The 144,179-nt window shown below is 40.0% G+C and overlaps 4 protein-coding genes across 9 annotated transcripts; 2 read left to right on the top strand and 2 right to left on the bottom strand.

Moving 5' to 3' along the window:
* Positions 1–41,117: 41,117 nt before the first annotated feature.
* Positions 41,118–50,341, bottom strand: MRPL15 (mitochondrial ribosomal protein L15). Of its 2 annotated transcripts, XM_018910143.3 has the most exons (6): positions 50,183–50,341; positions 49,139–49,296; positions 46,624–46,789; positions 46,013–46,136; positions 44,393–44,768; positions 41,118–42,947 (listed from the first exon to the last, which is right to left on the bottom strand). In XM_018910143.3, the coding sequence occupies exons 1-5, from the start codon at positions 50,279–50,281 to the stop codon at positions 44,431–44,433; spliced, it is 885 nt and encodes a 294-aa protein (XP_018765688.1). In that variant the 5' UTR covers positions 50,282–50,341; the 3' UTR covers positions 41,118–42,947; positions 44,393–44,430. The 2 variants fall into 2 exon arrangements, with proteins under 2 accessions (XP_018765688.1, XP_009083585.1); XM_009085337.4 differs by having other exon boundaries at positions 42,764–44,768.
* A 2,774-nt stretch (positions 50,342–53,115) lies between these two features.
* LYPLA1 (lysophospholipase 1) lies at positions 53,116–66,796 on the top strand. 2 transcript variants are annotated; one of them, XM_009085317.4, is made up of 9 exons: positions 53,116–53,254; positions 53,656–53,687; positions 56,704–56,769; positions 58,255–58,302; positions 59,144–59,214; positions 59,758–59,831; positions 60,601–60,702; positions 61,764–61,940; positions 63,323–66,796. In XM_009085317.4, exons 1-9 carry the CDS (start codon positions 53,186–53,188, stop codon positions 63,374–63,376), a joined length of 693 nt encoding a protein of 230 aa, XP_009083565.2. In that variant the 5' UTR covers positions 53,116–53,185; the 3' UTR covers positions 63,377–66,796. The 2 variants fall into 2 exon arrangements, with proteins under 2 accessions (XP_009083565.2, XP_018765673.1); XM_018910128.3 differs by lacking the exons at positions 53,116–53,254; positions 53,656–53,687 and adding an exon at positions 53,355–53,579.
* Positions 66,797–72,050: 5,254 nt separating this feature from the next.
* On the top strand, positions 72,051–98,073 carry TCEA1 (transcription elongation factor A1). Of its 3 annotated transcripts, none has more exons than XM_050970595.1 (10): positions 72,051–72,180; positions 77,878–77,940; positions 82,339–82,444; positions 90,203–90,290; positions 91,319–91,464; positions 93,067–93,123; positions 93,953–94,107; positions 95,590–95,736; positions 96,659–96,730; positions 97,760–98,073. In XM_050970595.1, exons 1-10 carry the CDS (start codon positions 72,112–72,114, stop codon positions 97,766–97,768), a joined length of 912 nt encoding a protein of 303 aa, XP_050826552.1. In that variant the 5' UTR covers positions 72,051–72,111; the 3' UTR covers positions 97,769–98,073. The 3 variants fall into 3 exon arrangements, with proteins under 3 accessions (XP_050826552.1, XP_050826551.1, XP_030091727.1); XM_050970594.1 differs by having other exon boundaries at positions 91,316–91,464; XM_030235867.2 differs by lacking the exon at positions 72,051–72,180 and adding an exon at positions 72,716–72,739 and having other exon boundaries at positions 91,316–91,464.
* On the bottom strand, positions 97,868–137,632 carry RGS20 (regulator of G protein signaling 20). 2 transcript variants are annotated; one of them, XM_030235896.2, is made up of 6 exons: positions 137,510–137,632; positions 137,326–137,328; positions 111,041–111,189; positions 106,901–106,987; positions 105,822–106,056; positions 97,868–104,612 (listed from the first exon to the last, which is right to left on the bottom strand). In XM_030235896.2, exons 1-6 carry the CDS (start codon positions 137,630–137,632, stop codon positions 104,424–104,426), a joined length of 786 nt encoding a protein of 261 aa, XP_030091756.1. In that variant the 3' UTR covers positions 97,868–104,423. The 2 variants fall into 2 exon arrangements, with proteins under 2 accessions (XP_030091756.1, XP_050826553.1); XM_050970596.1 differs by lacking the exon at positions 137,326–137,328.
* Positions 137,633–144,179: the final 6,547 nt, after the last annotated feature.

Raw genomic sequence — 144,179 nt, 5'->3', positions numbered from 1 at the left:
TTTAAATGTCCTCAACATATCAACAGGAACGCAGGGCATATCTTGGGTTGCATCATTAGCTTCAGTTTCAGGAATTACTAAAATCCCCTAAGCTGCAATTTGTCATGATTCTCATTCTTGGGAAATCCTTAAAAAGAACTGTTAAAGTAATTAAGCCAGTGTCCTCGATTTAATCTTTAGGGCAGCTTAGCCAACATTGAGTCACTGAAGTCTTCTAGGTCAGGCAGGAAAAGAATTGACGTCATTGCAAAACGCCACTGCGTAAGTGTCTCTGAAAAAAATGGCAGCCAAGTGCTCACAGTTGGATAATCAGATGCAGTGAATAACAGTCAGCTCAACAGGTGAGCTTAGGGAATTAGGCACTTCAGAGGTGAACCAAGTGTGTCTTTATGCAGATGATAAAATGTCTGCGATGCACTTTCTCTGACATAACATATTTAGCAAACTTATCAAGATGTTTCCTCTGTCCAGAAAGTCAACCAGCCTATTAGGAGTGATAATTTGGCACAGAATATGCTCGAGGGACAAATACGATAAGGGATGTTTCATACAAAGGGGCTTCCACTACTAGCCAGTTATGTCAATCTGCAGCTAAAAACAGAGCAGCACAAAAATAAACTTTAACTCTTCACCCTGAGCAATTAAGCTGTTTTCTAACTAAATAAGCACAGCTTAAACAGGCACCAGGAAAGAGAGATACAGCTCTGCTGTAACACTTACTCTTCAGAAGTCAAAACCAAACATTTAATCAGGGCACTGCATTCTAGATATTTTCCCATTCCATAATTAACATTTCCAAATTCCAGACGAACAGGAGCAGAACCACATAGTTCAAAGAGAGACCCCAGTTTCCTCAGAACCTGAAGACCCTTCAAACCTGAACTGTTCCTGCTCAGGCTCATTTTTAGAAAAGTCACAAACAGGAAGTGCATGTGCTGTTGTCCACAGGCAAATGAAGGGAGAATAAAGCTGTGTTTAGGCATACACTAACCTTGAACCTTATCCCAGTGACTTATACCTGCCCCAGCACTAATCAGAAGACTTTTCTCATGACTAGCAAAAGACCACATCCTTGCAGTAATTTGAATGATTCAGAAATTCATCTAGCTCTGGCTGTCCAAAATCCTTATCCTAACCCCCAGTAAAGACTCCTTGCATCTCAGAAATCCTTCTCACAGCAGAAGTAAAAACAGCACATATTTGTTCTTTAAATGTTAATGGTTCTGGTTTTCAGTTTATCTCCAAGAGCTTTATCTATCTAACTATAAAGCTGCCCCTGTTAGAGTCATCCTAAACTTAAGCCCAGACCCAACACAAAGCCCACGTAACTCATGGCTGTCACAAAACTCTTCAAGTTGTTGTCCACTCCAATTCCTCCTACAACAACAGTGACACAGCATCCAATAACAATCTCAAATCCTCAGCCTTCTTTTACAGACAATACAAAGTAACTATAATTTAATCATGGCCCTACAGCATCTATCCGCAACAAGAAAACTTCCCCTTTCAGTACCTAGAGGAGCAGTAACTCTGAGACCTAGTACAAACACACATCTTCATGAGAAACTTTACCAAGCCCTATCTTGGACCTAAGATTTTTAAATGCTATATTTTAAAACATGTCTTAAGTTATTCTTACTCATCACACTGAACTTTCATCCTAGCATTGCAGGGCTTGTGGGATCCATCAGTGAACTGTCTTCACCTTTGTGGCACAGGGTTAAGGCATAATCATAGCAGAGTGACTCTGTGTAGCTTGCAGCATAAACAATGATACAAAATGCATACTTCAAAGCATACAGCTCTGCTAACTCTGCCATCCTCCTTATAAATATAATCAGGCTACAGTCACACTCTGAGGTTAGAGTTTGTGTCCAGGACAGACCTGATTTCATTACCAGATATGCAGAGTTACAGTAGGATGAAGACTATGCCAAAAAAAAGGTGAACAAGTGTCGGCAGAAACAAGTTTGCTGTTCTGCACCTTACTGTACAGTTACAGTTGGGCACCACAAGAGATGAAAAGATTGCTTTATCACTGAATTTTACAATACCTGGAGGTCCATGATGAAGGCAGGAACCCAGAGAGATGCCTGAAATGGATAAGATGCAGACTGATGTTGAAACAACCAGCACTGACAGGGTTGGGCTTAATGAGCTATAAAAGTGGGGCTAGAACTGGCTGAAGCAGAAGGTGGTATGCAAAGCCCAGCTAAGGCTGAAAGCAGTAGCAAATGGCCCTGGATTTCTTAATGTGGGTGGTGTCAATAATGTCACAAGCCTAAGTTAAGCACAGCATTGAAGAGAGAACTCTAAATCCAGGATAGTAGGAACTAAAAAAATATAGAGGTTGCAGGATCCTTCAGAGACAGCCTACAATCACCTTAGACACAAATGTAAACTACCCAGAATATATTTATTGTTAGAACTGAGACAGCAGATTGCCTATTGACCCACATACATTTCCAAAATTTACTGTCTAAATTTGTAACCAGAAATGTGCAGCGTTAGGATCCAGCAAAAAAAGCCCAAAACCAGAACCAAAGCCAGAACCAAACAATTAGTAAAAGGTTTATTCTCAGCCCCAGCATCCTGGGCCCAGCCCCTCACTCTAACACTTTAGTTTTAATTGTGCCATAGATTTTTCTAGCAGCAACATAACCAAGTGTGAAGTAATTAATGCTGGTCTCTCTAACTCTTTCCAAGCTCTACATGTTTTGCAAGATCCAGCAACAAAGCCAGTTCTTCTTTTCCCCCTACTCTGAAGGAAAATTCTTTCCCCAGACAAAATGTTGGCCTTGCCCATACAAGAGTGACTCACCAACAAGAACCCAGTTGCCTCTGCCTGCCCTGGCCCTTATCCTCATGGTGCCAGTCTTGCTTTTCATCCCCCAGTGCAGAAAGGGTTCTCAAATTGGGATAGGGTTTTTTATGAGGAGAACAGAATGAGACCATGGATCACAGCAGCAAAATATTTCCACCTTGATTTTACCTCTCCCCTAATTTCCATTCTGAGTTTCCTGCTTCTCTTCCCCTCCCCTTTGGCACACCAGGGCCCTTCTCTTCTCTGCAGCATTCTCATCACACAGTGCTGATGCAGTGTGCATGGTGGAGTGGCCAGGTGGGTTAGACCACAGGGTGGGTTAGACCACAGGATGCTTCACCACATGGGTTTGGAAGCAGCTGATTTGCCCCTCCCTTCACTTCTTTCCTCCCTTTCCCCCCTTCTCTTTTCTGAGTGTTGGGAAACCACAGACCAGCACCTGACCCTGCCACATGGGACCAGCAATTTGCCATGGGGATGCTCAGGCTGGTCAGGACAGAAAAAACATCAAAAACACCCTCAGAGTCACATTTCTGTGGGAATTATGACTCCTTGTGATATCTTTGGCATAAGCAAGAGGCTCAGTGACCAGGGCAGCTTGGAGCCAGCTCTGGCAGCCCTGGTGCTGCAGTGACTGGGTACTCTCAGCCAATCTGGCCCCCAGGAAAACACAGAACTGGTTATCTAAGTCTGCATGTCCCCACCACGCTGCACAGAGGATCTTTGGGAAGAGGGTGCAAAGCTGCTGAAGGGACAAGGATTTCTTGGCAGTGGAAAGCACTACTGGGTACAAGAGAGGCTGGAAGTGCAGGAGCAGGATCCACAAGCAGTCACACACAGATATGGAGGGATGACAGCTGGATAATATTGTGGGGGGGTGGGGGTGTCAAACCATAGAACAGAAGTGAGGACTTAGCCTGGAAATTTTGTATTTCCCTGTTAGGAAAACTGGATTAGGGTGATAATCAAGAAAAGAAGTGACTGACACTGGGGTTTCTGATCCAGACATCTTGAGCAACCATGGACAGGTTTCCCTACACCACACAGCAGCAGCCTTAAGTGACACAGGAGAGCAACCTTGATTTTCTAATGAGTGGTGAGATAATAAACAGAGCACTGTGAGGTACTCAGATTATTGCAGGGGGTACTGTAGCCATCAATGAGCTGGTCCTATTTACCTCAGTGCATGAGAATATCATTGAACTATCCCTAAAAATAATATATACCTGCATCAGAATTTCCTACCATAGAATTCCCCAAAGCTTTTGCAGCTTTGGTGAAGAAATGATTCAAAACACTTAAGGTTTTGTTTCAAATTGACAGCTGAAAAACAATGAATCATAAAGCACATGAAATATGTGTCTCTAGTGATATTCCTCAGTACTCCAAGTGATTCTTTTACAATACAGCTATCTGATAAGTTGTTGTTTATGTGGACTTGACAATCCAAACAGGCTTTTTTCTAGTAGCCTTTAATATCCAGTGCAGGATGAAAGCATTGTAAAATCTAAGCACAGTGAGTTCTGGCTCCCTCTTTTCCAGTTTGCACCAGGAAACTGCAAGGCAAAGATGGGTGAAGTGATAATAAAGGCATCCTTGTGAGTAGGTGCACAGAGCTGGTAAAGCCCAGCGCAGAGAGCAGCTGAGATTTATGCTCAAAGCCTCAGTAACTCTCCTCCCTAACCTTTAGAAAACCAGGCCTGAAAACACTGTGTAAACAAACCAAACAAAAGACAAATTCTAATGCAGATAACTTAGCCTCTAAGAATAAACAGACATTAGCACTTAGCCTCATCCTTCATTAGATGAAACAGTATTCTTCCTACAACTAGGTAAGAATGACATTTAAGGTACATTAGCATTTGGCAGTAAAGATGTTCTAATTTTCTAGAATAATCTCCTAGATTTGGACAAAGAAGTGGCCAGAGTGCAAAGAGAAACAAGTTCTTTGTAATGAAGCTCATCATAGGTCTGGAGAAAAATGTCTCATGGGGAGAGCCTGGGGGAGCTGGGATTGTTCAGCCTGGAGAAAAGGAGGCTGGGGGTGTGTTGGGGAAGGGGGAAGGGAACAACCATGACCTTATTGCTCTCTACAGCTACCTGAAAGGAGGTTGTAGAGAAGAGGGTCTACGTTTCTTTTCCCAAGCAGCAAGAGACAGGACAAGAGCAAATGGCCTCGGGCTGCACCAGGGGAGGCTCAGATTGGATATTAGGAAGCATTTCTTCCCAGGAGGGGTAGTCAAACATTGGAACAGGCTTCCCAGGGGAGTGGTTGAGGCACCATCCCTAGAGGTGCTTAAGAGAAGTGTAAATGTGGCACTTAGTTTAGCGGTGGACTCGCTTGTGAGGTTCACAAGAGGACCTACATGATTCTATAATTCTAGGATTCGTTGATTTTGAGCCTTCCAAGCCAAGCCGACCAGCCAGGGTGTCTGACTCTGGCTGCCCCTTGGTGGCCGTGCATGTCAATCCACAGCCCCTTCGTCTGCCACCTCGCCAAGCACCTCATTTACATGCCAAGGATTTTCACCCTCTCCAATCACAGATAATAAGACTGTCTGGTGACAAAAAGTGATGGCCATTTAAAAGGCAAGCCTATATTTTTCACTATCAATCCCTTAAATATTCAATGTCATTTTAAAGCAATGCAGAAGGGGAGGGAGAGTGGGAGTTATGAAAGGACTGGCAATAGCTGTAAGATTTGGCCTGATCTGCCTCTCTACCACAGCACCTGTATTAGCAGGGAATGTGAGCAAGGAGTGGGCTGCCAAGTGCCACGAGTGAAATCTCTTCTAATCAAATTTTGAGCTAAGATTCTCGTTTCTGTATGTCTTAAAGGTAATAAATTTGCGTTCAGGAGATTCCACAGCTTCTACTTTTCATTTTCATCTATTCTTTTGACTGTTAAATAAGGAACATAGGCAAATGCATTACTTCCTCCTCGCTCTTGTACTTGATCAAAATCACAATCACCCTGATGAGATTTTCAGATCATTCTGACTTGGCCACTTATTCACACCAGCAATTACTTCTACTTCAGAAGTTCCCCTCCTTGAAAGGTTAGGTTGGCATTCCTGCCTCAACTAATATGCAAACTCTCTTCTTAGGGAAGCAAGAACAGGCTTGTCCAACAGACAAGAATGACCTCCTATGTTTAGCAGTCCTTTCTTTCTTGTCCTCTTTCTTTCCCCTATTAATGCTGCACTTTACAGTGGCAGACAGAAATCTGAATGGTGAATTGCTTAGCTCAGGGAAGAGTTTGGATCAGATGGGCTAAGTAGTGTTTACCTCTAATTAAAACCTGAACTACTACAAGGTACTGTCTTTCCACACTATGGATTTGCTCTTTGGAACTGCAGCATGTCAGCACATCCTCCAGAAAATATTTTTCCTGTTTAGAGTCTCCAGAAACTGCCATAAACTCTTTAGGCACATATTTCATACAAATATCACCACTATTTTCAAATTTTTCTTTAGAGCTTGGAAATAGTTAACAACTCTTCTAAATTTAGCTGAACAAATGCAAAAAAAAATTTTATGAGTTTTGAAGCCCTGAAATTTCCTTTTTTCAATTTATGATATTTTAAAGGTTTACACATTTTCAAATTGTCACTTTTGTTCAGGTGATTGTAGGAGCCACTGGCAAAATTTGAAAGAGCAGGCAAGCTTACAAAAGCAACTGTTTACAAGTCAGTTCCCATGTAAGGAATTAAAACAGAACTGAGTGTTTCTGGGGAAAAAATTTGCCATTTTTTGTTCCTGTCATTTACTGTCATACTAGAGGAATGCCTCTCACTAAGGAAAGCCTCTGTTTGGCTGGCAGAGTACATTATGTACAGTCAGGATACTGCATCCTGGATTGTCATACCTTTCCCAGACTTGCCAGCTTGGCTGCCAGCCTGAAGTAATGGGAAGTGCTCAACCAGTTGCCAACAACAAGCAGTACTTTTGGGTCTTTACTGGCTGGTAGATGAAGGACAGTATGTGCTGGAAATTACTTTTCTTGTTCAAAAGGAGAAACTGGCCAAGCAGGGAATAGAAGGTGAGCACAGAAGGCAATTAGGCAGAATCAGGTTTAGCTCACAGACCTCCAGGTTTCTAACTTTTCCTCAGTGTTATTTCAGTGTCACCTGAAGCATCTGACACTGAGCATTTCAAATGGTACTAATTAGCAATAACATTGATTTCAGGAACCCATAAGAATACCAGCTTTACAGCAGAGAGTAGGTAAGCCTGTCAAAGATCTAAATAAAGTAGATGAATGAATGCAACCGTCTGTCACATGTGCATTGTGTGTAACAAAGGTAAATTTAAGTTGAGCTAAGGATGTTTTAAGAGCAAGTGTGCAAAGCTGAGCTTCTGAATAGGTATTATGTCCTATCAAGGACTCATTGTTTAGCAGATCCTATATCTAACAATGCTCATTGTGAAGGCTCCAAAGATCAGTGCATTAAATACCAGTTTTTCAGACCCCTTCACATTTTCAGTGTCTCCCAGTGCTCCAACCACTTGGATCTTCCTGCTACACTCATACCTGTATGTGGTCTATTGGCTGTCTCTATTCTGTTCTGGGAATGAGAGAAATGGCTCAGATCAATGGGTTCAATTCTTCAAGAATTTTATCCTGCCCCGCTCCAAAGGAATCCTCTTTTTGGAATACTGGAAAACTGCTGCACATGAGAAAAACAAACTCTGGATTTCACGAATGGTTCCATCCGGATGGCTATTTCCAACAGAGACCTGGAGTAACAGCACTGTGTAAGGCCATGGGTTAGCATGCATTTACAAGTTCTGACTCTGTGTGTGCAGCTGGAGGGAGGATATGGCCTTCTGTTGGAGGAGAAATTCCGGTTCATTGTGCTGTGTGTAGGAAGTGGCTTTATGCAATGCTGTCAGGAGCACAGGGGGACAAGAAATGCTTTCCTACTGACAACCTAAGCATGTGAAAATGCTGTGATCTGACCACCAAAAACGAGTGGAAGGCTGGTGGCAGAATTGCCATTGGAGTGGCATCATGGTGCAGGAGTGCTGGCTGAGAGATCTGCACACCCTACTGCGGAGAAGGTGAGATCTGGCTCTGGATTTGTAAAACCAGTGTCATGCATCACAGCCAACACTTAATTGTCGATAATTCCAACAGTTCATGGGGCAGATCTCTGACACAAGTGGTAATGGTGGGGTATGGGTAGCTCTCCCAGCCATTAAGGATGATTAAAATAAGCATCTGCATTTTATTTCTGGCGCTGCCTCCAACAAGGAACCCACTGGGGTCAGGCTGGAGGAGGAACATAAAGTGAAGGTGGGGGGGTAAAGGGTGCGTGTAAGGGAGGAGATCTTTGAAACCACAGCCTACAGATGTCAGGGCATGCCTTTGTGGCTCTGACAGCACTCTAGACCTCTGCACAGGAACAGGGGGTCTTCTGGGTTTCAAAGATAACTGAAACTACTCCTTCTTTTGCTGGCAAAGGTAAAAGATTATTATAAATGTCCCTCACCATTGAAAAGTAATAGTTAATAAATGCCATACAGAAAGATTTCTCTGGGTTTGTCTCCCAGACTAGCTATTTTCAAGTTTGAATCCCAGATTTTGCAAATATGAATCCCTGCTCCATCTTTGTGTCACTGCTAGTTGATGCAGGGCATGCAACTAGCCACCAGCACCATAGCAAGAGGAAGCAATGCAATCCAGTTTTGTCACTGGACAGCAAACCAGCTTGCTGGCAGTTTGAGCTTACTCAGCTCAGCTGGGTTTCTGAGCAGCTCATGGTACATTCAGTACACCTTTCACATTAAAGTTTTCCCATCAGTCAAAGCACATTTTACCTGATGCTCCTCTAGAATAGCTGAAAACTAGTGACTTAAATATAGCAAAATCTTGCATGTGTTAGACTTGCTGTTTTCAAACATCTTCAGAGACTAAGGGCAGCCAGGGTCTGGTCTACATAAGGATAAGATGAAGTTCAAAAGGCATGTCTGTAAAGCACTATAAGTCAGTGCAGAATGTGTCCACATAGCTGTGAAATCAGCCATGTTAAAGCACAATTAAGGTAAGGATGTTTTCTTCACCTTTGTGTTCTACTGCTCTTGTCACTGCATTTGGTAAATTAATTTACAAAGCTCCTCCTATTTAGAAAAATTTCCCATTCCAGAAAATCAATGCAGCAGAGTTACTGTCAATTCCCCTTATCCCCACACCAAGCAGCCTTACAATAATGTGAAGAAGGAAAAAAAGAAAAAATCTGAGCTTGTCTGCATTCAGACATAGCAATTCCTTGCATTCAAAGGTTTACAAACAGATTTTACTTCCAGATTATAACTGGTGAGAGATTTGTCTCGTATATTGATCCCATGGTGAAGTAGCATTTAAGATCAGCAACAATTTGAACTGCAATTTAAAACTAAATGGCAATCCTTCAGAGCTGCTCAGCTCTGCAAGTCAGCTGTGGGTTTTCCAGTTTGAGTCAGATTAGAATGGTTCTGACCATGATTTAAATTTTGTCAGCACAGAAATACTCTCCACTATGTCTTCCCGTGGCATTCTGTGGCCCTGAATTTCTGGTACTCTTATTCTTTCCCTCAAAATTGTAGAGTTTTTATCTGATTAGCTCTAAGTGATCTTGATAACTACTCATATCTAGTTATTTCTTGAATCCATTGCTTGGAGATCAAACATTACATCACAAGAACTCTCTCCTGTTCCAGATGAAGCCAAGGACAAAACTTCCATTGACTTCAGTGTGTTCAGGATAAGGCCATAAATTGTTGAAAACTGACTGTCCAATTTTCAAATTAAAACATAATGAGCTTAATAGTCACAGATTTAAAGACTGTTGCACGCATCTTGCATGAGATTCTGTAGCTGGGTTACAAATACTACAAAAACTTTGATGCTCTGAGGGAGAGTCATTTTCTGGGAGCTCCCATCATTATCTATCGAGCCAGTACACAAAACACACAATGGAAGTGATACTGCCCCCATGGCAAACAATGTCTTTGGAAAGCTTCAAACAATTTCTTTGTAAACAACTGATCAGGGTAATTACATTTTCTAATCTGAAACTGTGCTGTGACATTGTTTCAGGTAACACATGAATCATGCTAAAGGGTTTTCCTCTGCTAGCGCTGGTTACCTTATCTAAGCAAGCTCCAGCCTAAGGATGGAGGCCTAAGCCTGATGAAGTATTGTACTGGCACTGCAGGCAGTGGCTCCACCACCTGCCCCCAGGACTCCTCCAATCCACTGCTACTGTTGGGCAGACAGCACACCAGGTCATTAGAAAACCTGAGGAAACAGGGGAGCTGTGCCTAACGTCTCATAATCCCAACTCATTTTCTTTAAAAGATGAGGTGTTAGATGGGACAACCTTGCTGCATATCTGGATGATGCTGAGTCCAGGTGAGAGAGCTGCAGCTCCACTTAGCAGAAGGCAAACATGGCTTTGATGACTTTGCACTTGCTAATGAGCACAAATGACCTAAAACACAATGAGTTTGTCTCCCACAACCTCTCAGCCAAGTTGCGATGTAATAACGTGGCTGTCGAACCTTCACCACTTCATGGGATTGTGTTAAGAAACTAGTCCAGGTATAGTACACAAATCATGTGTAATCTTGCAGAAGAAGGAGCCCTAACTTTCCCACTTGCTTGGTTTTGTTTTCAACAGCAGTTTCAAAAAAAACCTGCAGCATGGCCTGCCCCTGCAGTATTCTTTTAGTCTTCAATCTCTTGTCATAGATGCAATCTGCACAGGGCCTAATTTTTGCTATCATTTCCTTGGATATCTACCAGCTATGATTGTCATGATTAAATCAGTATTAACTTAATTACAAAGGGCTTTACTCAAGATAAACAGCAAAGAAGTGATCCAGAACAGTGAGAACTGCACTGCTGAGTGAGAGCGTCTGGCAAAGGCCTTTCAGACACTCTAAGTCATCTTTTTTCTTCACATAAGTTTTTGTTTTGCTTTTTAAACCAGATGTGTTGTTTTTGTCAAATCCCAGAAATTAGATCAGTCTGTCACCTCTGAGTCTGACCCCTGAGCCTTGTCAATGCCTTTGGCCATGTCTGCTGCTGTCAGCAGCTACATTTTCAATTTCTCTCCAAAGTCGATGCCATGAGTCAGGCACTGAGGATTTCTAGAGTTTCCTCCTCCCAGTATCATGAACAAAAGACATCTGCACTTCATGCCCTTCCCAGGTTTATCTCCTGCTCCAAGGTTTTTCCATTCTGCAGGACAAGAACATGGTCATTCAAATAATCATGATGGAGGGAACTGTTGAATCTTTGCTCACCTCTCTTATTTGACCACACAAAAATTTAGTTATAATTTAGACACTGAATCTGTCCCAGGTGAATTCTACAGCAGAGCTCTGACAGAGATTAGTATGATTATCAGTCCTTTTCTACGTAGGATAGTGATCATGTATTGCTGAGGCAAGAGATGGCAATCTTGCTTTTTAAAAAGTCTTCCAAAAATCTCAAATATTTTTTGAGAATACTGTATAGAAAATATACCTAATCACATATGAAGAGGCCGCAAGGGACCAATTTGGGATTTCAAGTGAAAAACTGAGACTTTAACACAAATTATAAAAGATTTGCTTAAAAGTTTAGGACCTAAAATAAGTTTTTAAGAGATTGTGGACTATATATCCAGATGTTTGATATACAGTTTGTGGGTAACTACTATCCATTGGCCAGGAACAAGCCTGGCAGAATTGTCATCAGGTGTGCAAATGTCCTGGTTTTCCTCAAAGTCCTGCCTTCTCAATAGACTCCTTTAGCATTCTCCTGAATATTATCACCAGAATAGGAGACATGGAACTCAGCATAAAATTCAGTCCTCTGAGGTTCTTTTTCTGCCACCTGTGATAAAAAAACCATACTCCCAGACAATGAATGTTTCTAAATTTTTTATGCACATGTGTTCAGAAATTTCTCTTGCCTTCCAGTAGGAGAAAAAGCTGCTATTACACTCTTTCTCCCTTTCAAGAGCAGAAATAGGGTCCTGTTTATGACATAACATACCATCACAGAAGACACCTTCAATATCTTATAGCCCCAACCCCCCCTGCCATAGGCAGGGGCACCTTCCACTAGATCAGGTTTTCAAAGCCCCATCCACTCTGGCCTTGAACCCTTCCAGGGATGGGCCACTGGCATCTCCACAGAAGAAAGATCAGAGTGAGCTCACTGATACATTCTGGTGGCAATGTCTCATATGCTAATTTCTTGTGTGCCAATTCTTATATGATATTCCTTGGGTTTTGGTTGGGTTTTTCCTTTTTTGTATTTCTTTTGTAAATTTCCCTAACTATTGAATACTTTCCCCAGATGCTTGAAAATAACTTAATTAGGTTTGTGTCCTTTCTGTTCATTGCTTTTTTTCTTCATTTTGGCCAGTGAAACAATCACTTGCAGTCTCCTCTGCTGCTTCTTGGCCTAACACAGGGTAGTGTGCTCCTCTGAGGGAGTTAGACCTACCCTCATCTGTGAGGGACCTGATAAATCCTGTCTCAGACTATATAGAGGCAGTAAAAAGTGTTTTAAAGCACAAAGATTTTGTGGTGCAGAGCCAAATTTAAGGGGGGCAAGCCAGTCACTTGTCCATGGGCTTCTGACAAAAGTCAGAAAGTTAAAGCTCAAAGACAGACAGATATGAAAGCTCTTGTGAAGGAAAGGATGATGGATTTGCTGATATACACCTTATATCCTTTCTGGCTGACAGAAACTTCATAAAATTCATCAGAACAGATGCAAGGTCCTTCCCATGGGACAGAAGAAACCCCTGCAGCAACGCAAACTGGAGATTGCCTGGGAGGGCAAGCAGCTCTGCAGAGCAGGACCTGAGGTGGGGAACTTGCAGAAGATGAGTCAGCAGTGCTCCCTTGAGGCAAGGAGAGCTAAAACACGCCAGGCTGCCTCAGCAGAGAGCAGCCAACAGCTGCTCCCTTCCACCGAGGCACGTCTGGGGTGCTCTGCCATGCCCACTCCTGTCATGTCTACTCTTCCCTCTAAAAGGCATTCGTGTGCCAGACCAAGCCCAGTGGAGGAGCACCAAGGCTGTGGGACACGATGGGCGAGGAGGGCTGAGGAAACCGAGGTTGCCAGTCTGGAGAAGGAAAGGCTGGGGGTGGAGAGGACTCAATTTAACTCTGATCTTCAGCTGCTTAAAGGACAAGAGGGAGTCAGACTTGTCTCAGAGATGTGCAGCCAAAGGGCAATAGGCAATGCCCACAGCTTGCATCCAGGGAAATTTTCAGTATGGATAAGAAAAAAAATTGTGGTAAGAGTGGTTAAACCCAGCTAGAGAGGTGGGGGAATCTCCACCCTCAGATACTTTCAAAACCTGATGAGGCAAGGCCATGAATAACCTCATCTGGCTTTTAAATCAGCCTTGTCAGGAGCAAAGGGTGGGACTGGATGACCTTCAGGGGTCCTTTCCAGTCTAAATTATTCTGTGATTCTATAAATAAGGTAGAGGTTGCAAGAAAAGGGAGCTAAAATCAGATTGAGGAGGGGCATGAGTCTTTCCTGTGTTGAGAGGAGAGAACAAGCCTGCAGGCTGTTGCTACTGCTGACCTCTTTAAGAGCTGGGTGATTGAAAATCACTCCTGGATGCAGTGGAGCGTGTGTTCCTGGCACAGCACTTGCATTGAGACATTCCCGAGTTTCTCTAAGCAGTGGCCTTATCTGGGTGGGGTGCTGTCAGTCAGGCATTTTTTCCTTCAATTTTGCCTCACCCCTTGCCATCACAGCTTGTTAAACAGAGTCTGTTAAAAGGACTCACCAAACTTCCAAGCTCCAGGAACAGGAATGTGATTTTTGCAATAATTTCAGTATTGTTTAATATAATTTCCTGAAATTATATTAAATTTCTAACTTTGAGGAAAGAAGTATTGCATTAGCAAAACGGCCAATGACACACAAATCCCACTGCTAACCTCCATAGAGTCAGCAAGAAGAAGCAAATGGACTTGCACCAGAAGTATTTTCCTCTCTTTCTATTAGCTAAGAATGATTTTAATTATTCAGATGACTTCAGAAAGTCAAAGGCTGTAGTAACAGCATTTTATATGTTGGGTAATTAAACTGGTGGAACATATGCTCTAATTTCTAGTAAAAAAATGTTCTCACATGTGCCTTAGAAAAGCTTCATTCCTTCATCAGCCACTAAACCCACACATATCCCACATATGTCTATTGACTCAAAAAGCCATATACTAATTTAAAAAAAATTAGTTTGATTTTCAGACTAGTTTGATTAGTGTTTTGAGTGGGTATTATCAAAAGATAATTTTCTTTTGATAATACCCACTCAAAACCCTAATCAAGCTGCCAAAAAAAGTGTGGGAGTTTGGATTTTCTTGCTGTAAGCAAGGACATGTAAACCAATCAGCAACCTTGCACTTGCAAGCAATTCTAGTACTGTGATTTCTCTTGTGTTTGAGTTGTTCTCTGTTGATATTTCATAGGTTTAGGGCCTATGAGAAGAGTTATATGGTAACAGTAATAAGAAAGAATCATTATGCATAAATTCAATAGATTTTTTAGGATCTTACATGTTTCATGAGCAGTGCGTCAGTCCATTCCTTCAAGACTACAAATTTTCCCATTTTAAAAAAGCTCCTAATTTTTATTTCTCAATCATTTTGTGTTAGTGTCACATTTCCTTATATTCAGAATTTGACAGTGACATGTCACTGTTGGTAATTTTCACTTCTAGGCAAAATGACAAAAGAAACATCTATGCAGTGAAGTTGCCATCAGGCCTGAGAACAGGCTCAGGGTGGGAAACTCCATTCTTCTGGTCCTTATTCAGAATTCCATACCATTGCCTTTTTGCCCAGGTGGACCTCCAAACCCCCATATATACTCAAGAAATCTCCCAGGGTCTGTAGCATCACACCTGATCTGTCCAGCCTGCGGGAAGGGAAGCTCAGATCACATCAGAGTCTAAGTGTGATCCACCTTTCCCTCAGCACTCCACATCTGGAGCCAAGCCTGGTGTGACCATGGGTGTGTGCTACTCAGATGACTGACAAGCTCAGTCTCAGTCAGGCTCATGGAAAGAGCCTGGCAGTAAAAGTAGCCTCAAGATGGTTTAAATCTCATACATGATTATGAAATGTGCCCTCTGTTTAGCAGATGAACATTTTATGGCCTTCATTAAAATATTTTATACTTAATTTTGTTTTCAGCTTGATTTTGGGCCATTTGTCTAACTAGTCCTTACATATAGTGAAATGCCAACTCATAAAATACATTAAGGTGAGCACTTTCAGATGGAAAATTATCTTCTTCATTTTTGAGGGGACCCAACTTTTGGCATGTTTTTACCCATTAAACCAGGGATCTCAAAAGGTGTGCAAAAGTTACCTGAGATAAGATGTAGGGAAAAAAGGCTGATGGATGGTAGCTCACATATCTCTAGCTCTTGTCCAAGTAGTCCAACAAATCAAAGATTTTAGTACATGCTGCCACATCCCAGACCTTTTACAATGCATGGCAAAACTCCCAGTGATTTCAATAGGAGTAGGCTTTAACGCAAATTGGCAAGCTTGGAAAAAAAATAAAGCAAAAGTATTTTTAAATCTTCATGTTAGTACAACACAAAAAAGCATCTTAGAGGGTCTATATCAAAAGTGAAAACTGAGGCTGGAACTTAACTCCAGTTTCATGCATACTTCTAACCTTTATGCCAGTATACTGACCAGTTTCTTTAAATACAATAGAAACTCTGTCACTTTGAAGATAAGCCCTCACAGTTAGCTTAAAACAATAATTCTGCACTTTCTTTCCTGTTTCTAGATTTATTTTAAGTATTAGTATAAAATGTCAGAGTCTGATAGCAGCCAGATCAGTTTGTATAAAAAAAAAATCTACTGCCTGTTTGTAGTATATTACAGGCTATATTTGACACAGGAAAGCACTTAATCATGAATGCTATCAGCACACCACACCCATCTTTGTAAGTGCCTTATAAGCTAGATTTATCACCGTGAACTCGGACTGGAGAGAGACAAGTAATAACAAATAATGCAACCCCCCTCTGCAGAGGTAGGGTTAAAGGTGCATTATCCACAATATGACCATCAGACTACAGTTTGGAAGCCATGCTAGAATCTATCAATGTCACAGAGGCATCAGGAGAAACTTTGGATTGTTGTCCAGAGCATTATTTCCACCGGAGTCATCAGGCTCAGATAAGCAGATAAAAGTGAAATGAATCTTCCTCAAATACATGATCACACAGATTTTGCCCATTTGGGTATTTTAAACCTCTCAGCTCATTGTATTTGCACAGCAGAGCTGACCAACCCTAAAAAAATTTAATTAAAACCAGAAAAACCTTTGCCATGTGTTAAATTTGATTTTATTTTACTTGCCTAACTTTGTGTGTCTGTTGTAGATTTTGAGCTAAAACATGCCACTCCTTGGATGTGTGGACTTCAGAAGCATACTGAAATATGTACATGGTATGGAGGAATGAGGAGCTTTCTTCTTTTCTCTGTTGGCTCATGCAGAGCATACTGCTCCCCTCCAGAGAGGCTGCCCCTGTAGCTGCCACTCCGTGGTCCTGTGCCTACCACTGTGCAAAGCTTTTCCAAGCCCATGTATGAGTCACCAGTGGAGAGGGAGCTGAGCCAGGGAGGCCAAACAAACTTCAGCCATTCCCCCAGCTCACTTCTGCCTTTCTTGTTTCCCCAGGTCCTGACAGCAGCACTTCCCCGGGAAGGGAAAGATCTGGGTGGCTGTAAGGACTGCCTCTCCCTTGTGCTGCCTGTGACCCCCTGCCTACCTCTTCCCTGCAGCCAAGATTCCCAACTCCAGCCAGCCCATAGGGAAAGGAAGACAGAGGAGTGCAGCAGGAGGTCCATGGGGCTGGGGCTAGACCAGAGATGTCCTTCTTTCCTTTCGACCAAGAAATCAAAATCTTTGCTAGCAAAACAAGCAAAAAGTGCTTCCTAAAACCCCCAGCATTTGCAAAAGCTAGCTAGAGAGTAAGATGTGACAGTCAGTGGAGGATGTGTTGTGGCATTCACATTTTTAACACACAGTCCCTACTAAATATAGCAAAAAGAAGCCCCTTTGCCTGTTAATGCCATTTGCTCACAGAAGCCCAGTTAGGAGTCACATTTTAAAATCTGAGTCCTTAGATACTGTCTTGGTTAAACAAGAGGAATTTTGGCTCTGGTTTACTAGCATATTAGTTAAACCTAGCTCAATCACTTCTTGTTATACAGGAAAAGAAAGATTTTTGCCTTCTATATCCTCCCAGTTTAAAAAATACTTGCTGGAATAGTGCTAAACCCTCAAACGTGTTACAAGTTAATGCATCCATGGGACTGTTATTAATTTATGAATCTCCTGAACAGAGAAGGTACCAAAGTTACTGATGTTTGTGCTTGTATATATTTTGGCAGTTAAGAGAAATATTCATAAAAATTCATAAAAATATTACTTAGGAAAAGCACTATTTGTGTAACAACCTGGAGAAAACACTCCGGAGTTTCCAAGGGTTGGTTTTCTACCTCATCTGACAGATGCCACCTCCTTCAACAGATGGTGCCCAGGTGCAGTGGTGAAGGAATTTTTCCATGGAGATTCAGAGGGCAGCATGCCAACTGCTGTGCTGAATCACCAACACTTCCCAAAGCACCCACGAGATCCCAGGTGGCCCAGCCTTGCCAGCCTGAGATGAGGTAATATGGCTGCAAACTATAAAGCCAGAAACCATTCAGTTGAATTTAAAGAGATATGGCAGAGTGACATACTTTGGTTTTCAACAGAAAAAGGTAATTTTCATTAATTGACAATGCAGAACAAACACCCATTGAATGACTTCTCTTTGAATGCTGCTAATAAGTATTTCTTTATTAAAGTAATAGTCCCATAATATATGTATTCAACTGCATAATGCTGTACCTGAAAGAAATAATTGGGGACATAACAATTGAAAACTTTAAGCACTGAAAAACAAGATGACACTAGGAAGTGTGCCCTTTACTTCATCACTTTAGCCCTGGCTTTTTAGTTGACTTTACCAGCCTGCATTCTGAACTTCCAAATTATTCATTATAGGTAGTGACCCACAGTTACCAGATCTAAGGTCAAAACAACGTACAAAAAAATCCCCCAAACTATTAATGAGATACAAATGGTATTCAGAGCCTTAAATTACATGAGGCATTAAATTAGCAAAGGAAAATCAGGATTAGGAGGATGTATAGAGCAACCAAGACCTCAAATCAGCTCATTCCAGGTAGGTGAAACTAATGAGTAGATTCACAAAGAGCTACTGAATTTCTGCATTCTAAATCTTAAAAAGTATCATGGCTAAAATGGAAATAATCTCTTAGAAAGCTCAAACAGACATTAAATACAAGGATTATAAAAATCACAGAACCACAGAATTATTTGGGTTGGAAGGGACCCTAAAAATGAACTCTTTCCAGCCCCTCTGCCATGGAGAAGGACACTTCCTCTAGACCAGATCACTCAGAGCTCCATCCAACCTGGCCATGAAGACCTCAAGGAATAAAGCACCAACAACTTCTCTGGGCAACCTGACCCAGTGCCTCACCACACTCACATTAAAGATTTTTTTCCAATATAATTTAAACCTACACTCTTTTTGTTTGAAAACATTGCCCCTTGTCCTGTCAGTAAATGCTCTTGCAAAAAGCCTTTCTATTTATATCTGTCTTGTAGGTTTCCTTTAGGTACTGGAAGCTTGCAAGTTGGAGGGTTCCCTGACTGACTTCAACCATCCAGTAATATGTGAGTTTCCTCAAAACACTGTTTAATGAAATAATTCTTATAGGATGAATTATACTTAAAAGTAGATAAAAACAATAGGCAGAAAAATAACAGAATATAAAGGCATGGAAAAGCTTGAATTTGCTGCCAAACTAATGGTAAACGGATGGATATCAAATTAAATGGCAAAGACCTATATGTTTCATACAGGTCACACTAGAAAGAAGTATTAATCTTAGCTAATTAAATTGCTGAGCCAGCTTAGCCACTGTTCATCCATGGATTCCTATGCCTGCCATCCTGCCTATGAGGTGCTTTTCAGGATCCCCTAGACAGATTTATCCTTATGGGTAATGCTGTGCCCTACACAGGTACAGAAACAGAAAATGAATTATTATGTCTAATAACCACTTTTAAAGATACACAAATTTATTAGCCCTCTTGGGTTTTTTTCTTTTTTTTTTATTTGAACTGAGCTTGCATCCCCTCTTTATAAATTCTCTTTTGGTGTACAAAGGGGATCAAATGAGAAAAAAATGCCTCTGTTTTTGTTATGGCATCAACTTTCCCCGGAGAAAGAGACTTCATCTGGAAAGGGGTTTTACAACACCCATACCAGGGAAACCAGAGGCCTGAAATGAAGATTTAAGTTCTGAATCTATGTTTGCATGCTGCTGTTTTTATCTTCCATGTCCTTGCCAAGCAATATTGCAAAGACCCCTGCCCTGTGCACTTAGTGTATAATTCAAGGGGTGAAGCAATTGTGAAGGCCCTGAAGGAAGAACAGAAAGATGTCAGAAGATATTCCCATGGCACAGGCACTGAGCCTGGCTCCAAATCCCACAGGGAGCCAAATCCATGTCCCTATCTCAATGCTGGTGCTCTGTTGCCCTGCTTAGTGCTGCAGACTCTGGTGCTCACTCCAGACTGTGACAGTCCTTGGGCACACCCTGGGGCAGCCCACACCAGTATCTGTTCTTTGTGGGAAGGTGCCCAGCACCCACAACATGACTCCTTGCTTCTGTTGCTCTAGCACACACACTTTACCCACACAACATTTTAAAACTCTCCCAGCACGAGCAATGCACTGACCTGCAGGTGAAGCCCATGATCACTCGCTCAGCTGATGGCTCTTAGCAGCCCACAGCTGAAAGAAGGAAAATGCTGGAAGAGTTTCCTCTCCAAAGTCACCCCTCTAGGCTTTCTTTCTTTTGGAAACCTGGAGGTGTTGGCTGCTGCTCATCAGATCACACATATCTTCCACACCTCCTTCTTATGGAAACAGCCTTGGTTCCAGGGAACAGACATACCCACCAGCACCTCCACAAAGGGCCAACAAGGAGAGATGGCTGGATGCACGCTGCACTCTGTAGCTGTGACCTGTCTGGGCTGGGGGACAGCTGCTTTGGGGTTTGAGTGCACAGCTCCTTTCAGCCTTTCCCTTGTGCTGGCCATTCCCACAGCCCTGTGCTCAGCACTGTAGGTGTTAGAGGAGCACTACAGGTGCCAACACACCCAGCTTCTATTTCTCTAATAAGGATCTGTGTTGTCATCTTATTGCAAAAGTCCCATACCTTCTTGCTGATTTTTCATGGGCAGCTCCTCACAGTACTGACTCCTTCTTCCTTACAGTACAACCAACAAACTGCAGCTCTCTTCCCCGCCAGCTAACCCACTCTTTTTTAGCACTCATCCTCATTGGACTCCCTGTCCCTAATCTCTGGGAATTAGTACAGCTGCAACTCCTCAGAGGTGAGATTGCCTTCTGCACTATCTTTATTTTCTTATATTCTATCCCTCCAGCAGCTGGATGTTGTGCTTGGGGCCATGTTTTTTCTGGAGCTGGAGCAATACAGAGGAAATGGGAAATGGTGTCCCACACAAGGTCTGAGCATTGTGGTAGCCTCCATGCAGAAGAAATACTCTCCATATAGCGGTCTCTGTGGCGTCCTGGAATGTGATCCAGAACTTCTAGCACAGGGCAAGCAGCAGAGAGGGAAAAATCAAGTACACCTGACTATGAGAATTTTAAAGGTGGAAGCAGATCCTTTCACAGCCAAACAAAGAGCTCAGCTCTCTTGGCCAGCATCAGAATGCTTGAATAAAAAAAATTGCTTATAGATCAATCATAGGGTACCTAACGCTGTTATTCAGTATTCAGAACTGGCCACCTCAGAACCCCACAGGTATATGGCCAAGAAATTTAGTATTCCAGTTGTCAGTGCAATGTTAGCAAAGGCAGAGATGGCTGCCCCAGTTGCAGAAATCATACAATTGTTTAGGTTGGAAGGCCCTAAAGATCGAGTGAAACCATTTATTTAACTCTACTACATTTATCACTAAGTCCCTTCCTTTTGATTTCTCAGCATTCACTACAGTAGTATTATTATTAGTTTAGCTTAGTCACAGAGTCTTCCAGGGACAAACAAACCCAAATTCCTGATGTTAAAAAACAAATAAACAAAAGAAGCACAAACAGGGAAAAAAAAAATCAGGAGGAAAATGTGTCCTTTGTGCACTGCAGTTCAGTCAAAGCAAAACACACCCATGCTCCCCCCTACTTTGCAGTTCACTTTTAATTTGTGTTGTGTCCAACAACTGAAAGCTGTCTCGCTGCTGGACTGGACACAGGGATGTGCCAGAGATTCCCTCTTGCTCCCATGGGTGGGATGTGAAGAATTCCTCTCTTCATAGCTGACATTCCTGCTGCACTGAGACAATAACGTACAATTCTTGTCCAAACAATCCTAGATAGACACTGTGATTTTTTTTTCTAATTATATAAATGTGAGAATGTCCATTGGATATGAAGCTTCCTGGCCAAAACCTGTATTTAAAACAGAATATCCCATGCTCACCATCTGCAGTTAAGTGACATACTTAGGGTGTTCTTATCCTGCCTTCCCAAGATTAATTGTTCAAGACTGGGAAGGGGATTCAAATTCACACATAGCTATTCAAATAAATTTTAGTCCTGGGAGAGGCAGGAGTCAGTAATATGGTCAACTGCTCATTTCCCCTAATAGCAACTGGCACAAGCACTAAAGTCTGTGGTGGTGTGTATTGTACCTGATCACAAGCCATAACACTTTATCAGCAGCTTTAGAATAAAGTGTTATTTTCTGTGACATGTTTGTGCTGCAGGGATGGGGGGGAAACAGAGGGGTTTGTGGTTGTTTGGGGGCTTTTTAGGTTATTAGTTGGAAATACAAGCATGAGTCAAAACTGAATATGGGTCACAAACTGCCAAAGTTCAGTTTCTGATCTGAAGACATTACTACAGCTAGTTAAAAACAAATTTCACTGTTATCACTGTCATCACCCTTAGGTGAGGTTCTGGTCGAACCCAGTGCAGACAAGCAGAGGAAGGAGATGGCTCTGATCTTCAGTTCAGGTTCTGTGTGTTAACAGCCCACAAAAATGGAGATGTTTATGTTTGTGGTTCCAGAGCAAACCAAAATGAAAGAGAAGTCTTAACTGCAAAATTAGGGTTTGGAGGTTGGACAAATTTCCCACTGCCTTGCCAGGCTGAGGTTGTCGATATCAGTGATTAATGTCCCTCTGGGTTCTGAGGCTGTTTTTAATCAGGGGCAGCATCAGAGTTTTGCATGCTGAAACACTGGGCTGTCAGACCTGTTTCGTTGTGTGAAGTTGTCACTCCTGATTAGGTTATGCTTTACTACACTCCAAAGATCTCAGAAAGATTCTCTTTGTACCTTTGCTCACATGAAGCGTGCTCCTTTTCTCTGTAGATTGCCCCAACAGAAAACCCTTTCTTCTCTCAAGATTAACTAAAAGTATTAGTCTTTCACTATGTGGGGTTTATATATTTTATTCAGTTTTTTAAATCTTGATCATTTTTCTTTGCCCTGGAATCTGATGGAGGACATTTGGAATGACAGCATAGCAGATCCAATGTAGCTTGTACTCTGTACAGAGAAAGGTTATTTTGCCATTCAAAAGCAGATCTATGGAAAGCAACAGAATTAATTGCTTTAAAAATGTAAATTTTTCTTAAGGCATTCTAGTGATACTGTAGCCCATGAGTGAAAAGCTCTGGCTCTCTACAGAGCTAGCCTCTATGGAGCAGAGAGAGCTCTGTTGATCACAATGTACTCTTGAAATATTCCTTAAATTCATGGATTCATATCTCAGGCCTATTTTACGCTGATTCAGCCTTTCTGATTTTACGTACTCAAAATCTAACAGCTTCAGTCCCTCCACAAGGTCTTGGTTTCCACAGTGCTAAACAGGAGTAATTTGAAACTGCAGAAAAGTTTACTGGTAATCAGACCACTAAATTTTCCATTCAATTTATGCAATTCCTGTAAAAGAGACAAGACTCTCAAAAAATTGACTCTGCCTACAACCACTTGTCCACAAAGTAATTTGAATTCTGTATGGCTGGAAATACATCACCAGATGTTATGCAGAGATAAGAGTTGTATCTTCTGCAAGAAACTATGAGCAGAATATCCATGGGATAAGCTTTGGGAACTATTTTACTATAAAAGCAGAGATTATAAGTGCACACTTACAGATGCTGGAACATGTAAAATGGTATTGATGCACAGTGCAAGCTAATTTTCACAGAGCAGAGATCATTTGTGTTCAGAGTCTTTCTAGGCAAATCACTGGCTTTCAGCCAAGTAAAGTTTTTTCAGCACAAGAAAAAATGAAATCACTTACTGGAACGAACATACTGATTCATTTTTTGTCACTTTCACCACTCAGTCCAATGTCCAGGCACATATGACTCCTTTTCCTGAGCTGGTCAGGACTATGAGATGCCAGACAAAGCCAGATTCTGCAGAGCTGTGTGGGAAGGGAAGGCCTTCAACCTACAATCCTTAGGTGAGGAGCTCACTGGGAAGTGGGGCTGGATGGAGAGGCTCTATATTTATCTAACTTCTTATCAAAATACAAAACTTTGGACACCATGTGCAAACTCACAAAAAATTATAAGCTCATTTTTTAAGTAACACTTACCTAGTATAAAAAAACCCCTTTGTTCATTTTCTGTGGGTTTTTTCGCTTTTTTTAGGAAAGCAAAATCAAAGGCTTTAGTGCAATGTAAGGAGTAGTGGTATACAATACTATATAGTAAGAACACATACTTTACAGAAACCTTGGATGTGGCTTTTAAAAGCACAGCAATTATAGCTTTACACCCTACAGATGGCATGGTTGCCATACCATGGCCAGCAGATGGGTTTGGGCCATTTGGTTTTTCCAGTCATGATTTCAAGAGTAAACATATAAAATTTCTGCCTTGTCTCACTGTGCAAAGAAAAAGAGTCTTCTCTGGTATTTTTGCTGCTCTTCGCCCTCCTTTCTAGTAAATTTCCTAGTAATGTTACCCCAAGTATGGATTTGATGTGGTAACCAAACCAATATAAAATAAATTTTGTATTGTTCATTTTATTTGGATTCAGAATTAGGCAGCTAAGGTGTTGCAAGCAATTCTATTTGGCCACTAAAATTACTTTATACTGATAGCAACTGCCCATCGACATGCAAATGTAAAAAAGTGCCAACTCTATTTTTTCTTAAACACAGAAGTAATGTACATTAAGTTCTTCTAGTGACCACATGCAAAAGGGAGAAAGGATTCATGGCCACACACCACTTAAATTTCATGCAGTTTATCCTTTATACCTCTGTATGTTCACATTTGACTTTGAGGCCCTAACTAACCCTGTTTTGACTAAAAATGATGTAGTGTTTTCTATCTAGGTACAAAGCCCTTTACATTAAAGCATGGGTGCATTTAATAAAGACTGTAAGATCTTGTCTCTCACTTCTTATTTAAAGTGTTTTACTTTTATTCCTGTTCAAAAACACAGAATACATTCTTGCTGCAAATATCTCAGGACTGCATGGGGGGGGGGGATTGTAGATTTTTTTTTTTTTTTTGTAGATTGTAGGTTTGAAGATTCTGTGAGCTCCTTCATCACTAACTTTTCATGAGCCTGCAAGCAGGAGTAGGTCAGGCAAGGTTCCAGCTGCTTCATCCACAACACTGTCTTTCTAATGGAAATATGGAGCAACTCATCAGCAAGAAAGCTGAAGAAAACTTTGATTTCTTAGTTGAGGCTCTGATGCACTCATTTAGTGTTGACAGTAGCTTTAATGCTGGGTGTTTCTCCAAATACCTTCCACCACTTGACCAGAATAGTGGTCCCACGAATGATTTCTCTCAAACAGATGGTGGTGGGTCTGTGGCTGTGAGCAGCCCCTACACACACTTTCTCTCCACAGTCAAAAGACCAGGAAACAAGGAACAGCCATGATATGACTCAGTGCTGATTCCAGGTTGCTCCATAGATGAGATCACAGAAGCATCAGGGTGTTTCACTGGAGAGGCACTGATTGCCCTGTTGATAATGAAGGGCTGACCACTGCTTTCAACACGGTAGGGAAAAACAGATAAACGCTGTTCTGAAATGGAAATCGAAGTCTTGTGATCACCTGAACATTTCTTCAGCATCCACCTTCTCCCTTTGCAAGATGATTTTTTTTCACACATCCCCTTAAGATAAGCATTTTACAGACATTTTACCTGCATTTTGTTTTAGAACCATGTCATGCTTGCTGCTCCCCCTTTTCTGGTGCATGTGTGTGTGCTTTTGTTACTTGTATTGTATAAGTGCCTTGGGATATTCGCATCCTGTGCATTGTGTGGCATTGTGTTGAATAGGAGGTACAGAAATTAAAAGCAGGTCTCCTCCTACCCACATATGCCTTTTCTTTGCAGGTTTTCCTGGAAGTTTTGTGCGGGGAGGGAAGGGAAGAGGTAAAATATGACTTGGCTGAGGCTGCCGGATGCTGAATCAGCTGTGATTGCCTCACGTTTTCCTTTCTTTTAAAAGAAGGGGTACAGTTTTCAAAAATGCCCATCTGATTTCTCTACAGACCCTACCCAGCCCATCACTTCTCAGTAAGTCAGTTTTAAAAAAGGGTGCGTGTGCCTCTAAATCACATGGGACTCTGGATAGCATCTCTTATAATGCCTTTTTTCTAGGTCTGGAAATACAATGCTCTGGGATTATAAGGACCTGGTGCAGCTGCTGCAGGTTACCACAGTGCTCATTATCAGCCACACATAGTTATACCCTCCTAGAAGTGTTCTTTGCAAAATAGAGATCAGGCAGCCATACTCATTGACTCAAAAAAAAAAAAAAAATGCACCACCATCTAAATCCCAAACCTCACAACATCTTAAAGCACAATTTTGTTCTGCTTCACTGCTCTGGTTAAAGGAGCCAATGCCTGAAGTGCTGGCTCCTGGCTGCTTGCACCTGCACACACTGGCACAGATTGCCCTGATGAGGCTGCTCAGCCAAGGTGTGGTGATGCAAAAGTCAATGAACAGGGAAGAACTTCAGAAGAACCAAACAAGGAACATGGCACCAAAACCCTAAAAGTTCCAGAAATGGTCCTTTTCAGAGGGCTTACACATCCTGAGGTTGCAGACAGATGAAATTAGGCATTGATTAGAAGTTAATAGCAGCTCTCTGGAGGTGTGTCATCCGTTTTTAGCAGGGGTCACTCTTTTGCTTTCACAATATCCTTATCTTCATGAAGAAAGGAGGAGTTTGATGTCTTTTAGTTACAGGACAAGCAGCCCCACAGCATCCAGCCACATACATGATGTTCATCTTTTCCAAGGCTGCTTCCCTGCTGTGCACCATCTCACACAGATAAAGGTTCATCCAGTCTTGCTTGTTGCTGAGACTGAATGCTTGAAACCCTGGCAAAAGAGCAGAGGAAAATGGAGTGTTAATGAGGGTTGTGCCCTCCAAGCTGTGCAAGAAAAAGGACTGGCACCTGCCAAACAATGCCTTTGTATTCAAAGGTGACAAAAGTAATTGTCTATTGCTTTTATTTTTTTCTTTTTTTTTCCCTTTTGTAGAAATGTGTATATATTCACCTGATAGTGTTGGGAGCTGGTTTTATGTGCTTTCCTAGAGGTTATTAATTCTTCCTACACTGTTCCCAGTTAGATGGGGTACCTTATAATATAACTTCCTCATTAACATCAAGAGCTGTGATTATACAGTTGTGTTACCAAGGGCTTCAAAGACATGAAGCCTAAATATAATCTTACAGTACCTTGTTACAATACAAAGCACATCCTCTAATACATTTTTTTTTGTTTGCATAAAATGCAGCACAATAATGGTTCACTTGACCTTTGCCCCTTTGTATAGTTCATTTTAACATTGTTTGAGGAGCACAGAGTTTGCATTTTGCAGGGCACAGGTGCTCTGCCCCACGCTGGAGGCTGAGGCTCAGCCGGGCGGTGTGGTGCACCACTGCTCCCCGCCAGCAGCTGGACTCAGGGGATTGCTTTTGTGGTCCACCAGGAATTTCCTGTGATAGAATATCAGAAACCTACTGGTGACTAGTAGGAGGTGACTTCACAGGGCAAAAGTTCTCTCCCTACAATAAACATTCTCAGCACCGCTGTGGAGATTTCCTACGCAGACCTGACAGCCGCCAGCGACTTGTCATCCCGACAGAGAGCGGCTCGGGGAAGGGATCCTGGCTGCTTGCAAGCATTTGGCACTGCAAAAGTGAAGCTGCACCCCTCAATGCCATTTTATTAATGCCTCTTGAGAAAAGGGAGAGCTCAAACTACTCATGCTAATTTAAAAAATCCCAAGAATATTGAATGAAAGGACTTTTACAAATATACAAATCCACAGTCCAAGACAGAATACACTGGTATCTATATAAATGTACAGTCCATAAATGCCATATATCTTGGTGTCTGCAGGTACCAGGATACACATACTGTCCATATATACCCTATATCCTGGTACCTCTAGCTACCATGGCACACATGTGGGCAGAAAACTAATACAACAATTAGGAAAACACTGTAACCCCTCCATACAGTGTTGCTGGGAGAAAAAAAATCACAGGGATATTCATCCACCAGATCCCTTGCAGGGCACTGTCATTTGGAGGATCCAAGTAATAAATCTGAGCCTGGCACAATTCCCTTGGCTAACACTACTAAAAGGACTGTCAGGGGCACTAGATTTGTTTAGCTGGCTGAAATATCGTGCAACTGGGCAGGCTGCAGTGAAGTTTAGAGACTGAAATAGCTTTGGGGAAACAATACATTAATTTCCTGTGGAAAATACATCTATTAAAATGGAGACTAGCCTTGGTTGAGTCCAACCCGGTAAAAAAGTGTGCTATAAAGCCTAGAAGAAAATACATCTCAGTGATGGCTTGGAAATAAGAAAGTGATGAAAAGTAATATTATCCTCAGAACCAGGACAGTGCAAGGGTCCACCTTGGTAGAGGAGTGAGATGGAGCAAAGATTTCCAGAAGGTATCTTTAAATTGTCTCACCAACTTCTCTACATGCTCGAGCACTTAGGAAAAAAGCCTGTGGCCATGGTCTTCATTACACATTTTCTGAGGTCTCCAGTCCACTGCACAAAATTTGACTCAAAGCAATGCTGATTTATTTTGCTTCTGAAATATCATCATCACCTGGTGGCCATTTTCACAGGTGAGTCTTCATAAGGGCTGGATAGAACTTACCCACCCCACATCTCACTTGGCCCTGCAACTTTTGCATCAGGAAGAAGGAAGGGAAAAAAGGCAGTAAGAAATCTGTAGGAATGCTCAGCAGGACTGGAGATGTTTGATGCTTCACTCCTTGTGTGCTTTTCCTGAAGTGCTTTTATATTCATTGGCATTTCACAGAAATCAATGCCCAGACTGGTCAGAATAGGCAGCAGTGTGAGGACAATGGGGTCAGCACTTCAGCTCTTTTAAACACTGCAGTGGGGAGGGACCAAGCCCTGATTTTAAGAGTTTTTTCTTCTACATGATCAGATAAATTTTCTTTTCCCCCAGCCATGTACAAGCTATAAACCAGGAACTATATTCCCATGAGAGCTCTGACCATTCCCTCTTGGAGGGATTACTTTGAAGAAATAACATCCACCTTATCCCAGAGTCTGTCAATAATGTGCTGGGAGACAAGACCAGTGAACTCACTGAACTTTTAGTGGCAAATAGATGTTTGTGCTGAAGGAAGACTAAATCCATCTGTCAGGTGCTTTTTTTTTTTTTTTTTTGTGATCAAGGCTGATATTTTTAGTCTCAGTGATTGGATTTCCAGCCAGTCACTATGTACTCAGGAGGAAGAAACCAGTTTGGTTAGCTTTTTTTCTGTTTCTCAGCAAGTAGAACACTGTATTCCATTTCTGTGGACCGTGACATCCCATGGCACATTAAAAGCCTTATTCAAACCACAAGACAGGCATATTTTACACTCAGCAGGAGATTGTAGGAAGAAGTATGAGGCCAGGGTTGTTCTGACTCTAGACAGTTTGCCTAACTGGGAATTAGGAACAAAGTTTAGGACATTCTCTACCAGTTCATGTGATCCTGAAATAAATAAGGAGAAGATTGCCTCAGTAGGAAATTTCTTTATATTACAAGAGACTATGCATGGAGGAAGATTTATATTCAGAAGGAGTTGAATCTGCCCTTGTGCTTTTGTTCTAAGTCTCACCCATTGTGAAAATATCACAAAACCTGTGGAAACATCAAGGACAGTTCTGAAATAAGCAGGATTTTATTTTCTGGTCTACACCTGAACAAAGCAATTGAACAGTAAGATCTCAGCTTAGTTCATAAACCAGTTTCATGATATCTGGGAACTCATTTTCTAACCTGGTCCATATTTCATGTGCTGATCCATAGTTTTACCTCAAAATCATAAGAAATTAATCAGATGGAGAGCTTGAGAAGTCCTTTATTAACCTGCTCAGCATTTTATTCTGATTGATCTTTTCAAAGAGATGATGACAGGAATTTCAGGAATCACTTCTGCCTTCTGAAACAATAATCTGCATTTACTGAACTCTACAGCAAAACTCTCAGGCATCATTCATCAAATATATGCAGAGTAATCATATTTCCTATGGCTACCCAGTCTACTAGACTGGAGGGGGGTTTTATATATCAGATATATATCAGCAGCAGAAATACACTGCTTCTACTTTTTGTCATCCTCAAATTGGCCATTTTGTGCTTGCATCCACAGAATAGCACACTGCCAGATTTTAGGGTGAAAAGTATTCTCTTTGTAGGATATTTAGAGTATCGTGCTATAAACAGGGACCACATATCACAAAGCAGGTTTTCCACAATTTGGTTGTGGAAATGAACATGAAAATGCTGTGTATTTGTATTGTACCTGATTTTCCAAGGCCACTTGTTCCCATATTTGACTACTTGGTGATGTTTTCCCACCCAGAAAATTAAGTCTCAGCATACCTTCAATTCTTAATTTACAAGCCAGAGGAATAAATTTACCTCCACCAAACAGTAACTTCACAAGCAGGTCAGTGGTGCTGTTAGGAGAGTGATGAAGCTTAATGTAATTCTAATCCTTTTGAAATCTGGTCCAAAGACATCATGGTTTATGAATACTTTCCATGGCCATTTGAATCTATTAAGAGAAACAAAATGTGTCTTTACAAGAGACCTTTGCTTTTTTGTATTGTAATATTTCTTTTCCTGGCAATCTTAAAGGATTTCACCACCACTTCATTATTTCAGTGTAGTAAGAGTATTCATCTTACCCTTGCTGACTTACAGATATCCTCAAGGACTGCAGCTGTAAACACCAGGAAATGTAAAGGTAATATGATGGCAGCTTTCCCATTTACTAACCACTATCTTTCAAAACTCTCCTTCCCCCCAAAGCTGCTGCTTCATTAATCTCCACGCGTGACTGAAAGTGTTAAAAGCTTTCACGGGTAATTCGTTACCAAAAAAGACTTCTGGGGGACATTTCCCACCATTTTAAAGAGCTCTCTCTTCTGTGGCGCAAAACACATTTTGAAGTAGTCCTGCTTCGGAGCCCCCCCGGGACGTCCCGCCTGAAATCAGCAGGTTCTAATGCCAGGGCTGAGCAGGACGCGGAGCGCTCGGGCTCTGCCGGCGTTCGGAGCCCGGGTGCCCGGGGGAACATCTCCCCCCAGCGGCCGCTGCGCCGCTCTCCTTCTCCCCAGGGCTCGGATGTTCATTCTGGGGAGGAAAGAAACCCAAACAAACACGCTTCAGCCTTAATTATAATTTCTCGTAAGGCAGTGGAGGTGATGGGTGTATGGGTGTACCTCTCACTGTGTAACTGCGCGCATCTCCCTGCCGATAGCCACCGGTACTGCTGTACCGCAAAGCCCTGCAGATCACCACCGCCACTGGCAGAGCTATTCCAAGTGAATTGAACTCGAATTCAGTCCTGGGAATTGAATCTTTTCACTCGCCGTTTCCAAACAGGAGCAACAGATTTTCTTAGTCAGTGTCAGAAAGAAATGCACTTGAAGAAGAAACTATCCACCAATGGCACAAACCCTTCAGAAGAACAACACATCTGCAAAGTGGAGACTGCTGCTGCAGCCTTCCCCACTCCTGCAGCTCTGGGAGACACCCAGCTCAGCCCCAGACCCCACAGGGCAGCTGGCTGCTCCACATCATTGGTGCTGGTGTTTTACAATAATCCTATCTTGGTGGCTAGATCCCCGGGGCAGATGCCAGGAATTACCAGCTGGTCATGCTGGCCATGCTAGCCCCATGCACAGCTCAGTTAGCTCCCTTCTTGCTTCCTACCAAGTCACCCAGGCAGGTGCATTCCCCAGTCCCAGCCAGAGAGGAAAAGAAGCTGGTTCCTCTCATAAAGTAGATTATTAGCATCAAAAAAAAGATATTTTTTAGGAAATTTGAAATGGGTCTACATCTGTAGCATGAGTTTAAGCAAAACATTATTCTTTATGATTGTCTGAGTGATCAATAAAAGTAACCACCAAGTCTTGCATGGCATAAGTTAAGAGGAAGGATAAATGCTCCTTTCACAGAAATTTAGGAAATTATCTTGTTAAGGAGAATCTTCTAGGCTGATAGCAGCTACCAATTAGAACTTTTATTTTCTCTACTGATTTGTGCTTTATGTATCAGTTCTGACACTGACCAACAAAATGTGTCCCTTGTTTAGAGGCAGCAAGTGAAAAAAAACAACATAGCAGCATGTAAATGGAGGCAAAACTGGAACAAGGCAGCATATGAAAATTCAACTTACAGAGCTGAAATTTGTGTTAAATACACTTGTAAAATTTTCAAAAATTTTAGGACTGTTGATATGAAAGCAGAAAGTTAGATGTGCAGCTTCAGACCCACTAAAGGTGACCAAATGTAAAAGTTACAGTTCTAAATTTTCCAACATTAAAGGGTATTAAGTCTGTATAAATCAGCACAGCTGAAAGAGTAGTGCTCACTACTGTTACAAGCAGTATTATGACCTCTGCAGCTGTAAAATACTCAGGGGAGAAATGTTTGTTTTACTTTTGATGGGATATTTTGTGGATCATTTTTCATCCTTCCCCTCTCCAGTCAGTACCTTTGTGTATCCTTCCAACAGCATGAAGGGCAGCAGACATGTGCCCTCACTCATGGCTTAGGAGCAGCACCCTGCTAAAGCCTGGATTCTCCAGTTGAAGTCTGGGAGCCTGTGTTTGCTGTCTGGTGAGAGGAAAAGAACTCACTTTTAAGCCCCAATCTATGGGGGACATTTGAGATTCCACTCCCAGTCTTCCGCTTGTCTGCATGGGGCTTGTGGGACCTTTCCCTTCTACTCCTCCATAAAGCAGAGCTGAAACAGTTCAAGAGGTTTCAAAAGAAAAGTTAAGGCAGCCAAATGCATGACAAGCAGGCAAGTCTGTGCTGCTGCTGCACATTTTTCCTTAGGAAATCAGATTAAAACACAGGAAAACTTGGCTCTATCATTCCCTGAACCCAACTAAGAGAATCAGCTTCTGACTGTATATGGACATTATAAGAAGCTGTCATATTCTAGGAATGCCAGCTGGCATTATTGTTAACTCCCAAAGTATATTTCCCCTCCTTCCCAGGTGGGCCTGCAGCTAAGAGCTCTGCTACCTAATGAAGTTCTGGCAAAGCCAAAATGGCCAGTTCTTGCCCTGTCTGTGCCTTCCAAACTTTGTGAGCAATGGATAACTAGTTATCAACCTCCCAGAAAAGCTATAGACTGCCAGGCATCAGGTCAAAGTTTTCCTTGAAAATTCTTTGAGATTATATACAAGGATGGTGTATTTTTGGCCACCAGGCTGGAGTTTGATTTAATCAGTGGCTTATGTACACTGTGATTTCTATCAGAACAAAGTAGTAGCCAGGGACTAGCTTGCTGATTGGATTTTGATTATCAGTCAAGGGGCAACAAACTATAATATTTTCATAGTAAATAAGGGACACATTTGCTTTCAGAATGGATGTGAAAAAAAACACAAAGATATGTTATCTAATTGATCTGAACAAATTAGTACAGATAGGTTAATCAGAATAGAAACGTGCCATGAGTCAGGATGAGCTATGTCCTATAGGGCTCAGTCATTTCTCTCATTTCTCTCCATGTCATCACAACCTTTTCTTTCATAATAGATCTGTGACCTATTTATTTTAGTGAGAACTTTCTGTTCATGTCAATAATCTGAAAAAACTGATCAAAAAAAACCAAAAAACAACTAGATCATACATACAAAAAAATTCATTCATTCTCCAATGACCACAAAAGTTCACATGATGTCTTTATTTGGACTAGTTGATAAGCTTTTATATGAAAGTGGAATTAGGAGTTTTCAAAAATTCCTGTTTCAAAAAGGAGTCAATAACATTCTAGGCAGAAATTATCACAAACTGCTGACTACTTCTGATAAAGAGTATTAGTGGGCAGAGATACAAAACAGTTTTTCATTGTAAAATTATGTATTTCTTGGTGGTCTTTACAAAAAAAAAAAAAAAAACAACACAAAAAAAACCCCCAACAAACAATCTCAACGTCATAAATTGTTCTACCTAAGGTTTCATCAGTTGGTATTCTTAGTACACAGCCATGTAAAATACATGGGAATGTGCAGTGGAGACACATCCTGAGTCACTAGAAGAAAAACTAAGATCAAATAGGTACACTGAGCTTTAACTTTCATTTAACTGCAACTTCAGCTGTGAATGAAAGTAGGAAATGCCATTGTACTTCATTTCGCAAGTGTATGATGGGTTCAATAGCACTATCAATTAAATACATGCAAAATCCAAGTGAAGTGGTGCTAAAGTGTACTATATAAATGGAAATATAAGTGGCTTGATTCCTTGAATAGTCAGAAGTAGCTCTAAATCTCTGGCAATTTTGGATACAATACAATCAGAAGAGCCGCAGAACTACCTGCCTTTCTTGTTGGTTCCTACATGACCTTCTGGTTCATGGCTCCTTCTGACAAAGGCCTGTGAGTTTGAAACTTCATTCTCTGCTTTAGTATGATGGCAGGTGGTTTTATGAGCATGCAGAACTGGGCCAGTGACTGTCCTGACTGGGTTTGACACTGCTCAAAGAAAGGAAAGTCAGTTCTTCCCCCATTGCCATGTGGCAGCTGATAGTGGGGCCTTGTAGGTGAGCTCTGTCAGAGGAGAACTCTTCCAAAACCCTGTGTTAGGCCAGGAAGCAGGTCAACCCTTCAGCTCCCAATCCAGCCAACAAAGCATTTCAACCCAGAGATCCAGGGCAGGAAGGACACAGGCTGCTCTCCATCCAGGTCACAGCAGTGGAGAGGATATGGGAGCACCCGTCTGGGTCACAGGGCTCTCTGTGTGCCACCATCTCCAGGCTGGTACAGTGCTGGAGGACTGTAGTCACCACATGAAATAGGTGTCAGGGGGAGTTTTGAGCACAGGGGATTGCTCTGAGTGATTTCCCTTATGACATGGCTTAACCTCAGCCAGCAGCCAAGCCCCATGCAGTCACTCACTCACTGCCCCAACCAGTGGGATTGGGGAAAGATTTGGAAGGGTAAAAAAGAGCTCACAGGTTGAGATAAAGACTTTAACAGGGAAAGCAGAAGCCATTCACAGAAGCAAAGCAAAACAAGGAATTGATTCAGTGCTTCCCATGGACAGGCAGGTGTTCAGCCATCCCCCACCACATGTAACAGTGACTTGGGAAGATAAATGACATCACTTCAAATGACTCCCCACTTCCTACTTCTTCCCCCACTTTCTGTACTGAACATGATGCCACATGGACTGGAATATCCCTTTGGTCAGCTGGGGTCACCTGTCCTGGCTGTGTCTCCTCCCACCCTTCTATGAACCCCCAGCCCCCTCACCAATATGCCAGTACAAAAAGCAGAAAAGGGAGTGACAAAAAACATCTCTGTGTTCAGCACAAATCCAAATCAGAGCCTCATACCAGCCACTGTGAAGAAAATCAACTCTATCCCAACCAAAATCAGCACACCTTGGCTCTGCCTGCACAGGTTCCCATGTCTGCACTGCTGAAGCTCCACACCAAATCTTATTTTGGAGCAGACATGGACCTGGATGTACCCTTGGGCACCTGCTTTGGTGCTACTGCTACAAGTGCAAGAGCACATGACTGACAAACACTAAGGCTCTGAGTTGGTTTTCCAGAGGTGGTGTCTACCAGTACATAGAGATGGAGCTCTAACAGATGCCCTGCTTTTTTGTGCTTACTTATTTGATACTGGAGAACTTTATTTTTCCCCTTTCCTCTGAACAAAGTCAAGAATCCTGCACTTGGGGTCTGAAATAATGAAAACAATTGGCTTAGTCTGACTAATTAACAAAAAAAATTATAAATATATATATATAAATAGTTCCTTATAAACTCAAGGATCACATTTAAGGCCTTCAGGTCTTGAGAGTCTCAAATATTTTTCTTTCAACATGAATAATTTGAACTCTATTATCTACCCCCGGTCAAAGCCATGTTTACCTGTTCCGTGGCCCTTGCTCAGATTTATTAATTAATTAAGTTTTAGGAGTCAGGTTTTGTGAATTTTAAAAATAATTGTTCAAAGTAACTATGCAATTGAACAACCCTATACTTTTGTTTGTGAGAGATGCCAAAGATGGCTGCAAGCACAAGAAAATATAACTTTCACCTCAGACAAAGAGTACTGGGTGATGGTTTTGAGACGTGGAATTGGACCACCAGTTTTCAGAGTGGGAAAAAACCTCCAGTGTGTGTGTGTGTTCTACAAGATTTGCTATTCTCCTTCCTAGTGCCACAGCACTGTGAAGGAGAATTTGCCTTGGGAACATGCTAGCCTTCTCTCCAGAGGCTCATCCTATCGACAGCAGTTAGCAGAGGAAAAATCAGTAGATTCTAAAATACAGAACCTTTATTTTTTCATGGGCTAATTAGAAACATGCCACAGATACAGAATCAGGGCCATACATAAAGTTCAGAGTGAGGTATAAAAGATTATCTGAAGAAAAAAAGCTTGCCTTTTCCGTTCAACAACACAGGGCTTGTGCAAGTTCCTAGTTATTTCATTCAGGAAGAATCAAAGTTTCCTTTCAGGCACAGAAAAACATTGAGCTCTGACTCTTTGTGTAGTCAAACACAGTGCTAGTAACAAACACAACCTCATTTCCAATACTTCATTTAAATGACAAGAGACATTTAAAAGACAAAATATTCCTCCAATTGCAAGGGCTGCTCCAAGAAGGCTTTTTTAGGGCTTCAGTATAGGGATTAGTGTGAAATCCATTAGCATGGGCAGTCACTGAGACCCTCTGCAGTCTACTTTTGGAGTCAACACGGGACATGACTCCTTTGGTTCAGGTTGGGGGACTGTTTTCCTAAATTGATATGTCTATTCCTTTTGGTAAAAGTTAAAAGCAAATCTCATCAATATGTTATACTCTCAAAATGCTAATCTACATAACCAAAGAAAGCATTCTGTAAGAGTCTTTTAGCTAGATTTTACTCTTCCTCTTTAATATCCCAGAACTCAGAGTGTTTCCAGCAGGATCTGCAATGATGATGGAACAGGTAGTGCTTTCCAAGTGGCAGCCTAATTGTGAGATGCTACCCTCTGGTCAGCAGACATCTGCAGGAAGAAAATTCTGCAACTCAGAGAATATCCCAATACATTTGATTTTGGATTCTTTACCACAGGATGACAAACAATAATACAGATACTGCAGTCAGCCATGCTTTTATTAAGGAAAAGTCAAAAAGCATGATGTTCTGAAGTTACTGTTGATTGCAATCAGCCACCTCAGTTTGCTCAGCACAGCTGGCATGAACAGCTCCCAGGAGACTGCATGAAAAATCCTCTACAACATCAGGTGAGAACAAACCTGCAAGCTAGCTGAACTCCATCTTCAGAAGAGTATACTAGAAACAATGAAAGCAAAAGCCAAAAATGACCATGAAATTAACTAACCATTCACTTTGAGGTTTACACCTTCCAGACCTAGGTAAGAGTGAATAGTGACTGAACCTGAACACACGGAATTCCCATAGGAATAAATACGTCTGGTCACTAGGTGTCAGCCTTGCCTCTACCAGGACACCCGACCTTCTTCTCCCTGTCCCCACGAAGCAGATGCAACTCCCAGCCCCACAAATGACAGTAGCAGTCTCCTAAATAGGGCAGAGGAGCAGCTGCAGAAGGATGTCTGTGCGGGGTGCCTGTGTACCTGGTAATATCATATTTGTTACCCTCAGGTTCAGATGCTGGAAACAAAGACAGGTTTCCTGCTGAGGAGATGTGACTGGATGGCACCTGCAGAGACAGCAGAGAAATTCTGCTCTCTAACAATGAGAATATCAGCAGGGTATTAGCAATGAATGAGTAAGTGTTTTGCAAGCCTCACAGTATTTACTGTTTATCCTAGAGCACCAGTTTCTGGAATATTGCCATCACATGAAAACGCTGGCTCCCACTTAAATTTGCTTCTAGTCTTGCTGGATACAGGAACAATACTTGGAAACCAGATTCCTGCAGAGCTGAAAACTCTAAGGACAACAAAGAAAACCTAAAATGTATATTCTTTAAATAATTTCTTGGCTACTTACAGTTCATAACAGTATAGTCAGCAAAACCAAAGCATAATTAAACATGCAGCACAGTTGCAGTGGTGTTGCAGAATACACATTTCTGACTATGGAATCTCTTCAGGTGGATTCTCATACCCTGATTCTCATGTTCCCTAATCTCCAAAATTATTTCTCCTTTGGCCCCAGCCTGCTATATACCATAGGTGAATGTCAGTACCCATGGTCTGCTGCCATTGCAGTTTCCCAAAATGCCATAAGCAAAGCCATCTAGCTCAGTCAAGAACAACAGCTGGAATTGGAACAACATGCAGTTTTCACAAGATGCAGCAGAAATTACTTGACAGGTTTTTACCTCCCATTTTTTTCTTAGGTTCTCTTAATGGACAGATAAGCTTTCCCACATCAAACATAAAATCAGAGCACCCCAGAGCTTCAACTCCCTCAGAGACATACAAATGAATGCACAAAAACTGACCCAGAAGAACTTTACTACACAATCACATCCTCACTATGGTAATTAATTTCATGATCATCCTACAGTAAATACCTGCCTTTAATGATGAACTTGGAAGGGCTGAAGCCATCCAAAAACAACAATAAAAACAAAGCTCAACAGCAAAGCCACATTTAGCTCAGAAATTTTACCAGAAGTCAGGGCAGCAGCAACATCACATCACCCAAGTCCAACATAAAACCAGTAGAATAATAATTTGTCTGGAACATTTTCAAGCCTAGTACATGGCCCATACTCAGACTGCCTGCTGCAATAAGTGTAATGGCCTTGCCAAGCAAAACAAAAACAAAAAACCCCATGAAAAACAAAAAACAACAACCAAAAAAAAAAAAAAAAAAAAGGAAGGGATAAATGATTCCCTGTGCACAAAAGCCAAGCACATCACTACCAAATCTGTCTTTTATACTAACATCACAAGCTGTCACAGTAGCTGTAGGGGGTACCCTACAAGATATACTGGATGCATCTTCTCAGATAGCAGTGGTAAAGCATCTCAGTTAAGCTTAAGTGGTTAAGCTTCTCTAGCAGCACTTGTGAGGCAGACACCTCAAGAGAGGCACCATTCTGCTCTCCCATTTTTTTCTTTTGCAAATTAAGGCGAGTTTCTATTCTTTCTTTTTGGAGTAAATATACATTAGAACTAGCACAAACATCAGAACACATTACACAAGGGTCAAAGAAGGCAGCCCAACAGGCAAATTTTGAGCAGAAACATCAGTGAAGCGCTGGGAACTGGGAGTCATCCACTCTGAAAGTCAGAGACTTCCAGGTGGGGATATCACCAATTTCTGAATCCTGGAGAAGCTGCTGTCTCCAATAGTTTTAAAATAACACTGTCTGATTGCCAGCATCTCGCCTCTTGTGGCACCAATAGACCCTCTAGACTGCTTTTTTTCACTAAGTAATTTTAAGAGCATGCTTATTTTCAAGGATAAATACAACCTAGTAGATCAGGTTTCACAAGTTCCCAATGGCAAAGCTCAGCAACACACACTGACAAGATGTTGATCCTGTCCAGGAATTCTGACCATTAACTTCAAATATCTTGAGTTACTGAAAAAAAAAGAGTGTGATTCAGCTCCAGATGCTGAGGTTTTGGGTGTATACAAGAGGGCTATGTTACAACTCCCGTCACAGTCAGTGGAGTCCAGAGTATGACTGAACTGCTTAGATGTCTGCTCCAAGATGAAAATGGCCTTTCTCTAGGCTCTAGACAATGATTGTATCAATCACATTACTCCAAAAGCAGCAAGACTCCTGTGAGAGGAGTTTGAAGTATTGCTTACATGCGAGCAATGTAAATTTAGACCTGCATTAATTTGGAAACTAACACAATACCTCACTATAATAACTGCATAAGGAACGTGGATTCCAATTTTTGCAGCACTGAACCACAGCTATGTTCAACTAAAAAATGCATCTTCCTTGCCAGATACCAAATGAATTTATTTTCTTAATTTAGGGTACTCTGCACAGGGAGCAAACTATACCAGCATCACAAAAACCCTTAGGGAACTAGTTTACCATAAATTTACATATCAACTTATTTTTCATCAGCCACTTTATGTCCACAAACTTCTAGCTCTCATTACCTGCCCAATGAATGAAAAAATTGCAGATTTTCAGGCTGAATACAGACTAATCTGCCCATATTTATAGACTAAAAACCCAGACAGGGCAATGCTACCATGAGGCAGAATAAATCTTACAAAGGCTGAAGAAAAGTGCAAGGAGAGACAGATTTGGGCATTGGTCCATTGAATGCAAAATTGTCTGTCCTTTCATACTGGTATCTAGTGTGTGCAATTCTGATTTAAGTGCACAGGCACTCTTCTAGGAGTGTTCATTGACTGATAAACACCAAATCCATTGCTCAAAGGACTCTCCAAGTTGCTTGGCATGTAGCTTGGAATCTACAAGGTTAACAAGTAAACAACATTGCTGTTGACATTTTTAACAACAAAAGCAACACCAGTCCAGGAAACTCAAGCCAATCCCCCCCAACCCCCCCATATAAACAGATGCAGGAATGATCAACACTTTTCCTGCTCCAGAGGCACATAAAACAACCAGATTTTCAAACTCAGAGTGGGCCAGACAGGATGACACTGTGAGAATGATTGAGCCCTGTAGTTCCCACCACTACAACGGGAAAGGTGAGAAGAGACCTTGGGAAGATGCAGATGCTTCAGAGGGAATATTAAGCACAGGAGACAGAATACATCTGAGGATAGTTTGCTTCCACTGAGAAACCATCCTTCTTTAGACAATGCTGTATATTTCTGCTACAAAAGACCAAGAGGAGCCACCTGGTTGGGAGATAAAGGAGCTTAAAATGTTCATAATTTTCCTCTAATGGGCAAGAACCCTGTCACATTTGGACCTCTCTTTACAAAGAGTAAACCATAACCTTAAACTGTGTGGATTGTGAGCTACGTAAAATTATTCCTGTCTGATTACATTTTTAGAAAATTTTAAAACGTAAAGCTGCATATAGAATATTAAACTGGACATTTTGGATATACAAACCATCTTCCATGGTTTAGATATACATAACCCTTAAATATTTAAAATATGGGACTTGTGCAACAATTTCAAATTGCTTAAAAAACTCGTGTTAAGCAGTGCAAAATTAGTTTTGCATTAGCCTTTAAGGTTTTAATACAGAAAATAGTAGAAAATAGAAATAATAGTAGAAAATAATAAAACAGTAATGAGAAGGTATCTTCCTAATTGATCACTTTTATATGACTTCCTGAAGGACTAACATCAATTATGCTTTATGTCAAAACAATGCTGGCACACTGCCAGCAAAGATTCAGATCAGGGGCACTGATTTAATTTATTCCTTTTTGGAAATCAGTGGATTGTACAGTCAGCTTTTGACTGTTAAACACAAATTTTACATGAAGTATGATGAAGCCATGTTATCACTGTTATACATATGAGAAAAGGGAAAACACAGATTTTAATCCATTTTATTTTGAGTCTGCAGTCAGCCACCTGTAAGTATAGCATTGACTGGCTGCAGTCAATAGAATCTGTTCCTAAGAAACTTGTGATTTTTAATTATCACAGGATGAAACAACAAGGTATGTACATGTTTACAGACCTTTATTTAACTTGTAGTCTCACATCTGTAATCAGTTTCATCAAGTAGTCATTCAGAAGTATGATTTTGCTGATAAAAATTGACATGGCTTTCAGCATTTTGTGACACGAATAAAAGCTCCTTTTCCTCAGCTACCCTATACTTTTCCACCTACAGTAGATTGGGTACTTCTTGCCGTGTCACACTTGTTGCACATGAAAAAGCCCTGTCAAAACAGGATATCCAAGACAATCTTTTATCTTACGAACATGAAAACATGGTCCATACACCCAAGTAATGAGAATGGCATTATATGCCAGCATTGACTTAGTCTTGCCCCAGGAAGTCTGACATATAAACAACAGTCCTTTGGGACACTGTTTATTATAGACTTATTAGAAACCTTGTCAATAACTTTCTTGTGCTTTTGACAACTCTGTATTTGGTTGCTAGGAGACTTGTGTTCCTGATGAGATAAAATGAACAGGAAATCCTCTATAGCTTTGTGACTTTTTGCACTAGTAAATAAAAATGCAAACAACTGATACAAAATACTGGCTACTGTTCACAGAAGTGAGAAAAAAAGACAAGCATTGCATGTTTTAAATAAAGGAACATATAGCCCTTTTTTGCCCTCTCCAACTCTAAGATGATAAAAGATCACCTTTATAAAGTAGAATGACCGGATTTTGTGGAACGTGGCTGTTTTGGCTCCAAGGTATTTGTAGCGTTGTAGTATCAGAGCCAGGATACAGCTGCCTTGTGACTAAGACATCGTTCACTGAATAAGTGCTATCCAATCCCTCAACGTCACCAGACATCTGTTTCCTGTTTTCATTCTTTCTTTCACTGTTATCATTTTATCCAAGTTACCCTTTCACCTGAAAGCCATTTAGAAACTTACAGAAACCAGTGCATGCACGCGTGTGTGTGTATTAAAGAAGTTGATTGAGAAAAAAAAATTGCTGAGAGCAATTTGTTCATTTTAATACAAAGAGCAGAAATGGAAACAAACTTGCCTTCCCCCATCTTCTCCTCCCCAAAATACACAATGATACATAAACACTTTTGTCTTCTGGTCTTCACTAATATGACTAACTTCCTTCTTCACTTCCAGTTAAGTAGCTTTCCTGTTGAGTACCACCACCTCCACAAAATACAATTGTGAATTGATTCATAAAAACAGAAACATTATGGCACAAATAAGGGAAGGCAATAAATACTCTTCCCCCTCTCCAACTCCTTCCCAAATGGAGGCAGTAGTAATATTGTTATTGTAAAGTTATTGTAATAACAAAAACTTGAAAAAAAAGAAAAAGAAAAAAGTATTGCTTGTCATTTAAGGTTCCATACCAACAATCATCAGGATGCAGAACAGGATACATCTAAAGTGAGAAAGTTATTTACTTCACATTCAAGTTAACACCAACTGTAGTTTTTTTGGCACACAGTATTATTCTTAACGTGCCAAAAAAGTGTTGGACACCTTATCAAATATGAATGTTAATGCCACTAAAACAAAAATCCTGCTATTCATAGTCCAACTTTATATTGTTGTTGTTTTGGTACATTTCACCTATACTTAAACCCCAAGTTAGGGGAATGACCATTACTGATACCATTTAACACACATTAACAAGGAACAATAGAAGTTGAAGAGTAAGTTGTCAAAATTTAGTGACTTTTTATTCTTAATCTCTTGATTTCAGATTATTTAATCAGAATAAGAATGATTACAGACAGTCATATTAATTGATCAGGAAGGTTGTTGAGTGAAGGAAAAATCTGGGCTGATTGACAAACACCAACAGAAATTCATCCGCTTCATTTTATTGTCTGAAAGAAAAAGAAGATTTTTCTGAAATCCTCCCCCATTGAGATACACCAGCAAAATATAGATGTTGCACAGGAGAAAGAGGAGATTCTAGCACACAGAGGACTCTCCCTATGAGATGGGATGGTTTGGCAGCTACAGGAAACTCTAAGTAGCATTTCCAAAGGCACATCAAAATTGGAAAGCAAGATGACATCTCATGTTCTGTTCTCCTGAACTGTTTCCTGCATTCTTATAATCAAATTAAGACTATTTTAAAGCCAAATTCAGCTTCCATTAAACCACATAATTATGAAGCAGCTCACTAACTTCCAAGCAGACAGAGCACATTCTGATACATCATCTTGGTCTCCCTTCTCATCCTCCTTTACAGTGAACCAGACAGTCTCAAATGTACAGTCCACACAATGCCCAGTGCTTCCACACAAAACCTGCAGTATTCTTGCATAGTAATAATTCAGTATTCTGGAGAAACTGATAAAACAAACCATTGTTGAAGAGTATTTTTCAAGACTTAATCAAGTTGGTGTGATTAAAATGCTGTCTCCCATGAACACAATTTGCTCATAACTTTTCACAACATTTAAATTAATTTGTCCACTGTCACACATGCAATCTGTGATCAAGCTGAAAACTGAATTCTAACTGTGTACTATGTCCATCACATCCCCATCCTTCATAATCTGCTGTCACTGTCCTTCATTGACTCTGGATTCTGCTATGCATTTTTATTAATAACATTACATTTGTGTCAGGACAAGTTTTAAATTCTGAATAATAAAAAGCCATTGAATTAAGACAGCTATCTACCCTCTCCAGCCCCAAGTTTAGATAGAAAGTTATGTTTAACTGTACTCTCTGTCCTCCTCAATTGCATATGAAGAAATAAAAGAAAAATCAAGATCTCTCAAGCTCTAGTGCTATTGATGGCAATGGCAAAATCCAAAATACAGCTATGGAATTGAAAAGGTTAATGCAATCTTTAGTACTTTATTTCTGGTTCTTTTTACTTTTCCCCAACTAAAAATACCTCTTAGAGCTATTCAAGATACGTTTTCTAGAACTTATAATTTTATGCAATACGACTGTAAAACTAATTTTGGTTTTGTACAGTCACGTTTCCGATTTTAAACTGAGAGGGGGAAATATAAACTAATTATTAGGTCAAATGACTCTTTGGAATTATCCTCTGAAGCAAATGCAACACTGAAACCTTTTGACTGAAAAAATAACTGGCCAACCATTGGAAGAGAAAGTGCCCAGACCCCACTTTATGTCAGACTCCACATTGTTTTAAAATTTTAAGACTTCTGATACACTCTATTATGACAATAAAAAAGTTGAGAGCTACACCAGAAGATTACATGAAGAAAAAATTGTTTTTTCTAGTATAATAGGAGTCTTAAAAACAAACAAACACACACCACTTCTACCCATTATTTCATACCCAGATGTTTCCTGTACACCTGCAATTGTGTCCTGAATTCATGAGCTGTAGTATTTCAACAGTCTCTCATCAGTTGGTTTCAGAATTTTCTTGTCTGCCAGGTTTACAATCCATCCTGGAGCAAGACCAAAAAATATCTGTCTAGGATCCTTGCGTGCACTTAACATCTTAAAGAGTTCATCCTTAGTTATGTCTGGTAAGACATAGCCATATTTCTTGGCAAGTTCCAGCCTGGCTTCTGCAACCTTAGATGGATCTGCCAGGTAGCCCCGATTCCTGGGATCTGTGTAGTAACGGACGAGGTCTTCAGGTGGGAGCATTCGCTTTGGGATAGGTTTGCCACGCAGGAAAAATACTACTGGCTTGATTAAAATTTCTGTGGGCAAACGTGAGAGAAGATTAGTGATGGCACTTCATAACACAGATTTAAAGACATTAAATGACATCTTATTCTGTACTAAATTAGTTACTACACTCACATCTAAAAGGACCAAGCAAAAAAATTGAATCTCAAGAATATTCTTGTTCAGAATGAGATAGTGGTTTGCAAGTTTCACTTAACCACACAAAATACTCTGTTTTAACTGATATTTATAATGCCAGTCTGGAGGAGTTGCTACTTCTAATACATTTAGAATGACTACTTGGGAAAGACAACCATAACTAAACTCATTTAAATTATTATTTCCCAGTTTGAAGCAATGTATTTGCATGGCTATTTACACAGCATACCAACTAATGACAAATTTAGTGCTCTATGAGCATTTTAAATAAAGTTTCAATGGCACATGCACCTATTTAGTCCTTTGTGGGATTATCTTCCTCAAATTTTACTGATTTTGGCAAATTATATTCCAGAACATTTTAATCTTATTATTTTTATTATTTTGTGGAACAAAAAAAAATACCAGAACTTATATCACCCCAGGGTAACATATTTTGCACACTTAAAATATCTATTCCTCTTCTTCTCAAGCTCATTCACACATGAAAGCTGCATTATTGTCAATAAAAACTGCATGAATGAATGTTAGGCAGGATGCAGCCTCAAGCAAAGCAAAGCCTCATTCTTCAGTGAAAGTGTTCTGAGAACAATAGCCATTTTAACTGGAATGATTCTGAGCTTCTGTAACTTACTTCCTCACTTTAAGTGGAAAAGTATTTTAAATTAAAAATATAAACATCCACAGTGTTTTTTAAATCTATTTTTTCCTGAGTTTTCTTAGTGCTATTAAACATGGGAAACAGAAGACAAAAATGCAGCAAAACAATATTTTTAGTTCCTCTATTTACAAAGCTATTCAGATTTCCTTAACTGGTTGACTAGTATACAATTACTAACACTGGAAAGGCTAAACAGGTGAATGGTTAAAAATGGCAAAATTGAGGATGCATTATCATTCCTAATTGGGGGCTAGAACTAGATGATCTTTAAGGTCCCTCCCAACCCAAAGTATTTTATGATTCTATAAATAAACATGTAACTGGTTTTGAAGCTTAGAAGGTGACAACTTTCTACTAAGAACTGTGTTTGAAAGTTTGATTTGGATCATTCAATCTTTGCATATCCAAAAAAAAAACCAAAAAAAAAAAAAGCCAGAAATTAAAAGAAGTTCTTACCCAAGCTCCTTGGGTCATAGAATGATGTTGTTACTACGCCTCCATTTTTTTCAATGGCTGCAATTGCTAATTCAGATGCTCTCTGCACTTCAATATTTACTTTTGCTGCAAAAATATCAGCACCCTGTAAATTTCAACACATATTACAGTAACATTAAAATGAATATTTTAAGACACATGTTTATTCTTCTCTAAGAACTTGTAAGGAACATTAAATCCTGCAAAAATATTATGAATTGTCTGTTCTGTGCAAAAAGTTAAGTAACCAAGTTGCTCTCAGTCACTTGTGCTGAATAAAAAATAAAAAATAAAAAACACTGAATAAAAAAACCTTTCCAGAACAGTCATACATTTTTTTCAGTACATTTCAGTTTTCTGTTGTAAAACACTTCTTCAGCCTTTTCTTAGGTACTCCTTAACTGATTTCTGCAGTCCCTTGGGTATGAAGACATCCTCCAGTTATTTCTTTTTTTGCTGGCACACAGTGCCCTCTAGTGGATTTATGATCCACAAAAGTCCCACAGCAAACGAATTTGGAGAATCAAAGATGCTCCCAAACCATGGGAATGAAAACCTGAAAGCCTGAAGTACAAAGTTTGTTGTCTGCATACCTCCTCCACGAGCTGAACACCATAATCCCTCTTGAGAGGCTGCACTGTCACACCTCTGGCGTTAGTGAGCTGAGTTAAGTCAATCGGCTGCGTGGGGTCAACTCTGCCCAAATCAATCAGGTACTGCAGCCTCTGAAGACTCAGAGGCTGGTACTGACGTCTGAGGCTGGGGTGAGAAAGAAAAAACAAAAACAAACAAAAAAAAACAAAAACAAACAAACAAAAAAAAAAAAAAAAAAAAAAAACAATGAGTAATTTACCAAACTGAAGCTTTAATAGCAACTGGTCAACTGAGATATTCTGGTTTTTATCTACTCCTAAACCAAAAAACTAAAACATTACAGTGTCAACACGTCTTGGCAAACCAACAAGACTGTAAATAACAATCACTTTCAAAGTGAATCCACCTTGGGTGCTTTGCTGATAGACTGTCAAAAAAACAAAGAACTCCTCCCATACAAACACCATCAAAGACTATCAGCAAAATTCTGTACATACATAGTTTACATACAAGATTTTCTGATCCATTACCACTGTACCCAACATCTCAGAAAGTACTCAGTGAAAGGAATCTCCCTCAAAACACCATCAAGGAAGATAAATATTAAGGAAATATGCATTAACCCACATTCCCCAAAGGGAGCTGGGATCTCATGCCATTGCCTTCAGCAGAACCTACTTTTGTTTTTTCTCAAGTTCTAACTTTACTGTACAAACCAACCCCTAGCACAGTTTTCCAATGCCAAAGTCTATTCCTGTCTATACATACCACTTATGCTGATACCCAAAACTTCCTCCTAAAATCCATTTGATGGCTGCTATTGGAAGGCTTTGAGTGGCAGCTCACAAACTGGGAAGCAGCTGATCTCTGTTACTGGCAAGCCACGTACAAAGGACAAGCCACAAGAATTTGTGCTGTCAGATAGCCCCTTACAGAGAAAGGGCTCAAGAAGTGGGGGCAGAAGGAGGAGTGAGATGAAGATAAACAGGCAGGGACATTGTTCAGCATGCTCCCTCCACCCCAACAGCATCACTTGAGTGCACTTAAGTGCTCACCACAGGAACATTACAGCAGCCTGACATTGAATTTTTGCAAACAACCTTGAAACTCAAGAGTACTTTTATTTTTGTTTTCACATGCTGTCAGATGTTAAAAACAGCAAGATTCTAATAACTTCTTGTCACTGCAGGAGGCTGGATTTTTGCTGTTGGTTATTCATGAACTTTTGACCACTATTATCAAAAGCTAAGTGTCTGCATTCTGCAGCATTTCCTTTGCAGGACTGTGGATTTACACTCTGCCTTCAGCTACTGAAAGTGCTTCTTGTTTACTCTTATAATAATTTAGCTAACAGGAGAAAAAAATAGTACCTGGAAATAGAATTTGAGTCACATCTCAAAATTATTAAGATTCAGAGGAAACCCTAAAACTAGGACAAGTCTGTAAGTTCTACTGCATGCATTAAAAATGGAAATATAAAAGTGCTCAGCTATTTGATGAAGTGGTATCAGGAAACGGAACATTAAATCAAGTCTAACAATTCACAAAGACACATTAGTCTTTTCATCCTTGAACTGTCTGCTTGCTGTAGCAGGCTTTTGTTACTACTGCCTGTAACAGCATTGTATGGACACAGAAGTTTGCAAGACCAGATCAAAAAGCAACAAAATGGTTGCTGGCCCAGGTAACACAAATGCTATCTGACAAAGCAAACCCAGCTTTCAAAAAAATGTTATACATTTTAATAAAAATTTTTTAAATTATCAATACAAACGAAGGAAAATTGGAAAATGCTGACACACCTCTCCAGGTAAGAACAGTGACTGGAGAAAAGACATTAAAAAGGTGGAATAAGGACACAACACAAACACAATGTGAACAAAGGACAGAAGTATTAAACAAAGCAAAATGCCCAAGAAGAACAATGGTGAAAGGTGATTTAATGCCTCATCCAGCAGATTTGGTATTAAAGAGCTTACTAGGATCCTAGATGTAACAGAGCACAGACAAACACCACAGTGTCAGTGGGCTGAAAACGTAGAACCACCAAGAGAAGCAGAATTGTTTGGCTGGCAGCAGATCAGAGGTTCTGGTGAACAAAGTGAGGAGAAACAACAAAACAAGGCTTTGGATTACACTTCCATGCCAAACAGCCTCACTCCAGTCACTGGGACTGTTCCCATTCAGTTCACTGGGTTATGAAGCAAAAAGAAAAACAAGCAGGAGCGAAGGAATAGCTTCAGAGGAGAAATTCACTCAGCTGGAAGAGGAAAGGAGGATTACGAAGAGAAGAGAGTAAATAAGCAGATGTGCAAAACAGGAAATAATTAATTAAAAGAATAATCTCACAAGAAATGGGAGATTCTTCTGGTAAAGTAGCTAACAACCTGAGAGGAATTTAGGAAGCTGAACTTTTTCACTTAGGCCTGTTTTGGCATCCTGGATTCTTGCTTCAGGAGAAAGATCAAGAAATGCAGACAATGATTAATTTCCAGGTAAACATTTAGAACTTACCTATGTCCCTCATTAAATCCATATTTTGGTATGGCCAAGTAAAATGGAGTTTGGCCACCCTCAAAGCCCAGCCGGGGCCGATTCCCTCTTTGTCTTTCTCCTTTGTGACCTCGGCCACACTTCCTACCCCCGTACCTTCCACGGCCACGTCTTCTCTCCTTCAAAACAATCAATGGTACATTTAGACAATTATTGCAGAAACCAGTACCTACAAAACATTAGTTTCAGAGACATATACAACTGAGAAAATGCTGATTCTTGAGGAAAAATTAAGTTATAGATCTTTTTTAAGTGGAAAAATAGAAAAGCAGTTAATGTGATTTTTGCAGAGAACAGCTTTAGGCTGGCATCACAAATAGTCTGGGGACAAGTCAGCTTCCTTTGGTGGCAGGGATGGTCGAGTCTAGCACAGAACTCCACTTGAATTCCATACTATTCAGGAGTTTTCAGCACTTTTAGGAGAGTGCTGCATGCTATTCCCTTCTCAGTTCCTACGGTTTCAGACTTTGAACCTCATCTCCCTGTTCACTAATATTAATATATAATATAAACCACATGGGTTTCTCCCCGTTTTTTTTTCATAACTTCTCTACCACTTTATAAGGAGACATATCACAGGTTTGTTTTCAAGAAGTAAGAACAAGAATGTTAGCTGGCTTTTCTCTGTACGCCTTCTAACCTTCCATTTCCAAACATATTATTCCATCCCATAAACACCTGAGAGTTCGAAGCCTTTTACTCTTCCCCTCCAGCCCCAGCAATGCCCTGAGGTTCAGCCAGCACCACCACCAGCCAGCTCTGTGGGGATGGCCACACATCGGCCACAAGGCACGCGAAGGGCAAGCGGCAGGCCAACACACACACACAGCAGTGCCATCCTCTCCTCTGCCTCTCCACGCCTCCTCTGGCCAGGCGGCTCTCCCGGCCGTGCCAGGACGGTGTCCTTCTGACAGCCCGGGGGCAAAGCACACCGGGACGCGGCGCGCCCGCTGCCGGGGCACAGTCCTGCCGCCACGGCCCAACCGGCAGGCCGCAGGCACTCACCCGCTTTTTGGAGCCGGGGTTGGGCCTTAAGTTGGCCAGGCTGACCCTGGGCAGCGAGCGCAGCAGCTCCAGGCCCCGGTTCACGCCGCTCCCGCTCATGGCCGCTCCCTGCCAAGGGCGCCCGCGGGGATCGCGCCCGGCCGCGGCGCTTTACGGCAGCGCCGTAAACCGCAGCTGCCGCGCCTTCGCAGCGGTGTCGCGCAGGGGACGGCGCCGGGCCCGGTGTTCCGGCTGTGCCGGAGCTCAGAATTTCAATGGTCGGGCCCAGGACGCTGGTGGCGTTTTATTACGCTGTTTTATTACTAATCCCTCAGCCGAGTGTTCCCAAGCCAAGTCTCTAAAACCATCAGGCTGCATCTAAACGCGGCTGGCCGGCGGTGCACCGAGCCTTGCTCAGCTGCACCCGTGCCGCTACTGGAATATCCGCTGCGGTGGGAGACGGCCGGGGCTTAACCCCAGCCAGCAACCTCCCACAGGATCACCCCCACCAGTGGGGTCGGAGAGAGAGCTGGAAGGATAAAAGGTAGAAAGCTCGTGGATTGAGATAAAGACATTACTAGGGAAAGCAAAAGCTGCACATCCAAGCAAAGGAAAAGAAGGAAGGAATTAATTCACATTTTACCATGGGTAGGCAGGTGGTCGGCCATCTCCAGGAGAGCAGGACCTCACCATGTGTAATGGTTACTTGGGAAGACAAACACCATCACCCAAAACATCCCCCCTCCTTCCCCCCCCCCCCCCTTTATATACTGAGCATGATGCATAAGGTCTGGAATATCCCCTTGGTGATTGAGGTCACCTGTCCTGGCTGTGTCTCCTCCCATGCATTCCCAGTCTTCTCATGAGCATGGCAACCTGAAAAGCAGAGGAGGCCTTGGCTCTGTGTAAGCCCTGCTGAGCAACAGCAAAAACATCTCTATATTACCCTTCCTGTGTTCAGCACAAATCCAAAGGTGAGCCCCTCACTGAACGTTGGGAAGAAAATTACTGCAGTCAACACTGAGACAAAGACATTCCTAGTACTGCTGCAGTACTTGATCACATATATTATTTCAGTCTTTTAACTTTAAATGTGTACCTACTGGAAAACCATACAGCAGCTTCCATCAGTATATTGGTCTGAAGGGAAGGGTGTGTGGGGTGCAGGCTCAGTACAGTGAAGAACTGAATTGTTGAAATTGCCTTGGTGGAGTTACAGAGCAGAAAGGACAGCTCCCATTGTCAAAGCTGATACTCCTCAGTGTAATATCCTGCTTTCCATCTTGAAACTTCTGTTTGACAGTTGACATGTTCAATGTCTGCTTCAGTTTGGAGAAGGGATCAGGCAGCAGCTTTGCCAGCCCTGAGAATAAATGGAGGTAAAATGACAATCATGCTGCAGCAATCTGTGAGTTGCAGTATGAAACCAGTGTAGCTTCTTACCCCCTTCAAAAAAATTATGAAACATTACATTGTAGCAATGCACAAGATGCTGGTATGGACAACCATCTTATCTAAGCCCATTTTAGCCTCTAGGGCAGGGAAAATGACATAATTTAAAACATGCTTTGCCTTGTAAAACTCTCACTGCTCTAAACAGAAATTTTAAATCAGGTAGAAAAGTATCATACCTAAGATAGGTATCTCACTTTGAAGGGAAAGCCAATGTACCATTTTTGAAAGGTTCACAGCTCGGGTGTTTTCAACAATTCCTTTGGCATTCCTGAAGATAAGTTTCTTGAATGCTTGTCTGGGCCCAGCAGACAATGCCCCATGCCCAATCCATGCAGAGCTCACGTTTCCCCAGTGCCTCTGGGGCCATGCTAGCAGCAACCAGGAATTCAAGTAAGATCACTCCAGCTCTGCTGACTAAAATCTTGTTCTGTTTATTAGCAGACTATTACTTCTTAGGCTGGAGGTTCAGCAGCAGCTCACTTTATGGAAGTGACATTTACATGGTAAATAGCAGAGTAGAGAGGGAAAACAGAATTTTGTTCATGTCCCAAAAAGATGATCTAGAGCAAGAGTCAGATTCAGCATACTTAATAAGCACCTGACATAATGTGCAGCTCCTAATCTTTGAAGAATTTTTAATGCATAAACTGTATTTTCTTAACAAACTTAAATTGGGTACAGTACATGAGGCAGGAGCACACGCTAAATTAGAGACAAATCAAACCACAAAAAGTTACCTGTGCAAATAATCAAATTTTAGCAATAACTGGGATGCCCTGGCATCAATACTCTGTATCAAAGCAGCCTAACAATCATGGCAAAAGAGGATGTGCATTCAGTGTTACACAGCTGGCATAAAGGCTCCTCCAATAAATTTTATGCAGCCAATGCTGGTGATGTTGATGAGCAAAAGCTTTGTGAAAAATTGTCCCTGTTTGGGATGGAACACAGCAGTGGGAAGGATGTGAAAGAAGCATAGTGTGCATTCAGCTGCTCTTGGAGCTGCCAAACAAGCATCGATGGCAGCCACTTACCACCCGGCAAACACAATGAGCATATTGATTTTTCTGGGAGTAAATATCTGACAAAGATGTATGGAATAGAAGACAAAGAACAAAGTATTCCCTTTTGATTAAAATGTGTTTGCCATACATATTCAGAGTTGGTCTAAGTATTTGGAATGGACTGGAATGATCCAGTAACTCCAACCAGAGTGCCTGAATAGCCTAACACATTTCAAGATGAGTAAGAATCAGTTCCTTGGGAGCTGTAAGCCGAGAGATTTAATTCGGCGGTGGTGGCATCTGACCAGATGAGTACAGATGAGCCCCGTCTAGCCGTGTTGTTTGCTCTATTTGTGCTGCTTTTCCTGCCATCCCGTGATTAGCCTTTTATATTTCACTTATTTAAGAATACCGTAATTTCCTTTTTCCCTGGGCCGCACAGCACAGCACAGCACAGCACAAGGCGCCCGCCCGCCCGCGCCCCTCCCACCCGGCTCCCGCCGCCCTCCCGCGTCGCCTCCCCGCCACTGGCCCGTGTCCCGCCGGCCGCCCCGCAGCCCGGTGCATGTGCGGCAACAACATGTCGGCTCCTCTGCCTGCCATCGTCCCGGCCGCCAGGAAGGCGACGGCAGCCGTGAGTGGGGCGGGGGCGCGGGCAGGGAGCGCCGCCGCCCCGCTTTGTTAGCGCGGCGGCCGCGGGCGGGCGGGGGGCGAGGCGCGGCCGCGGTTGAGGGGGATTGCGGGCGGCCCGGGCGGGTGTCTCCCGTTCTTTCCCCTTCCCTTCCAGAGGCGGGCCCGGCTCGGCACCTGGAAGGTCAGCGGTGCCCGCGGGGAGCGGCCTCTGATGGCGGCGGGGCCGGGGAGGGGAAGTGAGCGAAGCGGAGTTTTCTTGGGAGAAAGTGGTGCCGCGCTCCGAACCGTGCCTGACCTTGGGTGGGCGCCTGGGGCTCGTGGGCGAGGTGCGTGTGCTTGTTCAGCGATCCTAAACCTCTGCCTTTGTTGTCTTTTTTTGTGTTGCTGTTTTATTTCCCTCAGGTCATTTTTCTTCACGGATTAGGAGATACCGGGTGTGTATTCTGATCTATTGCATACTCAGTAGCTATTATACTTTCAGATATGACCTGCATATTTTAAACACGTGAGCAGTTAAAATTTACTTAAGCTTCTTATTTTGCCCATTACTGAATGCAACGGCCAACAGCAGATAAAACTTCACGTGTCCTGCAATGATGGTGACAACTATTTAATTAAAATTTTCCACCAAGTCCTTGAAAACTTTACTCACTTACCTAATTTGGTCTGAATGCGATCTCTCTTTTGTTCCTGAGACAAACTTTATAGAAAAGGAAGTCTGTGGTTTTCTGATCATTTGCTTTCCTGAGAGTGGGTTTCTGGTTATTCCTGTGTTTGTCTAAATTTAGAGTTTTTTATTCCAGATTTGTGGATTGTTGGTTTGCCAATAGCTGCTGTTAATCCGTGGTTTCTTCATCAATATGTCATACTTACACTAAAATCCACACCTCTTTGATCTATATGGCAAACTCCAAAGTAGTCCTAATGTCTACAGATTTTTGTCTCTAAAATATGATCTTCAGACTCCAAAAAAAAAGCCCCCCCAAAAAAATGTGTAATGCCCTGTTGCCTTGTTCCTGTTATTTCCATGTTCGAGTGTAGGGAATTTCTAGGAGGCATTCTAGCTCTGGTGTAATGTTTCCTTTTGAAGCTTGTGTGTGCCCAGAAATAAGCATGCATTCATTAAAGCCATTGAATTAACAAGTTAAGAGAGTGTTGAAGCCTTTTTAGTGGAAGACTTTAAAGGAATTGGCACTTGGATACTGAAAATAAGTAGCATGAATGCTTTGTCTATTGTGCTCCCTTGTGGCCAAAATTACATAACATTTTTGAAGACCTTTTTTTTTTTCTTTTTTACCTAGAACTTGAATGTTGCTTCTAGGTTGAAACTTGCTATGTTATTTTTTCCAAAGTACTAACTAAAATTAGCTGTCAGAATTAAAACTTGCATAACCTGGTCATTTAGTAAGTAAGAAACTAGTCAAGCCCATGCACTTGGCAGTATTCTACAAGTGGAGGTTTTTGTTCTGATTTGTTGTGCTGACACAACACCTTGTTTGCATTGCCCCTCTTCCTTTCTGCTGGTAGGAGGCAGCTGAGGCAGCAGTACTGCCTGCATCTTGGCACCAAATGTTCAGCAAGTGATTGCAGAATCTTTTGAGCTTTTGGAATTTGAGTCCTTGCAAATTGGCTTAGTGTTTGTTTTGGCAGGGGGTAAAAAATAGAGACTTTCTCTTTAACCTAAATTGTATTCCCTAGACAAGATGGCATTTCCATTTCAGTGTCAGAGCTAGTGCACAGCCTCAATCTTGCAAATGCAGTGAGCACACTGGAACATCTGCATTTGACAAGACATGACACCTCTGTGGAAATACAGTGATTTAGGTGTATTTCTTCTTGTCTGCTGCAGATTAGATAGACTGCCTTTGACATACGGTTGCTTGTGGGTTTTTTAAGTAAAAGCTGTAGGAGTGACCCAAAAAAATTATCTGAAGCAAACCTATTAACATTTTTATAACTTCCCCCAGTTTAAACTGACCTGTTCCACTTCATATGAATTTCTAAATTGATCACTTCCATTTACCAGCTGCATTTTTCTTACTCTGGAAAGTGTTTAGCAAAGGTTACATGCTTTTTCTGTCTTAGCTTCAGTATAAATGGCACTTAAAGATTGGTACATACTTGTCAAAATCTGAACAAATTGTGCCATATAGAGAATTGTTCTAAGGAGTCTGCATTAGTATGTACACAATGTTGCATTTCAAATTTGTCAACTTCATAATTGGCTAAAAAATGTCCCTAAATTCTTATGTAACTATTTTTTTCTCAGTGGTATTTCTCCTTTAGACTCTTACTCAACTCAATGTGATACTACAAATATTATGCAAATCATATTTCCTGCAATTTGTTAATAATATATCTAAAAGTACTGGTAGGAAGTAGTCTGAGATACTACAGTCAGTGCTTCGAATGTCTGTGTGTTGGAAATGCCTTCAACTTCAGGTAGCATACATTAATTAACTTTTCAGGATGGTATTAAAACTAAACCAATCGTGCTTTTATGGCTGGTCTGCTGTTGGTCTGATTAGTTCAACTGTATCACTGACGAATTTGTTAAAGGTGTTCTTTGCTTAGAACCAAATTTCCAGTATCTAATTTAGTGGGTGAGTTAGGAATACTAAATGATGAGAAAAACCAGGAAATACAGGTGCTATTGAGTGTTCTGGAAAGCCAGGTGCAGGCATGTGCAGTGGCTGTACATGGGTTCAGATTTGGGTCAAGGTCAGTTCCTGTCTAGATGAGGCCTGGAGTGAGTCTTGACCTTACGCCCTCCAGTGTTCTGGTTTGGAGGAAGCTCATTAACTCACCTGCTGTGCAGATCTTGTTTTGTTATGGACATTCATATACAGTATCTGCTTGAGATTAAAAAGCTACTGCAATCTGGGGTGTTGTTCAGGACTGCCTGAATCCAAGAGCATTCAAGCTGAGGTGGAATTAATAGGGCTGATTGATTGGGTTGGATCCATGTGGAGTTAGCTTAGGTGTCAGTTTGCTACTGTTCCACATCAAGAATGTGGTTCACAGAATGCCAAGTTGGCTGTCAGAGAAGCTGTCTTAGCTCTGCAGAAGCAGCAAAGCAGCCTCTGTGCTGCCTGGAAGCAGGATACCCATGTGCATCTGTTGTGGCACATGAATTAATAAAGCCAGACAGTTACAGAGTGGGCTTTGCCTGGAGCCAAAGTGATATTTCTGTAGCTGCACCACAACTATGGCAGCCAAATTAGATCAAGTCTTCCTGACTATATATATTCCACAAGCATTCAAGGGCTGAACAGACCTAAGTTTAGCACTACATTCATAGTATACTGTGGTTGATGTAAATATTTTCTAAAAGTGTGTTTATATTGATCTAATTCAGCATGTTTCATACTTGGTCTGTGCTGATGCACCAGCTCAGAAATAAGAGCTAAGCCAAAACCTAAAAGCAGTTGAATATGTGTTTGTTAACAGGCACGGATGGTCAGAAGCACTTGCTGGTATCAAAAGCCCCCATGTGAAATACATTTGCCCGCACGCGTAAGTTTGTAACTTTCTTGTTTTACCTTTTTCTGTAGAGACATCATCTGTTAAGACACTTGTGCAGATGTCAGAGAGACACCTCAGAAGTGAGATGGTATCCGGCTATCTCTGCATTTTGTTTTTTTTATATAGAAGTCTATTCTAAAATAGTGTTGATGCTATTAAATGTTTTTTGTTTTCAGGAAATTCTGTGTGACTTACTTTGGGGTAAAACTGCATTTTTATTTGTACTTTGGTTCTGGTACTTATTCAGACTGGAACATATTTGGAAAGTCTTAGGTACAAAGTTATATTATTTTGAATTTTTTCACAGTGGCTTGAGTTGTTTGTTGGTATCTTCCCCCCCAACAATCTTTTGTCAAAACCAATTTTATTGTGGAATAATTTTTTAAGATTTTACTTACCATTACACATAATTTACATTAGCCAGCTGTACTTAAACTTGGGTGTGTGTATAGCAGATTGAAACTTGCTATAGGTTACAAAGAAATTTAAAGATTGACAGGATATTGATATTTTCAGCAAATAACGTGATTTGAGCGGTTTTTGTGTGCAATTTGAGAAGTGAAATACTTCTAAGCATGGTCAGGCACCAGTACATAAGGCAATAAATACTATTGACTTGGTAGTAGAAAAACTAATAAAGTATAATCTTAATTTATTTTAACACAAAATTCTGATTGTCTCTTGCTCAAGTGGTCTTGGCAGACATGGAGCAGAGATGATAGGGAGAGAAGGAAGCAATGTTTTGGTGTATTACTGAGCTGTGGTTTGTTTATTTATTTATTTTACCACATGTCCCAGCTTTGCTGAACCATTCAAAAGGGGCTTAGCAATATCTACTGTTTTCTTTGCTTGCCCTTTGTCTTCTTTTAGTCCTTCCCTGCAGAACTTATACTGCTCAGTTTATAGATTAAAACTCAAGCCAGGTTTGATCCATGGCATGATCCCCTGAAGCTGTCTTGCTGTGGCTGAAGAGATGGCACACAGCAGCACAGGGCTGGGAAGGAGTCCAGCAGTGAGGGCAGGCACTGCCTAAGCAGATTCAGCTGATGACAGAAGCATGCACGGCCAGGCTCCACCATGTGCTGCTTTTGGCTGCTTCCTGGTGATGCTGCTGTATAAGGTGCTTTAATCTGCTGAATTTATGAATGGAACTGTGATAAATAATTCCTAATTACAAATAAGTAAATGATATATGTATATTAAAATACGTTTTATGAGATGCATGCACTCGCACACATGAACATTTAAAGCAGCATTGCTTGCTTTCCATAGAGAGTGGTAATTCAACCCTGAATATTAAATGTGTTTGGGCTGGCTTGTTTCAAGAGAGTTTCTTCAACAGATGCCGCAAAACAGCTAATGTTAATTACTGCCTAAAAGTAAAACAGAGGATATGCAATTTCATGATATAACTGCAGCTGCATTATTGAATTTCAGTGTATATCTTATGTCAGGAGTGTTCATTCTCATTTCTAGGCCAGTTATGCCTGTTTCTTTGAACATGAACATGTCTATGCCATCATGGTAAGTATTTGTCCAAATGCAGATAGTTCTAATCAAATTATATCTGGGGCTATGAACTCATTTTTCTTAACTTAAAATCATGAACGACCTGAGTATCTGATTTTAATCACATGCAAGTGTAAACCTTTTTACTTTAGATCTTTTCTTATAAAGGTACAGAACTAAAAGGGCTGTCATGAGTGCACTCAAATTATCATTTTGTATCTGTGGTAGTGATTATTCCTCAGGACTAGTTTATATATCTTAGAACAAAACCCCATTTTATTCTACAGGTATGGTCTGTAGTATGCATTGCGTCTGAATTCCTAGTCAGTAGAAGTAGAGACTTGGAATGGAAATATTGCTACTAGTGAGTAGTATTTGGTGGGTCAGTAGGATATGTAGAAACTGTTTTTTAGAACATCCATTCTGAATAGAGAACCAGAAGAATATGGTATATTTCAATGATCTTAAATCAATCTTCAGTTTTATTGGATTTTGGGCTTTCCACCCCCAAGTGACTTGTGTTTGTTTTTCTTCTATTTCTTCAAACCATATTTTAATATCTGTGTCCAGCAAAATTCCTGCTAATGTTTTTTGAGCAAATATCAAAACTGTGCTGCTTAATCTGCAGTAAGTTACAGAAGATGTCAAAACTAAGAATAGCCTTGTTGAGTAAATCTAGTCTTTTAAGCCACATTCACAGATTGTGCACTGTTTCTTGTTATCTATGGGTAGTTGGTAATAAACAATATAACAGCTAACATTTTTGTCTGGAAAACATCCAGATTTCATTATTTGTGTATTAAGGAAGTGGAATGGATGCTCTAATGAATAATGCTCTCGTTGATGTTTTTGTAAGGTTTGATATCATTGGACTTTCTCCAGATTCACAGGAAGATGAAGCTGGAATCAAGCAGGCAGCGGAGAATGGTATACTTAGGAGTATTTTTATGTCTTAAAAGTACTTCCAGGTGTTCTTGAAAATGAAGTATCAATTTGAAACAGGTTTTCTAAAGCCAATACGTTTTTAAGGAAAAAAATATATGTAAAGGGTATTATCACTGACCAAATTTAGCTACATTAATTGTTTATTGTATGCTTGTTTTTTAACTTTATTAGTAAGTAGAGTAATTCATACTCTGAAATATGGGAACAAGTTTAGGGTTTTTTTAAGGAGCTTTTGGGTAGTGCAGCAGGTCAGAGCAGTTGAGTTGTTTTACTTGGAAGAAGATGCCATCTTCCCAACACTGGCTCTTTTGCAAAACCTATTTGCATGTTTTTCTCTTTGGAAATGATTCAGTGGCACTGATATTTCTGACTGTGCTCTAGATCTTCTGGTACTTTTAATGTATAGCAGCCTAGATTTTCCTTTCACTAGCTTTCTCTTGATGCCAGGAAGAAGGCATTTTTAATCTTCTGGACTTGCTAGAGAATGGAGTGGATTTTAACAGCTGGCCTTTCTTTATGTTGCAGTTAAAGCACTGATAGATCAAGAAGTAAGAAACGGAATTCCTTCTAATAGAATTATTCTGGGAGGTTTTTCTCAGGTAAGGTATGGTTGGAAAGAACCATTGTCTTTTTTCTAGGGAAGTAACCTAGCTTTATTAACCTCAGAAACCCAGACACTTAAATTGAAATCAGCTGATGTTAGATGCCTCTAAAATTTTAATGTACCAATTTTCCTTTGCTTAAAGAAATGAAGGTTTTTGATTTTATGCAAATAATTAATGTTCGCTGGAAAATGAACATACATGTGTAAAAAAAGTACTAAAATAAATAGTCTGTTTAAAATCTTTATGCACATAACCTACATAGTTTTGCTTGAAACTTTTGGTCCTATTTTTAATCGAATTTGGTAGATATTTGGTGGTCTGGATTTATTTGGGAAATCTTTTCCTTTACATTTGTAAGGCATCTGTGGTATGTAGGTTAGTTGATTGATTGGGCCATACATCAACTCCCCCCAGTCTGCATGCAAATGAATTAAATATTAAAGTATTGATAATACTGTTGTGATAAAATGATTACAGTGATAAAGTGTTGTAAGTAATAGTCTTTGGTTTTGGGGGTTTTTTTGACAACTGTTAGTTACAGTAAATTTGCTGGCTTACTTCTTAATTGACCACATGGACATGGAAGGGAGGAGAAAAAGCAAAACAAACATTGTACATAAATACTGGTTTTAGTTGTTGGCTCTAAAGAAGAATAGATTGCAATAGGAAAAGGCTTTTAAAGGAGAAATCAGGGATTTGAAGCAAACATTAAAAAGAACTTTACTGTCATTTTTCTAATAATACTTATATCTCTCTATTTTAGGGAGGTGCTTTATCATTGTATACAGCTCTTACAACACATCAGAAATTAGCAGGTGTCATAGCCCTCAGCTGCTGGCTTCCTCTACGGACTTCTTTTCCTCAGGTATTTGTTTCTTTCCTGAGATGATTTGCACTTAGGGAATGAGTATCTCTGAAGATTGAATCTTGTGCAAGAATTAGTGGTCATCAGTATTACTAGATGATGAGTGTTGTTTGATAATTTAGAAGTTTTTAAAATAGGACCTTAAAATTTTAGATTTTAAGTAAGGAAAATGAAGAAACACTCAGTAGCTATTTTTGCTTAAAATGACACTACTAGAAAATTTAAAGGATGTAATGTGATGGTGTTCGCAGGAGTCCCAGGATGAGGGAAGAGACAAGAAAGTTGACTCCATGTTTCAGAAGGCCTTATTTATTATTTTATGATATATATAATATTAAAAACCATACTAAAAGAATAAAAGAAAGGATTTTGGCAGAAGGCTAGCTAAGAATAGAAAAAGAATGAATAACAAAGGCTTGTCTCTGACCGAGACAGTCTGGACAGCTGGTCTGTGATTGGCTATTAATTAAAAACAACCACATGATCCAGCTGTGGTTGGACCACAGATCCAGCTGCTGCATTCCACAGAAGCAGATAATCATTAACAGATAAGCAGATAACCACCAATCACAGATCCAGCTGTTGCATTCCACAGCAGCAGATAATCATTGTTTTCATTTTGTTTTTGAGGCCTCTCAGTTTCTCAGGAGGAAAAATCCTAAGGAAAGGATTTTTCTGGTGACAGATATAACAAATTTTTCTTGAAGGTTAATTTTCTGCCTGCCATTTGTTCCATTGCAAGGCACTCTCTTATTATAGACTGGGCATTTGAGCAAAGTTTCAGGTTTTTTACTTGGCCAGAAATTATGACTTTCTGTTACAAAACTTTTTGTCAAAATTTTATTTGCAGGTCTTTGAGCTTAATGTCTTGTCAGGTACAGAGCTTACTTCATAAGGAGCTGCTTGCAGACTATATGTTGTACTATTTCCCCTCAGAATTCAATTTGCTTGTCATGCCACAGGGTATAGTGCCATGGGGTTGTTTTATTTCAGAGGTGTAAGCCTTATCTCCACTTAGTGTCTCTTTGTCCTCTTCTCCTGTCTAATTCCACCCCTCCCAGGGCCCTATCAGTGGTGTCAACAAGGATATTGCTGTTCTTCAGTGCCACGGGGACTGTGACCCTCTGGTTCCTGTAATGTTTGGTTCCCTCACTGTTGAGAAGCTGAAGACTATGATAAATCCAGCCAATGTAACTTTCAAGACTTACTCTGGCATGATGCATAGTTCATCTCTTGAGGTAATTTTCTAAATACACCCCATTTTAGCTGGTTATAGTTAATTATTTTTCCTTCAAAACGAATATTTATAGGCTTTTTGTAGGGGGGTTAGTTTTTGTTTGTTCTGCTAGTTTTGGTTTTGTTTCTTTTTTTATTTTTTTAATAAGTGCTTCATGCTACTTATTTTGGTGAGTTACTGAATTCTGGGCTAAAAAGCATCCAAAGCAGAAGTTTGTATGACAGGTGAGAAATTCCTTGTAAGATTGTATTTTGGGGACCAGGTGACTTGGTCTAGAAAATGCTCTTTTTCCCAAATTTTGATTATTTGCTTAGTGAAAAAACTAATTATAATTAAAAGACCAATTCTCATAGCATAAATCCAAGATAGTGTTTTGGAGAGAAGAATCCTGGTAGTTCTGAGGAGGGAGACATCAAATGAGTAGAGAGGGAGGTCTGACACTATGGAAGAGGCAGCCTCAGAACCTGTGTTTATGGTTCTGGCTCAGCAGACAGCTGAGCTGATGTAATAACTTCCTGCTGCCCGAAAGGGGTGGACTCCCTCTGCTCCTGACCTTGTGACCCTCACTTCCTCCTTGTACCGACTCTGGGGCAGATCAGAAACTTCCTTGAATCATTTGAATTTGCTAAAATGGCAAAAAGCTGCAGTCTTCAGTGTTTGCACCATAGGGAGCTGAGCACTAGAACTCACGCAAAGTGATGGGAGCAAGAACTCAGAGGAGGCAAAGAACAGATTTACCATTTGCCAGCAGCAGTAACATTGTTAATTTAGATTGTTGCATCTTGTGGGAACTGTAACTTTGAACAACCTCTTTGTAACATTTACAGAGTAGTATTGCATGTAGCCTATAATATTGCTGAGCTGTTACACAAATATATTTGTAATGTGTTCTTTCTTACAACAGTGACTTAATAAAAAAAACCACCATGGGTTAGTTTCTCAGTCTTGTTTGCTGCATTTCTTTTCCTTAAGGAAGGAAGCATGCTGAAAATGAAACTGAATGGTTAGGAGGAGGAGTTGCTGGCTTTCCATGCTGCTGCTAACTTGTAAAAGTTTTAAGTATACAGGAAGCTATGGCCTTAGCTACACAGTCAACCTGGTGCTATCAAGTTCACTTAATATGTAGCTTGCCTGTTCAGCTCCAGAGGAAGAGAAAAAGTAGTCTTTGCACTTTTTTCTTGTATTTTAGCCTCTGCTAAGTATATATCAGCCCTGTGAAGTTATCAGCCTTGACTTGTGTGCAGATTGGTAATTAAGTAACTGATTGCTCAATATTCCTAGCCCATCTGCTCATTATAACTTAAATGTTAAAGCATGAATTAGAGTAGCTGATTACATAGTAGTAGAGGACTTCAACTAATACATCCTTTTATCTTTAAACAGGAAATGATGGATGTAAAACAGTTCATAGACAAACATCTACCTCCCGTAGACTGAACTGATCTGTGAGAAGCTTTCTATATAAATACACCAGCATCAACTGTGGTAGAGTGTTAAATCTTTTCATATGCCTGATAGGAAACATTATTTCTATACCTGCAGTGTTACTACTGTGTTGCAAATTTACACTTACAATGAAGATTAAATAATGCACATGTACAAGAAATTATAATCTTTTTAGTATTTTTCACCCAGTGCTGGGAACGATGTGAATGAGGGAACTAGGTAACTGATAGAATGTAACTGTTTTAAGATGGCTGATTTTTTTTTCTTGATTGCAGAATTTCAAACTATTTGTACAAGTAATAAAGAACTAAATTTAAGTGAGCATCATAGATGTGACCAGTTTAGTTTTACTTGAAATGTGATTTGTTCTTAAAACTCATTGAAAACTTGTGACATTTCTTTTATGTAATGGATACATAAAGAACACAACATAAAACACAGTGGGCATAAAGTACAGAACATGTAATGTAGTGGGCATATGATGATAGAATAAATGCTACTAGGGGTAAAGCTTAAGGATTATATGTTAATTGTTTAACAGATAAGGAGGGTTATTCTATAATGGCTAGAAGTCAGCAAAGGTATTTCTTATATTTAAACCACCTCAATTTTAAAATGTTCATATAGATAAATACTGTGGAAATTTTAAAGGGACTCATTCCTTATTAGACTGTTGTTTGTCTTATTGTCTTTTTTCTTTTAAACTCATTGCAAATGTTGACTTGGAACAGAATTCTGAAAAAGTGCATAGGATTAATTTGAGTTTTGTTAAAAAAAAATCTTGTTTTCATACTGAATATTCATCTGATGCTTTAGTTGTAGTTTTCATTTGTTTATGTATTTCACATGAACAACTACAGAATATTGTTTTGACTTTTTTTCTCTGTGCTTTGGAGAAAATAACTGAAAATAGTGCAGCTGTGTAGTTCTGTGTATTGTTGAATTCTCATCTGCAACACATACTTATTTGAATTTTTTTTTGCTAGAAATATAAGTGCAATTGGGATATAATTTAGCTAAATTTTAAAGTGATACTTTTAGATAATACCATATAATACCTTCTCAAATTACATGTTGAGACTTGATTTTTTTTTCTGAATAGGAACAAAGCATTTTCTTTTAAAATCTGTCCTTCTACATTTCCCCAGAACAGTATAGCATAGGAATATGAAGACCAATCCTGGGAAAAAAGGAGTAAATTTACAAGATAGATACAGAATGTTTCTTCTTTCAGAACCTTAAGATTGTAGAATGCACTGGTTTACAGAAGTTGATGCACACTCAGTAGCTTTTTTTCAGTTCAGAGCCATAATTTACTGCTGGGAGCAGCTGTTCTGTGGCATTCAGAGGCTGTCACCACATTAGAAATGTTTAAATCAATGCACTACATTTTTACTACATCATTTGCTGCAAACCAATGTTCTATCCTGTAATATGCTTACAGTCAAAGAATATTTCTATTTTGGATGTATCTGTCATGTCAACACTGTGTTTCACACCTGAATTTAAGGTACTTTTCCTCTCCTGGGGGTCTCCTTACAGTGTATGTGGATTTACATCAGGTATCTGCCAGTACAAATACATACCTGAAGAATTGCACTTTTATATCTCTCCTCTAACATTGCTGCTGCCAGAGATCTGACCTGTTTACCTAGTCTGAGCAACCAGTTTTCAGTGCTTTTTTTTTTTCTTCATGTTGCACTTCATTTTTAGGAAGCTGCTTCTTTTCTAATCCAGTTTCTCTGGATTATTCAACATCTCTTAATATGTAAAATTGAAAAAGAGTTTTTCCTAAATGGTAATGAAACAGTGTTAGATATTCCATCTGTGTAGTTAAGAGGGCATTTTTATTAACTTTGAAGTTTAATTAGTAATTTCTCTCAGTCGCTCTCTTCTATAGATCTGCCAATTTGTCTTTCAGTTAATTTAGTTCACAGAAGAAACCATAATATTCTTACTGTAGTTGTGCCAAAGTTCTCTTGAGAAAACATTATGTCCTAGCTTGGAGTCATTCCCAAATTGCATTAGCTGATTTTGCAATTCTACTAAATTGCAGTCTTGGTAAGCAAACTATATGTTATTTCTCCTTGTTTTTTAGATTTCTTTTCATTCCCCTGTTGTCTAAATAATTCCCTGAGCATTGGTGTATTTCCAAAGTTCTTGCACAAGCTTCTAATTTTTCCTTCATTGTTTTCATGTTCTGTTTGTAGATTTGTTGATAACTCTGGTTATCTATCTTAACTTCTAATTGACTGTGTGGTCATTTCACATATTTTTCCTTCTGCAAGAATTAGTTTTGAAAAGTATTTCTAAAATGTTAAAATGAGATCTGCCCTAGCTTCCTTCTGTGTTAGCTCCATAGCACTTTCTTCAAGTTGGTGAACTGTGTTTACAGTTTGTGATCATATTCTAGTACTTAGACACTCTAATCCAAGTCAGCTTCAGCTGTCACTGTCATGATACTTTCAGATGTTTTTCTGGAAATGCTTTTTATGTGTTAACTTTGTTCAAACTTTGAGTTATCATAACAAGACTCTTTTTCATATTGTTGTTTCACTGCTTGCTATATCTACAAAGAGCTGTGTTACCAAAGTCAGTATAAGTAAATTTTTGACTTTGAATTTCTGTATTCTGGGAAGAATACTCGTCTTTATTTTTTATTCAGGAGTGTATGTTTATACTGTGGTTGGGAGTTCTTAAAGAGCCCAGAAGCTAGAGGAAACTTCAAGTCTGTGTGTCCTCCCATATTGCACTGTATATGTTGAGCTCATGTCTTTTGTAATTTCCCAGCTGGTTTGAAAGCCTTCTGTATGATCTTGCAGCTGAACATCTTCACTACCTGAAGTGATTTGATGCTGGGATTGTTGTTATAATGCATGTATTTGAGGCTGGATAATAGCTCAGTCTGATGGGGGAGTTTTCATAGTATTCTTTTAAAATGGAGAAATTGGACTGTCAGTGTTCTAAATATGAATGTCCTATCCTCTTAAACTACAATTTGAAACTTTCCAATAATGTCTATTCTTTGTCATGTTAGACTTTCCACCAAAGGAGATGATGTCTATCAAACCTGTGAAAACATTGATAAGAAAATACCTTGCTTGCAGATCAGTTTGTTTCAATGGGTATCTAACTCCTTAATGTGTTCTTAATTTCAAAATGGTACTTAAATTGTACTCTCAGAAGTCTGACTTCTTGTTGGAATATATTGCCCACTTTTGAATAAATATGTTGAATTGTATACTATAACCTAAATTTTCCAGGTATTCTTGAGGTAAAACTTTACTGGGGTCTGTACTATGGTGAGGGCTGTATGATTTGGTCTCTGTATAATTACAACACAGTAGATTGGTAAAAGTACTGTACACTGTAACTGGTATTAGAACTGTTAATTAAAACATGTTCTCTCTAGTGGAGTATACTGCACTTCATTGAAATCATTTGGATGCATCTTTTATGTAGAGGTCTTTTTGTGTTGATGGATATGACTGAGGGCAAACTGTAAGATGTTAATGAAGCCATATGTAAAAGGCCTGTCTCTTAAATTTTACAAACAAATACTGAACACTTATTCCTTGTGTTAAGAATTATAAGCCATTTATATTTACTATAAACATCTAAAATGTAATTTATTTTACTAATTTTATTTCTGATAAGAAATCTTAGCTTTGGAAATTATTTCTGTACTAGGGAAAATGTAAAAGCTTTCAATTTTTAATCATTGTGAAATAAATTTCAATTGGTATTTGGGCAAGTACTAAAGATTTTTTCCATACTTACCTGAAGGAAGTTGAGCTTTTACTCAACAGTGCTGTGAAACAGGCACTCTAGAGGCTCCTTGAAAATGTATTGTATGGTACATAAGAACAATGATGTGTAGTTACTAAAAAGAAAAATCACTTACCAAGTTAATCTTTGCTACTTGTTTGAAAGAATCCTAAGTATGATTGGGTGGTGGTTTTCAAATTCTGGGTTAATTTTATTTTAACTTGTTTTCTTAGAATTTGCAATAATTTCAAAAGATCAAAGAAATTAAGTTATTTTCTAGTAAAGTTATTCTAGGACACTGAAGAGCCCAAGTCTTCTCACTCTGGATTGCTGCACCATTCTCTGGGTGTTCTGTGCTGTTGGAAAGGATTTGAAGTTGATTAAAGTTTGGCATACACACCACTTCAAAAATTTGTTAGAGAGACAATTTTCAGGTCAGGGGTTACACACACTATTTAGTTTAATATTTGAAGGCAGTCAGTGCTGTACATAGTGCAGGGCACTCTAGAGAAAAAGTGGGATTATCTGGGAAGAGAGGGAATGGAGTATAGTGTGGTAAAGGCAGACTTCCCCCTTCAAGCAGCTTAAAGCAACTTAAAGGCCACTTGTCTCCACAGACTGCAAAAATAAGTGTGGAGTATAATGAGGAATTTCATAAATGTATGGGAATGTGTGGTAGATGCAGTGCTCTATGTGAATAGGTTGTGGGAAATCAAGAGTCTAAGAATAGCTAGTAACAATAGAGATGCAGTATTACACATAGCAATCTGCCAGTTTATATTTTTAGAAAAACATTTTGAATAATGTTCTGTTTCTATTTACTTTCAGCCCTGACATCCCTGATAAGGTAATTCTGAGGAGAAAAATTGCCTAAAACTAGCAAAAATTCCCAAAACAAGAAAATGTAGTGTATTAAACTTTATCAAATATAGTATGAGAGCAGCAGTGTAAGTGAAGAACGTGACTCAAGAAGTTTTCAGAATGTCTGTTGGTTAAATTAAGAATGGGATTCTTTGAAGATTAATAGCTGTAATTCCCCCCCCCCCCCCGTTTTTTTTTTCTTCCTTTTCATTGCTTGCCACTCTCATCTTACCACATTTGCTTTTGGGATTACAGATTTTATTCATTCTCTTTGAGTTGAACAGGTACCTTTGATGTAGCTGATTAAAGTTGATTTAAACAAAGTACTTGTATAATTTAATGGGCGTCCACAAAGTGAACCAGTAGATAATGTTTTTCTTTTAGGACCAATTACTAGAAAAGAGCAACCCATTGCCTCCTTTTTTATCTGTAAAACTTAAAACTTCCAGCCAGTTTGCAGAGGTGTAGTGAATTTGCTTCAGGCATCTAAGTGGGAGGTTTAGCTTATGCTTGTGAGGAGAAAATAGACTTCCCTCATCTAAGGTTTGTTTTAAAGAGCTACTTCTCTCCATTAACAGATGGAGCAGATGGAGTCTGAATGTTCTTCAGCTGGGAATACAAGCAAACTCTTAAAGTAGTTTGTGCTTGAAATAATTTGCTAGCTGTGTTGCAGTATTTGAAGTTATCAGAGGGGATCTTTGAAAGACTTAAATATTTTAAGTCTGTATTAAAAAAATAGATAAAGTTGCCACAGAATAGAGAAGCCTAATGAACTTAAAAACTCTAGACACTAAAATAGAAGTAAAAAACCCCAAAACATTAGCTTAAATTTTTTTTAATATTTGAATGCCTACTGTTACTGCTTCTCAATTGAAAAAAGTGAAGACATTTTGAAAATGTAAATAACATTTTGAAAAAAGTAAATAAAAAATCCAGCCCCTCTGTTGTATAGCCATAGAACAACTAATCAAGATGTTTATTGCTATTTCAGAAGTTTTTGAATAAAATCTTTTTATGAGAAATTGGAAATTCCATTTGCTATAACTCCTCTTATGTGTCTGTGATTGGACTCATCTCCTCTTCCTCTGCAAAGGTTGGTGACCACTTGGCTGATTCAGACAGCTGAGATTCTGTTTTGAATCACACCCAGGGCTCAAATAAAGAGGAGAGGGTAACCATAACATGGTTACTTAAAAGCTTTTGCAATGCTGTGAATGTTATATATTGCACAGTTTTGTTACTACCTGATAAGGGGAGCTTTTCCATACAGAGTATCAGTCCTGAAAATTTTAAGGATTTTAAGAGCCTTGATAGCAGTTCAGGGATTCTTTACTTCAAATTCTGCAGCAGTGAATGTACTACTCTGTTGCCCCTCCTGCCCCAAATTTCCAAGATGCTGTCTCATATCAAAAGAGACTAGCCAGTAAAAATTGACATTATTTCAGAAGTGCACTCTTTTAGGAAGAGTCATCTCTGCCTGCTAAGTCTTGGTATTGCAGAAAGCCCCATGGTCCAGCAAATGAGAGTTGGACACAGGCTTTCTGCATGAGCAGGTGTGCAAAACCTTTTAGAAAATGTTGCAAGAGAAAGGTGAGGATGTGCCATAACAGGTAAGTGCGGTCCAACGAACAGTGTGTTATTTCTTCTGTCTAATGTGTTAATTTAGGAGAATAATGCTGAACAGAAAGGAAAAGGTCAGTTAGGTTGTTTTTCCCTCTCTTACTCTTCTTTGGACTTGGAGAGACATGTTACAGAAGAGATTGATGCTGTACAAAGCTGCTTGGTTTAGAACCAGCCAAAAGAGAACAAGCACGAGGGGTGGTGTTTGTTCCTTTTCAATAAAGACTTGCTGTCCCCAGGGTGGTGGAGCAGCTGATATAAACAATTTGGTTAGTACTTTTTCAGTTAACTGATCCTGTTCTGGTACTATAGCATGCAATATAAATAATGTGAGCTATATTATGTTTTCTTTTAATGCATCTACTTGCAAAAAGAAAAAGGGTATGCATTGGCATCTGATTATTCTTTGATTTCCCTACTAAAATATTTCTCTGATGCTACTTTTTAAAGATTAGATGTTAAATAAGTATGATGTGCTTGTCTTTTATAAGTGCTCTCATGGGATTTGATTTATAATTGTCAGTTTCTTACCTGATACATTTTGGGTGTCAATAGATTTCATCTGCAATTTGAACTCTTTCCATGCATTTACAGTGAAGTAGGTGTTGAATTGTATTTTTAAAAGAAATTTTAGAAAAGTCTGGATGACTTTATTCCAGAGTTTAAATATATTTAAACTAACCTTAGTGACTGATTTGAGATTTCTGGTTTTGTGATTGTGTTGTCCCTGACCTAACTTGCACCTACTGTAGAACATGTACAAGCGTGTTGATCCTGTATTGTAGCAATAGCTATGAGCTGCCAACACCCTGTGTGTTGTTTTTATCATTTATGTGATTGTGGGGAACAATGATGCTAAACTTCATTTGAGGTTAGCATCAGGTTAAATACCAGTGTTTGATTATTACAGGTACTAGGTAACTAAATCTAGACAAAATGGAATTAAACCTGGAATAGCACATTTCAGAAGCTGCATTCTTTTATTTTTGTCTTCCCATAATCTGCTCCTGAATGAAAAGGTATTCTTTTCCTTAAAAAAATATGTTCTTTGTTCTTGTGGGTTTTTTTACCCCCTGTTGGTCAGAATAAACAAAAAGGCAGCAGACAAAGTTTCTGTATGCTTGTCCAGTTCATGGCCCAGATCTAACCTGGGGGAAAACCCTATGTAGGTCCCAGATAATATTAATTGCCTCTAATATGTGCAGGCCTTAGAGTTGGCCATGGTGTCCATTGAGCAGGATGCAGTAGTGCCCAAAACCCACCCATCTCTGTTTGGCTTCAAAACACAGGACAGTCTTGCTGCTCAGTGCATGACAGACAAGTCTGTTGATGGTTTTTTGCTATAATGGCTTCCTTGAGTGCTGTTGGAGGAAAAGGTCTGCCTCACCTGTTCTCCAAAATGTCCATATTTTACAGACCTTGGTTCACAACTGGGCCATCCACAGCATTTGACTGCTTATTAATGGTGGATTTGAGTGGCTGTGTAAGCACCCTCCAGATCTTAGGAAGGGATAATCTTCCTGTGACCTTCAGATGTGCCTACTGCTGTGGTGAAGTAAACACTCCTGTTTTACAGCAAAAATGGTTTAATGATGCTGTTCTCAATCAAAAATCACAGTAAGAAGGCATCTAGCTCCACTGCTGAACAGACTTCCGTTAGTAAATGATGTGTAATATTTGTATGTCAAACTTTATAAATGTGGTATATCCCACTGGAACACACACAAGATTTAAACTAGATCTAAGACTTAGACTTAGAAGCACGGTAGCACCTCACACTGTGATGCTTGGCCAATGCCAAAGTTTATCTCCAGCTCTGTTGTACTGCCTTGGAGCTTTTATCTTCCAAACTTCACTCTTAAGCTACAATTTAAAACCCTCACTCGATTTAATATAAAAGTAACTATTAAAAATATGTATGTATAAAAACCTTTTCTGTCAGAGGCAACGGGGGCTTTTCCCCATCCCTTTGACGCTAGTGAAAATCAAGTGTCTGCTGTAATATCTAGCCTCCTGCCAGCCGCAGGAAAGCGCTGCCGTAGGAAGGGGTTTCCGGGCGGCGTGGTTCGCACTGTGTCCGCGGGTACGAGCAGGGACAGCGTTAGCAGCATTACTGGGAGATGAGGAGGGTAAGAGGGTCACAGAATCACAGACTGTCGTCATTTGGAAAGGATCCACTGGGATCATGGAGTCTGACTCCGGGCCCCGCACAGGACACCGAAGAATGACACTGTGGGCCTGAAGATGGTTGTCCAAACTCTTCTTAAGCTCGGTCGGACTCGGTGCAGTGGCCAGTGAAGATTGTCAGAGGTCAGACATCTCACTGTACTTTTGCTGGGTTTGGGGCTTTTTCGGGGGCAGTGCGGTGCGCGGGCGGCCGCAGCCCCGCCCCCGCTCTCGGCGAGCGGCAGCGCTGCCTGCCTCCCGCGGCCGGCGCTCGACGCGCGCTGCCTGGCGCCGCCCGGGCCGCCGCCGCCATGGCCACGGAGGACGAGATCATCCGCATCGCCAAGAAGATGGACAAGATGGTGCAGAAGAAGAACGCGGTGAGCGCCGGGACGGGACGGGGCGGGAGGCGGATCGGCGGCGGCGCCGCGGGCCCCGGCGGGGCCCCGGCCGGCCCCCCGCTCCCTCCTTCCCGCGGGCGCGGGGCCTGTCCCTTCCCGCCGCCGCGTTTCCCCGCGCTGCCCGGCGGCCTCGGCGCTTCCTTCGCCGCCCCGCGGGGCCGCGGCGCCTCCCCCGGGCCCCGCCAGAGGAGGGGGGACGGCAGCCGGTTCTGCTCCCCCACGGGGCGGCCCCGCCGCCCTCGCTGCAGCGCCTTGGGCCGAGAGGAGGTTCCCGCCCGGGCACCGGCCCTGGCTGGGAGCGGCTGCGCCCTCGCTTCCTGCTCGCTGGAACCGCGGGGCTGGCCTTGGCGGGGAAAGAAATCCTGTCACCCCTGGAACCCTGCGGAGATAGCCCCCTGTACATGGCATGTTGTCGCGTTTAGGTGTGAAAGCTGGAGGTTTAGGTGGGATGTATAAACTAAGATATGAGTGAAGAGCCCGAACCCAGCTGCGGCAGGGCCAGAGTTGAGTGGGTAAATTTCACAAACTGATGAGGAATGTGAGCATTTTTTCTTCTTCTTTTTTTTTTCCCCTGTAACCTGCAACACTTCTAACTGTGTTTATTAATCTGGAGAATAACTTGTGCCTCAGAACGGATGAAGAATATAGTTAGGCAGGATTCAATTGGCTTAGCTGAAGTGTTATTGTCATGTATGCCCTTCATAAAGAACTGAGGTAACATATGGTGTTTATACGGTGCCTGCAAACACATCAAAGTAAGTACAATCAGAGTGTAGAGCAACAACCAGATAAATGATCGTGCTTATACATAAAATAGCATGCAAGTAAGTTGTCAACTCTGTTTACTATTTCTTTATCGGGTGGGCACATTGTTATTCTCTGGAAATTTGTGCTTGTATATGTGATTGTTGTTCTTCCTGTAAGAAACTATTATATATATAAAGTTAAAGGTTTTTTTTCTATATGTTATGATAGTGCATTAAAAGCTTAGTAACAGTAATAGTTGAGAAGTCAACACTGCAATTCCACTTCATAGAAGTAGTTTTGTCATTGCTTAATACTTGGGAGTATAAAGAGCATTATTAATAATATTTGCATATTTATAGAAATACTGACTGTATTAAACCAAGAAGATTTGTTTAGTTCAGAATACAGACAAATTCATTGTCAGTACACACAAGCCATGCTTCAATTCATGAGGTTCCATAATATGGTATGATTTAGCTCTGATATATTTGAACTCTCAAATGATACATTGTGGCAGCAAGACCCTTGTCTAGAAGAAAGAATATTTTATGACTGGCATTTATTAATTCCATTGTTTTTCCCTCTTTGTTTTTATTTCTATTCTCCATGTATTTAAGCGCAAAAGCATTTGCTGTCCCACTTTCTCTAAAACTGAAGTAGTGGCTCTTTCCTACAAGGTGTTGAAAGGGTGAAGACTTACTGACTGAAATGCTTAAATATCATGGTCATGAGACTGATAAAGGGCAGCCAGTTCCATTTTATTTGTAAAACTTCTGATAACAGAAAGAAAATGACAGCTCTCAGGTAGCATGAGAATGACTGCTGTTCCTGGGGAGCAGCCCTACCAGGGATGCTGCAGGTGACCACAGGGTATTTCTCTGAGATCTGAGAGGCTTAGGAGTTTGGATAAAATTCCTGACAGCAGCTGGGAACATGTATTCACTCTCTAGCATGTGTAACATGATTAACTTTGAGAGCTCTGGGGAGTGCTGCGGTGACTTCATTGGGGGTCAGTGATGGTGTGATGGGGCTGAACACAGCTGGCACAGCTGGGCCGGGCTGTGCATGGCTGGAGCCTGAGCTGGACCTTCATGTTCACCTCTGTCCCAGCTGTGAGAGCGAGGAGTGAGAGCATGGGAGCCCCAGAGGCGTTGGGCTTTTGTGCTGTGTTGAAACCGAGCTCCTTCAATCAGGCTCCTTGCTACACACAAGTGGCTCCTTTGTTAGGCTGATGTTTTCTCAATGAGCTGCCACTCTGTGGCCAAGAGTGGAGATCTGTCAGTTTGTCCAAAGCCCGTGTGTGTGGCATGATAAAAACCCTTAGGGGCATCAAAGGAGAGGATGTACTTTAGTATTCAAACCAGGAGATGCCTCTGTTTTTCTAAGTCTTTGTCATTTACAAAGTATTTCTTTATTGCACAAAGTGATTTCCTACCTAATTCTGCCCTGCAGATAAAATGCTAACTTTAGCAAAATTATTAAGGTAGTCTCTATGAAGAGGTACTTTATTGTCTCACAAAGATGAAGGAAAATTGATAAATGCATTCTTACACAAGTACCCACTGAATAATGATACTCTTGACAGCCTCTTGTGTTCCTTTCTCCATTTTTACTCATCAAGAACAGGTACTTCGTCTGTGTCTTTGAATGAGAATGATTTGATGAGACACATTAATAATAAAAGAAAGGAAGAAAAGCTTTGATATTTGCTCTCTCTGAAGCTGTCAAGAGTCAGATGACAAGAAATGTTTGATCTCTCATACAAAAGGTGACTCTGGCTTGTGGCAAAGCACTCTGTGACATGTCTTTTGATGAGTTAAAAGGGCAGGCCATGCCGACACTCGTTCTGAGTCAGATTTTTGGTGATTTGCCTTGACTAAGGATTTAATTGTAGCTGTGCAGATTACATAACTATTTTAGTGAATAGTGATATGTGCAGTTCTTTTGTTTTGAAGGAGGAAATATTATGATTTAGTATTTAATGCACTGTGCAATACACATTTTTGCCATTGCTTCAAATTGAAATAGATACTACTCCTCCTTCAGAACTGTGATTGGATTAAAACCTGTAGTGCCTTCCTTTGAGCTTCCGTTGTATGTAAGTACACCTTTCTTTCATTGAGCTGCTGTAATGAATTGGTATGAAAACTAAGGCTGCACCCATGGATTGAAAAAAAAAATTCAAGAATGCTTGAGTAAATTTAGAGAAGAAAATAAAATTGTCTGTGTTATTAAATGTATACTCCTTTAAGTAGAACAGAATTATAACTGGATAGCTCTGCTGTCTTCAAAAATGTACTCCATTTTCTATTGCCTGAAGCTCAGCTTTTAAAATATGACTATAGAATACCATTCTGTGCTGTGGTCTGACCAACTGAAAGAAACTGAGAGGAGTTATCTACTAAGTCTGTATGAAGCTGAGTTCTGTTAAGTGACAAGGTAAATTGAAGGCCAGCTAGTTTAGGAGAATGGGACATAGCCTTTAATTTTCTATAAAATTATAGAAATGCTTTTAAAAGAGGGTTTATAACAATGCTCTTAATGACTGGTGGGGTTTTTGAACACAGAAGTTTTACATTAGGAGAAAAGTAATTACAAGTTAAGCTGTGCAACTTCCACACTAGTTTTGAGATACAGAGCATTTGACTTTATGCTAAGAGGAGTGATTATGAAAAGCTGTTTAGTTGGTATGAGTTTAAAACCAATTTAAATTTAATTTAAAAGCATCTAATTCTTGGTGCAGAGTTAATTGATTAGAGAAGTGAAGGCTTAGAAAGGATTAGTGCATTATCAATTTTGGAAATTTGGTGTAGAAACCAGCATAAAATGTAGATAACATCTGTTAACCTGTTGTTTTTTGGTTGGGTTTGGCTTTTTTGTTTTTGTCTTTTGTTTGTGGGTTGGTTTTTTTTGTTTGTTTTTGTTCTTGTTAATTTGTGGGATTTTTTGTGGGTTTGTTTGTTTGCTTGGTTTTTTGTTTGTTTTCTGTTTTGTTTTATTTTCAAGTTTGTTGCATGTCAATCTGCTATGTATCAAGTTACTAGTATTGGAAAACATTTACTCTGGGAATAATAAATTTGTTTTCACATGTGAGTTGGGAAGGGATATAACAGGCAAAGGAATTTTGACTAGGCTATATTTCTAAGATGAGATGAAGAGAATGCTACTTTGCATTACGGTGTTACTTTCATATTGAATTTGCAGACTACAATCAGCTGTGTTAATTTTAAAATTACACGCTCTGTACAGTGTGCTAATAACTTAATTAGTTTGGAGGTAAGTTTTATTGGATTATATTTTTTAAAATGGCACATTGACTTCTGTCATGAGTTTTGTTTTGGCTAAGAAAATTGAATTTGATTTTGTTTTGTAGCAGTGAAGAAAATTAACTTGCTTTATTTGGATCTGTGTTTGCACAGAAGAAACCACCCTTATGGCTGTTGAGAGAAAGATGTGGTTTAGTATGCCAACTCAATTTAGCACCTGAAAACATTGTGACATTTCTCAGTCTTGCATCATTGCTGCTAAAATTCTGTGGTTAAGACTGGAGAAGTTTTGTACAACATGAATAAAAGTTAAATGAAACTTTTACTATCATGGCAAAATAATAAACTTTAGCTTTACATGTTAATTGAATTTACGTAAGTGGGATTTGGTGAAATGTTTGGGTTTGGAGGTTTCTTTGGGTCAGAAGTGTTTGTAAAACAAAGGTTGTAGCCAACATTTGAAGGTGTCCAAAGCTGAGGGTTTTTAGATGTGACCCCAAAAGTTCCACTTCCATCTTTCTGAACCTCCTGGTGGCTATTTTATCTTTAGTGGTTATAGTGTAAGATTGCAGTTGTAGCAGAATATTTTAAGTTTCCTTGCAACAGTTGGTGTTATAATAGAAGTTGATTAGAGGGAATTTGAAAAGCAAGCAAAATGCAAAATAAAATAGGATGAGTTAAGAGGTAAGGAAAAAAAAGTGAATCAAATTCCACAGATTTGCAAATGGAAATTTTGTGGGATTTATTTCCAAACCTCATGAATTAAAAAAAAAAAAAAAAGAAAAGGTAATGAACTGAGCCTGAGTGAACTGAACAGCCTCTTGGATGCACAGGCAGTTGTTGCCTCCCTTCTGTTCATAGCTTCCAGGTTCAGCACCACGTGCACTTGAATAACAGCCAAATCATCTCAGCCTTTGGGAGGTTGGTGTGGGCTGACAGGCCACGTGCAGTCAGGAGTGGATGGTGCAGAACTTTGCTGAAGTAGCATTGGTAAATCATCAAGGTTGGAGAGGTTAAAGAGAATTACAGAGCTCACATTTATACAAACTTTTTTTAAAGTAAGGCCTATATTGCTAAGGAATGAAATGTTAAAGTAGCTGGGTAGAGACTTTGCTAACATCTAATAGCGCAATCTCTGAACCTGAATCATCTATCTAGAAAGCTGCTTACACAGAAGTAGTTGGTACCTTTCCTAACAGTCTTAGCAGGGGAAAAAGAAAAGCCCACGATGTGTGGCTTTACCACATCACTACAAATACAGTTAAGAGTGATGTCTGTGTATGAACTCAACAAGTTCTTGTCCTAAAACTGATGTGGTTGTTCTGAACTGAAAGTCGCTGCTGTTGTCTGGATTGTTTCTGATGCTGTTAAGCAAAGCACCCTTGAAGATGTGTGTTGGTTAAGCAATAATTGACAGAATGCTTTGATTGTCATTTGAGTTACTTGAGGTAAAACTCCCCTAGTCTTGAGTGAATACTTTGATTTCCAAGTTAAGGCTTCTAAATGCTTAGAGTTTGTGAAGTGGACCATTCCTTGTTCTAGTTCTGTGGATAAATTGAGAAGTGGTGGTTTGAACCCAGTGCATAAGATTAAATTGTTGATATTTTATTTGGTGTTCCTGATTGCTATTAAGTTGACTTTTTTATTTTCTTTCTTTTTTTAGGCTGGAGCTCTTGATTTGTTGAAGGAGCTTAAGAATATTCCCATGACCCTTGAGTTGCTACAGGTATGATTTTATTGTTGCTGTGTTGCAAATGTTAATTCCCTAATGAAGAAGGTGGAGCCAGCAGATTTGAAAGAAGGTTACACTATTTAAATAGATTCCTGTGTCCAAAGTCCTTGGAAGCATTTTGTTACATGGTAATCTAGTCTCACTTCACCTGATGTAGCGCATTTATCTTAAGTATTTTCTTCCAGTAGCAAACTCTTAAAGCTTATCTTTCTGATTGAGTTGAGAGTTGTAAATTTTGTCTTGGACAAGGGAGAAGAGCTACTTACAAATTTACCAGTCATAGAATCTTACATTTTTACTCTAACACAAATGAGTGTGTTTCTTTCCTCTTGAAGGAAAGAAACACACATCTTCTCTTGTGTAGTTAGTTCTGGTTTTGCCTCGTGAGGAGAAACATAGTTGATACCTTTTAGGCAAGTTGTATTTGAGACACACTCTGTGTCCTTCCCCCCTCATTCTGAGTAATGTATTTCTTAAGGTTATTATACTCCACTTTTACTCTCCTGGGCTGGAGTGGTGGAGGGGTACGATCTCTCCCACTTGCATGTATACTCTCACTAATGTTGCTTAGAATCCCATCTTTAACAATATTTCATATATTATTTGTAAATTCTTTCAAAAAATAACCTTGGTCAACTTTCCTTACATGACAAGTTTCAGAGCTTGTCATGTAATTCATCAGTGAGCAACTTTTGTTCCCAACTAGCCAGATATTCCCTATCTGTGAAAATTTTAAAATTTCAGTTAAATGTGAGATCTGATTTGCTGTAGTAGCCACTTAAATTGGAGGAGACTGAAAAGTAACTTTTTTCTAAGGGGAAATTAATGGTCACAGATAAAGAATTAGCTATAAAGTTCAAATTTTAAAGGTGTCAGGAGTGATAGCATTTTTGATTCATGCGTCCTAATACTTGCAGAATGTACTTAGTAAGTTATTACTAATACTATTTCTGACAGAAAATAGGATTTTTAAGGTGTCACTTTTATGCATGAATGCTGGTACAACTCTGATGCTTTGTCCCCTATGTTCAACCTTCTTCTTTAAAAAGAAAATAAACTCAAAACCCCCTAGAAAAAATACCCCCCACAAAACAAGAACAAAACCCAGAAAAGCCCTCTGGTTAACCTGATTTTTTGGAATTTCTTTATGCAGGTCTTAATGCAAATTATATTTTGCATTAAGTATAATAACATTATTTTGCCTTTGGAGTTAAAAATCTCTCTGCAAGAGCTCTGGAATTTCAAGTACTTTGGGATACTCTTGCATAGTGCATTGTCTGTACCTTCGTTAGGAAGCTTTTCATAAATATCCATTGCTGTATTCAAAACAGTTCCACTGCATAAGATTGCATTTAGCAACAATTTTGGACTCAAATTTACTTTCTTTTTTTCCCTTGAGAGTTTGATAAAATATTAAATCTGACATGAATTTTCTTTGTTGGCCTCCCAAGTTTGCTTAAGAAATGGTGGACTCGGAGCAAGAGCTGAAATGCGAAGAAATCATACTCATTGCTCTAGTGGTGGATCATTAGTGTGCCTCTGTCAGGAAGGGTGATGATCATGAGATAGTGGAGGCACTATCTTCCTCTGTGCAGATCAAGACTTCTGACAATTGTGTTTGAATTGATAAAATGCAGAACAAAAGTGAAAATACTTCCATACCCATTTTTAAGAAGCTTTGAAGGCTGGCTACATTGAGAAAAGCTCTGCTAGCTCTGTTATTCCTGTGTAATGAGAGAAGTGATGATTTTTTGTGTAATATTGCTGCTACCTCAGCCTGAAATTATGAGGTCATCTGACGAGTTTCACAGGTATGTGCAATAGGAAGGTGCATATTAGTAGTATGGACTTGTGCTGGTGTCTTCTATCTTTCTTGCCACATTTATTTTCACAGAAAGCTGAAGTGATTACAGGCAATAATACCACTGTGTTGCATCTGATGAGTTTTATGTAAGCAAGCTGATCCTTGTTCAGCTAGGCAGGGAGCCAGTAGGCTTCCTCACACAATTTATCCAGTGGTCTGACTTGCAAATCTGTTTAGCAGCTTCCGAGCATTAAAGGCATCGTGTCCCTGGTGCTAATTGTGGTTAGTGCAGAGCTAAACAGTGAGTGACACAGTCAGGCTGTATTTTCACAAACAGGTTTTACAGGAAGTTACACACACATGTGCAGAACTAGGCTATGATGTGCAGCCCTTGTTAATGGCTTTAGGACAGTTCACTGGCAACACCTGGAAACCCAGGGGTGGTTATTCTTCAGTGGTAGGTTTGGCTCTGCTTTGGTCTCAGTGCTCACCAATTCTCTATCCTCATACACTTAGAGTTTAAAGGTGGAAGCACATCTGCTTGCTTCGGTGGTTGCTCTCCCTCCCCAGCTGTGTTCCTTACATTTTTGCATTTGCTCTGGTTTAGAGAGCACCTGCTGCCCCCATGTGCTCTGCTTTGTGTTCAGTCATTGGTTACTTGTGCTCACTAGTGCTTGCACCTACTGAGGCCTGCTGGCCAAAGCTTCAGTGCTTCAGGGTGAGAACAGCTGTCTTGTGCTGTCTTTGACTGTCTTTACTCTGAAAGCAAATGAAAGTGCTCTAGAATTTAAAGTGGGAAAGAATGAGAATACTTGAGTTTTTCACTTAACAATGGCAACAAACAGGATGACTAAGGAAATTTCAAATATTGTCAGCTGGTTTGTCACTAAAACATAACAATTTTGAGAATATAACACTGATCTTTTGTGACTACCTGTGCTAGCTAGAAGGCAGATAAATTAGTAGATCATTATTTCCTCTCTTCAGGTAGACCTGATCCAGTGCTCTATAAAAGCAAACAAATGAGTTGTTTTTATGTACTGCTTTAAGAAAGCAGTTCAGAAAGTTCCCATAAACTGTCTCTCTTGTGTGATCAGGAGAAGAAATTTTTCGGGTTAGTTTTGAGTTTTACTTGAATTTTTGGATTTTACTTAGCTAAGTAAGTCTGCAAGTTTGTGTGTTTTCCCTTCACTGATGAGCATAGGCTGTCATTGTGCCCAGCTATTAATGGATGGTTGGGTTTTTTGGTAGATACATTTTTCTCATCCAGATGTGGTATTTTATGGATTTTCAAGGACATGTTATTTTTTTACTGTCTGAACATATTGTGGAGATTTAAGTGTTCAAAATATCAAGAGAAATGGCCAGTACCATTAAGGTGGATGATCAGAGTCCATCTTGGAACATATTAGTTACAGGTGAGTAACCATCTGTTTTCTTTAATTCAAAATGCATGTTTTGAGCTGATGCTCAGGCCTGAGGTTTTTTAATGTGTTTCCTTGGCTGAAATAGCTATGCATTATTTCAGTATGTTTCCAGTCATTTAGCACATCCATGGTGCCTCAGAAAGTGTTGTTTGGGTTGTAAGAAGTAATTTACGGGAACAAATAATTTCCATTTTTAGCAAGCCAGAAAGATTTAAATTTTCCTTTCAAGAAGAAGGAAGTTAATGATGATCTATTGCAAAAGTAAGTAGAGTAATTTATATTTAGTGAGTCCTGTAAATGGCAATGCAACAAAACTGAGCATCTTAACAGCAAATAAAAAAATTTAGTCATCAGTCAGAATACAAAAAGATAATAAAATCCTTATTTATATTGGTAAATGGTTTTCTCCTCTTGTGAAGCTAAAAGGGTGGAATTTTTCTCCTTGTTACATGTACACATTAGCCATAAGTCTTCTAAAATGTTACTGTTGAGCTATATTTATGTCCTCGTCCTCTGAGTCTTGAAAGGCGTGGATTGTAACTTGCTCTCAGATTCGCTCTGTAGGTGGCAGTAGTGGCAAAGGTTTAAAGCTTGTCACTGTCTTAGCCTTTTCAGAAAGATAGGATAGTTCATTCTTTAAAATCTTAAACACAGAGAGTACTGCTTCTGTCTAAAGTCAGATCTCTTTGTGCTAATGATTCTAAAGAATCTCAGTACCACCAAAATTTTAGGTACCTAAAACGTGCTTGTTCCCAGCTGGGTATTACAGCACTTCCCACAGCCACTTATTGGAAATTCTGAATATGATGTCAATGAAGAAGTCAGCAAGCTTCTTAGAGTGCTGAAATATAAATACAGTCCTTAAGCCTTGTGCCCACAATCACTGCCCACCCCTCCCCAGATTTTTATGATGAAGACAGATGGTAATACTGTTGTATTTATTTTTAAAATATCCATGTCATTAAAATAATTTTCTAAAGGCTTGAAGTATTTTGTCCTGAGAATCACAAGTAAAAAGGAAACAAACCCACCACAAAAGAAAAAGAAAAAAGATACTGTAAAAATTAATGTACAAAGTACAAATTAATGTCAAAGTACAATTTATTTGTTAAATTGTCCTCATGTCACTTCTGATAATGTATATTTCTATTTCCTTTGCAGTCTACCAGAATTGGAATGTCAGTGAATGCAATACGCAAGCAAAGCACAGATGAAGAGGTTACATCTTTAGCAAAATCTCTTATCAAGTCTTGGAAGAAGCTGTTAGGTATGGCAACAAAAACGTCCCTGTTCTTGCATGTTTTAATTCTGTGTAGCCTTGGTGTTCATTATTGTCACTGCCTTGCTTTAGACATATTTGTGCTTCTGTGTGAATGTTGAAACTTCCTGTGCTGGTATAATTGGTTTTTTACTCTTTGACTGTCACCAGGCCATTACTGTGAGAGTGTGTGCAGAGGGACAGTTAATGTATTTTATTGGGGCTGGCAGCAGGAAATCAGCTTCTCTGATGTGATTAATTTCTGAAGTCTCATTGCCTGCATTTAAACAGGAGTGACTGTACTGCAGCACTAAGCACTAACAAACTTCTTGACTATTTTCTTCATCAAATATAACAAGTGCTCTGAAGAACTGGTGCAAAATCTCATGTGAGAGTGTGGAGGCTTTGATGTTTGGTTATGAAGAGAAAAAAACGTTAAAAACATTAAAATCTGTTAAAACTTACAGGTAGCGAGAAACAGAGCTGCACTTTCTAAAACTAAAACCTTCATAATTTTAAACAGCTTACTAATTAGCAACTTAATACTTTTGTTTAATTTCCCTTAAAGCAATTAATACACTTAAAACCTCTCTGTTAAGGTTTTATTCAAGGGTATTTGGTAGTACTTAATATGTCTGAAAACACTTATATCTCAGAATATGTCCAGATATTTTTGTTCATACACTGTGGTGCACTCTGTTGTGTTTCTTTGTGTGTAAGCTTAGGTAAATTAAGATTTTTGAAGCTTAAAATTTTAAAATAGAATAACAGTTTACTTAACGATTTAAATATTTACAATTCTGTCTGGACAAATATACCAAATACCAGGTCCCCTTCCATTTGAACTCAGCTTCATTTTTATCAGTTATGAAGTGTTTTATCAGATACTTTATTACTGTCTTGTAAATGATATAGAAAATACTCTGTAGAAATGGACAGTTTGTCAGAACCTTAAACTTTGATGCTCTAGTAAGAAACAGCAGTCTCTACAGCAAACTTTTTAAAGCTACCTTAAAGACTTTTAACCTGTCTACTAATTATGTTAGTTTTAGAAGTTAAAATTGGATAATACTAGACATGCTGATAAAACACTTTAACATTCATAATGACCTTAAATAATAAAAGTAAATGCATATACAAGATCTCAGTGTAGGATCTGATCAGAGATAAGGATCTGATCAGACTGATAAATAGAGAAAGAATATACTTTTTATTTTTAAACTTAAGTGTGGAAGTCCAGCTTTATTAAATCAGTATATAGAAGTGATAAGGTATATAAATGGAGAAATTGACTTGCATATTAGCATCAGTTACTCTAAAGACTTCTAAAAGAGCTGCTGGATTGAGTGATTTAGCTCTCAAGTTATTAAAAGTTATTAGTCTACGTTTTAAAAACAAAACCTATCAGTATTTGGTGAGAGTTAATTTTTTTTCTTCGAAGTTCAAATTTTTAATACTGCCACTTAGACAGCATAGTAGAGAAGATACTCTCATTTCAACAGAATTCTCACTGGGAGTGTGCTCAGATGCTGCTCTCCTTGGGGAGTGGGAGATCTGCCTGATTATTGCTGTCCTTTGACTAAAGGATTTGCCATTTTTTTGTTGAGACACTAAAAATAATTATCTCATTTTTTTAATGCTTGGGTTCCTTAAGTCAGTCAAAATTGTCTTAATACGTTGTTACTTAAAGTTTACTGGTGTTTAAGTGTTCAAACATTGTGAAACTTGGGGAGTGTCACTCCTGCCTGGAGGGTTTCCATGCTGTAGTAGTCTGGGTAAGAATGTGATGCTTGAAGGTCACAGCAGGTCAGTCTGGGTGTAGGCTGCTGTGCAAAGGAGCGCTCCTGACTTCACTTCTGCCTCTTTGCTCCCTCCTGTGTTACAACTGGTGCTGGAGTGGCTCTCCAGAAGACCAGAGCTGGGAACTGACCAGTTGGAAACAAATTGTTTTGTTCATTTCTTCTGGCTTGAAATTTCAACTCTGACTTCTAAGTCCAGCCTGTTTGCAGTTGCTGTTTGCTGCACAGGGATTGTAGCAGTAACAAACAGCTGGAGCAAGGTGGACCTTCCCCTTTTGTAGCTTGCTAGATTCAGATTGTTTTAACACAGTTGGGAGACTCTAACTAAGGCATTTTGCCTGAGGTGAAGTCAAACGTGAGGAGCTGGAAAGCAAATAAGAAATATTTGACATTTATCAGAACTGAGTGCTTCTTGAGGCAGTGAGTATGTGACCTTCGTTCATGTGGTAATTTTTGTTACAGAACAGATATTTTTGGGGGTACATTATTGTGCCAGCTGTGGTATGTGCACTTACTACATAAAATCAAATTAGTCCTGAAATTACAGCACTGCTTACATTCAGAATTTGGGTAGTTAAATTTTCTTTGGTTGTAATGTAGATCTTCTTATAAAGCGTAGTAAGGCAAATGTTTTGCCTCTTTTATCACTGCTCAGTAACTTATTAGAATGTAAAGTTTCATGTGAAAAGTTTCTGTGAAAGATAGGGTATAAGTATGGGTGGGAATCTTACAAAGTACTCTTATTCTGTTTTATCATTAGTTTTGACTTTCTTGGAAGAATGCGAAATACCGTATGTTGAGCTGCTTGAGAAATCAGTTTCGATTGTGCTGTTTATAGTGCATGTAAAATGGTATGGAGCAAAGATGGCAGCAGAAGCGGACAGCTGTTAATCCTACCAGGCATTGTACTCAGAGCTCTGAAGTCTTTGTGAGTTATTTTTATAAATGACATTTTGAATTTAGGCAAGAATTGTTCACTGTTCAGGCTGCATGTAATGTTTCAGTTCAATGCTATCAGAATTTAGTTTTTAGGAATGCATGGGATACATGAGTACAAATCAAAGTGAGTTGTGAATCACCAGATCTTTGTGGCTTGACTTGAGCCTTCCCAGGTTACCAAATGTGTTTTGGAGGGGTCAGAAGCTGTGCAGCAGAGGGCTTGTAACCTTCTGAAGAGACTCACTGGATGAGCAAGGTTACCTCACAGTGCAAGGTCCCTTTCAGATACTTTCTGAAAGTTAAACTACACAGCAGAGATGGTCACAATTTGCATAAGAAGCTAAATTCAGCTCTCAGAATAAAGTGCTGCTCAGTTATAACATGGGATTTACCAATAATGATTGTTTTGCCAAGTAGCTGAATATACAGAGTATGCTGTGCAGATAATGAATTATGCACGCTCATTTAGGTTGTCAGGAGTGTTTCTTATGTTAGAAAAGCAACAAAAATTCCTTAAGGAATATAACCCTCATAATAAATAATTACTTGCTGAAGAGTATACACTGAAAAAAAATGTCCAGGCCTGTAGGTAAACTTTCCTCCAGTTACTTTATATACTGAACTGAAAATGCAGAAGCATGGTACAGTATTATTAAGTGATCATCTGTTGCCAGTATTGAAAACTTAAAATGAGGCCACAAACATTTTGAAATGCCTATTTCAAAGAAGAGCATGCCTGAGTAATTTTATTTTGAAAGAGTGTTTAAGTGTTAATAACACCAGTCAGGCATCACAGAAGTATTTTACTAAGATTACTTTGCTCACAAAATCCTTTGTTATTTCAAACCTGGATTTGATTCTTCTGGAGCCAGCAGGTGCAGTCTAGGACTATCTTACAGGTATGTTAATGCAGTCATAAGTGAAGTTGTTCAAGGACATCTCAAAGCCTACTGCGTTTGCTCAAAAAAAAAAAAATGTTCCTGGCAAAGCAAGTTCTTAAATTAGAGTCTAATAGCATTTACAAATATTATTTACTTTTGATAAGAAGAGTACATGTCTGTATAAGACATCAAGCAGAATCAAGTGCAAAAACAATTTCAGTGGTTTCATTTTCATATCGAATATGAGCTGTAGAAATCACCTCTTGTGAAGTGTACATTTGGAACTGTTCATGTACTGTTAGTAGGTCTGTAATTTGTTAAGCTAATCAGTGGAGAGATAACAACACACAATGCATTATACTATACAAAAGAAAAACACATAGAGTAAATAAGTCCATGTGTCATGGTCTTTTGACACTGATGATAAAAAATCTTTAGCAAATAGTTCATAATTTTGTTGTTTATTTATGGACTTTTAGATATTCCTCCTTCCAGAGCTACCACTGAAAAGAAATTTTTACTGATCTTACCTTCATGCCTTACTATGTCTTGTAGAGGAATTGCTGACAAGTGTAGCTGCTTGTGCATCTCAAGACTATTTGGTCAGATTCTGGAAAAGGGAGTCTAAATAATTATTGCATATGAAGGTCATTGTTGAATTAATAATTATGTAATTTGATACCAGTTCTCTTATCTCTTTCCTTTAACTTATTTAAACTGAATACTCAGAAAACTTTCCAAGTTCTGGTGGTGGTTCCTGAGTAGGCAGCACACGATATCTCGCTAAATTAAATTTTCATGTGCTTCCAGGTAATAACTAGCCCCCTTTCATTAATGTTTCTGGAAAAATTTTTTACTTTAAGATTTTTCTTAATTTGAAGTTAGATTTGTAAATTAATAACATTTCATCTTTATATTTTCTAGTTTTTTCTTGTTACTAGCAAATGTCTAGTGTTGGCTTGTAATATAGAATAATCTAGGAGAAAGCTATTAATGGCTTCTAACATTCAGATTAGTTATGTTATCTGGCTGTATCTTATTGTGTTAAAATTTTTGGTTTGATAACACAAACCACTGTTATGTCTTCTTTGACCCTGGAGAGATTTTTCACTGGAGAAGCTTCAAGTGTCTTTAAAATTAATTGCAAGTCCAGGTAGAAACTGCAGTGCTGTTTTTAAACTTTGAATGTCTTATTCCAATGACTAATGGTGTATTCTTGTTACTACCATGTTCTTTATATTTTAAAGAAGAAATACTAATATAAATTAACTTCTCTTATAAAAAAATCAAAGCGTTGAGGTTTTTTTTATGGCTGCCTGAAGATGCAATAGCTAAAACTGCGAAGTTACAGTTTTCAGTCCTAAAATTGGTGACAGTTTCCACTTGTTTCTGAAGAAAAATTTGGTAAGTTTGAATAACTGTATGGAGTTGCAAAAAGGAACTGCACAACTTGTAGTTTGTAGTATATAAATATTTATAATGTTCTGTAGACTTCCTGAGGTGCATCACATTGGAATTTGTAAAGATATTTCACGGAAGGGCCTTTTTTTTCCACCTTACTTTGTTAAAATTTCTGTGGTTGTGCCTAGATCCCATTAAATGTCATTCTTCCTCTGTATTAGAGTCTGGTCATTGAATGTAAAATAACCTAATTAGTAGGGACTTTTAATTTGTCAAGGATAATTTTTCTATCCCCAGAGGATAGATGAAATGCTGCCTCGCAGGCTGTTAATTGCACTCTGTTCTTTTGTCAATACAGTATTTCAGTAAAACAAGATATCCTTATTACTGTGTGAGTTTAAAGATGGAAAGCATCTCTTCTAGTGCTTTCCAGTTTATGAGCCATAAAGCAACTTAAACACTTAGGATATTATTAACTTTATTTTCAGCTTTTTGAAACTAGATTAAGCAAAAATTCTGAGGTGATTAAAGAAGCTGTAGTTTTGAAGACATACTTGCTAAAGATGTCCAATTTCAGCTGCTCAAGTCTGACCTTGGTTTGAGATATCCTTGCATAGACTGGTCTGCAGCTGTGGGAGGAGTTGTGCTTTTATCTGTGTGCCTTGTGTACCCTGCCCTCCATAAGGGAAAGAAGCCACTGGGGTATTGGCAGGTGTTGGCAAGTGCCTGCCCTTGGTGAAATGGTGCTGGGCTAAATGGAAGTGTTTGATAAAAGTGATCTGGGTGCCAGCTATACCACTGTGGTGTGTGTGCATAATAAGCCAGAGATACACAAGTCAGACCTGAATTTGACAACTTGTGTGCCAAAAAAATGTATAGGTAAATGGGCTGAAGCACAGCTCCTGCTTTGCAGGACTTGAGCAGTACCCCAAGATACCTGTTTGATCTACTGGTTTGTCTTAAAGCCTCTGACAAAAATGAGCATGTTCTTAAAACATTATGAAGTTAAATAAGATTGTATGCATATTTGGAACATCTTTAAAGATTATATCATGAAATCAGTTGTTGCCATAGAGAGAGTGAGTATGCATGTTAAAAATGGGTGTTGTTTTCCTTCTCTTAGTGCACTTCAGTTGTCATAGCAGAGAACTCATGTGATCCATTCAGTTTATAGTCTTGTTTGCTTTCTTAGTGAAATTATTTTTATAAACAGAAGTCATTAATTTGGTCTCTTTATTAAGAATTTTTTTAAATAACATCTTCAGTTTATTAAAGGCAATCAGCCTCTGATGCATCATCTGTGTTAAATTATCTTTTTTTTTCCTAAATGAAATTTATCAAGGATTGAATACAACCTTGCAAACAATGGGTGAGTTCTTGAAGGCTGGAGAAATACTCTGGAGAAGTATCTTGTGCTTTTCTGGCACTTGTACTATTTTGTGTGCATCTCTTTATAGGTGCAGCTGGAGACAGGATAGTAGATTGGTGCCTGGTTTGATCCAGTACTGCTGTCTCTGCTCTCCTTTTATGATGATTTTTTAACAAAGCGGTATTTGTTTGGATAAATTCCTTAACTCACAGGTTAAGGAAAGGATCAAAATCATGTTCAGTTTATTGTTCCTATAAAAATAAAGCCAGTACAGTTATTTTCTGCTCTATAAAAATAAAATTAAAAAGCTTTATGTTTGAAGAGACCCAGATTTGTGTTGCATACAACCAAGTTCCTCTGAGAAGCACAGGGATGGGGTTCCTCTGAAAATAAGGATACTTTTAGATGCTTAAACAAGGATTAGCATGCTTAGTTCAGGACATCTTTGTTAGCAAGACTGAGCCTTAACAGATTTCCCTCCTTTTCTTGTCCTGTTTTTAATTAATTTTCAAGTTTGTAGTATATTCTTATTCCAGTAATACAGTCTACGAATTTAGAAGTGTTATAGCAGCTTGCAAAGAGGAATTAATGAAATCTGTCAATCAGTGATGCCAATCTCACTAGGCTTTCTCTGTAGGCAGTAGAGAGCCATCCTTTCTAGAGAACAAATCAAAGCAGGCACTCAATTTAGCCACTCTGAAATCCTCTTTACAATGGAAATGGGTGTATGCATTTTTGCTGTGCTTGAGTTAAATGTTGTGATTGCTCTTTTCTATGAAGACTTTTGTCCTTATTCTTTATAAAATCATAGTGAAACATAACCTGTATGGGAATGGCAGATTCAAATATATTTAAAAAGTGAGGCAAATAATTTAAGAGCTATCACAGAAAATACTGTCTGTGTGTCTGGAAAACTCCTTTGAAAATATGAAAGTGATTTTATATTTTGCCAACTATGCTGTCTTCCACAATATAATTAAAAAGAATGGCATGTATGTAGAAGGAACTTAAGTATATAAAGCATGGAAGACAAATTCTAGAGACTTGATGCAATACCTGGGAAGTTACTGTCTACCTAATGCAGGAGTGTTGGAAAAAATTAATCAGAAAAGTCGATGTTTCTATCATGTCTTTACTGCCAGTTTAAGCAGATGCTGGACTTGACTTGAAGGATCTGAATTGTCATGTTTTCCATTTCCTGCATTGGGAGGGTGGTGTTGGGAAGTGGAAGGCTGTACTGCAAGAGAAGGTCAAAGCAGAGAGTGGGAGATGATAGCATTTCTAACTGATTCGGGAAAAATCATGATATTTTATCACTGCTTTAAAATCACTTACTATTTCTGGGTAGGAGAGAGTTTCTCATGTTTTGTATTTCCAGATGGACCTTCAACTGATAAAGATTCTGAAGAAAAGAAAAAGGAGCCTGCATCTTCCTCACAAAACAGCCCTGATGCCAGAGAAGAAAGGTGCTTAATTCTTAATGGCTGTGCAAATAGTTTCACTCACTGAAAATTAACATTAAACTATTTGGTCTGAATTGATAATATTAGAGACAGCTGCCATGTTCTTTTCTGAAAGACAGAGTTGTACAAGAAACAGTGTGTTGTTGGGGAAGTAAACTGTGCTACTGTTGACATGAAAAAAAACCCCAACAAACATAGGTCAAGATATGGCCAGACAAGTTCTGTTTATTCCATCTGTTGGGTCTGTCAGATACTCTGTCCTCTCTTGGTACTAGCAGCCAGCTTTGAGAATTGTTAAACAGCTTTCTCTGCTTGGTGGTAATTGCATATGCTTCTTTTGTGAGTTAGCTTTTAAGTTTAATAAACATTTTGCACTTTTTTTGGTAAACACAAAGTATGTTACCAGAAAAAGAAGCCTGCATTAATGTCACTGCAGGAGCTAAAGAACATTTACAAAGGAATATTCACAAGCCCATTTCTTCTATACATTTCTGACTTTAGTAATCTCTTTTCAGCAACCATTTTAAAATTTAAGTTTAACCTCGAACTATATGTCCAGATGGAAGCTGAAAGCTTGGTTTAAAGTTTGCAAAACTACATAAGTTGGGGGGGGGGGGGCGGTTTGTGACCATGGCACCCCTTCAGTACAGTAAGCAGATTGAATGCAAGGCTTGCAGAGTGAATGTTGATGTGATGTATCGTCACTGTTTTTTAAAGTAAAGGTCCGTGGGAGGAAAAAAAATTTCATGTTAATGTAAAGAACTGAGAATTAAAGCTTATGTGCCACATAATGGAATGAAATACCTGCTGTTGTCTCTATTGTGTGGAATGCCCTAGTGAATAGTCTAAAAACACTTTAAAAATTGTACTGACTCTACAGCTATAAATAACTTTTAAAAGGTGGCTTGTGTTCTTATTTTGGAATACCATCAAATGGATGTAGCAAAAGACCCGTATTTTGCTCAGAGACAAAGTTATTTGAAGGGGGAAAAAACATTAATATTGTTTTTCATTTTGTCTTTTTTTAGCAGTTCAAGTAGCAATTCCAGCAGCAGGAAGGAGGAGGGTAGTGCTCCCTCAAATTCTTTCATCCCTTCTTTTCCCCGGGCTCCAAGCACTTCAGACTCTGTACGAGTGAAATGTAGAGAAATGCTCTCTGCAGCTCTCAGAACAGGAGGTGAGCTTTGTAGATAATGTTTTCAAGTTTAACTATTTCCTTCCTCTCTATTTCTGTCTTTCCCACTATACTTTTTCTGCTACCCTGTAGGGTAGAGTAAACCCTGTTTGCATCAATTTCTGTGTGTAGACCCATAAACCGGTTCACCGAAGGTGCAATGAGTAACCTTGATGGCATTGGGGATGTTTCAAAATGCATTTTTGTTGCTGCTAATTCAGGACATTTTGTGGCTCAGTTCATCTGATACGTTGCCAACAGGGGATCTTCTTTTCAGGAATATTATTGCCTCCTTAATGCTTCATTTGAATGTTTTTGTGGAGGCTGCTATTTTTTTTTGTCTCAGTCTTTTTGACTGTGAGGGTGTGACTACATGCAGGACTGCCTTACACCAGTGGTCCTGGGAGCCTTCAGATTTCAATTTTTGAAGGCTGCCTTTCTATTTAGATTTATTCTTGACATTTCATTAAGATAACTTGCAATAATAAAGTCTTACATTGCTCTTAACCTCATGCCTTTTGGGTATCTGTAAATTCCTTGACTGTTCTGGGATTTTTTCTTTTTATCTCTCATATACATTTGGGTGTCTTTAAACTGACAAATTGAATGATTTGCTAGATAAGGAGCAAACTGAAAACTGGACTTTTCAGAATTACCTGATTTTTTTTCTGGTGCATCTTTCTCTTTGTCAAAATTATGACCCAGCTCCTGTTTCTCCATTCTTAACTTAGTCTAACTTGGCCCAGTCTAAGTAGACTTCTGAATCATCTGTGTTTACTCTCTTCACTCTTTTATTCTTTCTTTTGATTCATATAAATTCAGGTATAGACAATAAGCAATGAAGACTAAAGACCATGATGTTTGGGTTACTCACTGAAATATACCCATGTTGAAATGAGGAGGCAAACATTATATGCAGTTTGTTTTTAAGCTGTCTTGGAAAGGTAGACTTCTTGTGGGGAAGCATTTTGGTCAGAAATAGTTGAGACATTTTAGTTCAAGTGTTTTGCTGCCTTCAAGACTGCTGTGGTCTATTTCTTCTAATTTATGTCTTTTATGATACATCTCTGCTTTGCATTTAAAAAAAATCCAATAAGATTGTTTGTTATTTAATTACCATGCTTCTAATGAAATCTTTCTCTTCCATGCATGCAAAACATTTATTTGCTTATTCTTGTATTGTATGGACTAAAACAATTGATTAAAGACCATATAAAATGTTTCCCTTTTATGATAGTTTGTTCTATACACAGGGTGTGGAGATGGGAGAGATGCCAAGCCCATTGGAATATTTTAGATTTTTCTGTATAACAGTGGTCTTTTTTCCTATTTGTGCTTGCAACTAGGTATCAGAAGTTTTTTGGTTTTTAAATGTTTTTGACTCTTTTAAAATTCTGTTTGCCTTCTTTCACTTACTTGTATTGTTGCAACTAATAAATTTTGAAAGGTTAAGTACACAGTAGATTAAAATTACATATACAACAAGAAGACTCACTGCAACTGTTTTATAATTTGCTGAGTTTGAGCATTCTGGAACTATAGGGATCTCAGGGATATAGAACACAGAGTGCAGGTTGCTAATATTTTATCATTTGTTTTCCTCAGATGATTACATTGCTATTGGTGCTGATGAAGAAGAGCTGGGTTCTCAGATTGAAGAAGATATCCTTTGTTGTATATCTGTGTGCCCTAGAGCAGGAGTATTTTTGAAAAACACAGTAATTTTCAAATTAATTAACTTGTTCTATATATTGGATGTGTTTATATTTCATATAAAACAAAAATGGTAACTGTGTTCAACACATCAGTACATAAATTTAGTGTTTTAAAACCAGCCCAGCCTAAATGATTTGCCTTAAAATATGTAGTAATGTATGTAGGTGAGTGTGTGTGGGTTCTTTTTGGCTCAATATGTTTCCTTGTAGCAGCAATATTATATCTTACTGGAGAATTCTTACATAAAATGCTGGGCTCTTCTATGCTATTTTAAAATCTTTTCTTGTTAACAGTCTTAATAATTTTCTAGTGTGTTTATTTAATTTTCTACAAGTTTATTTTTAAATGAATTCACAGTTCTCAAAAGGGTGGTTCTGGTACCAGTGTTTGAATCGTTCCAGAACAGAGGTCTGTGCTTCTTTTTTTAACAAAAAAAATTAGTGTTAGTGAGCTGTCATTGTTTGAATATTTCATTCAGAAATTAATTAATTCTCAGGATGAGATCAAGAAACTGGACATAAAGTTATGGGAGGCTTTTCACAATTACAGTTGAGGTCCTACTACCCAAAAATTCATATTTCACTGACCCTGTACTAAACTATGATTAGGCTTCAGAAGGTTGTGAATTCTGCTGTGTTGAACAGGAAAGTAGCTGTTGGTTGGGGTGGGGGGAGAACTTGCCCCCCAGAATGAATCCTTTCTAATGCTCTGGTTTATTTGTTAATGTTTTACTCTATTTTACTTATCCATGTTTTGTTCCTTAAATCCAAAGCACCTATTTTTCAAGAATTAAAAAACACTGATATGAAATACAAAAATAGGGTACGAAGTAGGATAGCGAATCTCAAGGATGCAAAGAACCCTAACCTAAGGAAAAATGTGTTATGTGGAAACATTCCTCCTGACAAATTTGCTAAAATGACAGCAGAGGTGAGTAAAGCACAGGTCTTGAACTATTTCCCTCTTGGACTTACACCCTGACCTGTATTTATTAGCCATAAAAGTAATTTGTGCAAGCTGGTGTACTTCTGAATGACTGTGGCTTTTTGGTTTTTTTGTTTTTTTGGGGTTTTTTGGGTTTTTTTTTTTTTTTTTTTGTTTGGTTTTTTTTGGGGTTTTTTTTTTTTTTTTTTTTTTGTTGTTTTGGTTTTTGTTTTTTTTTTTTATGGCTTGCAGAAATTGAATTACAGGGCTGTGTTGGGGTAGAGGGCATGAAAGTGTCTTTACAAGATAGAAATAGATCTAGAAATTCAAATGAAAAATGAGATTTTATGGGAGAGAAATATGAAAGCACATCTTGTTAACATCTTGTTTCAGTTCTGTAGTTCTGCTTCTATGTGTTAGATTCTGCCCCCTCAAATGAAATATAAAGGAGTGTCTTGGTGACTGAGAGAAATTAGTTGTGGTCAGTTGATGAAAATCGTGACAAACTTTATTCCAAAAGAAAGTTGTGGTGGGTTGTTTTTGGTGGGTGTTTTTTTTTAATATGTCTTTACATAAAGGTTAGGGCAAACAGAGGTTGGTGAAAGAATGTGTAAAAAAAGGAAATTGTACCTTCAGTATGTATTTTGATATTCTTTCATCTCCATATTTATGTACATATGCACAAACATATATTTTGTCCTGTTCAGTGCACATTTTTTGTTTGATTAATGTTTTGGATTGAAATGTCAAATGGCTAAAACCCTCTTAGTGTTAAGATAACTTCTTGACAGTAGTGAAGGAGCATTGATACAAGATTTTCATTCCACATCTACATGGGATGGTGAATAAAATTGTATTGAAGAAAAATGTAACAAATTGGTTTTGCTATGCACATTTGATTACTAGATCTTGTGGAGATCTGGTGCACTAAAACTATTTTAAAGGAAAAAGAAAATGGATGATTCTGAGCTCTTTGGCTAGTGCTTAGAAATGAAGTTAATATGATTTCTGGTGACATATGGCTAATTATGGCTGTACTGTATTTATCAGTACAAATATGGAAGTCAAAAAAATGTAATTTTTTCCTGTAATAAATGTTATGTAGGTCAATGAGATAATTATCCAAGGATCTAACCTAGGAAGAGCATCTTTTTTGGCTCTTTGGAGGACTTCTAAATCCTTGCCTCGCTTACATTTCTGAACTTCAGAGGTGTATTTGCATAGAAATGTTTCTAGATGCTTGATGTTGTAATTTCTACTTTTTTTTTCCTGTGTTAAAAAAGAGAACATTTTTAACTTGTAGCTTCTGTGCTGTGAAATAGCCCAGCTTAAGTCTTGTAAAATTAAAAATGTGTAGAATTACATTGCCCTTCAACAGAGTTGTTGTTCATGGATTCTGAATAAAAAATTGTATTGGCTCACACAGTGGTAACTTGTTTTAAAGCTAAAACTCTCTAGTAAACTCTGTCTGCTCTTTGTCCTTTCTAGGAGATGGCAAGTGATGAGCTGAAAGAAATGCGCAAAAATCTGACCAAAGAAGCTATCAGAGAGCACCAGATGGCTAAAACAGGAGGTACCCAAACTGATCTGTTTACATGTGGCAAGTGCAAAAAGAAGAACTGTACATACACCCAGGTGCGTGATTATTCACATTCTTTGTTTTCCTTTTTCAAACCTTAAGTCCTGTATAAAGATTGTTAGAGAAAAAATTTTGGAATTGCGAAATGAACTTTCAGCAAAATGCTGACAAATTATAAAACATGAAGATAGCTAGATCTACTTAGTTGTGTTTATGTAAAGCAAGACTGTTGTATCTATTTGCCAAAAATTTTAGGTAGATCCAAGCTGAGTATCTATATAGACTGAAACTTGAGTTTCTTTGCAATGCTGAATTTTTGCTAATTCTTCTTAATACATCATGTTTGTAAGGGTTTTATGTGGAGGAGAAACACTGTTTTTAATGTGTGTAAGCTTATTTTTACAGAGGGACCAAATAGCAGAAAATTATATGTACATATATATACATGTGTATTTTTATATATATTTAATGTAGTCTTTGCCCAACACTAGACCCTGATTTGTAGTCATTTCTACAACCACAGAAAGGGTGCTTTAATTGGCTTAACTGTGCTACAGGGAATGTCATTTTCGTTGTAGGATCAGCTGCATTTATATTTTGTACTGTTTATCAGATGCTTTAAATAGCAAGTTGTTTTTCAGTCATGAGATTTTAAGCCTTTGCATTGGTAAATGTATGTGAAGCTGTAGCAGCCATTGTACTTTTAGTGCAGAATCTTCTCCTAGAAGTACATGTGCAGTTTCAATGCAGAAATTGGTATTTTAGTGCTACTAAATCTCTCAAAATCCAAGTTTATCATGGCTTTATAGCAAGGCAAAAAGCCCAGTTTCAGTTGATACATAAAGTTAACTTGTATTTTTATGCAAAGTTGTTTCCTTAATGTTAAACTTTGATTTAAACAGTTACATTGAACACACACTACCAAAAATTGAAGATACTAATTTTCCTTTTCCACTCTGGCTCTTGCCTTTGCCAAAGGTTCAAACCCGCAGTGCTGATGAACCCATGACAACATTTGTTGTCTGTAATGAATGTGGAAACAGATGGAAGGTAAGACTGTTAGACTGCTCTGCATATTTGATAGCAGGCAGCCAGCCTCTGTGGTTAATTTGGGTTTACAGTAAATGTGACAAACCACTTTCTCTTGACTTTCAGTTACTTCTTAACCCATTAATGATATTACATGTTGAGATTGCAAAATAGCTTTAAAAAAAAATATATTTTTGACTGAAGGTGTGAGATCTCTCAAGAAGGTTGGTGGCAGAGGGGGAGAGAAGTCAGGACTTAGTCCTTGCAACATTTAGTTACACTACTGCTTTGCCATGCTAAGTGGTGACAAACTAGTCACTGTTTTCTCTTTCTTCACCCAAAGTTCTTTTAACTGGTTTTAATGTCTGTTTTGGTGAATGTAACAGGCCTTTTTTAGGCTTTTTGTTGTTATTGTTTTTTCTGGTTTTTTGCTATTCTGAAAAGAAGAAGCAATAGAAAAGGGAGATGACTGCTGCTGTATTTCTGTGCCAGGATAAGTGTAGGGCAGTGATAGCTTGATCAAATCTTTTTTTTAAGTTTGGGAAACAGGAATTTATAAAGTTTCTGAGAAACATTGGTAGTTCAATAAAACAGAAACACTGAAATGAAGGCATGCCATAGGAAGCATGATAACCTCATTCTGTTATTTTTCTATGTTAAGAATGCTGCAGCTCTGCAGAGCCATGCCATGGTGTACGATAAGATTTCCACATAAAAAAATATTTTATGTATCCTGGTTTACATAGCTTATTGCTGGATATTGTTCATATATAGGCTCTGAGATATCTAAATAATGTATAAAGCTTGGAAATCATCTGATGGAATTGTTTGCAGTAACTGAAAAAGTATATTTGTCCTTAAAACCTTTTGTAAGGTGGCAGTTACAAAGTGTCTGTATACAGATGCCTGAAGGAATGGTTAAAATATAAGTAAGTGCTTTGATTAGTCATTTCCATATCCTAAGTATGGTGCTGTATTTCTGTTTCTTCTTGCAGAGATTTAGACCTAAGATGTATGAAGATCTCATAAAACATTATTTTCTTTTGACAGTTCTGTTAGAAGAAGAAATTGTCAAGACATCTGGACCAGTATGAATGAAGATTTTGTAATTAGCTTTAAAAACTAGACTAAGCATCTAGCTTCCTGCAAATGAGAGGGTTTTTTGGTTTTTCTTTTCTTTTTATTTCAAAGCAGCATACATGCCTCAAGTTAGCCTTTGTTTTGACACAACCATCATTTCCTTAAATGCCTTCCTATAGCTGGTAGTCAGTAGGGCCAGGTTGCTCAATTGTATGGTGAATTTTAAAATATTTTTTTCATTTTTATAAGTAAGTTGACATTAAACTTTTACCAGTTAAACATTTTGGTAATTGTCTTGGTTTTTTCTAACTATGTGAATAATGTACTGTATTTTTTTTGTGGTCTGAAATATACATGCTCCTCCTGTGTGTATTTTGCCTCTCCACATTTGCTTGGTTGTAAGAATGAAATTTGTTTCTCTCTGCTCTGTTCACTTTGCTTTGCAAGCAGAAAAGATATATAAGTTCCTCATAACATTAAACTCAGTTGTTAACTAAAACACAATTTAAATAACTCTCTAGTTTGTGTGCTCTTTCTGGACTAGGACTAAATTTGCAGTCATGGGGTTTGAATATTTATTAATGGATATGATGACCTCTTTGCAATGGTTGGTTAAGCTTGTTTATGTAACCAGCTTTGATCAATGCAATATATTTTATTGCCCAAAGCATGTATTTTACCTTCTATCAGCAGGCATTATTTCTAAGAATGTCTTAAAATAGTGGTTAAATCTGATTTGAGTGTTCGGTCTTGCTTAATGTACTTGAGAACCAGCTTGGGCTTAGACTTTGTAAATAAGCAAAGGCATTGTGTTGTAGGCTATCCTAATAACAGCAGCTCACCAATTCATTACATTAAACTGGCTGGGGAGATAATACTATACTCCTTTCATTTAAATGGCATTGATTTTGTTCATGAAATGATTTTTGACGTGTAGGGTATCTGGTGTCCATCATAGACCAGCAAGTGGGAATAAATTATTAAAGTTATGATCTTTTCCATATGAGAAATGATATAAATACTGCTTTTTTAGAGTTTGCTTTTTAGCAGTGCATGTTTAGAAATATTTGCAAATGTGTTTTCAAGGAAAAACATGTCAACATCTTTAGAACAGATTAAATTCATTAAATCTAATTTTATATTACTTAATTTGTTAGAGTTTGGGGCTGAGTAGGTCTATTTTGGCACTGTATAAATTATTCATGAGGGGATGGGAAGAGTATGACAGCTCCTGGGAAATAAATTCCTTGAATGTAAAGGAAAACCAAGTTCTTCTATGTTGAATGTTTTTTGTGTGGTAGTGGCAGCTGTAATGAATGAGTTTGAAATAGTATGATGACACTTGAACTTTGAGAGCTGTTTGGTTAATACTTGATACAGTAAGCTTTTCCAGTCAGCTTATGCAAGGGAGTGTGGCTTTTCTGCTGAAGGGTGAAAATTATTAAAATAGAAGAATTTTTGTTACAGACTATATTTTTAGACAGAAAATTGCTTAGCATTTAAAATTTATTGAATAGATTTTTATATATAAACACGTTAACTCAACTTATGCTAATGCCATTTAGGAAATTTTTTTCTACTAGTAGCATGGGTTAATTTTTAACCGGTGTGTAGGTCCATTGGCAGGATTGCTTCCTAAGAGTTACTAAAAGATATAAATCTTTTTTTTTCAAGTTGTTGAGGACAACAAACCAATTAAAGATGTTTACACTCAATTAGAGTGCTTTGGTTGGGGACCTTTGTAAAAGAACAAGTCCAAAAAATTGTGTTAAAATGACAGCAAATTGGATGCCAAGTAGATCTAAATTTCCATAGCTGTTCATACTATACATGTACAGGGCAGGCAGTGGTTGGTTTTCATAATATTCCTCACACTGTGTGTCCTTTGATCTTTGTGTCTGGTTGTGACACTTACAAGAAATATCTCTTGAGAAAATGTAGTAATTGTCTTTCTGTAGTCACCAGATTATATCTGGACTATATTAAAAGAACCAGAACTGTGGTAGCACTTTCTGTGATGCAGGTATATCCCAGTAGGTGTTGAAATAAAATGTGATTTCACCTGATACCTGAGCAGCAGCCTTCATCCTTCTCTCTTCTGCCCCCATGGTAAAAAGAACCGTTTCTTTTGCCCAGTGAAAGATGGAGTGCAACAACTAGATCTAAAAATGCATCAGTTATATTAGTGTTTTATTTTGGTTACCCAAATCCAAAAATAAAACTTTCTGGTACTGATCTGTGGATGGACCTCTGTTCAACAGTTGCTGCAGTTTTAACAGCTGTCTGAAATTGCCCTCCTGTATCAAAGAGGATGCAAAAGTGGGGCTGGGGCTGTCTCATTTCTCCAGCTGGCTGGCTTGTCTACTGGGCGGCAGTTGTGCCAAGACTGACCCAGTACACTGGGGTGTTTCATGCACTGAAACATGCCAGCAGAAGCGCTGATGAATCTCTCCAAGAATAGCAGGTTTGGTTATTACCTTTATGAACACTTGAATCCTCTCAGATGGAGCAAAGTTGTCCTGCAATTTAAGGTAGTTTGTACACAATTCTACTAGAGAGAAAGAGTAGGCCACATTCCTTCTAAAGTGCGCATGTGTGTGTGTGTTCTTTAAGGATCCAGTCTTGTGTAAGCAAGGCTAGAGGATTGTGCTGCTCAGAAAACACAACATCTGGATCCTTCATTAGAAGACATTTTCTCATATATAATACATTTGCTCATATTTTCTGTTGTCTTGTTCAGGAGAAAGTGTGAGTTTTAAGCTATCTTGTACTGAATGGTTCTTTTTGACTATCACTAAGCAGAAGAGAAATATCTGCCCAGTGATCTTGGCTTTTGTGAATCCAAGGAAGGGCCTTTTTTTATCTGGAGTTCAGGATTCCACTTTTGATCACATACATGAGTTTTTAATTGAAACTCACAACCCTTACCAGCCTGGACAGGACTTAATTCATCAACATGAAGTCTTCATTCTGTAAAATGTGGTTGTATTACCTTTCAAACACATGCCTCTGGAAATGGATCTTGAAATATTAGTTATTCATATAAACAAACCTGAGCATTTATTTTAAGCTTGATTTTTTTACAGCTGTATATTAGCTTCTGTTTCACTAGATCATCACTACTCTTGAATTCTTTACCATTTCAAAGAGTTTGGGATTAATTTAGTTACAACCTTATTATAAAAAAAATTTCATAATGTCATTGAAACAATACTCATACCTTTTATAGCAGAAGACACATGTTCTTTAGAACTGCTTACAGCAAAGTTGTTTAAAAAATACTTAACATTATGATATGATAGCCTTTCTCATCACTTTGTCTTTTTTCTGATATCCTTTGTAATCCAAAACTGCTTAAGTACATGATGCCTGTGTGATGATTTTTGATCTAACTTTATATGGTAAAACCCTTCAGAATATATTTTTTTCCTCCATTTGTACTGTGCTAATGACTTTGGAATTTAAAGGTCATTGTAAAGCACAATATGTTGGCTGAAGGAACCCATGCAATTTTAATAGTGCTTAGCAGGCTGGTGAAAAGAGCAGTCTTTAACAGTAAGCATGTTCTGTGGGGGTTACTGCTTTATGATGTGCAGACATTGAAGGAAGAATGCCAGTGGACTGGAAAGTTGTTACAGCTTAATGATATCCTGCAGTGTGATAAATGCCAAGGCAAACAATACCATGCTCGTTTTCAACCTAGGATAAATTGATTTTCTGATAATTTCTTACATGATTAAATAATGTCTTATGTCAATATGATTATTTTCTCTTGCTACTCATGTAACAGTTTGTCTATGGAAACTTTTCCTTTTCAGTGCACTTTTCTTTTGCCCTGAGAAGTTTATGCACCATGAACAGGTATATAGCAATGAAATGTAATTAAAAATTTGTTGCCTGTGTGGGTGGGTTTTTGTTTTCATCTTCTCTTCCCCCTCCCCCCCCACCTTCCTCCTTGCCTCCATGCCATCAATTAAATCCAACATTAACCAGCCTCAAAATAACAAGATATTTAAGGGGGTGGGTTGTTTGGGTTTTTGGAGTATTCTCAGGATGTCTAAGTATCAGCATTCTGCTACTGGTAGTGGGTATAATCTTAGGCCCAAAGCACAGCATTAAGATTTGTTAAGATATTTCAGGAAAGAATGCACATTGCAAATGTCAACATATTGTAATGCAGAAGTAAACTGAAAATTGCCTAGAGAATGTTAATTGCTTAGAAGTTGTGGCACATGGATAAGCTTAGAAATTATTACTTTCTTTGTTTGTAATTTAATATTAACCATAAAACTGCCCCCAAAAAATAGTTTTCTCTCCCCTCTAACTTCATTGCATTTTTTTCTTGCAAAATAGTAGAATATATTGTTTGATATGGACTATGAGTGTTTAAACTTTTAATGAAGTATCTTTGCAGGGAAGAGGAAGAACTTAAATTAAATCCTTCATTTTGTGAGGTGACATGCTTTGAATGTGTGCATATGATCTTTCCAACAAGCTGAATTTGACCAAGGTAAACTTTATTTGTCAGCTTAGAGGTTTAGAGCACTCCTACCCACTGATTAAAACAAATACAGTATCATCTGTTTGACTGCAAGCTCCCCATGAGTGCTGCCTTTTGAAGATACCTGTTTTGTTTTGTTGAAGTTATTACTTACATTGTAGTATTTCACATAAACTGAAATTGTATTGGTAGTGCTTTGTGTGTGTTAAATAGATATTCAGCTGAGGTAAGCAGCATTGATAGGGTAAGCAGTGGCAAACACTAACTGAACTGTGTCTTTAGTGGTACATGGAAGGGTTTCCTCTTAGTCATGCAGCACTGTGCTACAGCAGGCAAAATCACTTTGCTTTGCTCTCTCTAGTTTTTTTGGTTTACTTTTTTGTGCTGACATGTTGAATGCTGTTTTGTTGTTGGAAGGAGATGATGAAAACTGGTCATAGAATCATAAATTATTTGGGTTGGAAGGTACCTTAATCTAGTACCATCCCCACTGGCAAGAGCACTTTCCATTACACCAGGTTGCCCATCCAGCCTGGCTTGAACCAGCCCATAGCATTGATAAATTACCATGTACCAGCTCTTCTCCTGTGGTGCTATGTACTGAAAAAATCAAATCAGTATGTGCTTCAAAATACAGTAAGGGCATAACATTACTTGTTGTGCCCCTACTGTATTTTGCCAAGTGCATTAAGGAAACAAATTGATCTCTTGAATCTATTTCTTTTTTTTTTTTTTTTTTTTGAGAAAGTTCCCATTTTGTATTTTCCATAGTGCTGGATTTAGGCAAAGAGTAGGTTTTGGAAAGCTACAGTATACATCACTGAACTCTGTCTGTCTGGTACCCCTTTCTGGGGGCATTTATTTGTGTCTTTCTGTTTCCCATATGTCTTTTTCCAACCTATACGAGTCATTTGGCTCATTTAAATAAATACACAGGGAAAAATACAATTCAGTGGAAATCCACTATAAACTCCATAGTTTAATGTAGTGGAATTGTAGTGAATCATGTGATTTGAAAGAAATAACACATTAGAGTAACAGATCTACAGATAGTTTATGTGGATTCAACTTGCTTTCTTCCTACTATTTCCTGTGGTTACTGATTTTGAGATATGACCAGGAATTAAGTGTAATGCTTTGGGTATGCTGTAAATGAACATGGTTTATAACTGGATAGAGCTGGTGCTGTTGGACAGTCTGAAATGGTGCTGTATCAGAACACAAGTTCCATCTTCCTGCTTTTATTAAGTAAATTGAGTGTATATCTGTAATGGAAACCTTACAAGATCTGTCAGGGAATGGGAGAATTTCATATTTACAAACCCAAGCTGGTTGAAACTGTTGTCGTCTTGGGAAAAAATAGTGAAGGGTTTTACAAACACCTACTGAGGGAAGAGAAAAATATGTGAGAATTCTTGTGCTTTATTTTGGAACTTGAATGCCCAGACTTGTCTTCCTCTGAAATAAATAATTTAACTTTATGAACATCAACAAAGGGAACTTAATGCTTTCAGCAGATTCTAATACTAAAATAACAATTCTTCAGCAAAAGATTTTTTTTATAAGCAGCATTATTTCAACCAGTAACTTTCATAAACTTGAGACTGCCATGCCAATTTCCATTAGTGCACCATGTATGCATTAAATATACCAAAACAAGGGGAGTGTACCTATGCCAGGTGTGATGGCAGTGCCTAGAGTAACACAGTATTGACAGTAATATTTTTACTTTGGTCACAGTGTGGATGGAGCAACTGGTTTGATTTTCCAGAAAATTCTAACACTCCACTTAAAAATCAGTTTCAGTTTCGTGCTCAGTTGGTATTTGTACCTCAGACATAAGTTGTAATAGCTTTGTGTCTGAATCGTCTGCTGTGTTTGAAAAAATACTGCATTTTTGGAACAATGTTTCTTCTTCATTTCTCTTCATTTCCTTTTGCAAAGTAATACTGAATTTAATCAGAAACTGTACTTGATTGTGTCAGAGCTTTGTGCGGATTTTAATTATTCAGTCTGTAGTAAAACTTGCCTGAGTTATTTTCAGGTAAATATCTGATTAATTCTAAATTCCCTGTGGATTTCTGTAGCCCAGAGTCCCGTCTGTTTTAAAATAAATACATTTAAGAAAAAATTCTATGCTTCAATGGATTTTTTGGACAAGGACTGAAGCAAGTCCTTATAAATAGAAGAGTTCATAAACCGTGGGTAAGAGTCTCTGTGCATTAAGGTATAAATTTGAAGCTGTGCATCATCAAAGGTGTGTTGTGAGGGTTCCAGCATATTTCGGTTAATAACTTCTCTTACTCTGGAGTCCAGACTGACCTGCGTATTAAAATAAAAAGTCATGTAAATAATAGTGGTGAATAGTACAGGTGGGGTCTTAGTTTTGTTTCATTGGTTGAAAAAAACCATCTTTTTTAAGCATTTCAGCTGGTGTCCTCCAAGACTGTAAAAACTGCTAAATAAACTTACTTATGCAAAAAATTATTCTGTTTAAATTTGAGTGGAGTAATATCTTGAGTATGGGTAATGTCCTCACTGAGGTACCTTATTGGAACAAGGCTGTCTGCAATCCCATTATTACTGAGACCGATGGGTTATTTCCAGACCAACTTCCTGCTCTGTAGTAGAGAGCATTTATAATTTTTTGTGACAGTTCATTTCCTGGAGAGTTGGTGCTGTTGTAAAGAGACTGAGTTTGGAGTAAGAGTATGACTCAGGTGGACAATGTAACCTGGGAAGCTGTTTCTTAATCAAATTGCTGTTAAAAAGCAGAGTGAGTTGATGTGAACCACATCATTAGGGCTATATAACGATTCCATACAACATACAGTAATGTAATTTTTTTTCCTGCAGGTCCTATGTGTCTGTAGCGAGATATTAGTATTGCAGGAACAGACTGGGTAGATTTAAACAGCATTTTTATAAGTACATAAGTATAGCTGGCACAAAAAGAAAATTAAATTGCAATTTTGCAAGGATGTTGAAAGGTTTGAAATTCTAGACTGCTTGGCAGGATTATATTCAAACTGTACTGAGGTGTCTTTGAAACTTGACATATTTGCTAACAGCAAAATAGTTTTGAAAATTTTGGGAAAGTCATTGTTTTGCTCTATGCCATATTTTGTCAGCTGCTCTGTGAGAAAATGACACTTTATTTGTGGTTACTGTGCTTTTGGAGAAACGTATATACCCTCTTCGAGTGTAACAAGAAAAGGAATTGATTTGTCCAACAAATAAAATTTGAGTTCTGCAAGGATAATGTGATCAGCCATATATTTGTGCCTCAAACTAAAAATTCCACATCAGCCTGCCAGGGTAGCATAGGAAGAACTTCCTTACAACCAGTGAAAGTAGTTTTGACCATCTCACCTTAATGATGTTTGCCTTCTTCCCCTAAATATCTACTTGATGGCAGTGGAATGTGGGGGTGGGGGGAAGTTCTCCCTGAGTATTGCTGTAGCTTTAAACACATGTTAGAACTAACTGTGCAAAGAAACATCAAATAATGAATTAGGGAAAGCAATATACCTCCTTTGGAGAAAGGATGGAAATATAATCTTCATAAATTAGTCGTGCTTTTTCTTCAATGACGCTTTTGTTGGATTCTTGTTTTAGTTCCTCACAGGCCATCCAGAAAAGCATGTTTTCCTCGCTGAATTCTGTTCGCAGAAATTCACGAAAAGCATTTCTGCCAGCTGGAGTAAGCATCAACTTGTCAAATGATTGAGCCCAGGCATTTACTTCTTCAAGAGTGGGAGCAGGGCTTAAGGAGGAAGAAGAGCAAAAGGAGAGAAACAAATGATTGTTACTCAAGTTGCTTGCAGCTGGCAGGAGGCATCTGCCGTCACAATGGAACAAAATTGTGAGGTTCATGGGATTCTGATTCCTCGTTGCAACCACCCAAGTGCAAACTCGTGTAAACACATCTATAAGATGTTTTTTGAAAGTGTGCTTATCAAAAGCTCTGATGCAGGTGATTGCCTCTGCTTTGATGCAGAAATTGCAGTTTACTGCTCAGAGTAAATGCAACAAAAAAATACCTGTGCAACAGCTAGACATTTTTTCTATCCCTAATATTCCTTGTTAAATTATGGTTAAAAATTGAATGAAAATACATATCAAGAAAAAATTATTCAAACACTTTGGAAGGTACCCACCTGTATGTTACCATTTCCCAGGTGCTTTTACCTGTTTGAGCATTTCTGAAGAAACTGTTGCCTGACTTTTGGAAATATTTAAGCTCCAGTTTATTGTGATTGTTAGGCTGAGCACTGTCAGTTAAAGCTCATTGCATACTTGCTGGGTGGGAACAGGGTGTATTTTTAAATTATTTCAGGAAAAAAGGTAACATTTCAGTTTACAATGCTGGTTTTAATTTGTCATGGGAGTGGGGATGTGCTTATGTGCTGCATATAAATGATGTAAAATATTATAGATCAGACCTTTGGTTTATTAGGGGGTAAAAAACAGGTGACTTGCAAATTGGGTGTAAATGACAAGTAGATAATAGTTATTTTCATATTTCAGGTAAACCATTGCAATTACTTAGTATGGTTAGTTGGGTTTGTTTCATTTTAGCTTGACAAAACACTTAATAAAGACCATACCTTTCCTCACAGTTTGGAATACCCTCTGCTTGGAGTTCATGAGATGTTCTCCTTGCTCTCTCTTCTTCTTGATTTCTAACAGTAAGACTGAAAAGTAGCAAAAAAAGTTTTGGTCTACTTTATAGAGAAGAAGGCTGAACATACACCAGACACTTTGCCTTCTATACTAAAAAAAAAAAAAAAAAAAATTCTAAAAGGACAGAAGCTAATGATAGGCAGATTACCTACAGTTACATTCTGACCTTATTTTTACAATTGTATATACCCTGAGTGTAGCTGAATGCTGTTTAATATTCCATAATACAGATTTTCTACAGAAGGAGCATAGTTCCATAAAATATCTCATGTTGAAGGGACCTATAAGGATTGTCAGGTCCAATTATAAATGTATAGATGCACACAAGTGTGTATGGGATGTATATGTGTACATGCATATCCTTTGTCACATACCAAATCTATTCTCAATTGGTTTTTGTACTGGGTATGCTCAGTGCAATGCTTTTACTTGAGCTGAACCTGATGCACTGGTGTTATTTGAGTTAGGTTTCAAGGTAGGTTGATTTGGATTTGTTTGTTTGCAATTTTTTTCTTCTCAGTTGTGATGAGGGCCAAGACTAGTTTGGAAGGGTGATACCATGTCATAGGAAAGCCAGAGTTCAGAAGCAGGACACAAGATTTAAGTGACCTGAAGACTTCTGTATGTGATTTTGGAAGGGTAAGCATCTTTCAGAGTTCAGATGTAGATACAGCCAGATTGTGTGGTGATTGATTGCATCTTAGCAGATTGCTAATACATGTGTCAAAATGTGAGGTCTGGAGCACAAAGAGCAAATCTATCATTGGTGAGTATCACTTTGACTATGTCTGAATGGAAACACTTGTTTGTAGCATTACAGAAACAAAGTTTGCTGCAAGCACTAGTGATGGCTGACAGTTTTTGATGTCCTGTGGAAAGGCAGCTGTGAACTCTTGCTTCTTTCATCAAATGTTAGTTATGATAGCTCTAGTTTTTAAAAATTATTTTGTAGCTGTAGATGATTCATTTTCATTTGAAACTGGATTTGAAAATAAAAAATTTTTTTAGGGAGTGGGGACTACATTCCACTTCATCCAGGCTGTGACAGCTTGGTGAGAAATGCATGTGCATACACACATGCTGTCATAATCTGTAAAGCTGCTTAGAATATGTCAAGAAGAAAAGGACCCACTATTTTTTATATTTTAAACTGCCTGTTATTTATATGAAACGGGCCCTCCAGCTGAAACAAGGCAACACAGTTGCTATAACTTCTAGCAAACTTCATTTGTATTTTACCTTTCTTTCATGCTAATGTTCTAAGTTTTGATGCCTTAATCCCTAAGAATATAATTTATCTCTAGGAAGGTTTTTTTGTTAAACCTGTGGATTTTTCTGCCTGTTTTGCATTCTAAGCTCTTGGCCAAGTCTTATTTGCAGCCTTATTGATTTCTGGGCATCTCCTTCTCCGTTTTTGTCTACTGTTAGTCCATAATCTGCAGACACCTGCTTTTATCTTTGCCATGGCAGTCCATGTTTTGAAGATATAGAAAAGCTTTTGTGTTGCTAAGATGGGGAGCAGATAGCGCAAACACTTTTTTTCAGCAATATCTGAACCATGTGTTCAAACCAATGAACTATGTCAACGTACCTTTTCAGGAAAAAAAAGGAAAAATATAAGTAGTAATGCTAGTTCTTTTTTTTTTTTTTTTTTTTTTCTGTTAGGTTATATGGGTCTCAAGTCTTTACTACCCTTTTTATCAGTGGTTCTAGCCTTTTTTTGAATATGTAAAGTGATGTATTCTCACACACAAACAGAAGGTTTTACTCTTGTCAGAGCTATTTTTGGATTAAGGGGAACCAACACATCCAGTAGAAAGGAATACAGTCTTATGGGATAATGCACAGAAAAGGAAAAAGACCAAAGAAATAACAAAAGTTTCCCTAAGAGAACATGCCATGCTTCAGAAAATTACTTACAGGCAGGCTCTTTCCCTAGAAATGTACAAGTAAACAATAAAGAGAGTAGTGCAATACTGTATCCTCTTGGGATCTGGAAGAGTAACAGGCTGGAGGCTTGAGTTTGACTGTAGGAATGAACACAGGCTCTGAATACCCAGCTGAGAGACTCATTTCAGTTCATTCTAAATCTACTATTAAGAATATGCTGAATATTGGATGTTCAGCAGCTCAGCAGCATGACTCATGGAGACTGTTATTTTTATTCCTATTCATAATCTTTCTGTTCCAAGAGCTTAGGCTATTTTGAGGAAATGGTCTATGAATGGGGAACATAAATAGCTTAATTACGGTTTGTTTTGCATTTCTTGCTACTAGAAAACAATTGTTTCAAAAAAATCAGAAATTATTTTATAGCTGAAACAAGCTACTCTGTTTCTGAGCCTGTATTGGTTTCCCAGATGATTCTTAAATGCAAATAGGAATTTTAAGCATCATGAAATTTGGGTACTTTCACAAACCCTGTTGAGTAAATTGCTTTCTTTGAATTGTTTGAATAGTGAGATACAGAATAACTCTGGAAAACTGATATCAGGTAAAATCACAAAAAAAAAAAAAACCCACTCTATCAACAATTTATAAGGTAAAATGCAAGTTTTATATACTATGACTTAGTAGATAAACGTGCCTGATTTTTTCCTTTAATGGAAAACCATTTTTGTGTAATGCAGCTCTGGACTGAGCCACTTGCAATTGCACTGGACAGCTGTAGAAGTGGCATTGAAATTTGTATGGGATGCTTTAACATAGATGCAATAGGTCACAAACTGATCCTGTACAGGCAGAGTCATGGTCTCTCTAATTTCTACCTTAGTTTACCTCTAAGCACCTGCTGAAAAGCTTGGTAGGATCAGAGCCAGAGTTCTTGGCATCTCACAAAAAAACCCAAACCTCCAAGCAGCCTTTTGTCCTTGCAAAATATTCACTATTTGCAGTAGGGAGAGCAGAATCTTGTGTGTCTTGGCTTCTGACGAGCTGAGTATCAACAGCAAGGAAATGATCAGTCTGCTCTTTCCTTGCCTTCTTATGGTGTTCTCCAAAGCATTTGCCACAGGGTGCTATTGGAAAACAACATGGGTGGAATAGATTCCTAGCCCAGGCTGTAAGGTTATCTGTGACCACCCCCCCCATCACCTCAGTGCCAGGTTTGCTTGCTCTGAAGTGTTTATGTGGTAGATAGTCAATCTCTAAGAAGGATTCACTTGCTGTCAGAATTTTGGCTAAATCCTATGGCTATTTAAGACTTTTTGTTTATTTGAATGCAAGTTCTACTCTTACCCATGAAGTAACAGTTTGCCTTAACCAGATACAGGGCTTTTGAATATGAGAAGATTTAATTCAGTTTAGAATGAAAACACTTGGATCTGGAGGGGCTGGTAAGAAAGTGATGTGAACACATTGTTAATTTAAGGAATTAAGTGATTCCTCCTCTTTTGCTTTGATTGATGAATTTGCTTCCATAACAGGAGTGGGGCTTTTGTAATGGGAGTTTTTCTGAATTTTTTTCTGCTTAGCTTCTCGACTTCAGCAAATACCCACAGTGTTTAAAGTTTCTGATCCCAATGATTATCTTCACAGGAATTGCAGGTGCCATGAGTTGGCAAAACTAATTAATGACAACAGATCCAGTTACCTTCAGGGGAAAAGAAATGTGCTGGGCACCTGCTTATTCATTTTCTGACCTACAAATCCTTCCACCTTCTTCTAACTCCATTTAACACCTTTGGTGCTTCTTGTCAAGGCCCAAATCTAAAAATAAAGCTCTGACATATTCTGGCATTGCCTTCAGTTTTTAGTGGGAGCCTTGGTGAAGCTCAGTGCTGAGGTTACCCCATCCAGCACGAAACAGACATTACACAGTATTGACAAAAAGAGCAATAGAGATACAGATATTACTTTTAAAATCTGTTATTTCAATGGCAGGGGAAAGAAAGAGTACACTGGAGTAGAGGGTTGTGCCTAATAGTAGAGCACAGCAATCTCTTTGTGTTCCAGATCTGCAGAATTATACAATTTGTTTTCTTTGGCTTATGTTGTCCTGTGCAGGAGCTATGTGTCCCTTCCCCGCTATTCTGTTCCCTAGAGGCTTGAATGAGAGGAGTTACCATGAGCAGCTGCAGCAGCAGCACCAACAAAAGCAGCAGGCATTGGAGCCTCGATTTCCTGTGCTGAGCTGAGCCTGTGCAGCACCTGGGCTCTCCGGGGTCGCAGCCATCTGCCGTTTGCGTATCTCCGTCCTCTCCGATCCCATGGGCTGCAAGCAACAAAGGGAGGGGGGAGTAAGAAACATCTCTCTCTTTTTTCCTTTTTTGTTTGCTTTAAAAATTCTACCAGAAGTGCTGAAGGCCACTTCTGGCCTCAAGGGAACTGAAAAGCTAAGTCACTGATTTTTCCCCATGGAAGTTTTAAGGTGTTGAATCCTTTGGAAGGTTCACTCATTTAAGTGCTGTGATGGAAGGCCAAGGGCTAATGAATTCTTCATGTGTCTGGGAATGCCATGAGAGGGGAGTGGTGATGCAGAGACCAAAAGGTATGAGTGAGGGGCCTTGGAGAGCTAGAGCTCTTGGCACAGAGGTGTATCAGCCAAGGAGCTGGAAAGGGTTTCCTGAGGTTTTGACTTCAAAGTCTTTGAGAGATAAAATGCTAGCTTGTACAAAGATTAGTATGGCTTTCTTAATCTTATTTGTATTTGATTTTTGGATACATAGCTAGTCATCCTCCTGTGTCACGAGATCCCTTTGTGTGTAGGTTTGTTTCGTGTTGCTAAACTTTCTTTTGAGGCCGTGACAATTGTAGGAGAATTAAAATTAGCTGCTACCAATTTTGAGTTCTTCTTTTTAATCTATATCAGACTTGAATCTAATGAGATAAATACTTGGGGGTTAAAAGTTGCTTTCCTTTCTAAAATGTTTGTCCAGGTTTAGGAAATGCTGCTGTTTTAACTTAAGGGGGAATGTACAGATCGTGTCATGGACTCAACAGAAGTGTTAGGAGAAGAAATAATGTTATTTTAGCAAAATGCAGCATTACATTTTGCTGCACTTTGGCTGCTATGTTTTTTTCAATGTTGAATTTATTTCTGTCTTGTAGAGCTTAATAGTTTTTGTATTTGTGAGAACCACCCACTCTCCCAAGAGACAAATGCATGACACGGTAGCAGAAGATGCACCTGTGTAGCAGGAGGAATAAAATACAAGAACAACAATATAGATAGAAACTACAACCCATTTTAAAACTCTGAAGGCCCAATCTACCTAAATGACCAGAAATAGCAAATCAGAAAAAATAACATAGCTTCCAACTGCCCCTCCCCAACCTTTCTTGTTTCAAAATGTGAAAGGATCACTGAAATGTTGAATGTATTTGTAGATTCAGATTTCTTCCTGTCAGCTTCAGATTCACATGAATGGAATGAATAAGTATTAATTTCCTTCCAGATACCAATACTTTTTTAAATGAAGCATTTTCACATTTCAATTAGAGAGTGATAGCATATAAAATATTTTTGGAAGGATCATATATCTAACAATATTTGCTGCTTTGGACAGTTAACTATTATTATTGATTAGAAAAATGTAACTTGGATTCAGACATGTGCTGTTTATATAGCCTAATACATCCACTCTTACTTCTGGGATAATTTATGTTCACACATTCATATCTCTAATTCATATGAGTTAGCCTGGGGTAAATACAATCCAGGGCCCATGTACAGGATGGCAAGGTAGAGAGCTGAGCAGTGGTGTAGGTTATTACAGAGCTGTAGAACTCCTTTGGTGCACTTAGTCTAAGTCCCATAGGACAAAACCGTGTCAGGCTGGTCAGGTGCACAGAACAAGCAATAAGTGATTTATCTCAGCACTGTTTACCTAACTTCAGGAGAGCCTCATTTTATATATGTAGGTGTCTTTCTGCTGCTTCTAATATATCCTGAATTTCACTGTAGGACATGGAAGTTTTCCATTGCACTTTGCTGCTTCTTGCTGCAGCCACCAGAGCCGTGTAATGAGCCTTGCCAGGCAGTTGCTGGTTTGAGTTGTGCTGTGTGCAGGGATGGGCAGTAGATTTATCAATTAATCCAGTGAATATTATTTGTAGGAATTAACAAAAGTCCTTGCTCATTAAGAGTACAGCCCACATTAGCAACAATTTAAGCAATTACTTTACTGATCTGTGGGAGTTAAGGTGGGTAATTATTTTGCCTTCAGTAGACTTCAGGCTCCTTCAGGGCAAAAAGGAGAGAATGTTTTTAGACCTCGTAGTGAAAAGGTCTTCTATTCATATAATGTTACAGTTGTTACTCTGGGACATCTGATTTCCAGACCTCTCTGAAGGTGCTATGGGAATGAAAAAAATGGTATGAGAACCCTCTGTACTGGGTGTTCTCTGCACTTTGAGAACTGGAGTCTGCCTTCTCTGTCCCCACCATCTGGAGCAGCAATGTGCCTTGTTTGAAAATGGGTTAGAGAAGAAAACACAGAGGATTAGAAAACTGGAGATGGACTGCTATCCTGTACAAGCTTTTTGTGGAATCCAAAAATGTTTTAAGGCTACTGATGGAATGATGTAAGATACCTTTAACCAAAGGATTTCAACCCCTACCATCTCATGCTCTGTTTATACTCAGAGTGGGTATGGTTTCAGACTCTTGCTGAGTATAACATGAATAGTCAGTAGGGTCTAATTTTGCTGATATTGATTCACTGTGAGGAATCAAATCCTTGAATGGGACAGTCAGTGTCAGTGTCTAGATGACAAGAGGGGGCTCTGTTGCACAGGTCCTCATGGTGGTGGTGTTGGCTGGGTCACATGAGGCTCTGAGACCTGCATTGCTGCTCAGATCCTACACATAGCTGTCTCATGTGCCTTGGGACCACTCCAGCACATGCATAATCCATCCCTGGTGATTGTCAGGAGCTACAAAGCATCTTCTACCTCCCTAAATTGTGTACATGAGTCTATCCTGCATGATCATTTTTGCATCTGCAGGAAGTTTCTTCTGACTATGGACAAGTAACACTTACAAGCCTCCTCTGACTACCTGCAGTCTGTGCAGAATTGGGCTGATTTTGTAGCTTTGGAGTTTCTGGATATCCTCCACCCTGGATATTAATCAGCACACTGGAACATAAAGAAACTTTTCCAGGCAGTGGGTCCTGCCTGGAGTAATCCACAGAACCATCTAAATTCCACATGGAGAGTGCCAATTACTCAAAAACTTAAATGAGAATGGGGAGAAGGTGTTGAGGTGATCAGCCTGTCTCCAGTTGGTTCATTGTTTCAAGTCAATCTAATGTAGCATCTCTGCAGATGCCAAGGTGCAAACTTCCTGGGTCTCCGAAGGAAAGAGATGTCCTTCTCTATATAATGATAACAACAAATTGAGTCCATTATAAAATTGTCCCTAAAGAGCAATGAAACAAAAATAGAGGAAAATTAATGGCATATGTTCTTTTTTCTTATCCCTCTAGATAGCATCTATGAATCATATAAAAATGTATGTGTTCATATTATTGAATGCTAATAAGTAATTAAAAAAAAGTCTAAGGATTTAGGAAAGCATCAGAGATGCTACTTTTGACAATAGTGGCAAAACCTCTGTGTGCCTTAAGAGTAATGCTGAAGTGGTGAGATAAGAATGTCTGTCATAACTTTTGCACTTCAAAGCATACCTATCTGACATTCAGATTATGAAGCATTTCTCCATGTAACCTTATAAACACAAAGGAGTGTAAAGGTCAGGAGTGAAAATTATTTCCCTGGTTAAAAACACCTCAGGTGATATTTGGCTTAGTTGTAACATTTGTAGTATTTGTTAATTTCTCAGTAGAAAGGTGGGCTACAAAGAAAATAGCATTCCCGAAAGAGGAATATTTAAAATCTAAGCCACAAATGTCAATTTAAAAACCAAACCAAAACCTCAACCAAACTAAAAAAAAAAAAAAAAAAAAAAGCCCCAAACCTAGGAATATGCAGAAGATTAGAAGATTGTAGACAAAACTTTATACTTTTATCCCCACTTTATGCTAAAACACAATGACATTTTTTCAGCTCAGAGTGCAAAGATTCTATTACTTAAACTTAATTACTGAGATGCAAGGTTTCCTCCTTGTATACATTACCATCAGGCAGGTGTGCAAGCCTTTAGCTTGTTCTTGGGGCTGATTTGCATGGCCACAACATGAAGCTTCCCCAGGAACTCCAGAGCCTGGGAAGCCCTGTGCTGGAACACGAGCTGACAGCCACTTGGAGTGAGGGCACAGATGTGGATCATACAGTCCAGTCACTTTTCAGCAAATACTCAGGCCCCGTCCAAACTCCACTAAAACAGTGAAAGCCACCTCTTGGTGTCAGCAAGCTTCAGGTGAGGTTACCTAGCTCTCTCAGTTGCTTTGACTTTGGATCCTCCCAGTGATGAAAACCAGTGAGTTGGAAGAGATTCTGTTCTTATCTACTAATGTTATAAGAGGCTTGCAACTGGGGTCAAGTTCCAAATAAATCTCTAAATCTATTTTTTAACAATTCAGATATATTTGGGGCTGCAACAAACTCCCACTGAAGCCTGTGGCAGTTCACTGTCAGCTGAAATATGAACAGGAAACTTGATGCTCGTGCTTCTTCCTTTTCATTGACAAATGTGACAAGCAGGCTTTCTGCATTAAGCAGTGTGCTATTTTAGTCAGAAAAGAATTCTAATATATGTTAATGAACTCGCCCACACATATGCACATGCTTTAGGCATAGTTGTCAGATTGCCCACTTAGTAGGTTAAGAGCAAGAGCTCCTAGAAAGTTACTTGTATTATTGGAGATTTGGCATCTTGTAGTGGGGTGGCTGAAATGGATGAGAGTTTGTGACTGCAAGACAGAAGTTGGCAGAAAGAAGAGTGGCAGCACATAGAATAAACCAGCTTTTTATGTCACTGCTGTGCCCAAGCCTGTTAAAGGCTTCAGTGGATAAAGTTGCAAGTAAAAGTGTTATCCTGTAACTAACAGCTCTGGGACAATTTCATGTCAAGTGTCCAGAAACTGAGTACCTTTGCTTGTTTTACTTAATTTATTTTTCCAGAGGAGCAGCAGCTCAGAGGAGCCAAGTTCATCTGTTCAGCTTAAAGCATTGCTTTCCATTTCAAAAGGAATGGCTGAAAGGGTATCATACCCACACAGTAAGAGGTAAATGGTGCCTTGATCATGTCACCTGTCATAGGTATTTTTTTACCAATGCCTTAGATGTCTTCTGCTCCTCTTTCTTTGGTATTCAGTTCTGCCCAGTTGGCCACCACGAGGCCACTCTCTGCAAAACCTTCCTGCACTAGTCTTTCTCTGACTAAAATCTGACTTTTCTGTTAAAAACCTAGTTACTTGGGGCTTCAATGGGATTTTTGTGGGGGCTTCGTTGGTTTTTCAGAGGGATGCCCTATATCCCTATATCCCCTCTGGATAAAGAATTTATTTAGTTCGGATTTTATCACAAGATTTTATCACTTCATTGAAAATGTTACTCTAACATGTAATTAGCAGGGTCACTGTCATTATTTGTCCTGTAATAAGAGAAAGACATTCAAGAATTCTTTATGAGTTGCATAGAAAAAGCAACAAAAGCAATCTGTAGTTTCTGTCCAGCTGATTAAGTGGATGCTATGACAGTGGGGAAGTATGAATGTAAGTATGGCTACAACTTCATCCCATGCTGAGTCCTTCACAAACTAGGTCACTGCAAACTGCAATTAACTTAAATCAGTGTCAGGATCTTCTAGTCTGCACAGCACAAGCTGTCAGCATCCCTTGCCTTGTCTTCTGTGGCATCTGGGGTTGGCCTCCGTGGATGTGTGTCAGCCACACGGACTGATCTGCTCTCTTAAAAGAAAAACCAACATAAAATCCCACAGACTTCTCCAGTGCTGGGATTTTTACCACTGCTTCAACCCTGCTTTTGCTGGCTCTGATGTCAGAGAAAGCACCTGTTTCTAGTTATTTTTATGCAGCTTGTTTAAAGAAACAATAACATTTAAAAAATCTTTCCTCCTAATATTTTACAAACCTCTCTACTATGCAGTGAAGCTGGTGCCTACAGCAGTTTACTCTGCTCACTCCCATTATCTCCTCCTGAGCGCTTGGTTGCATTGTGCTTAATTATGAATGGCCTCCAAAAAGCCCGTTTTTACTGTACTATGGAGTGACTCATATCACACAGAAGCTCTGACAACTCGCACCGGGTACTGGAGGCACATGGCGCTGTATTAGTCAGTGACTCATTTCACATTGTACTCGGTGCTGAGATCTGACTCACATCGAACTGTGTGAGAAGCTGACTGACATTGTACTGGTCTGAAAGCTGGTTTGAATCGGGATGACTCACCCTGGAGTGCATTAAGCAGTGATTCACACACTGTTTCCTATTGATTCCGATTGTCGCGATTCACTTCGGATTGTACTACGCTGGCATCTGGCTGCTCTGCAGGGCAGGCACTGTGATAGCAACCCTCTGCCTGGTGAGCCCGACTGTAGTGCCAGCCTGCAGCGTCAGCCAGGAGGAGCAGTACCGAAGTCAATTTCATGCTGAAGGAAGGTCAGAATTTGGCTTAGCACGCATTCACTTTGACCCTGACACTTTCTGGGTTTCTTTGCTTCACCCGGTTTTGACGAATTTTGAAAACAGCGAGTGAGGAGTAATGAACCTCTAGCTAAGAGTCCTCTTACTTCTGAATGCCAGGAGATCTCCAGAGTACTTCCAAGACTTGCTGTCTCCTTTGTCAGTTTTCTTAGTGACAAGAAGATGGGATGAATTTCTGTAAGTGACTGAGTACTGATAGTTGCTTAAATGCTTCAAGTTCATCAATATTTGACCTGAGCTCCAAGAGACACAGGCACCCTACAGCCTGAAAACTTCTCCCCAGTACTTTAAGATCAGTCCTCAGACATCACTACTCAGTCTGTTCTAAGCAAGGGGTAGAGGTGTATAAGAGCTTAGGTAAAGCTCCCATGATTAAGTATTTGGGACCCAGAGTAAAGATATAAAGTAAGTATTGATGTGAGAAGTAGATAAAAAATTAAAGGGGAAATAAAGCAACTGTTCTCTCACCTTTGAGCATTTTATAAAATACAGTGCTAGTTTTACATTCAGTTGGCTCTGAGTTTAGAGAGACACTCCTAATTTTAACATGACGTTCCTAATTTTAGGAACCACAGCTAGGAATCTCCTAGTGGGTAATGATTCTGGTGTTCTGTTTAGTCGAACGGGCGTTTATTGCTTCTGGTCCTGTAATACAGCAGTGGTGGAGCTACCTCCACAGCCCACAGCTCTGAAGAGCACTGGATTCGATGCTGACATTCTGTTTCTGTAACAGAGGTACAAGGAGACTCCTTGCCATTATGTCATAGCAACAAGCGTCATATGAAAAGTTTTCATTTTACATTTTTCAACAGCAAAAATGAAATAATGGAACGGTTGCATAAAGTAAATTACACCGCTATTAAATTACTGTAGGTTCTTACTGGAGTCTGCAAGGATAATCTTATTTCACTTTCTGTATTTGTGTCCAATTTTCGTTACCTGCTTTTTCTTAGCCACTGCTATTACCTAATGACAGAGCTCGGGAAGAGCTCTTTCTCTTCTCTAAGGATGCTTGATGAGGCAGGCTGGCACTGGAAGTCTCCCTACGGAGACACTCGCCTGTTGCTGCTTCTCTCTCTAACTTGGCAGGGGAGCCCCGGGCTCCGAGAGCAGACGCACAGCGGGACCCCCTTCACGGTGGGGCGGGGGCACGGATGCTGCCTCATCTTCGTGAGACGAGGCGGAATGGCCCTTGAGCGGGGCCCGAGCCGAGGTGGTACCTGCGCTGGGGCCAGGGAGGTGGCGCGGCCCGGGGTGCGGTCCAGCCCCAGGGAGGGATCCTGACCCCGCTCCCGGGGCCGAGGTCAGCCGGTTGCTACATGGGCTCTGAGCTGGGAGCTCTTGGGGAGGGACGTGGCGGTGAGAGCCGAGCGCCGGGAGCTCCCGGCTTGCAGCTCCCGACCCACCGGGAGACCGGGGGAAACGCCTTTTGCGCCGAGTCCCCGCCGTTCCTCCCGGGGAGGGCGGCAACAGCCGCTGTCCCGCCCCGGCCGCGGGGGCCACCGCCGTCCGTCCCGTTTCGTCCCGTTTCGTCCCGTCCCGTCCCGTCCCGCTGCACCCGGGGTGGCTCCAGCTGCGGCACCGGGGTCGCGGCTGCCGGCGGCGAGCCCGCGTCTGTCCGCAGCTCGGGATGCCGGGGCCGGCAGCCGCCGAGCGGGACCGAGCGCTACTTACGGTGTCGGCAGCTGGGCCCGGCCGGGCTTCCTCCCACGCTTCCCCTCCGGTCCCGGCGGGCTGGGCGACCGGGAACGGCGGCTCGCCAGACCCACGCATGCGCCCGGCCCCGAGGGCTCGTCTCGGTGCGGCCGCGGGTGGGTTCGCTCACCGTGGCTGGAGCCGGAGGGAGCGAGGCCGGCAGCCCGGGCTCCCCGCCCCGGCACGGCCCGACGGGGTGGGCTGCCGCCGGGTCGCCCCTGGCGAGGCGAGCACCTGGGGCTGCTACGGCTCAGGGCCGGTTTGCAAAGGGATTAAACACAGCAGCGCCCGCTCCGCGGCGGCGGACTGGGCAGGGTGCGGGGGAAGCCATGGGACGGGCGCCGCAGGGAGAAATGCCGGAGAGAACGGCGTGAGAGCGTGTGAGTGGGGAGTGTGTGTGTGTGTGTGTGTGTGCGTGTGTGCGCGCGGATGGGAGGGAGTGGGAAGGGCTTGGAAAGGCGGCGGTGCCGCCGTGGGGCTCGGTGCTGGTGCTTCTGTGCTCACAGATGCCTTAGAGGAGAGCCGGGCTTGTCAACCCGGCGCTGGAACATGCTCGCATTTTAAGTAACTGCGTGTTAAGATACACACGTCTTCCCTCCCCTAGCCGCCTCCTGCTTTCCAGCGGCGCCGGGTTCGTCGCCGCCGGGCTCTCTCGGGCTCTCCCTCCCGTTCCGCGGGGCAGGTGTGACACGGCTGCGGCAGCGCGGCCCCGTGCAAGGCGTTTGCCGGGGTCCGCCGGGCTGGGCGCTCACCCCGATCCCCGGAGGCGCCCTTAGGAACATCGCCACGTTTAGGGGATTCTCTCACCGATAATGATCCGCCATCTCCACCCCCCGGGCAGCCGTCTGCCGGGACAAGGGTTAACGGGACGACTGCGGCTTGCTAGTACCTCCGCCGCTCCCGGGCAGACCGACACTGTCTTCCCGTGAAACCAAGACTGACCCGGTGCATGAACGCTCTGCGCGTTCCCGGTTCCTGGAGCTGGGCACCCCGTTGCCGTCGGGGCTGTTCCCTTCCCGCCCGCGCACCGGGTGCGGGGCAGGGCGGCCGCAGGAGCCGCCTCGCCGGAGCCAGCGGACCCGGGGGCGCTGGGGATGGCCGATGGGACCAGCGGGCTCCGCTGTGGCGCCCGGGGGCTTTGCCGCGGGATCTCGCCCGGCGCCCCCGAGACTCCCACGCCGCTGCCTGCCGAAGGCACGTGGGCGGACAGCGGCTTCCCTGGTGCGGGGAGCAGGAGGAGGAGGAGGAGGAGGAAAGGGTGGACGCGGCCCCAGGAGCGGTACTCACGGCGCCGGGAGGCTCGGGGGCAGCGCGGGGCTGCGGCGGCACGGCTCCGTGGCACGCCGGGCATCTCCGGCGCTCCGGGGGGAGGCGGCTGGGCGGCGGCGGGGCCGGGGCGGGGGCCGGCGGCGGCTCAGCCCAGCGGCCCCGCAGCAGGGCGGCGAGCGGGCAGCGGGCGGGCACCCCGCTCCCGGCCAGCAGCGCCGCCAAGCCCGAGGGACACAAGCGGGGCTCCGGGGCGTCTCGACGGGGCGCCGAGACGAAGCGCGGGCAAGGCCGGCGGGCAGGGAGCTGCGGCCGCAGGAAGGGGCTGGAGAGCAGAACTGACAGCGAGGCGAGGGGCCTGGCAGGCCTCGGAGTCTGCGGCGAGCGGGGGAGGTGTGGGAGCGGAGGGACGGGGCGGGAAGAGAGAGAGAGAGAAAGAGAGAAAAACACAAAGTGAGCATCACCGGGGGGCAGGCGGGGGCCCAGCACACCCAGCAGAGCCCCGAAGTGCTCAGATGAGAGTTGGAGTGCTGGCAGCCGTGAGCCCACACGCTGATGCCCTCGCACCCCCACTTGCCCCCAGGTACACTCCGTCCTTTTAACTTTCCTAAGCCGGCGCTACTGGCGAGGGCCGGAGGACAGCTCTCGTACCCAGCCAGTGCCCATTGGGGTTCGGGGCTGGCCATAGTCTCGGAGGAGCACGGGAACGAATTTGGCCACTTACAACCTACACCCAAAGAGCAGCTCCCAAAAAATCCCCTCCCGAAAAGCCAACAGCAGACGACGGACGGAGCTGCGGCGCCGGCGGGGAGCGGAATAGAGCCCTCGCCGCCCAGAGCTGTCCAGGGTCCTGAACCTGCCCCGCCGCCTCCCGGGGAGCTCTGCGGGCCCGCCCCAATCAGCGAGCGTCAGGGTATCACGACCTTGCCCTTCCTTGCTGAGTGCCATTGTCCTACAGAGAAGGAACGGCCTTGATGGAGCATGGGCCCTGAGCAGGAACGGACAAAAACCACTGCTCTGCTTCCCTTTTCTCTAGCCGTGATTTCTACCTGTTTTTTGGGGGGGTTTCATGATTTCATCAAGGTTTAGACTGTCCCACAACATTGTCCCTATTTCTGGCCTACAACCAGACATCAAAGAGACAGAGAGGAGCTGAAGTCTCCATGGTGTGAAGAAAGCCCTTCCCACCGTGATGGTGCTGCCCTTGAAGGCCAAAGGCACTGCCACAGCAATGGGAGAACAGGACTGTGGTGCCATTGATGCCAGGGAAGGTGTTCCTTAGAGCTGGAACCAGCAGGGAAAGCTGCCATTCCTACACAGAAGGAGAGCTTGCTGTTGCTTAGCAGCAGAGAGTTCCCCTAAGTCTGTTTGGAGAGGTGAACTACGGCAGAAACCGGACAATGTTCCCAGGAGAGCAGAAAAAATAGAAAGGTTGATTCCCACCCCACAACCCCTCTCAGTATTCCTCCTGCCCAGTGGCAAGGAGCCCTTCTGCAAATCCCTGCCATTTTGGTTGTGGAAGAAAGCACAGAACTGGTGTTGAACAGATTTCTGTGCCAAACTACAATTGCTAAGGCCCAGACAGGACCTATGGAGCTATTATAGGTTTGACAGGTAGGATTAAATGACACTGCCTCGCTCCTTGGCAGAGAAAAGGGAACAAAGACTCAGTAAGTGTACTGAGGTGGTTGTTTATGTGGTTTAAGACCAAGCTCAAAACACCAGTTAGCACCACTGGCCTTTGAATTCAGCTCTTGGTCACTCTACCAGGACAGGCAGTCATTTCTCAGACTGGTGAGTAAATGTGGCTCCCCTAAGACCTCTCTAGACTACAGTCCCATGTGGCATCCTAAATCTTAGCAGGAATGCTTGATCAAGTTTAGGTTTAAAATGCTGGCAGAATATAATCCCTTTGGAAGGTATGTTCTTACTCCATCATCCTTTCCATTTGTCTCAGGAGAGTCATGATCTGTTGTTCCTGCCAGCAGGCAGGGGGTTTGGAATGAAGTGATCTTTAAGGTCCCTTCCAACCCAAATGGTTCTAACTGATATCTTATCAAAGAAGGCTATTTATTTTTTTTTTTCAGAATTCATGATGCATAATGATGGTAGGTACTGTATAAAAATAAGGTATTTATGCTCCCTAGCATAAACGGTGCTAGATAAAGAAAGCCACCTAAGCTAACTATTTCCCAGTGATTGGGGTTTGTAGGAAACTCTGTCTCGCTCTGCCGGCAGGTACCTCTGCATCACTGAGTGTGTACACAACCACATCCTGAAACAGCTGAATGGTGGGGAGGCATAAAGTCCTCACAAAATTGTTAATGCACTTATCTTCTCCTCCTTTCCCCGTGAATGATGGATGCAGGCTGATGTCCAGCTGCATGAGACAGAACTGCATAAACAAGGGCTTGGACTTTGATGAAATGGGGTTTAGAGTTGAGAGAGCTGAGAGATCCAGTCTGGAACCCTTTCTCTCCCTAAAGGAATGTGAACATGCATTTCTCATGCATGAAAGAAAATTCCCCCAGTCATCAGAGCAGCTTGCTCTGCACGTGTTTCTGTGACCTTACTCTTGGTCCCCTCTACTGCTCTACTTTGTTCAGGTTAATTTATCTTCACTGGGACAGAGGGAAAGCAAAATGTCAATTTAGCAAGGCTCAGGAGTATTTGACCTTGCACTTATTTCTGTTTCAAAAAATAAGTTATGGAAAATCTAGCTGTGAGCTGCGCATGTGAACTGTGCATTTAATATAATTATCCCATATAGTGGCACATTTTTTCTGTAACATTCATGGTAAATAATAGATCAGGAGATCTGGTTTCAATATTGGTATTATCTACCAGTATAGTAGGCATTACAAAACCCACCTCCACCCTTTACTTGGCTCTCCTGAATATTTCACATTAGACTCATAAGGTCTTGGGAAACCTTTAGGAGGAAATTCTATCCAGCATGCAGTAGTTTTTCAATTCTAAATCAGAAAGAGATGGCTTTATATGAGGATACCTGTGCTATTTAATACTTCTTAGACTCCACCCTCCCTCTTTCTGCATACTTGTCCAGTTAACATGTTTTCCTAATTTTGCCTTTGTGGAAATGAAGAAATCTCTTATTGTTCTTATTTATTTTATTGTATTTTTTAAAATGAAAACTTGTATGGCATCTTTTTAATTTGTTCTCTCTGTTCAGGAGAGGTGATAAGAAAGATAATACAGAACATGTATCTGTAATTTAATAACATTGTATTCCAACATTCTTGCAGTCACACATTAATGGGTGACATAATGCACACATCAGCTTTTTTGGGGCCTGTTTGCCTTTAAGGTGTGAGGGCTGATTGTTGGTCTCATACTTGAAATTCTGCTCCCTGCCCAAGGAGAAGTCATACACATTTCTATGGCAGCCTTTGTGTTCTAGTGTATTTCAGTGTTTCCTGCTCCCTTAAATTGTTAAAAAGAGAGTTTCTAGACCATTGAATGGAGCTGATTCATAGGGAATTAGGGAGCAATTCAAACAGGGAGTAAGAAGCCATTTTTTACCTTTTTCATTGACATTAAAGTGCACTTGTTACAAATCATTTTGAAGACTGATAGGCTTTTCTGGGAAAGGAGATATTTTCAGAAGGAGAATGAGTTTCCAGGGACTTCAGCTGAACTTCAATTTTCTTTATGTATCAGCAGTATTCTAGTATTTGCTTTCCCTTACCCCTTAATAAAAACTAAAAATGTAAAAAGAAAAATAAAATAAAATATGCATGTAAATAACCATATTTTGAAGTGAACATAATACCAATGATACTATGGGAAGCAGCTTTGTTGAATTTTTAAATATTTGTGTTTTTTCAACATCAGTTTCTTACAGACAAAGCCACTTTTCTTTATGGATCTATCAGTAGTTGGTTTCAAGTAGGAAATATAGGTTCAAAATTGATGGGAGGAATCTTCAAACATGTAAGACCAACCATAGAGTAGTATGGTCCCACAGAGCACTAACTAAATTGTCCTACATGTAGGGATGCCTGTTAGTATTTAATTTTTCATCAACATTGATAGTGGTGTGTGTAATTGATCAGTAGAATTTATTTTGTGTAAGCCAAAGTGTGAAAGTTCCACTGTCATGTCATTCATGCAGCCACAGGGTGTCTCAGCCTTTTTCTGGAGGGCTAGGTTTCCTCAAGATCTGATGCTAAAACCTGTGATTGCATTACATTAGGGCTTGAAACGTTATCAGAATGGCTAGATGTGATTTAGATCTCAGTGCAGGCAGAATTTTTTGCAGTTGGTGACTCTGCTTAGTGCTTTGATAATTATTTCATCACTGCAGGTCATTTTCTAGGGTGATGTATTTTCTCAGGGTTGTCCAGTCCCACATGTATGTTCTGACAAAACCCTTAGCTTCAGTATTTATATCAGTCAGGGTCTGCTCCAAAGCTGCAGGAAGCCTCTGCCATCTCTGCTCACAACTCTGTTTCTTTTCTCCTCCTACATATCACATCTTTATTACTTCTAAGGCAGAGGAAACTTAAAGAGAAATAACATTTGAGATGGAATTCAATATTAGAGCTAAGGATCTGTTCTCCAGTAATACTGAATTGGCACTGAATGCTGGGTTTCAGAGTGTCAGTCAGCTCAGGGATGGTTCTACTCCTCATTCTGGCCCAGTGCAGTTGATGAGTGTGGGTGTGGGCTCTGTGGGGTTTGTGAGCCCTTGGACAGCTTTTGGCCTGCTCTGTGGCCCAACTTGTGCTTAAAATCCTTGGTGATGCAGAGTTTCTGGCAGATTTACTGACTACACAGGAATGTGGTGGCTTGGACAGAGAAGGTCAAACTAGAAACTGCAATGTCATATACACAAAAATGAAATCTTTGCTGAAGTGCAAATGCACTAAGAAATGCTGTCATTCCTTTAATTTGTCATGTTTGGCAAATTGAATCTTCACAATATTCTCTGATCCTCTCACTTGATGTATGACATTAATTAATTAAAAATAGAATGCCAACCAAAATGCATACATTTTGTTTTAAACCATGAGATTAGCATACATCTCTAATTCTATCCTCTGTTTTTCCCCCCATAAACCTTTGGATTATTTGGAATAATTGAAAACCCTTACAGGCTTGATTTAAAAAGAAAAATCTCTTCCATCACGACCATGTTCTGTTAGTGTACGTACCAGCAACATGACAGACCCTGTGGTAAATCTCTGGTCAAAATGTTGATCAGAAAAAGATTTGCTTCTGTGTACAAAAATCGCGAGTTTCCAGACCATGGAGGAAGTGGCTCAGGGATGCTCATTAGAAGCTTCCAGAAGGTGTCACTGTGCACCTACAATTTGAATGGGGAACCTCAACATTTAAGGATTACTGCCAAAGCACTGTTCCTCCTTGTGCTATTAGGGCTCCTGTTCTCTGTTCAAATGGAAATTAAATGATCTATTGGAGAACAATATTTCTCTTTTTTCATGATTGAAAAGTAAAAATATCTCCATAATATCACTGTCACTCAAGAGGTACCGATCCAACCGTGACCTGCAGAAGTATCTCTGATATTCTGGGTCACACATAACCTAATTATTACAGGATTCTTACTTGCAAGGTAATAAATATAGTTAAATTAAAGAAGAACTCAAAGCTGCCATGAATGCAATTTTTAGGTCTTATAGAGCAGTTTGTAGTTGCAGTCCAGAGCTGATTCAGACAGGAAGATTAACGGGGTAATTTGCAACCAGTGTCCCTGAACAGATCAAGGTTTCAGAATCTTTGAGTAGTTCAAAGTGAGTCTGAAAGCCTGGTTGCACAAGGTGGTTGCACAGTAACACTCCAGCTTGACAAGATTTCTGAGGAAGACACTGTGATTTCTGCCATTAATTTTCATCAGGTTTTGGACCTTATAAAATATGGATCAATGGGAAAATTATGCAGCCATGTTAAAAGACTGATGGGAGAAAATATAATGGACTTGTAGGACAGGTGGTAGAGAAGATGAAAGGAGAAATACACTATAATTCCTTTGAAAAAGAAGAATAAAAGAATAAAGAGCAGGTAATGAGAGACTGCTGAAGAGTATGAGGTTAAAGGGCAGTATCAATGAGAATGTTGCAGGCTGGTGCTGCATGAAGACAAAATTCTGTATTTGACTCATTGCAAACTAGATTGAGCTGGTGGCCTGGAGTGTTTGTCCAGCATCTTAAAAAGACATATGAATGATGATGAGAGGAAAAGGAGTTGATTTGATAAGGATAACAGTGAGAAGAAGCTGTGAACATATTTTGAGAAAGGGAAGACTTCAGGTGTTATCTATCCTAGTGAACTGATTTATCAGTGGTACCAAACAAATACTCTCTTAAAGAGGTCAGGTTATCCCTGTTATGTAGAAGTGAGTATGCCTGTGGAAGTGAATAGGAAGCCCTGGAGTTTCCTTGAACAATATCTCACTAACATTTATTTCAGAGATGCCCTATGTGATTTTGCCCCTATGGGAGTATCTGCCTAGATTAGAGAGACTGTAATTACAGCCCAAGTTGCTGGCTGAGTGTTGTGCTTGCTTAGGCTTGAAGCAGCATAACAAATGATATCTGCTCCCAGGTCTCCCTTGACACCACAGATACTGAGTTACAAGTTAAAGACAGAGGACCTCAAGTAGACAAAGGAATAAAGAAACAAACAAAACACTTCAAACAGATACAACCCCAACAAATGAGCCAATAAAAACAACCACAAAAAAAACCAACAAAAAACCAACTCAGAGTTACTGAGCTTTTGAGGGAGGTGCTTGATGTGCTCCTGTGAAACCACATTTCTCCTGTTTGATGCACAGAGAGACTGACCCTCCATTATGCAGACTGGGCTTTTCCTCTGGCCTCTCCAGGTCTGTCTATCATGTATCCCTGCACTGCCCTGCCCTTTGCTCTGGATTCTAGAATTGTCTTGAGAGAGGGAGAACAAGGGAGAACAGCACTCCTGATGGATAGAATTTTGGACATTCCTATTTTTGTGTCCCATCTTTGTGCATCACTGCTCAAATCAACTCACTGACAAGGCCACACTTGAGGCTTGTTTCCCTCCATTACATTACTTTGAAAGACCATGTTCTGCTCCTGGGCAGTCAAAATGTTTCTTCCAACCTCCTTTTTGCAGTTCATTTCAACCATACCTCTGACCAAACACAGAAATTACAAACTGGGACTGAAATTTTCCTGTCTGCAACAGTCTAACCTCTTCCTCTGTTCTGTAACACCTCTAACTTACTTCTCCTGATGATTTGGAAAGGTTGGTAAGAACCTGTTTAGAACCCAGAGGGATAAATGAGAGAGCATAGTTTTTTTGTGAATCTGAAACAAATTCACAAACCATGCCACTGTTCTCCAGGTAAATCATTCATTAAGACATTATTCTTGTACTGAAATGAAGCACAGGCATTTAACTGCACAGAGTCTGTATGAGTAGAATAAATGCAGCACAGTGAGAAAGACTAGTCTGTCATCAAAATCAGAATCAAGCATTTCAGTGAACATTAAGTTATGCTAGTTGCAAGAAATGTCCTTGGCTTTTAAGGGCTGTGACTCACTTTGTCAGTCTTATGACTGGAAAACTATTCCATGCTGAACCATTCAGAAGGTCTGGATGAAAGCTGAGAAACAGTGTTTAGCCATCTTATTTAGGGCCCATATTAAATATAAATGTTGTACATGTCCCGTGCATTACCATGCAGAATCCTGGGTAATGTAATGGAGCAAGAATTTGCAAATGAAAAAGCAGGACAAGGGGTCAGAGAGGAGCAACTCAGCAGCTTCTTCAGCACAGTCTGAGCACCTCTGCAAATCTGAACATGAGGTCCAAGTACCAAAAGGCACAAAGGGTGTGAGTGCCAAAGCTCATCTGGGATACTATACTACAGCATTAGCAAGGAATCCCTTAAAGGAGATTTTCTTCCCCAAAGACAACTGTCTCATAAGAATCTGTGTGTTTGAACAAATTGGTTTGGAAATAAAAAGAAAAGAGCATAGATTTTACAAAATGAAGCACTGCAATGCAAGAAAATTAATACTTTAAAATATTATAATCTGCCTGTCTCTCATAATAAATTGTTTTACAGTTGAAGAACAAATAATTTATCCTATTTTGGTCTAAGCCTGACCCACTGTTTTTGTTCTTAGCTTTATTATTCTCAAAGGAACCAGTGAAGTCAACAGAACAATGAGAACTGTTTTCTTCTTTACTTAGTCCTAAAGTAAATCACACAAACTGTCACAGGAAAAATCACAGCTACTTCCTGATATTAAGCTGTGTTCACAGCTGGAACCAAATAAATAACAAAACAAATTTGAGCCTTCCCCCTTTTCCTGTATGAGTTCCTCAGCATAGACCTGACATCTCTAGGCTCCTGAAAATAATTTCATCCTTCTTGTGAGAGTAATTAAGTGCTTGCTACAGTGAACCAGAAAAAAATATGTGACATTTTGTGACACAATCAGCTGCTGCTTGGCAGGCATCACTGGGCAGCTCCTGATTTATTTTAGCCTGCTCTTACCTTTAACAGTTGATATGGTATTTTAGATTGGATTTACTTTGAGACTGACACTAAATGTATAATATTGAAGGCAATTAGCTTCCTGAGCTGTTTCCAGCCACGTAAGGTGGTAGGATAAATATCTGTTAGCTTAAAGATCTCAACATCTATTTTCCTGAGAGTTTTGAAATCACCATTAGGACAGGGAGGGGCTTTGGGAAAGGCCAAGCCTTCAGAGACATCCAGAACTGTCAATAAGCAGGCACAGGCTGCTGTGAGCCAGGCTTCATCTGCTCAGAGATCCTTGCCATTTCCCAAGTAATTTCCTCAGCCCATGTTTTGGATGAGTCTGATGGAAAAATAATGCTCTCTCTGTCTCACTTTTAAATTTTAGTGCTTGTGAAGAAATATAAAATTACTTTCATTGTACATTAGCAAGGTGGTTTTATCCCCTATGTGGTCTCTGGGAGAAGGATGATGGTCTCTCCCTTGCCTTTCCTGGCTTGGCATGGCTTTGGCTTTGACCTTCTCAGAAGGATGCACCTAGCTGTCAGCTGGCAACATGAAGCTTGGCTTTGAAAGTAAGGTATTTGTGATAGGCTTCTGATCTCTTTTTGCACCTCTTTTTTGACTGAATATGCCTTAGGAAAAGATACAAATAAATGGAAGTAAAAAACTGTCCTAGAAGGGGCTAGCAAATGTAGGACTGAGTAAGTATTAAAAAGCTTGAAATAAACATTTATTTTCCTGTGGAATCTTTGAAATTTTTGTGGAAAGAAACTACTGTGAAAAAGCAAGTGTGGAAATCATGATTTTTGTATCTTTGTTTCACTCATGAGCAATACATCTTGGGTAGCATGCATTGTGTACAAACAGGCAAAGAGAAGGAGTAAATTACTCTTCATACTCACAGCATACACAGCAAGGAGTAATGGATTTAAACAGGGATATTTAGGCTGATCCTAACAGCAAATGTCAGAGGACACTTTCAAACTCCCACCCAGAACTGCCTCTGATAATCTTAGATCATAGAATGAGTTGGGAAGGAAGAGACCTTAAAAATAATCCATTTCCAACCTCCCACACCTTATGAACAGGGACACCTGCCATTAGACCAAGTTTCTTAGAGCTCCATCCAGCCTAGCCTTGAACACTTCCAGGAATGGGGAATCCACACCTCTCTAGGCAACCTGTTCCAGCGCCTTACCACCCTCACAGTCAAGAATTTCTTCTTTTTATCCAAGCTAAACCCACTTTCTTTCAGCTTCACCCCATTTCCCCTTGTCCTGTCACTCCACACCCTTGTAAAAAGTCCCTCTCCAGCTTTCTTGTGGGCTCCTTTTAGGCACTGGAAGTCAGCACTAAGATCTCCCTGGAACCCTTTTTTCTCCAGGCAGGACAACCCAAACTCTCTCAGCCTCTGGAACAGGAGAGCTGTTCCAGCCCTCTGATTACCATGATACTGCACCCCACATCATTCTCCTGGTCACTGGAAGGATTTGCTGATCTGGTACTTCAGGATCCTCTGGTACTCAGAAATCCCTGTGAAATATGAGCTGAAAAAACCCCATACACCAATACCTCTTTCAATTAGAAATAAGGTGTATTGGAAATAAATCAGAGTACCATGGGAATGTTATGTTATGGGTGATCTCTAACACATCAGACTGAACTGCTGCAAGTCACAGCAACACCAACTGCATTATGCTGGGCTAGTGATGCAGAAAGGTATGTCATTTTAATTTTGTATTTTACCAAAAGTCGTTTACTTTCATCAAGTTTGAGTCTGAGAGGTATATCATGGAGTAAAGCTGTTTGATTCCCAGACACTCCAAACTAGATGCTTTTTTAAGGTCTCCATGGTCTTCCAGAGTAATGTTGCTTTTCCCTGCATCCTTTATCTAAATTAATTCTTGCTGGTGAAAGGATATAGTAAATGAATGTATTTGTAAACCTGAAGCTACCCATATCTCAAATGAGTTGATCTAGATTTAGGCTGAGTAGGATATTTATTAATCAGCATGACATTTTGTTCCACTTAAAGAAGGCCATTGTAAATTAATAAAAACAATCTCTGTAATTCAGGTCAGTCTAGGGTTGTTTTGCTGAAAAATTTCCAGAACTAGTGTAAAAGCACTTTGCCTTTTGGTTTTCATATTCAATAAATTCTTTCTGACAGCAATATCTTAATCAGGCCAGGAATCTGCATTTTGCCCACTTCAAAGGTGTATGTGTGAACAGGAAGCTTTAGGGCTATTTCAATAGTAAAATATGTAAATCACTAAATTAGAAAAACACATTATTGCAAATTAGTACAAATTATCTATGAGGACTAGAAAATTTGCACACCATTAATATGCAAGTAATCCACCCATTAATGTGTAGTACATTATTATTTTGACAACTTTTACAAAAGAATGCCCTCTGACTGCTGTCTATGCAGCTATTATTGGCTCATAGACAATGCTGAGCAATACAGCCAGCTATTCTCTGAAAAATGTTTCTGGATGCAAAAAGAAAACAAAAAAGAATTTATGAATTAAAAATATCATTATGCCATGTAATTACAGAAAAGTTTAAAAAGAAAGCCTCTTTGAAGAGCTCTTTGTTTCACAGAATAGTTGAGATTGGAAGGAGGTCTCTGCATATTGTCTTGTTTTGCTTCCTGTTCCTCAGGCTTCTCAGTTCTGTGCTGAGCAGGGTTTGGAGTCTTCTGAGGACAGAGACTTCAAAACCTCTCTAAGCAACCTGTCCCACCACCCCCACAGTAAAAGACCATAACTTTTTCTGTCTGATAGAACAATTCTTGCTTAAGCCACACTCATCTGTTCTTACTTTCATGCTAAAGATTAAAAGATAATGTTATAAAAGGAGTTTTATTCAATACTTTGAGCTGCCTGGAGCAGATTAGTATACTATGGACACCTGGAGAAAATGTGGGAAGAAAAGCCCAAAGCCAGCACTAAAGATCTCTGCAAGGCTGTGCAGGGGTAGCCAGCAAGTGGTGAAATGAGTCCCATGCACTGACAGAAGCTAAGCCAGTGGCTCACTGCCTGTCTTCCAAGGTCTGCTGCAGGATGCCCCATTCACAGCACACTGTGCTCCTCCACTGCCCCCAGCAGGACCCACAGAGCTGAATTGGGCTCTCCTGGCCAACATTCCATGACACCCTGTGGTGTGGAATGTCCCTTTGGCCAGTTTGGGTCAGTTGTCCTTGCCCTGCTCCCTCCCAGTTTTTGTGCACCCACTCACCAACAGAACATGGCAAGTGGAAAAGTCCTTGACTTAGGGCAAACAGTGCTTAGCAACATCTAAAACTTTACTTTGTTAGTAAAGTTAGTCTCACACTGAATCCAAAACACAGTTCTACACCAGCTACTTGGAAGAAAATTAAGTTTATCCCAGCTGAAACCAAGACAACACTGCAGGTCTCATAAAGGTTGATTGTCTGTAAAATTGTGCAGGAGTAGTCCTTTCTTAACTAGTGAAAGCACTTCAGGGACAAGATATACTATTGTTATTAAGGATACATGTCCAGCAAACTAAATTAAGCACCAGAGAACACCACAGAGAGATAATGCTCTCCAGCTCATCCTAGAAATAACTTTGCTTACCTTAAAAATGAAGTGCTTATGATTTTATTTTATTATCTTAGTCTATAACTATTTGGCAAAATACCCACTCTTTCACCTATCAAACAGTATACTGTATCATCAAAGAAGTCATCAGTATGACTACCTGCTCATAACTTGGTGGTCCCAAATACCCCATAATATTCATATCTCTCCCAGAATTCTGTCTCCCTTTGAAATCTTGCTCCTGAATAAAACAGAGCGTCAAACATATCTCAAATTTTACATCTGCTGTGTACAAATAACTATGTTGGCATGGACAAAGAATGCTGGCTGCATCTGAAAGGGGTTCAATCCCTAGCCATGCAGTTTGCATCCCCTGCCCATCTCAAACATAAGAGATAATATGTGACTATTCAATTATGTTTCAGCCTGTTTAACTATGTGCAAGATCTGCTCAGAAGCACAGAAGTGTGTTCTTGGTTTGCTCTCAACACCCTCTGACAATCACAAGCTTTCAGACACACAAAAATGACAAAGTATGAAAAACATACTGTAAACATGGTGGAGATTATATTGACTGAAAAGGGTGAGTATATTTACTAATACCAGGACTTTTCCTACTCTTACAAAAGATGAAGACAGCATCTGATTTCAGAGGGACTGTTAAGAGTAACAGCAATTAATGACTGCCAGCACTCATCAGCTGAAGACACTGGAGTACTTGGATAAAATCAGTGCAATTATTCAACTGGCATCAAAGTTTTGCAAATAACTTTTATGATTTTTGACCTTTCTGGAATTGTTTGTGAATGGATTCCTATTTTATATTTTATCAAAGAAATTATGATTCACAGCAGTTGCCAAATAATTTAGGTGAGCTATGCATGGTCATGAGTGACTTTAACATTACAAGCAGTTCATAGAATAATGTTGGACATGTCCAGGCCCAAAGGATTCCTGCAGAGCTAGATCAGCTAGACCAAGGATAAAGGATGCTTCCCTGGGGCTACTCCTTCAGACAGCATGCTCGAGGCCATTTCCATTTCTGCCTGGTCCCCCACACAGAATTTAAATGGAGAGGACTTGGCAAGCAGGAAAGCCATTCTGGTATAACCAGGTATCACAGTGCCTCAGCCTACAGGTTATTGTTTAAGGAGGGTTCATACTGGCTCTCTGCATCTCCTTGGCACACATCTTTTCACTTAACACTGTGCTGTTCTTCACCTCTCTGCTCCATGCCCTGTGGAGCAAAGGAAGCCCTTACAGGTGAGGCAAATGTCAGCAGAAGCTGGAAAGGATTCTGCTTCAATCCCTAGCAAGAACAGGGCTGTGTCCTCACAGAAGATGAGCTGGAAGCAAAGGGATCCCACATCCCACTCCCACTCCACGAGCAAGGCAAACAGAACAGAGACAAATTCAAGAAAGATCCAGATGATAAAACAGTACCACAGCAAGGTGGAAGTCAGCTCCTCAGATCAGATTTATGATCAGGTCCCACAGCCACCAGGCAAGCCCACACTGACAGGTGACAGCCAAGGTCAAGCCAGGAAGTCAGCCCAGGGTGGGAGGCTCCACTACATGGCTGTCACTTGACTGGGGACCATCCTCCCTTCAGGCTCAGCTCAAGGGAACCGGCCCTGTGGGCTAAACTTGAATGGAGCTGCTGGTCCATGGGTGAGGGTAGAGGTCCCAGCTGAGGCTAGTCAGGACCATGAAGACTTATTAATGCTCTCAGAGCCCTCACCCTGCTTTCCTACCTGCACTTGCCCAGTCCCCTGCTGTCTGTAGGTGCATTATTCCTGTAGACCCAACCAAATCTGGAGACTGTATGCTTTGAAACCACAATTACGTTATAGAAGTAAAACAGGTTCTATCCAGGTGTAATGTGGACATGAACTAAAAAGTGGCAGCTCTCTGGGGAACATTCTCATCCTCTTCTGAGGAAAGTATAGCAATGAGCTCTGTGGAACAGGACTTTGGCTAAATTTTGTCCATAGGGGAAAGAAACTGTGATATATTTGATGCCTTGCACTATGTCCCTATGCAGAGAATCATATGATGCAAGGCATCATAATGTTTCAGGGGTGTTTTGTTTTGTTTACTTGCAAAAAGCTTCTTGGGAGCACACATAAATGTGTCTGTGTTAGCTTTGGCTTAAGAAAGTCCTTGTGTCTTTGTGTTGATGATAGTGGCAAAAAGCAGTTTATTCACTTTTGCTTTTTAACACTTTTATAAATCAACATGCAAATCAACATGCCAGAGAGAAAGGTTTTTTAAGCAGTGCAAATGGAGATAAAAACAAACAACTCATTGAGGTAATTTAAATGTTCTGAAGAGAATTTAAAAGGCCTTTAAGGTCTGCCTGCCACTTTTCAAAAACATTTCTCTTGTAATTCAGTTTCTCTTTGAAAGCACATTGAAGAATAAATAAACCTAATTCAAGTGTTCCATTAAAATATTTAGGTTTGTTGTTGTTGTTGTTGTGGGTTTTTTGTTTGTTTTGGGTTTTTTTAATTGAAAATTTTTTTAATATATTTTGGCTTTTTTACTCTTTGGCATGTGGAATTAGGTGCCAACTTGGTCTCAGAAGCAGCCACCAGTCACATTAAGAAGTATCAAATCCGAAATCTCATCTAAAGTGGAGGAGAGCATGGGAATTAATGAGGACTGTGGAATCAGTCTGATCAAGGACCCTGTCAGTCACACAAATTACAGGTCTAAGAACATAATCTCTCTGCAGCAAGCAGTGTCACATATAAAAATGTTTTACCAAAAGAACCTGAACTTTCTGTACATTTCAAGGTCACCAGGAGTTATTAAAAAAAAAAAAGAAAGTTTTAATGTGATCTCCTCGATTCTGGAAATGTAAGTCACAAACAGGTCTTGAACCTTACAAACCTGAAGTTTTTTTCCTAAATACTACTAGGAAATCATGTAAACCCTCTCTGTGCAGTGGTTCCCTAGCAGTAAAAGAGAAAGGCGTTTCCCACCCAAGTGAAGTAAAGCTTGCAGTTTATTTTAGTTCCCCAGCCTTAGGGCTGTACACACTTCTGGATGGGTAAGTTTTCTAACTTCTATCACTAACACAATCCTTGTAGACCCATTAGCTACCAGTAACATTGCTTACATTACATATGTGAAAGGATCATTTGCTGATATGGTTTATGAAGTTTTGGAGACATGCTCCCCCAGAGAGTGTAGCCTCATACCTGAGCTTCCATATTCCAGCAATTTCAACTCAGCTAAGCTCAGAAAGTGGTACAGAGCATCTCCTGGGCAGTCCCTGCAGGCTGTCTCTGCTACCAGGGATGAGAGCCACACCAGTAGAGCTGCAGCACTTAGAAACAAAAGCACTAAACAAAGTAAATGGAACAGAGAGCAAGCAGGAGAAGGGAAGCTGGAAGAAGTTCCTTTAACAGTGCTCTTAAAGGAACTGTGGACAGTAACTGACTCTGAACATTCCAGTGGCATTTATGTCCCTCTACAGACAAATCCTTTGCAGAATAGAGAAAGCATAAGTTATCCTCTGCTAGGTCACTGACTCAGTCCTGTGCATCATGTTCTCATAACCTCAGCAACAAACTACAAATTCAGGCAATATCCACTAAAGCAATCAGCAAGCTGAAGGGAGCAATTCACCTGCAGTGAATTAAAGGATGACTAAATGAGAAATGACTGGGGACATGAGTTATGAGGAACTCAGAATCTGTGTTTCAGAAACGATGACTATCAATGGTTAACTTCAAGAGCCATTGGATCTATGACAAAATCCCTTTTGCCTTCAAGAGGGTCAAGAAGTCCCCAGTCTCATGTGCCAAATGGACAGAAAATAGGCCAGAATGACATGAAATTCTGAACAGAGTGTACTTTGTTCATTATCAGAAACAGTTTTCTGATATCTGCAAACCAGGCTGAGCATTTTCTCTCAGCAAAAGCAGTGAAAGTAATTTAGGATTTCTGATGAGTGCATTCCTATAATTCAAATGAAACAGCCTCTTAGAAATGATTATACTTTGGCTAAGGAAATGGGATGGAGAGATCAAATCTAGCTTTAACTTGTGAGGCAGATGTGGAATTGGGAATAGCTCCTTCCCCTGTCTTAACTTTCCCCAACCCTGCCAACAAACTCACCTGGATGCCTTAGCATCTCTATGCTTTTAGTTGAAAAAAGACAACCTTTGTGGTTCCAGGAGTGCAGGACTTTGCTATCACTTCCTTTCCCCTATCATGCACAATGATGCACTACTTTTGCCCCAAAACTTTAATAAGATACAGTTTCTGGCATTTGTCTCTCTTGCTATGCTGCATAGGAACATGCATAGTTAAATAAATAATTTCAGTTCACCACTCAGGCAGCTTTCAGGCTTTTGACAAAATCTAGAAGATACATGACTGCTGTTTCTAACTAAGGAATACTCTATAGGTTCACTAAAGAGGATTTACTGTTATTCCCTAGTAGACTTCAGTATTATGCACTTTGATTTCTTTGGCATATCATCTTTTGTCAACTACCAATAAAAATAATCTGACATAGTACCAGTAAAAACAGCAAAACTCTTCAGTGTCTAAACACCATGAAGCAACATATTTTCCCTCACTCTTTTAGTAACAGATTAGCTTCACAAAGTATGAATAATTTTTGTTAGATGGATGTGTTTATTATATTCTTTGAAAGCAGACACTTAGTGGGAAGGCAGACCACCACCTCCTTTGTCACTGTGGTTGCAACTTGCTGAGGAACAGAGGGCAGGGGATGAGGCTCAGGAAAACTGCATGCATAGTCATGTCTTGGTGATAAACAACCTATGGCTGTTGTTCATTACATCAACACTTCTTTCTCCTCTTTTCCAGATACACCATTTCACCCCCTCCCACAGGACATTTGTATGACTAATCCTGAATTTTTTTCTTACCTTGAAAATCCATTGTGCAGCTTTAATATCTGCTTCATCTTCTTTTTGGAGGTTCTCCTTTGCCTGACAGTTGTCTGCATGGTAGCTGTGAGTCCTGAAGTAGAGCACAACTTGCCTCCACATCAAGAAATAAAAAGGCTGTTCCTGAATCAAATTTTACAATGACCTTTCTTGGAAAAGCACCACTTATATTTAATGATGAAATTAAACCAAATCCCAGACATTGGGCTGAATGACAACAACATAAAGATTGCTTGTCCTTACACTGATGGACAAATGTCCAGGCCTCTTGCAGCTTGCCAGTTCTTCCTGCAGCCTGGAGGAGTTCTGGAGACAAACAGGATTATCTGTCCTCGGATTTCTGCAGTGTCTCATCCCTTCAGCATGTGCCAGCTTAGAGATTAGATTTACAACTTTGTAGGTTTTAGTAAATTGCAAAGGAGAAAGACAAGCACAGAGTGGCTGAACATGCCAGGAAAACAAGCTGTAACAACCATGAGACACTTTTTATCACCTCAGAGTGAATGTATTTCATTTACAACGTGAAAGAAGAAGGAGCTCCGCACACAGTTACACTCTGCAGGCAGCACCAAAAGGAGATGTCTGTCTTAGGTCAGTGGTACCTGCCAATCACATGTTTTTCCTCATTGGCTGAACAGATGGCCTGCTGCTAATCCTTGCAGCACCAGTGAAAACAGCACACGAGCTGCAGCAGTGTCTCAGGATAGAGACACACTAAATATAAGGATTATGGCTCCAGGTAGATTATTAATAGATTATTTCTCTCAGCTGTATAGAGGGTTGCCAGGTTTTTGCCAACACCCACTTGCTATTGTCTACATCTTTTTTTCAAACTAAAAAATATGTCTAACCCAACAATTTTTTTTCTACCAAGAGTCCAAAGTTTTGGCAATTCAGCATTGTAGATACAAGGTAGATATAACACATCTGCCCACACAGTGTCTCTTGTGAGAAGAACTGCCTCGGTCACACTTCTGTCCTCCTCTCAGAGAAATCTAGTAAATGCTGAGGAGAAAAACTAAGAACAATGAGGCCTGACAATGGCACTAGAAGTCATTGTATAGTAAACTCTGTTACAGAAAGCTGTAGCATAAGCTCCAGTAATAAGTTGACTTTGTCAGAGTTGTTGCTCAGACTTAGGAAAACAACTTTTTTTTTTTTTTTTTTTTCTGTCCTCTAGCCAGGTTTACCATCAGCAGCACTGGGTAGCTCAGCATTTCACTTTTTCTCCAAAAAGCTACTGTTCTGACTTTACCTTTTTCTGAGATGAAGAAGAAGAGCACTCCTTCTACACTTCCAGGTGTACAGACCTTGTACAGACAAAAGCTGTTGACACAAAGCAAGAGACTGATGGTGAAAGTAGGCTCAAAGAGTGGCTGGAGACTCTTCAGCTTTCAACAGAGAAAGGAACGTACATGAGACAGAGACACGTGTCCCTACTCTCTAAAATAATTCTATTTTAACCCCAGATGCATTATTTCTCAAGGCAACAAAGAGTACTGCACAGACCTTTCTGTGCCTGTTTTTGCATAGCACTTCACTTCCAACTTTCTGGCACTACAGCATTGTTCCATTATATGAGGGGAAAAAGCAGAAGATGTATTTATTACAATAACATGTTAGTTTATATTTCTTTCAAAAAGGCCACTCCTGCTGCAGATAAGTTATGTCTGGTTCCTTCACTGAGCTCGTAAATCCTAATTTCAAAGAGGTGGTGGAGCAATCAGAAGGTTGCCTGTTGTAATATATGCACAACTGTGGCATATTAGCTTTGCCAGGTCCTTTGGACAAGAATCTGATGAATTTAAAAGAAAACTTATCCAAGTGATCCATGATCTATCAAATGATCTACGACCTAGAAATCAGATAAGTCTATATAGGCTGCAGGAAGCAGGTGTTACTTGTTAAAAAGGATACTCACAAAATAACATTTTCCCAGCATGATACACACAATAAAATGAAGATAAAATAAGAGGAGAAAACAAAGACAGATGAAGCAGTAAAAATCTAGTTCACAATGGGCCAATCTTGCTGTAATTCCTCAGGACAAACATCTAATGAAGTACTCCACATCTGAAAAATCACTTCTGCTTCCATGCAGGAAGGTCTCTTCAATGAGGCCTCTTCCTCCACAATTAGACAGGAGAGAAAAAAAAATACTTGATTGTTTTGTGAATTAGAGAAGTGTGCTCACTTTCCTAACCTTCTAAGCATGTTCTGCTTGGATAAATTTTCAAAGCATTTTCTTCTATACATGTTAAATACTTGTGCAGACACGCAGGATCCAGGTGATGTACAGAATGCTGAAAGGTTAAATGGCAGGTGTGCAAAACACTCTTGTAATTTGGAGAATAAGTGATACACAATGATACATTGTTCTTATTACAAGAAAGAAAGGAGAACAGAAAAACACTCTCACGATCCAGCTGTCTGTAGTTTTAGTGTGAGGATGACTCATCTGCATTAATTTTCTAGTATTAAACTATTGAGCATTCTTATTCTTTGTGATCCAGGAAATTGATGACTTTTATTTCTGCATGCTGATGTGCTTTTCACTTTTCACTCTGGTTCACACATCAATAAAGTCATCTAAACATAGCAACTTCAAGTGAAGCTGCATTGCCAGAATTTAATGGACAAGCACTGATGTGACCAAAAATAGCTAAATGAGAATTGTTTTGCACACCTGACTCCTAAAGCATAGATGCTTGTCAAAAAATAGGCACACAGCACTTTTACAGTCATTACCTTCAGCAAGATCCAGAGAACCAACCAGCATAGATAAGGCACCATGGGATGCTCCAAGCTGATAACACAGGATGGGTTTGTACTGGTTGCTGAGAATTGCCTTTTGCTGTCATAGTGGTGACAGGCTCCTGTAAAAACTGTACAATTCTTTCCTTTCTCAAAGCTTTCTCTTGCAATGCAATGAAGTTCCTTCACACAGAGAATGCCTCATGGGACTCACACTGGTGAAAATTTTCAGGTGTAGCCAAGTGTTTGGAGATGGGGGATAAAAGCACATGTGAATCTTGGTAGCTTACCCACCACACTCTGACAAGGTAGCCCACAATTCCACTGTGCACTTGTCAAAGGAGTAACACTGTCACCAGCAAAGTTTCCACTACTCTATTGTGTAGTACATACATACATAATTCTATATGGCACTATTGTATATGTCTTTTTTCAAACACTTCTGAGTGTGCTGAACAGATTCCAACCAGATGCTTTTTGCACTCTGTTGAAGACCCTCCTATGAAAGCTATGAAAGCTGCTGATTTTTTTCTACCCTCTGCTGTATGTGTCTCATTCAGGAGTTATGAATCAATGACCAGACCTTCCCTCTCAGCCGAGGTGAGTTGTTGGATGGAGTACCACACCTTACACACCTTGTCTGTACACATGAAGAACCCTGCAGAGGTGTGAGACATGACTGTCCCTTACAGAGCTACAGTAAATTTGTGTTAATGCCTTTATCCCATTGCATGGCATAAAAGAATATGAAAATTATATATATATATATTCAGGAACAATATATTGTTTGCAATCTTTAACATGGCACATTGGGTTCACTATTTTGATTCCTCTGCTAGAGATTCTGTTACCTTGCCTGGTACAGATGTCATTTTTACTTTCACAGTTCTTTAAATACCCCTTGGAATCTGTGTTAAAAAATAAAAGCAATCATTATTACAATTATTTCTCACCTTTTTGCATTTCTGCTTATTCAGCAGATGCATACTTTTAATCAGTATGCCTCACTCCAAGGTTACAGAAAAGTTCAGAAAAGTTATAGGGAAATATTTTTTACTGTAGCCTCTCAACAGCCTGGAAATGATAGTAAAACCAGACTGAAATTTATGATGAAGTCAACATGCCAAATCACTCCTTTTAAAACTTTCCTACAGACAAATGACTATGTTACTGTAGTATCAAAATTTTGACTGCAAATAGCAATCCATCTTATTTTAGCCAGACTCCAGGCTGAATGGATGGTGATAAACTCTTGCAGGTAGTGAAAATAGGCAAAAAATAGTCTGCTATTAAAAAAAAAGCCCACTGATGACCTGATACATATTCTGAACAAGAGATCACATTGGGCACCAAAATGAAACCATGAATTATTATTTTCTGCTTACAGCAAGGTACTGAAACAATAATGGAAGCAGGAACTAGAAGTGAGAGAACCACAACCCTGTACATACCTGTACTCAGGTTCAGACAGAGTACTGTGATACTCCTGGGTTAAGCCAGAAATGTGCTAAAGGCCTGGAAGAAATATGCTGGGCAGAGAAGAGGACAGCACTTTGGATGATTTCCTTGAAATAGGTGATGCCTGGCAGAAGAAATGTCTTTGCATGTCTAAGGAAGAATTCAGGACATTACCCCACTAGACATAGGGGCACATGGTGAGGAGCAACTCTGTTTGAGTCTTAGAACTGACAGCTGGAAATGCACATTAAGAGCTGTTGATCCAGTTTCCAAGGGTTTACTTAAACTCTTGGACTGAGCTTGGAAGGGTGAAAATGGAAGAATACCATACTAGGCCTAGGTAAGAGAATGCACAGTCATCAGTGTTTTCAGTGCTGGGACAGTTTGGGGTCTGGACAGAAGTATCACTGTGGACAGCTGAGGGAGTTTCATGGAAGCAAAGCCTGATGTGCTGACTGGTAGCTTGTAGGATCACTGTACAAGCCTTTGAAGCCTTGTTGTGGTTTAACCCCAGCCACAAACAAGCACCATGCTGCTCCTTGCTCACCTTCCCCATGAAATTGAGAGAGATGGAAGAATAAAAGTGAGAAAACTCATGGTTTGAGGTAAAGACAGTTTAATAGGGAAAGCAAAAGCTGCTTATGCAAGCAAAGCAAAACAAGGAATTTTTGAAATGGGAACTCCCCATTTCCCTTTGGCGCGCAGGTGTTCAGCCATCCCCATGAAAGTCAGGATCCATCATGCATAACAGGTACTTGGGAAGACAAACAGTGTCACTCTGAGTATCTCCCTTTATTTCACCTTCTTCCCCCCAGCTCTATATGCTGAGCATGATGTCATATGGTGTGGGACATCCCCTGGGTCACTTGAGGTCACCTGTCCTGGCTGTGTCTTGTCCAGACTCTTGTGCACCCCCAGCCTGGTGGGGTGGAGGTGAAGAGCAGAAGAAGCCTTGGTGCTGTGCCAGTCCTGCTCAGCAGCAATGAAACCATCCCTGTTTTCAGCACAAATCAAATCATACCCTCATGCTAGTCACTGCAAAGAAAACGAATTCAATCCCAGCCAAAACCAGCACGTGCCCTCATTAAGCAAGTTGCATTTTAAAAGCTGCAAGCCTTGTTCTGTTTATCTTGCAAGACCTTTGGCTTCTGTTCCTTTATAAAATGGGTAGAGCCATATGTACCATCATCGGTAATGTGATTTGAAACGACTGTGGAAAAGGTGAATAGGTTTATTCCAGAGGCCCGATGCTCAGCACAAAAGGAGTGGCAAATGAGACATGCCATAAACAGGCAGAGCAGAAGCAGGAAATACTGAATGCCACAGGACTGAAGCTACAAACACTCTTTTAAAAGAGGAACTGGTTTAAATAAGGCTAAATTCCAACTCTCAGTTATGAAGCAATAATCAGATTCAAATAAACTTTCAAAGTAAGAGATTTTTCAAAACTGTCTGGAGATTTTTATGCTAGAGATCAGGAGCTGTGCCAGCATTTCTTATCACTGTGAGTAAGCAATGTGCAAGATCACAAATTTGTTAGATTAAATCTCCAAGTCCCACATGTTTGGTAATCCACAGAATCACATTAATGGATGTATTTATTACAGACTTGATGACACAGAGTGTGCACAGGGCTTAGGGAGCTTTCTTCTGATGAAGCAGAAAGACATGCAAATGCTGTTACTTGGACTGTACCTTGAATTTACGCTTGTGTTATGAAGAAACCAGCAGGTTTTTTTTTTTTTTTGTGGTATGAAGTAAGACCCATTTTAAAAGAAAAATTCTATGGAAGAAGTATAAATCAGTAGAACAGTGACAACAACCATCCTGGAGTTAAATCAACCCCACCCCCCACCTCCCCCCCTCCCCCAACTTTTGGCACCTATTATGCCAGGCATAATTTAAAGAACAGTGTATTGTCTAAATGGAAAATACAGAGACCCTAGAAAAATTAAGTTAGCAATAGATCAGCTCTAAGCCAGCTCTACATTGGCTGTCTTGATCTGCTCATACAAAAAACTCCTGATTATTTTTGTTTTCTCCTTGTCTGTTAGCAGAATGACTGTCCGGGATCATTTCTGACCAGGAGTGTTGTTTGTGTGCTTCAGCAGGCTATGGCTGGAAAAGCCCACTCAGCAAATGAATGCACTGAGATATTTTTTCCTCAGAAACATAAAAGCTTAAGCCCATAGCTTCTGAAACACTTGGGCCTTTAGTCTCAAGTTTCATTCCCAGGCAGACTCGCGCTGTCTCTGTGTGAAAAAAACGCGTATTTTATGATTGGCTTTTCGCAAATATTAAAATGAATATTATAAAGTGTTATATTAGAAAATTATGGTGTATTAATTTTCTTAAGTAGTGTGTCAAATATAGTTTTAGGTCATAACATAATGTTGAAACAGAAACTATGTAGGTGGGATATTTTAAAGAAAGGAAT

Source organism: Serinus canaria, chromosome 2, assembly GCF_022539315.1.
Source record: "Serinus canaria isolate serCan28SL12 chromosome 2, serCan2020, whole genome shotgun sequence".
NCBI lineage: Eukaryota > Metazoa > Chordata > Aves > Passeriformes > Fringillidae > Serinus > Serinus canaria.
This window is presented reverse-complemented; position numbering and strand designations above follow the sequence as displayed.

Bases quoted from the DNA above. Each gene is read 5' to 3' on its own strand.
- MRPL15 (XM_018910143.3), bottom strand. From the start codon at position 50,281: ATGAGCGGGAGCGGCGTGAACCGGGGCCTGGAGCTGCTGCGCTCGCTG. The intron at 49,297-50,182 runs GTGAGTGCCTGC...ATTGTTTTGAAG, and splicing joins ACCCCGGCTCCAAAAAGCGG to GAGAGAAGACGTGGCCGTGG. The intron at 46,137-46,623 runs GTATGCAGACAA...TGAAATTTACAG, and splicing joins GTGTTCAGCTCGTGGAGGAG to GGTGCTGATATTTTTGCAGC.
- LYPLA1 (XM_009085317.4), top strand. From the start codon at position 53,186: ATGTGCGGCAACAACATGTCGGCTCCTCTGCCTGCCATCGTCCCGGCC. The intron at 56,770-58,254 runs GTAAGTTTGTAA...TCTCATTTCTAG, and splicing joins AAATACATTTGCCCGCACGC to GCCAGTTATGCCTGTTTCTT. The intron at 58,303-59,143 runs GTAAGTATTTGT...TGTTTTTGTAAG, and splicing joins AACATGTCTATGCCATCATG to GTTTGATATCATTGGACTTT.
- TCEA1 (XM_050970594.1), top strand. From the start codon at position 72,112: ATGGCCACGGAGGACGAGATCATCCGCATCGCCAAGAAGATGGACAAG. The intron at 72,181-77,877 runs GTGAGCGCCGGG...TTCTTTTTTTAG, and splicing joins TGGTGCAGAAGAAGAACGCG to GCTGGAGCTCTTGATTTGTT. The intron at 77,941-82,338 runs GTATGATTTTAT...TTTCCTTTGCAG, and splicing joins TGACCCTTGAGTTGCTACAG to TCTACCAGAATTGGAATGTC.
- RGS20 (XM_030235896.2), bottom strand. From the start codon at position 137,632: ATGTGGAGGCAAGTTGTGCTCTACTTCAGGACTCACAGCTACCATGCA. The intron at 106,988-111,040 runs GTAACTCCTCTC...GCTACTTTTCAG, and splicing joins TGCTGCTGCAGCTGCTCATG to TCTTACTGTTAGAAATCAAG. The intron at 104,613-105,821 runs GTATATTGCTTT...TTTAATACGCAG, and splicing joins CCATCCTTTCTCCAAAGGAG to GTCAGTCTGGACTCCAGAGT.